General features: G+C 43.4%; 1 protein-coding gene across 2 annotated transcripts; it reads right to left on the bottom strand.

Moving 5' to 3' along the window:
- Nucleotides 1-29,237: 29,237 nt before the first annotated feature.
- Nucleotides 29,238-140,870, bottom strand: ENPP3 (ectonucleotide pyrophosphatase/phosphodiesterase 3). 2 transcript variants are annotated; one of them, XM_044289466.1, is made up of 25 exons: nucleotides 140,653-140,870; nucleotides 122,036-122,126; nucleotides 115,554-115,676; nucleotides 112,925-113,050; nucleotides 111,085-111,145; nucleotides 109,081-109,178; nucleotides 106,073-106,152; nucleotides 103,100-103,219; nucleotides 102,553-102,662; nucleotides 92,530-92,595; nucleotides 92,370-92,442; nucleotides 89,774-89,882; nucleotides 88,209-88,340; nucleotides 84,819-84,850; nucleotides 83,890-84,017; nucleotides 81,999-82,065; nucleotides 76,761-76,848; nucleotides 75,654-75,820; nucleotides 72,985-73,033; nucleotides 72,048-72,202; nucleotides 66,689-66,824; nucleotides 57,416-57,493; nucleotides 54,809-54,941; nucleotides 54,279-54,435; nucleotides 29,238-30,641 (listed from the first exon to the last, which is right to left on the bottom strand). In XM_044289466.1, exons 1-25 carry the CDS (start codon nucleotides 140,728-140,730, stop codon nucleotides 30,462-30,464), a joined length of 2,637 nt encoding a protein of 878 aa, XP_044145401.1. In that variant the 5' UTR covers nucleotides 140,731-140,870; the 3' UTR covers nucleotides 29,238-30,461. The 2 variants fall into 2 exon arrangements, with proteins under 2 accessions (XP_044145401.1, XP_044145402.1); XM_044289467.1 differs by lacking the exon at nucleotides 140,653-140,870 and adding an exon at nucleotides 126,968-127,019.
- Between the last annotated feature and the right edge of the window lie 3,309 nt (nucleotides 140,871-144,179).

Here is a 144,179-nt window from a genome sequence, read left to right as displayed (position 1 = left end):
TCCTCTCCTGGGTCGGGGGCTCGGTGACGACCCAGGCGTTGGTGGACTCTGGTGCTGGTGGTTTGTTCATTGATAGTGTGTTCGCTGCCGCCAATTCCATTCCTCTGCAGCCTCGAGGTTCCCCACTGGCTCTTGAGGCGATAGACGGCAGACCCCTTCTGCCGCCACACGTGACTCATGAGACCCTTCCAGTGGGGATGGCCATTGGTGCCGTTCACAGAGAGTCGGTCTGTCTCCAGGTTATTTCGTCTCCACACTACTCGGTGGTCTTGGGGTACCCCTGGCTCCAGAAGCATAATCCGACTTTCGATTGGAAATCGGCCGAGATCCTCTCGTGGTCACCGCAGTGTGGGGCTAGTTGCATCCATGGGCCTGTCAAGTTGCTGTGTACTTCCTCGGACTCTCTGTTGCCTCCTGAATACGAGGAGTACCGGGATGTATTCGATAAGGTGCGTGCGGTTGCCCTACCTCCGCACCGCCCATACGATTGTGCCATAGAGTTACAATCTGGTGCCGTTCCGCCTCGTGGCAAAGTCTATCCACTGTCGGTAGCGGAGAATGAGGCCATGGAGGAGTACGTGAGGGAGGCGCTTTCACGCGGACACATTCGCAAATCCTCGTCCCCGGCAGGGGCTGGATTTTTCTTTGTGAAAAAGAAGGGCGGTGAGTTGAGGCCTTGCATCGATTACAGGGGTCTCAATCGCATCACGATCAAGAACGCTTACCCGATACCCTTGATTTCCGAGCTGTTCGATCGCCTCAAAGGGGCCACGGTCTTTACCAAACTCGACCTGAGGGCGGCATATAACCTGGTAAGGATCAAGGCGGGCGATGAGTGGAAGACCGCGTTTAACACCAGGACCGGTCATTATGAATCCTTGGTTATGCCCTTTGGGTTGTGCAATGCGCCCGCAGTCTTCCAGGAATTCATCAACGATGTTTTCCGTGACCTGTTGCAGCAGTGTGTGGTGGTCTATTTGGATGACATCTTGGTATATTCTGAATCCATGGAGGCCCACATTCTGGATGTCAGACGAGTGTTGCAACGGTTACGAGAGAACAAGCTGTTCGGTAAGCTTGAGAAATGCGAATTTCACCGATCCCAGGTAACCTTCTTAGGTTACATCATTTCCGCTGAGGGGTTCTCCATGGATCCTGAGAAGGTTTCGGCTGTCTTACAGTGGCCCCAGCCCAGTGGTCTTCGTGCCCTGCAGCGCTTTTTGGGCTTCGCCAATTATTATCGGAAGTTCATCAGGGACTTTTCCATGCTAGCCAAGCCTCTCACGGATCTGACCAGGAAGGGCAGTAATCCCCAGGTCTGGCCGCCCGAGGCCATCCGAGCTTTTGAGGCTCTAAAGTCCGCCTTTGTGTCGGCTCCGATTCTGTCGCATCCCAACCCTGGGTTGCCGTTTGTCCTCGAGGTGGACGCGTCTGAGACGGGAGTAGGCGCCCTCCTGTCTCAGGGTAGAACACCAGAGGGTCCTCTGCTTCCTTGTGGGTTTTACTCCCGGAAACTGTCTTCCGCGGAGTGCAACTACCAGATTGGTGACAGGGAGTTATTGGCCATCGTGCAGGCCCTTAAAGAATGGAGGCACTTGCTCGAGGGCTCGGTGGTTCCGGTTCTCATCCTGACGGACCACAAGAATCTGACCTACCTCTCTGAGGCCAAGAGATTGACACCACGTCAGGCCAGATGGGCTCTGTTCTTGTCACGTTTTAATTACGTGGTCTCCTACCTACCCGGTTCCAAGAACATCAGAGCGGATGCCTTATCACGGCAGTACTCCGAGCTGTCCGGGGAGGAGTCGATTCCGACTTCGGTCATACCTCCGAATCAGATCCTGGCCGCCATTCGCACCAGCCTGACCTCTCCCCTGGGTGAGCAGATTTTGGCGGCTCAATCTGGTGCTCCCTCTGGGAGACCCAACGGCAGGTGTTTTGTGCCTGAGGAGTTGCGCACTCGGTTGTTGCGAACCTACCATAACTCCAAGGCCGCGGGGCATCCTGGAAAGAATCAGCTGTCCTGGGCTGTTTCACGTCTGTTCTGGTGGCCTTCTCTACATTCCGACATCGCCGCATATGTAGCGGCATGCTCCGTTTGTGCCCAGAGTAAGTCCCCTCGACACCTTCCGTTGGGCCTTTTGCAACCCATAGCCACCGGGGAGCGTCCATGGTCACACCTGGGGATGGATTTCATTGTGGACCTCCCTGCATCCCGAGGCCATACGGTCATTCTCATGATAGTGGATCGGTTTTCCAAAATGTGCCACTGTGTTCCTCTCAAGAAGTTACCCTCTGCACAAGAGTTGGCCTCGATTTTTGCCAGGGAGGTCTTCCGGTTGCACGGTTTGCCCAAGGAGATTGTGTCGGATCGGGGGAGTCAGTTTGTGTCCAGGTTCTGGCGCGCCTTTTGCTCCCAGTTGGGGATTCATCTCTCTTTCTCCTCGGCCTACCACCCTCAGTCCAATGGGGCCGCAGAACGATCCAATCAGGCCTTGGAGCAATTCCTTCGTTGCTATGTCTCCGATCACCAAGACAATTGGGTTGACCTCCTGCCTTGGGCTGAGTTTGCCAGGAACACGGCGGTGAACTCTTCCTCTGGGACGTCTCCCTTCATGGCCAATTATGGGTTCCAACCTGCCGTGTTACCGGAGGTATTCTCTCCCCAGGATATTCCGGCTGTGGAGGATCACCTTTCCGTCCTACGTGCTTCTTGGGTACAGATCCAGAGGTCCCTTGAGGTCTCTGCGCAGCGCTAGAGACTCCAGGCTGATCGCAGACGAGCGCCCGCTCCCTCCTACCAGGTCGGAGACTGCGTATGGTTGTCCACCCGCAACCTCAACCTTCGAGTGCCCACTCCCAAGCTGGCGCCTCGCTTTGTTGGTCCCTTCCGAGTGCTTCGCAGGGTAAACCCGGTAGCCTATGCCCTTGCGCTTCCTCCTGGCATGCGGATCTCCAACGTGTTTCATGTCTCCCTGTTGAAGCCACTGGTGTGTAATCGTTTCACTTCCTCGATTCCTCGGCCTCGTCCGGTCCAAGTGGGCAATCGTGAGGAGTATGAGGTGAGCAATATCCTGGACTCACGCCTGGTCCGCGGCCGGGTGCAGTTTTTGGTCCATTGGCGTGGTTATGGTCCAGAGGAGCGTTCCTGGGTTCCCTCCGCAGATGTCCATGCTCCTGCCTTGCTCCGAGCCTTCCACGCACGCTTCCCTCAGAAACCGTTCCTTACTCCGCGGAGGAGGGGCCCTTGAGGGGGAGGTACTGTCATGGTCTTACCTCCTTGCTGTTCTCCTTCGTTTGACATGTGCTGGCGGCCATCTTGGTTTCTGGGTTTCTTGTAGCCTCCCACCCTGCGGCTCCTCCTTCCCACTGGGAGGAGCTGGATGCCTAGCTCATATATATAGGAGGTCTGTGGCTTCAGTTCCTTGCTTGGTCCTCCTGTGCTCACATGCTTCTAAGACTGCTGCTGCTTCTGGTTCCTGATCCTGGCTTCGTCTGACTACCCTGTTGGTTCCTGATCCTGGCTTCGTCTGACTACCCTTCTGGTTCCTGATCCCTGGTTTCGCAAGACCCTGCTTCGGTTTAGCCATCCGTTTGGACTTTTGCCTTACAGCTTTATTTTCAATAAAGCCTTCTTATTTCCACTCATCTCTTGTTGTACGTCTGGTTCATGGTTCCATGACAACTGCTACTCAATAGCTGAAGAAAGATCTGTTTAGATCCTTCTGATAAAATAGGACTGTGTTATAAATCTGAAAACTCTTTTTCCCAGGTTAATCTGGATCTAAAGATGTTCTATTTTTGCAAAAATGCAAAGTTTATATTTCCAGTGTTAAAATCTCAAACCAACCTAGATTTTAACATACTTACTATGACCCTTATGCCAGAAAGTGGTGTAAAAAAATAAACTAGTTGGGGGTTGTAAGGGGCAGTGCTGGAGTTGTGGCAGAGAAAGGCTAAGTGCATCAGCAACAGGAAAAGCTACATACAGGATGTAAACAATCCAGAGTGATTTGTATCCAAGATAAGGGAACTTAGGCTCACGCTAAAATCTTCTATGCTTTAGTCATCATTAGGACACATACAAAAAGGTGAAGGGGTTATGCAAGGATGGAGGTTGGATCTGTTAAGGGACGCTTACTTACCTGCTTCCCGACACTAGCTCTCCGCTCCTTCTCCCCCTGGCAGGTTCACGCTTTTTTGTTCTATTTTTTGCAAGGCCATGGAACGGGCATACGGTGTGCATATGGTGTGCTTTCCGCATTTTTTGTGGCCCCACTGACGTGAATATGTCCGTATCCAATCTGCAAAAAATGCGGCTCAGATGAGGACTTAAACCATGGATACATGAGCCCTTAATCATTGCATAAAACTAACAAGTATTTAACGACACAAGACTGCTGGAAATGGATAGGATGGAGTGATCTAGTCAGACAAAACATATGTAGTGTACATTCTTAGCAACAATAACATGTCACATATAAGACTAATAAAAATATGTCAAGTGCATTTTTAAAATCATGCCTTTTGGGAATATACATTTAAAAGTCATAATCCGGGGGCGTTGCTTGCCAGCCGAGGCTAATGGCCGCTTGAAGCAAGAGCTCCATCACCCAGCGACATTTAAACCTGCCCCCAGACTTCATCAGGGCAGTTTGAGCGGTGACTATCCTCACCTCCCCGCATGATGACTAGGGAGAAGAAAACCCGGCAGCAGTAGGGTAAATTGGACTTTTATTTCGACCGGGAGAGACAAAGAGAGGAATCGGGCCCTCCATCCCCGGTGTCTAGATCTCAGGGCTCGGCCTCCCCGCCGCAGCATACATCCCTACCCTCTGCCTCTCCACCAGCTGCTCGGGCTAAAGTGCAAGATTCGGCTCAGAATACAGCAAAGACCACTGAGGGGAAACAGCAGTCCTACTAACCTACACATACTTCATACGGACGGGCAGAGAACTCCTGCCGCAACAAGATCACCTACGTGGCAGGCGCCATCTTTATCTTCCACAAACAGCCTGAAGAAGCAAAGGAGTCTCCCACTTCTTCTCCGTGGGTAAGTTACGACCCTAGCTCCCCAAAACCTCACAACTTGGCTCCCAACCTGGAACAATTCCAGACATCAAATCAACCGGTTTCAGGGACCCTGTGTCACGGATGAAGTTAGCAGATAGCTGGAACATATAAATAAACGAGCGACTGGCTTGATCCCAAACTAAGGAGCATATAAGTGAGCCCTATAAAACCCTAAGAGCTCTCCCTGACTGCTATGCACATGCAAGGGTCTGTATGGTAGACGATTGCATGCCCACGTACCTAACACTGTGTGACACCTGAAAACCCTATAATAGTGAGGGGGCACGACCACGGGCTCCCTGCACTTAATACGGAAGGAGTCAGGGTCACCTAGAATCAAGCCAGCAAGGAAACACAATAAAGTAAATGACTTATCTGAACAAACAGCAGAAGCAGCCTCCAGCAGTGAACACCTCATCCAGGAAGTAGTATAAACCGCAAAGTGAGGCAGTATGGGAGGGATTATAAAGGGAGACGATTAGTTGAAATAAGTGACACCTGGCAGAAGGAAAGGAGATGAGAAAGTGAAACCAAAACAAAGAACATCATACAAGAGGTAGAGAAGAAAGTCTGACAGATCTTCTCACAGCACTGGGGGTGACACCCTGCTTAAAGAAATGCTTTTAGAAGTAAGCAAATCCCTTCATGCTGACTTGCAATCTTTGATATCCCCTATTCAAACTACTATTCAAGGCCTCCTGCCCAGGGTGTCCCACATTGAGAATAAGATGGGGGAATTTGCATCCTCTCATAATAATCTTGTAGATGCCCACTCTGAAAATAAAGGCTAAGCTTAATGATCTTGAGGACAGATGCCATAGGAATAACATAAAATTCCGGGGTATTCCTGAGGACATTCCTAATGGGGAACTCAAACAGTATGTTTAATCTTTCAGGTTCTTTTACCATTCCTTACTGCTCAAGATATAATCATCGACACAGCGCATAGAGTATCTAGACCAAGCCACCTTCCTGCCTCTGTCCCCAGAGATGTTCTGGCTAGGATCCATTTCTTTCATACAAAGGAGCAGCTGCTGGAGGCGTCCAGGAAGAAGGGAACCCTCCTGGCTCCATATCAACCCATTAAATTGTTCGCTGACCTCTCTGCTGTCACATTTAAGCACCGCCGTCAATTGGCGCCTGTCACACTAGCGTTGTGGGATCATAAAAATGCTTACCTCTGGGGATTCCCAGTTAAATTACTAGTCCACAAAGATAGATCCATACAGTTGCAAGAAAAAGTATGTGAACCCTTTGGAATTATATGGATTTCTGCACAAATTGGTCATAAAATGTTATCTGATCTTCATCTATATATATTGTAGGAAGGCGCAAGGGTCCATTGTTGACGGAAGGTATGTATCACCGAGGTTCCTGGCCTCGGTGGAGTAAGAGCCAGTTTTCATGTGTCAACAGCAGTTGCTGTTTGACACCTAGCTATTTAGTATAGCTGATCTGGGACGGCTCTTACTGGGGGTAGCACCGCTCAGGACTCCTGGGATCTCTCGCCGCGGAACTTGACGTCATCAGCCGGTGCAGGGAGAAGGAAAGCCCAAATCTTGCGATGTCCAAGATCTCATTAGATTTAGGCTTTCCTTCTCCCTGTGCCTCCACACACAGCTACAAGGGCGACTATTAAGGGCTATTGAAGAATAAAAAAAACTTCTGCCTACTAAACACCTTGACAAGGAGCAGTAACTGCACAGACAACACAATGACAGGCAGGCAGGGCTGTGCACTCAGGATACATGTATAAAGCAGACAAGGAAGAATATAGTAATCTGTGGTAGCAAGCTGTCATACCCTTCATTAAACCCTGACTGTCCGTCACTGTGCTATAATTCCATTATCTGATGTGTTACTATTGCACAGCTTGCTATTGTCTGCCTGTGTTATGGTATATAGCAGTATCCTATCTTTGCTGTTCCACCCTCTGCTCCTTGTACTCTCTACATAACTTCTCCCCTTCTGGCCAATTTGTATAATGGCAACTACAAATAAGAAACGAAAAGTTGACAGTGATAGACACCGCTTCCAGGACAGGTGGAAAGTGGAAAATGTTTTCACTGAAATACGGAATCACTGTTTGTCTACCAAGAGACTGTGGCTGTTTATAAGGAATTTAATGTCAAGAGACACTACCAGTTGAGAGATAGCACATACGACAAGCTAACAGGGCTCGACCAAAGTTGAAGCAACTTGAAGCTGTTTTAATGTCTCAACAGCAATTTTTTACAAGAGCCCGTGAGTCAAATGAAAATGCCACAAGGGCTAGCTATGAGGTGGCAACGTTCTTTGCTAAAATTGAAAATCTTTTGCTGAGGGTGACTTTATCAAAGACTGCGTTATGAAAATGGTGCAGAATATCTGTCCCGAGAAGAAGCAAGAGTTTTCCAACATATGCCTGGCTCGTAACACTGTAGCACGGAGAATTGAAGAAATTTAATCAGATATTAAGAGACAGTTAACGTCAAAAGGAGTTGATTTTTTACTTCTTTTCAATAGACTGTGATGAAAGCATGGACCTCTCTGACACAGCTCAGTTGCTGATTTTTCTGAGAGGGGTGGATGATGAAATTAATGTGACTAAAGAGCTACTTGATCTCCAGAGCCTTAAGGACCAAACAAGAGGAAAATATTTATTTGTTTCTGTTAGTTCTGCCATAGATGACATGAAACTGCCTTGGAACAAAGTTAATGGGATTATTACTGATGGGGCACCTGCCATGGCTGGTGAATAAAGTGGATTATCAACCTGAATCTGTAACAAGGTGATCAAAGAAGGAGGCAAAGCCTTTAAACTTCATTGTATCATTCATCAACAAGTTCTCTGTGCTAAACATCTCAAATATGATCATGTTATGAAACCGATGTTAAAGACCATTAATTTTATTTGCTATAAAGCCCTGTGCCACCGCCAGTTTAAGCAGTTTCTACTGGATATCCAGGCTGAATACGAAGATGTTTTATATCATAACGTTGTAAGATGGCTCAGTCGGGGGTCTGCACTGCAGCGTTTCTACTTTCTCAGAAATGAAATTGGAGAATTCTTGGAAACAAAGGGACAACCGATGCGAGAACTCTCTGATCCTATTTGGCTGGCTGATTTGATGTTTCTAGTCGACATAACAAAGCATCTGAATGTACTGAACACAAGTCTTCAGGGCAAAGATGCAGCAGTGAACCAGCTTTATTTACACCTCAAAGCCTTTGGAACAAAGCTGCAACTTTTCATAAGGCATTTGTCACAAATACAGCCCAATACCATTCATTTTTCAGTGTTGCAGGAAATAATGAACAGTTTTCCACAGGATGATATCGGTGCGCAAACAAGCAGGTTATGCAGAAGACATCGCATCTCTGGCTGGGGAGTTTAAAAGGCGCTTTCAAGATTTTGCAGCTATTGAAAGGAAGATCCGCATTTTCTCCTCACCATTCTCTGTTCACCCTGACGATGCTCCAGATCTGCTGCAGCTCGAGCTCATTGAGCCGCATTGTGACAGCGAGTTACGCAGTCGTTACTAACAGCTCTCTCTTGTTAACTTTTACCGCCAACTGAATAAGAGCCGAGCCGGTTTCAAGAGATTCGAAGATTGGCTAAGAAACTGCTGAGCTTGTTTGGCTCAACATATTTATTTGAGAAGACGTTCTCTGTTATGAACTTTAACAGGAACCGCGTGAGGACAAGACTAAGTGACTCTCACCTGCGTGACATTTTACGCATTAAAACCACGGCCTTTGAACCAGACTTATTCTATGTGCTGCAGTCCAGATCACCGCCAACTGAATAAGAGCCGAGCCGGTTTCAAGAGATTCGAAGATTGGCTAAGAAACTGCTGAGCTTGTTTGGCTCAACATATTTATTTGAGAAGACGTTCTCTGTTATGAACTTTAACAGGAACCGCGTGAGGACAAGACTAAGTGACTCTCACCTGCGTGACATTTTACGCATTAAAACCACGGCCTTTGAACCAGACTTATTCTATGTGCTGCAGTCCAGATCACCGCCAACTGAATAAGAGCCGAGCCGGTTTCAAGAGATTCGAAGATTGGCTAAGAAAATGCTGAGCTTGTTTGGCTCAACATATTTGTGTGAGAAGACGTTCTCTGTTATGAACTTTAACAGGAACCGTGTGAGGACAAGACTAAGTGACTCTCACCTGCGTGACATTTTACGCATTAAAACCACGGCCTTTGAACCAGACTTATTCTATGTGCTGCAGTCCAGATCTCATTTTTACCCTTCACATTAGTGCAGGCAAGTTATTTTTTCAATTGATATGAATACATTGTAAAATCTCAGGTAATGTGGGTTGGTCTAAATCAGTTATAAATATATTTGAACACATGTATGCTTGGTGTTATGTTCCTGTTTGCATTTTTTTTAACTTAAAAGTTAAGACAACCTTTATTACTTTGTGTAATGTACTTTACAATGTTCCTGACATATTTCAGCTTCCTGTTTTTTTTTTATATTAAAGGCAGAGTGATTTAACACCTGTTTAGATTTGTTATACAAGTCACAAAATGAAAAGTATGCAACTTTTTATAAACTTTGCATAAAATAGTTAATTTGCATTTAATTTTAATGGTTCAAAGAATGTCAGGCAACATGGTTGGCACTCACACATGTTCACTTCTTCAAATCTGGCACTATTCGAAAAAAAAGTTTGGACACCCTTGTCCTACATCAAACCAGCGAGATTACAACCCGTGTCTCTTGACAAAATGTAAGCTGTCGTGAAAGCCCTGGTGGAGGCTAACCTGCAACAGCGGGAGGCCAATAAGCAGAAGCAGGAAACAAACCAGCTGCTGTTACAACATGTGATGGCTTTACAAGCAGCAGGAGCATATCAGAACGTCCATGATGCCCGGAAAGTGGTTTGTGCAGCAATCCCAAAGATTACCCCCGCAGACGACGTTGAGACATATTTGGTGATCTTCGAGAAGGTAGCCGTGAGAGAAGCAACCCCGGGAGCAATGGACTGAGGTCGTCACTCAGTTCCTGGTGTCTGGACCCCAGCAGATGCATTTTGACTTACCAGATGATCAAGCGGCTGATTACCCAACAGTAAAGGGTGAGATCCTGGCGAGACTGGGGGTGAATGTATTAGTCCGGGCCCAGCAGGTGGGAGTTTAACCTGGCTGCAACCTGACGTGCTGAGTCCCACTGCTATGTTGGATCGTCTGTTGGCTGATGTGTTCTGGAGGGTTTTGCCTACCCCCTCCAGCACTGGATCAGCCAGGTGACTCCTGGTAATGCCCTTGAGATGGTAGACCTGGTGGAACGCTATGAGGGTACCATGAATTTGAAAGGGGGTTCATTTGGGAGGGGGACAGCCAAACCCCAGCAATCTCCATCACAGACCCAGAGACTTGTGCCAACCAAGCCTGCCCGCGGTGTACCCCCAGAAGAAACAGCTCTGATAGTATGCTGGTGGTGTCAGGAGCCTGGCCACTTAAAGGCCGACTGTCCCCATTGGGGCGAACCCATGGACACTAACTATGGATACCGCAACTCGTTGTATGCCAGGAAGCTGTGTGCATCAGGTATCCCAGAGACTAAAAAAAGTAACCACCTGTGCCAGGTAAACGTGGGAGACACTCTGGAAGTGGCTTTATTGGACTCAGGAAGTCTGGTGTCTCTGGTAATAGCTAGCCTGGTGCGGCCCGACGAGTATACTGGTGAAAAATCGGGATCGTGTGCAAACATGGAGATTTAAAGGACTATCCCACTGCCCTGGTGTCTCTATCCACTGGAGGCGGCAGGTGGACCCACGAGGTGGCTGTTGCCCCCACTTTAGCTTATGAACTAATAATAGGGAGAGACTTTCCGGCCCTGTGGCCGGCTGTGAGAGTTGCTAATGCCCCTGAGTCAGGGGTAACTCCAGCAGAGTGGCCTGGCTTGGGTGGGAGGCCAGAACCCTGGGAACCCGAGGCTGAAGTTCCTCCTCATGTTCAGCTTTCTAGCAGAATCCTTGAAGTTTTTGTGCCAATATTGACTGGTATTTGGAATTGCTCATAATTCCCGCTCGCTTAACTAAGGCCCCAGTTCCAGCTGAAAAACAGCCCTAAAGCATGATGCTGCCACCACCATGCTTCACTGTGGGTATGATGTTCTTTTGGTGATGTGCAGTGAAGTTTTTGCGCCAAACATATCTTTTGGAATTATGGCAAAAAAGTTCAACCTTGATTTCACCAGACCATAACACCTTTTCCCACATGCTTTTGGGAGACTTCAGATGTGTTTTTGCAAAATATAGCCTGGCTTGGATGTTTTTCTTCGTAAGAAAAGGCTTTAGTCTTGCCACTCTACCCCATAGCCCATACATATGAAGAATACGGGAGATTGTTGTCACATGTACCACACAGCCAGTAGTTGCCAGATATTCCTGCAGCTCCGTTAATGTTGCTGTAGGCCTCTTGGTAGCCTCCCAGACCAGTTTTCTTCTCGTCTTTTCATCAACTTTGGAGGGACGTCCAGTTCTTGGTAATGTCACTGTTGTGCCATATTTTCTCCACTTGATGAAGACTGTCTTCACTGTGTTCCATGGTATATCTAATGCCTTGTAAATTCTTTTGTACCCTTCTCCTGACTGATTCCTTTTAACAATGAGATCCTTCTGATGCTTTGGAAGCTCTCTTTAGACCATGGATTTTGCTGTGGGATGCGACTAAGAAAATTTCAGGAAAGACTAACTAGAGCAGCTAAACTTTATTTTGGGTCAATCAGAGGCACTTTAAATAATGGCAGGTGTAGGCTGACTCCTATTTAACATGATTTTGAATGTAATTGCTTAATTCTGAACACAGCTACAACCCCAGTTATAAGAGGTTTTGCACACTTATGCAACCACATTATTTTAGTTTTTTTTAGTTTTCTTCCCTCCACCTAACAGATCAGTTCATTTTTCAATTGAGTGGTACAGTTTATTGGTCACATTATAGGTGGAAAAAGTTCAGAAATGATTTATCTTTGTCTAATTTTTTTACATCACAAAAACCTGACATTTTAACAGGGGTGTGTAGACTTTTTATATCAACTGTATACAGTATATCGCCCCATATCACTTCTTCCGTATGTCTCAAAGCTACTTGAACAACATGTCCATTCTGAACTGTCCTCTCACCTCTCCTCCTGCTCCCTCTTTGACCGCCTGCAATCTGGCTTCCGACCCTACCACTCGACTGAGACTGCCCTTACCAAAGTCACCAATGACCTACTAACAGACAAAACCAAGAAACAATACTCTGTCCTCCTTCTCCTTGACCTGTCCTCTGCCTTCGACACTGTTCACCACTCCCTTCTGTTGCAAACTCATCTCTTGGCATCACTGACCTGGCCCTCTACTGGATCACATCATACCTCACAGACCGGACGTTTAGCATCTCCCACTCCCGCACCACCTCCTCGTCTCATACCCTCTCTGTCCTAGGACCCCTGCTCCTCTCTATTTACACTTTTTGCCTGGGACATCTGATATAGTCCCATTGCTTTTAGTATCACTTTTATGCTGACGACACACAAATATACCTCTCTGGTCCAGACATCACCACTATCAAGAATCCCACAATGTCTATCTGCTATAGCCTCCTTCTTCGACTTTCGCTTTCTAAAACTTAACATGAATAAAACAGAACTCATCATCTTTCCCCCATCTTGCTCAACCCCCCCAACAGACTTATCTACATGTGTACAATGTGCTACATGTGTACAATATGCCCTCATCATCTCCCGCCTAGACTACTGCAACATTCTCCTCTGTGACCTCCCATCTAGCACTCTCGCACCCCTCCAATCTATCCTCAACTCTGCTGCCCGACTAATCCACCTCTCACCCTATTACTCCTCTGCCTCTCCCCTCTGCCAATCCATTCACTGGCTCCCCATTGCCCAGAGAATTCACTTCAAAGTACTAACAAATACATACAAGGCCGTCCATAACCTGTCCCCTCCCTACATCTCTGAGCTACTTTCCCGATACATCCCCACACGCACTCTCCAATCCTCACAAGACCTCCTTCTCTCCTCTCCTCTTATCACCTCTTCCCACAATTGCCTCCAAGATTTCTCCTGTGCATCCCCCACACTCTGGAACTCGCTACCCCAACATATCAGACTCTCACCAACAGTGGAATCCTTCAAAAGAAACCTGAAAACCCACCTCTTCAGACAAACCTACAACCAATGACCCTGCTGCCTCTATAACGCCATGACCAACTTCACCCGCGCCTACTGTGTCCTTCTCCCATACCATGTAGGTTGTAAGCCCTTACGCGCAGGGCCCTCTCTCCTTCTGTACCAGTTTGTAACTCGTCTTGTTTGTGATTAGTGCAATTGTCTGTATTATGTACAGTACAGACCAAAAGTTTGGACACACCTTCTCATTCAAAGAGTTTTCTTTATTTTCATGACTATGAAAATTGTAGATTCACACTGAAGGCATCAAAACTATGAATTAGCACGTGGAATTATATACATAACAAAAAGTGTGAAACAACTGAAAATATGTAATATTCTAGGTTCTTCAAAGTAGCCACCTTTTGCTTTAAATAACTGCTTTGCACACTCTTGGCATTCTCTTGATGAGCTTCAAGAGGTAGTCACCTGAAATGGTTTTCACTTCACAGGTGTGCCCTGTCAGGTTTAATAAGTGGGATTTGTTGCCTTATAAATGGGGTTGGGACTATCAGTTGCATTGTGGAGAAGTCAGGTGGATACACAGCTGATAGTCCTACTGAATAGACAGTTAGAATTTGTACTATGGCAAGCAAAATGCAGCTAAGTAAAGAAAAATGAGTGGCCATCATTACTTTAAGAAATGAAGGTCAGTCAGTCCGAAAAATTGGGAAAACTTTGAAAGTGTCCCCAAGTGCGGTCACAAAAACCATCAAGCGCTACAAAGAAACTGGCTCACATGCGGACCGCCCCAGGAAAGGAAGACCAAGAGTCACCTCTGCTGTGGAGGATAAGTTCATCTGAGTCACCAGCCTCAGAAATCGCAGGTTAACAGCAGCTCAGATTAGAGACCAGGTCAATGCCACACAGAGTTCTAGCAGCAGACACATCTCTAGAACAACTGTTAAGAGGAGACTGTGTGAATCAGGCCTTCAAGGTAGAATATCTGCTAGGAAACCACTGTTAAGGACAGGCAACAAGCAGAAGAGACTTGTTTGGGCCAAAGAACACAAGAAATGGAGATTAGACCAGTGGAAACCTGTGCTTTGGTCTGATGAGTCCAAATTTGAGATCTTTGGTTCCAACCACCGTGTCTTTGTGCGACGCAGAAAAGGTGAACAGATGGACTCTACATGCCTGGTTCCCAGCGTGAAGCATGGAGGAGGAGGTGTGATGGTGTGGGAGTGCTTTGCTGGTGACACTGTTGGGGATTTATTCAAAATTGAAGGCATACTGAACCAGCATGGCTACCACAGCATCTTGCAGCGGCATGCTATTCCATCCGGTTTGCGTTTAGTTGGACCATCATTTATTTTTCAACCGGACAATGACCCCAAACACACCTCCAGGCTGTGTAAGGGCTATTTGACCATGAAGGAGAGTAATGGGGTGCTGCGCCAGATGACCTGGCCTCCACAGTCACCGGACATGAACCCAATCGAGATGGTTTGGGGCGAGCTGGACCGCAGAGTGAAGGCAAAAGGGCCAACAAGTGCTAAGCATCTCTGGGAACTCCTTCAAGACTGTTGGAAGACCATTTCAGGTGACTACCTCTTGAAGCTCATGAAGAGAATGCCAAGAGTGTGCAAAGCAGTAATCAAAGCAAAAGGTGGCTACTTTGAAGAACCTAGAATATGACATATTTTCAGTTGTTTCACACTTTTTTGTTATGTATATAATTCCACATGTGTTAATTCATAGTTTTGATGCCTTCAGTGTGAATCTACAATTTTCATAGTCATGAAAATAAAGAAAACTCTTTGAATGAGAAGGTGTGTCCAAACTTTTGGTCTGTACTATATATATAGTGTGTGTATATAGTATGCATATAATGTATATATATATATATAAATATATATATATATATATATATTTTATATATAGTGTGTTAGTGTGTATGTATATATATATATATATATATATATATATAGTGTGTGTGTGTGTATATACACTCACCTAAAGAATTATTAGGAACACCATACTAATACAGTGTTGGACCCTCTTTTGCCTTCAGAACTGCCTTAATTCTACGTGGCATTGATTCAACAAGGTGCTGATAGCATTCTTTAGAAATGTTGGCCCATATTGATAGGATAGCATCTTGCAGTTGATGGAGATTTAAGGGATGCACATCCAGGGCACGAAGCTTCCGTTCCACCACATCCCAAAGATGCTCTATTGGGTTGAGATCTGGTGACTGTGGGGGCCATTTTAGTACAGTGAACTCATTGTCATGTTCAAGAAACCAATTTGAAATTATTCGAGCTTTGTGACATGGTGCATTATCCTGCTGGAAGTAGCCATCAGAGGATGGGTACATGGTGGTCATGAAGGGATGGACATGGTCAGAAACATTGCTCAGGTAGCCCGTGGCATTTAAACGATGGCCAATTGGCACTAAGGGGCCTAAAGTGCGCCCAGAAAACATCCCCCACACCATTACACCACCACCACCAGCCGGCACAGTGGTAACAAGGCATGATGGCTACATGTTCTCATTCCGTTCACGCCAAAATTGGACTCTACCATTTGAATGTCTCAACAAAAACCGAGACTCATCAGAACAGGCAACATTTTCCAGTCTTCAACAGTCCAATTTTGGTGAGCTCGTGCAAATTGTAGCCTCTTTTTCCTATTTGTAGTGAAGATGAGTGGTACCCGGTGGGGTCTTCTGCTTTTGTAGCTCACCTTTCTTTCCCATTCTGACATTCAGTTTGGAGTTCAGGAGATTGTCTTGACCAGGACCACAACCCTGCATGCATTGAAGCAACTGCCATGTAATTGGTTGACTAGATAATCGCATTAATGAGAAATAGAACAGGTGTTCCTAATAATTCTTTAGGTGAGTGTATATATAGTGTGTATATAGTGTGTGTGTGTGTGTGTATATATGTATATATGTATGTATATATATATATATATATATATATAGTGTGTATATGTATATATAGTCTGCATATGTATATATTTACGCAGATTCCATAAAAGAAAAAAGACAGATATAGATAGAGAGATAGATAGATAGAGGAATTGATATGGCACACATTGGGTGGGGGGTGAACAGTCCCGGACCCATATCCGCCCCTGCATGCACCATAATATATGACTTTTTAAAGGCTTCAATAAATCTGTGTGTTTTATTATTAATAAAATGTGTAAGTTATGTCATGCAACATAAATACCCAGTGTTTTTATTGTGTTTTTTTTACTAGTATTGCAAATGACACTACTTAAAGGTGTTGTCCTTGTTCAGAGCTGAACCCGAACATACCTCCATTTTAACCCAGGCAGCCCCCCTGACTTGAGCATCGGAGCAGTTCATACTCCGATACTCTCCTTTGGCCCTGCGATAGGCAAAAAAATTTGCAGGGCAAAGAAATTTTTTAGAGATCTAGTGATGTACCGGGCTCTCCATGGGGCTGCCAGGAAGCCGGGTTATGGCATCGGCACTGATGGGCGTGCTTTAGCGCTGCCCTAGCCAGTAGCTAGGGCAGCGCTAAAGCACGCCCATCTGAGCCGGTGACGTCACCGAACACACTGCCGGGCTAAAATGTGCCATCTCTGGACCCTCAGATTATTTTTCTTGCTAAGGCTACTTTCACACTAGCAGCGGGACGGATCCAAAAGGCTGTTCACCCTGTCGGATCCGTCCTGCAGCTATTTCGCCATGCCGCCGGACTGCCACTCCGTCCCCATTGACTATAATGGGGAAGGGGGCGGAGCTCCGGCACAGCACGGCAGTGCACGGCGAGAGGCTGCCGGACTAGAAGTACTGTATGTCCAACTTTTTAGTCTGGCGGCCTCTCACTGCGCACTACCGTGCTGCGCCGGAGCTCCGTCCCCATCCCCATTATAGTCAATGAGCACAGAGCGGCAGTCCGGCGGCACGGCGAAATAGCGGCAGGATGGATCCGATAGGGTGAACAGCCTGTCGGATCCATCCTGCCGCTAATGTGAAAGTACCCTAAGGCTACTTTCATACTAGCATTTTTACTGGATCCGGCAAGGTTCAGCAAAAACGCTTCCATTACTGATAATACAACCGCCTGTATCCGTTATGAATGGATCCGGTTGTATTATCTTTAACATATCTTTAACACTGACAAGATAGATCCGTCATGAACTCCATTGAAATTCAATGGAGGATGGATCAGTTTTCTATTGTGGCAGATTGTGGCAGAGAAAAAGGATCCGTCCCCATTGACTTGCATTGGGGGTTATGCCGGATTCGTCTTGCTCCACATCCCAGGATGGAAAGCAAACTACAACATGTTGCGGTTTGCTCTCCTGTATGAGAACAGAACAGAATGTTATGGGCCCCCCAGAGCGTTTAGCTTGGGGGACACATGGGGGCAATAGCACCATTATTTTAGTTTGTTAGGATATGTATGGTTTTGTCCCCCCCCCCCTTCTTTTCTGAGTCTCCCCCTTTTCCCGCTCTTTTATTTCAGATTTACCTCGAGATGAAGTTCGGTCCAGTTCAGCTGGTTTGGACAAGATTTTCAAGGCGATTGTAGCTCCACAGCTGATTGGCTGATGCCGTTGCTGTGGGAGAATACCGGGTCTTGATTTGTTGTCCTGTTTTCGGCGGGAAGGATTTCTACTTTAAATTCAGGTGCTTGGCTGCGTTCTAGGTCAGTCTGAAGAGGATTTGATCGTTGCTGGGCCTGCTCCCCGCTGGACGTGTTCATCGCTGGATCTGTCACCGCTTAAGAGAGAATGGAGGCATTATTATGTCGCCTGATTGAGAAGGCTGAAGGTGCCGGCGGGGAAGAATGGCTGAAGCGCTGCCTGGAGATGTCCTCACCGCCACCACCTCTGTCTCCACTGCTGCCGTCTGTCATGCTGCCGCTGCCCTCTCCGCCTGCCTCTACACCCCTGCCTGCGTTGGACCTCCCGGAAGATGACAACCACCAGCTGCCGGGACCTCACCTACCTGTTCCTGGGGCTGTGCTGTGTCGGGAGAAGGGGTTAATAGCGTGCCCATGCAAAAGAGCAAGAAAGGCGCTGGCCGCTTATACCCCTCCTCTGGTGCCTGGCCAGGCGAAGAGAAGCAGCGCTGCCGGAGTTCAGCCGTCCCCCAGTAGGCAGAGCACAGAGAGGACGCAGCTGTGGGGATAGAGCATCCTGCAGCAGTACCCGGAAGCAGCCAGAGGAATCAGCTGCTGTATTCCAGGAGGTGCCATCTTTTCTAAGCCAGCAGTGTAGCCCGAATCTTTTGGGGTTGTCTGTTGAGGGGTTCCCACGGTCTGTGGTAGAGTCACCTCCGGGCCCCCATGGAAGCTCTGTGCAGCAAGTTTCAACCTCTGGTGGTGTCCAGGAGGAGCAGGACGTGGGTAAGATTAATGTTGTGTCTGACCCATTTTTGTTTGGTCTGTTTAAACTGAATATTGATTTGGCTGGTAAGCAGAGGTAGCTTCAGATGTCTGGATCCCTTGTGAAGCCTCTAAATCTCTTAATGCTGATGTCCCAGGTAATACTTTACCTTCACTGGAAAAAAAATTCTTGCAGAGCGACTTTTTAGCGACTTTTTAAATAGTCCCAATAGTAAATCTGTCTAGAGATTCATTTACATAAGAAAACACACCCACTTTCAGAAAACTGGCGAGACATATTGCAGAGCAGAAAAAAGTCACAAATTTTTGACGCCTATGTCTTTATTGTCGTCAGCTAAGGAGCAAGTGCACGCTGACAAAAAAGATGAGAAAGTGGAAGAAGAAAGGAAGCGATTTTTGCCTAGGTCATTTAATAATTGGTTGCAGGAATTTTGTGTTTATTCAGCAGTACTGGGTGAAAAGCATCCGGAATTTTGTTCAGGTTTGTTCCAGCATTTGGACATTATTATTGAAGCTTATCGTAACTTCCGGGGTATGGGGTGATTTCAATATGATGAGACCTTTCGCCAGAAATTAGCAGTCTACCCTTCCCTTAAATGAGGGGGGGGGGGTTAAAGATATTGGCTTATGGATCAATTTAATGCTGCCGCAAAGATCGGTTAGCACTAAACCCTCTAATCCTTCTCAATCTAACATGAGGAAGGGTGTGTTTTTCTTTCAATGAGACAGCTTGTAAATGGTTGAACAATTGCCGTTACAAACACAAGTGTTCCTTTTGTGGCGGCGGTCACCCCATGGTCCGCTGCTTCAAAATAAATTCTCAGTCCAGCCAGCAGCAGCTTGGCACCAAGGAACAGATTTTTAAAAGAGTTGGGTCCAGTGAATCTGGCCGCAATACTCCCTTGGTTAGAGCGGTACCCAAACCGCATGAAAGCTGAGTATATTTTTGTCTGTTTTAATATCGGAATTCCTTGGTGAGGGCTGTTGCTGGGTAGAGAATTTTAAAAATGTTTCTTTCCATAAGCAAGTTGTAAGCCTTAAATTACAGAAAGAGTTGGAGTTAGGTAGGATTGCGGGTCCATTTCGCAATCCGCCTTTTGAGAATTTTAGGCTTTCCCCTCTAGGCATCGTGAAATCGTGCCTAACAAAGAGACTGGTGAATTTAGGCTTATCCATCACTTGTCATTACCACATCATAAGGGTTCTTTAAATGACATGGTGGATAAATCTTGTGCTGCGGTTGAGTACACCTCTTTTGATAACGCCTTGGAGCTGCTTAGGAGGTTTGGCATGAGGGCATTTCTGGCAAAGACTGACATCAAATCAGCCTTTGGCTTGCTGCCGGTCAGGCCTTCTGGTTTTAATTCTCTGGGTTTCCAATTCGATGGTTTTTATTATTTTGATAAATGTCTGCCCATGGGTTTTACATTGTCGTGTTATTATTTTGAGGCTTTTTCTTCTTTTGTTCATTGTGTTTTACTATGCTTGTTTCCTGGTTGTGGTATTCTGCATTATCTTAATGATTTTTTGTTTGTTGTGGCCCTCCAGATTCTAATATTTGTTCCGAGTTGTGTGGTTTTTTGGATGTTTGTATTAAGTTCGGTATTCCGGTGTCACCGCCAGATCTCTGAGAAGTTCTGATAGAACTTCAGTACCTCCTGTATGATGTTCGTTTGTTTTGCTTTGACATCTCTCCTCCCTCTTCCAGCTGTCATCTTTTAGCAGTGATTGCCTCCCTATATATCTCCTCCCATACTGCCTCACTTTGCGGTTTATACTACTTCCTGGATTGTGTTCTCAGCTTGGAGTTGCTACAGCTGCTTCTTCAGATAAGTCTATGTCTGTATCTGTTGTTTTCCTGTTGGCTTGATTCTAGGTGACCCTGACTCCCTCCGTATTAAGTGCAGGGAGCCGGTGGTCGTTTCCCCTCACTATTATAGGGTTTGCAGGTGTCACTCAGTCTAGGTACGTGGACATGCAACCTTCTATCACAGAGATCTTTGCATGGGCTGAGAAGACAGGGAGAGCTTCAGGGCTTTAATAGGGCTTACCCTTTTGTTCCTTAGTTTTGGATCAAGCCAGTCGGATCCTTATTTGTAACTTCTTGTTTTCTGCTACACCATCCGTGACATTATAAACCGCCTTTACCGTCTTAAGCATGAATCCTGTTTCAGCCTTGATTGACAACATGCAGGGTCTTTCACTGGAGGTAGCATATCTCCGTAAAACTGTCTCTCAGTTTCAGGTAACCGTTTCTGCTTGCGTTCATGGAATTTGTTCTGAGCCTAAAATCTCGCTTCCGGATACGTTCTCCGGGGGTAGTAAGAATTTTGTTCTTTTAGAGAGGCTTGCAAACTCCATTTTCGCCTACTTCCCCATTCCTCTAGTGATGAGGAGCGGAGGGTGGAGATCATCATCTCACTGCTCAGGGATAACGCTCAGTCCTGGGCTTTTTCGCTGCCGGTGGGGGCACGGCCATGAGGAGCTGCACTCCGAAGTTCAGTGGATGAATTTTTTGCAGCCCTGGGTCAGATATATGATGATCCGAATCGTATAGCTCTGGCTGAATCTAAACTGCGTCTTTTATGCCAGGGTAAACAGTCTGCAGAGATATACTGTTCAGAATTTTGGAGATGGGCAGCTGATACTGGTTGGAATGATGCTGCACTCCGAAGTTAATTTTGTCATGGTCTTTCAGAGGGATTGAAAGATGCATTTGCCTTTCATGAGAGACCTACCTCCTTGGAGTCTGCCATGTCTCGGGCTGTTCGTATTGACAGGCGTCTTAGAGAGAGAGGAGAGATCACTCCTTCCTATCATACTCAGTCCAAGGACAGTGGGGTGGTCTCATTCAGTGCGCAGGAGCCTCAGTCTCTCTCAATCCTCTCTGAGCAGGAGCCCATGCAGCTGGGTTTGCTTGCCTCTGACAACAGAGGATTCAGTTCTCAGAGGAGGGTTTGTTTTTGTTGTGGAGGTATAAATCATTTGTCAAATGTTTGTCCCTCTAGGAGATTCAGGCAGTTTTTTTTAGAGTAATAAAGAAACAAAAAGAAAAAAGTCCTCTAAAAACGTTCCATCTGTTACTATTGGCAAGGTTGATGCGGAAGGTTTTCCATTTGCTTGTAGTTCCCGTTTTGTCCTACCTGCCAGGGTGGTGCTAGAGAGCAACAACATTCTTTGTGAGATTTTTGTAGATAGTGGAGCAGCTGTCAATCTCATTGATAATCAATTTGCTATAACACATGATTCCAGGTATGCACTTTTTTGCTATTGATTCTCTCCACTTTCTAAAAAATCGTTAAAAGGCATAGAATTGCCTCTCAACATTTGTTTCAGAGGTTTCTACTAAGACTGTACCATCTTTTCTCTCTGAATTTTCAGATGTGTTTTCTGAGAGTGGTGTTCAGGAGCTGCCCCCTCACAGGGAGTACGATTGCCCTATTAATCTCATCCCAGGTGCCAAGCTGCCTAAATCTCATTTATACAATCTCTCCCAACCTGAAAGGGTCACTATGCGTGCTTATATCTCTGAGAGCCTGAGAAAGGGACACATATGACCCTCGAAGTCACCTGTTGCCTCTGGATTTTTTTTGTTAAGAAAAAAGATGGTTCTTGAAGACCATGTCTGGATTTCAGGGAGCTGAACAGTATCACAATTCGTGACCCTTATCCGCTTCCTCTGATCCCGGACCTGTTTAACCAGATTGTTGGGGGCTAAAGTTTTTTCCAAGTTGGATTTAAGAGGGGCATACAACCTGGTCAGGGTCAGAGAAGGAGACGAATGGAAGACTGCCTTCAATACCCCTGAGGGCCATTTTGAGAATTTGGTTATGCCTTTTGGTTTGATGAATGCTCCAGCCGTCTTCCAGCATTTTGTAAACAGCATTTTTTATCATTTAATGGGGAACTTTGTATTAGTGTATCTAGATGACATTTTGATTTTTTTCTCCCGATTTCAAAACTCATAAGGACCACCTACGTCAGGTCTTGCTCATTCTGCGGGAGAATAAATTGTACGCTAAACTGGAAAAATGTGTGTTTGCGGTTCCATAAATTCAATTTCTGGGGTTTCTTCTCTCTGCTTCTGGTTTTCGCATGGACCCCGAGAAGGTCCGCGCTGTGCTTGAGTGGGAGCTTCCTGAGAATCAGAAGGCGCTGATGCGCTTTTTGGGTTTTGCCAATTATTACATGAAGTTCATTCTGAATTATTCCTCTGTTGTTAAACCACTCACTGATATGACTAGAAAGGGGGGAGATTGTTCCTCCTGGTCGGTAGAGGCGCGTAAGGCCTTTTCTAGTATCAAGGAGAGTTTTGCTTCCGCTCCCCTCTTGGTACAACCTGATATCTCTCTGCCCTTCATAGTTAAGGTGGACGCTTCTGAGGTGGGTGTAGGTAGGGGCTTGTCTCAGGGTCCCTCTCCTGCCAAATTGCGACTGTGTGCCTTTTTCTCGAAGAAACTCTCCTCCGCAGAGAGAAATTACGATGTGGGAGATAGGGAGTTGTTGGCCATCAAGTTAGCTTTTGAGGAATGGCGCCATTGGCTAGAGGGAGTCTGCCACCCTATTACCGTGTTTACCGACCATAAGAATCTGGCCTACTTGGAGTCAGCCAAGCATCTGAACCCGAGACAGGCCAGATGGTCTTTGTTCTTTTCATGGTTTAATTTTGTTGTCACGTTCCGCCCTGGGGTCAAGAATGTGAAGGCGGATGCCCTGTCACGTTGTTTTCCGGGAGGGGGGAACTTTGAAGACCCAGGTCCCATTTAGGCTGAAGGGGTGGTTGTGTCTGCTCTTTATCCTGAATTGGAGGCAGAGGTTCAGGCAGCCCAGGCAGAGGCTCCTGATCTTTGTCCTCCTGGGAGGTTGTTTATGCCTCTCGCTTTATGACACAAGGTTTTTAAGGAGCACCATGATACTGTCCTTGCTGGGCACCCGGGGGGTAGAGCCACAGTGGATCTCATTGCTCGAGATTCTGGTGCCCGGCTCTTCGTAAGTCAGTTGAGGGTTTTGTGGCAGCCTGCGAGACCTGCGCTCGTGCCAAAGTCCCTCATTCACGGCCATCGGGTCCTCTCCTTCCATCTGTCCACGGTTTTTATTACGGACCTGCCTCATTCCTCGGGGAAAACTGTGATTCTGTTGGTGGTGGACCGTTTTAGCAAAATTGCGCATTTTGTTCCTTTTCCTGGCTTGCCCAATGCTAAAACGCTGGCGCAGGCATTTATTGATCACATTGTCAAACTGCATGGTATCCTTTCAGACATAGTCTCTGATAGAGGCACGCAGTTTGTTTCCAGATTCTGGAAGGCCTTCTGTTCTCGCTTGGGGGTTCGGTTGTCATTCTCTTCTGCTTTCCACCTGCAGTCGAATGGCCAGACAGAGCGCGTCAATCAGAATCTGGAGACATATCTGCGCTGTTTTGTGGCGGAGAATCAGGAGGATTGGGGCTCTTTTCTCTCCCTTGCTGAGTTTGCTTTAAATAACCGTCGTCAGGAGTCCTCTAATAGGTCACCATTTTTTGGTGCATATGGGTTTCATCTGCAGTTTGGGACATTCTCTGGAGAGGGGGCTTCTGGTTTACCTGATGAGGAGAGATTCTCCTCGTCTTTGTCATCTATTTGGCAAAAGATTCAGGATAATCTAAAGAGCATGAGTGAGAGATATAAGCGTGTGGCGGATAAGAGACGTGTGCCTGGTCCGGACCTGAATGTTGGTGATCTGGTGTGGTTGTCTACTAAGAATATCAAATTAAAGGTTCCCTCCTGGAAGTTGGGTCCTAAGTTTATTGGGCCTTACAAAATCTTGTCCGTCATCAATCCCGTTGCCTACCGTCTTGATCTTCCTCAGACTTGGAAGATCCATAATATTTTTCACAAGTCCCTATTAAAACCTTATGTCCAACCCACTGTACCCTCCTCTTTGCCTCCTCCTCCGATTGTGGTTGATGGTAATCTTGAATTTCAGATCTCTAGGATTGTGGACTCTCTTATTGTCCGCGGTTCTCTTCAGTACCTCGTTCATTGGGAGGGTTATGGTCCTGAGGAGAGGATGTGGGTCCCAGTGGCAGACAATAAGGCCACTCGTCTTCTCAGGGCATTCCATAGGTCCCATCCTGAGAAGGTGGGCTCTGAGTGTCCGGAGTCCACTCGTAGAGGGAGGGGTACTGTCACCGCCAGATCTCTGAGAAGTTCTGATAGACGTTCTTCAGTACCTCCTGTATGATGTTTGTTTGTTTTGCTTTTGCTTTGACATCTCTCCTCCCTCTCCCAGCTGTCATCTATTAGCAGTGATTGCCTCCCTATATATCTTCTCCCATACTGCCTCACTTTGCGGTTTATACTACTTCCTGGATTGTGTTCTCAGCTTGGAGTTGCTACAGCTGCTTCTTCAGTTAGTCTATGTCTGTATTTGTTGTTTTCCTGTTGGCTTGATTCTAGGTGACCCTGACTCCCTCCGTATTAAGTGCAGGGAGTAGGTGGTCGTGTCCCCTCACTATTATAGGGTTTGCAGGTGTCACTCAGTCTAGGTACGTGGACATGCAACCTTCTATCACAGAGATCTTTGCATGGGCTGAGAATACAGGGAGAGCTTCAGGGCTTTAATAGGGCTTACCCTTTTGTTCCTTAGTTTTGGATCAAGCCAGTCGGATCCTTATTTGTAACTTCTTGTTTTCTGCTACACCATCCGTGACATTCGGTCGCTGAAAAAAAAAAGGTTTCCCCTTGTTTATGTTTAGAGTTTTTAGGGATTACTATGGATTTTGTAAATATGGAATTTAGATTGACAGAAGTCAAGTTGGCAAAAATCAGATTGTCAATAGTCTCCCTATTAAGTAAGAAGACATGTACATTGAAGGATATGCAGTCTGTTCTAGGTTCACTTAATTTTGCTAGTAGAATAATACCGATGGGGAGAGTTTTTTCTAAGCGCCTATATTTTTCCACCAGGGGTTTGAAGTCTCCTGGTTCTCATATTAGCCTTACAAAATGTTTAAAAGATGATTTATCCATTTGGATTTTCTGGATAATTTATAATGGTTCTAATTGTTGGCAGGAAGAAATTGTGGATTCTGTTACTCTGGGCCTTTTTACAGATGCAGCGGGTAGTATTGGCTATGTTGCATTTTGGAATAATAGTTGGTCAGTTGAGCAATGGCCTAATTCATGGGTGAAAGCTGGGGTAACTAGTAACATTGTGCTGTTAGAACTTTTTCCCATAGTGGTGGCGGTAGTGATTTGGGGGTCTGGATTTAGTATTAAAAGGATTTTACTGCACACGGATAATCAAGGTGTTCTGTTTTCTATTAACACTTTGTCATCTAAATCTGATTTAGTAGTTAAGTTATTGAGGCACTTGGTCCTTTTTTGCATGCAATGTAACATTTGGATTAAAGCTAAGTATATTGCAGGTGCTTCCAATAGCTTAGCTGATTCTCTGTCTCGTTTGCGAGATTCCGGGAACTTGCCCCAGAGGCGGAGCTGGAAGGGATCCCTTGCACCGGTCATCTTTGGGATCTTATTTGGGATTAATTGCTGAAAATATCAAGTGTTCTTTGGCTCCCAGAACATGGGCTGCTTATGCAGCCGCATGGTGGGATTAGCTATTGTTCAAAGATGCGGCCTCTGTAAATGGTAATGGTGATGATTGTAGCTTTGGTTTATTATTTGTTGCTAATTTATGTGGAAGAAATCTATCTTTTTCTGCTCTTTCTAGAACAGTTTATGGTATTTCCTTTTTTCAGAAATTATATGGCATGGAACCTTTATCGGCTTATTTTCAGATTAAGCAGATGCTGAAAGGTTATAGAAAGCGCTTTTGCAATATGGATAACAGAAGGCTTATTTCCATTAAGATGTTACATGATTTGTCTAATGTTTTACCGGAAGTTTGTCTTAATTCTTTTGAAGTTTTGTTATTTCGTACAGCTTTTATCTTAGCTTTTTTCGGTGCTCTAAGGATTGGCGAGCTAGTAGCAGTTAATAGTTCAGACAGTTCTGGTTGACTTTTTTCGGAAGTGTCAGTCAAAGCTAATTCTGTTGAAATTTTTCTGAGACTATCTAAAACAGACTGCGCTTCAGCTTGGGAGGGGTAGGTTTATAAAGTTGAATGAATGGGTTGGGTCAGTGCTTTGTCCAGTGGCCATTGCAAGGTCTTGGTTGGCGATTCATCCAGCAGTAGCGGGTCCTTTCCTGTTGCATAGTAACTGTTTTCCCTTAACCAGATTTCAATTTTGCGTGGTTTTACAAAAATGTCTGAACAAGTTAGGCCTTAGTGATGTTAAAATATCGTCACATTCTTTTAGGATCAGTGCTGCTACAGAAGCAGCTAGATGTGGCCTTGATGAGTCTTTGTGATGAGTCGGAGAATTGGGCTTTGGGATTCCCATAGAGTTAAGCTTTATGTTGGACCGGATTTAATTTTGTCAGACTAATTTAATTTCTATTTTGCAGGTAGTCATTTGGTGGTATGGATTGTAGGCCACTCCTTTATTTTATGGGCATAGAAGTGAACTGAACAAAGAGCTTATTCACCGAATTTATCATTCGACAGCTCGTCTCTACAGGTCTTTTGGAGGGGTGTCAGAGGTTTACTTTGGAAGCGTTTAATTGTAGAAATTCAGAAATTAATTGCAAAATGGCCTTTCCCTGATGTTCTGTTAATACACATGGTTGGTAACGATGTTGGGAAGGTGAAGACCTGTGATTTGTTATGGGAAATTAACTGGATTTAGCTTTAATTTATTGTATGTTACCTAACACTAAGTAAATTTTTTCGGAAATTGTCCCAAGGTTAGTTTGGTTCAGAGAGGAGGCATTCTTTCATAAAAAAAAAAATAGAAAACGGGTAAACAGGGCTATGGAAAAAATGTTTCCATTACTCGGCGGGTGTTCTTATAGGCATGTGGATCTTGAAGGTTTTGTGCCAGGGTTATACAGAACAGATGAGGTTCATCTCTCCGATATAGATATTGATATCTTTAATATTGGTCTGCAAAAAGCGATTGAAAAATGGCTGCAATGCTTTTGTGGGGCATTGCCTTAGGGTGTGGCTTGTGGGGCTGTATCACTCAGTGGATTCCAGTATTTATCTAATGGTTTGATAGTTCATTAAATATTTATGATGGTGGTTTTTAATTATGTATTAAATCATTTATTATGGTGTTACCCTTAATAAAGCATTGTAGCCATTTTATTATAAAGAAAGTTGTTTTGTCTATATTTTTAGTGCTAAGTTATAGCAGGGTTAATGGTGCCATTTGCCTCCATGTTATGGGCCCCCCAGAGTGTTTAGCATGGGGGCAATGGCACCATTATTTTAGTTAGTTAGGTAATGTATGGTTATGTCCCCCCCCCCCCCCCATCTTTTCTGTGTCTCCCCCTTTTCCTGCTCTTTTATTTCAGATTTACCTCAAGATGAAGTTTGGTCCAGTTCCAGCTGGTTTGGACAAGATTTTCAAAGCGATTGTAGCTCCACAGCTGATTGGCTGACGCTGTTGCTGTGGGAGAATACTGGGTCGTGATTTGTTTTCCTGTTTTTTCGGCGGGAAGGATTACTGCTTTAAATTCAGGTGCTTGGCGGCATTCTGGGTCAGTCTGAAGAGGCTCGGATCGTCGCCCGCCCACCCTCCCTTCCTATTTAATGCTTCTTATCTGTCACTTGCTTTATTAAAGGGGCTGTATCACTCAGTGTTTCTGAGTGGATACCGGTATTTATCTAATGGTTTGTTAAATAATTATGATCGTGGTTTTTAATTATTATTTTTTAACTATTTATTATGGTGCTACCCTTAGTAAAGCATTGTGGCCATTTTATTCCAAATAAGTTGTTTTGTCTTTATTTTTAGTGCCAAGTTATAGCAGGGTTAAGGGTGCCATTTGCCTCCATGCATTTTGGAGCATTCCGTTCTGTTCAGTTACGTTTTGTCGCCATTGACAATAAATGGGGACAAAACTGAAGCCTTTTTTTTCTGGTATTGAGCCCCTATGACGGATCTCAATATCGTAAAAATAAAACGCTAGTGTGAAAGTAGCCTAAATACACTGGGTGAGCATTTTCTGGTAGGTGGGCATTGACAATGGGTCTTGAACCAACCCCACAGAGACAACTCTGAAAGATGTGAGAAGTAGTCTTCGTGTTTGCACACAACCATAAGGTGCCACCCATCATACCCACAGATCTGTCACCCTGAGTGGGCAAATACAAAAACATTAGCCTCCAATTCACCCCAGTTTGGAGCACACATATAGGTTTAGTGCATTCCATTTTATAGAATGGTGCTTCTTCCTCACCTCCACAAAATAGTGACCGTTCACGGTTTATTATAATACTGAATCAGTTTATAAAGTATAATATACACAGTAGTTGACACTGAATGACAGAAGTAAAAAAAGCATTTAATTTGACGGAAAATGTGTTTTTACCTTTAGAGCTTAGGTTAATAATATTCCCTTTAGGCTACATGCACACGACCATGGTGTCCGTGCATGTTCCACAATTTGCAGAACGGCACGGACAGCCTTTAATATAACTGCCTATTCTTGTCCGCAAAGCGCGGACAAGAATAGGACATGTTATATATTTTTTTCGGGGCCACAGAACGGAGCAACGGATGCGGACAGCACACAGAGTGCTGTCCGCATCTTTAGCGGCCCCATTGAAGTGAATGGGTCCGTATCTGAGCCGCCAAAACTGAGGCTCGGATGCGGACCAAAACAACAGCCGTGTGCATGAGGCCTTATTCTAATATGAATCATGATTAGTCAATCACTGATAGCTGAGACACATATTATACATCTTCATATTTTACATAAAAGGGATTCTGTCACCTGGATTTTAGTGACAGAGCTTTTAACATCATCACATCAGTCTGCTCGTTTTGTATTAAAATATACTAGTATTACTACCCTGAGTGTTGTCATTTGTTTAGAAAATCGCTTTTATTAATATGGTAATTACTGGAGTAAGGAGCCCAAGGGGCTGTCCTTCCAGCCGTTGGAGCCCAGACACCCCCTTTCTCCTGGAGCCCAGCACCGCCCCACTGCTAATTTATTCACTCCTCATCGCCGTACGTAATGCATTTGCTGAGCCGTAATCTTGCGTGGATACACATGTCAGCGCCTGGAATCCGCCCCACAGGACGCACTGCACATGCGCCAGCCAGCAATGAGGAGGGAATAAATTAGCAGTGGGGCGGTGCTGGGCTCCAGGAGAAGGGGCGCGTCTGGACAGAATCCCTTTAAGGCTTCATGCACATAACTATGTCCGTATTGTGGTCCACAAACCACGGATCTGCAAAATCTGCATTTCTCTCACTCCCATTACTAGAAAGTACTATTCTTGTCCGCAATATGGACAAGACTAGGTCATGCTCTATCATTTGCAGAGCGGACACACAGCATTTATTTTTATTTTTTGGGGGACCCATAGAAACAGGGTCAGGCTGGGGTTTCTGCAGCCCACTGGAGGAAATTATTCTCAGGGCCCAACCCCAAAAGTCTAATAGGTTTTAATTCAAATAAATAGACCCTGGTGGCAATTTATTGTCTCCAAAGGCAGCTCCAAATGTTTTTTAATCCCGGATCTTTGAGGCCCACTATGGTTTAAGAGCCTGGGCCCACCAGAGCATCCTTTGGTACTCTGGTGGGACAGTCCGACGCTACATAGAAATGAATGGGTCCACATACAGTCTGGACGTGTGCATGTTGTGGGGCATAGAATAATTGAACTTTGTATTTGCATAATGGAGTCATATCTTGTGGGTGATCCTATTTGAAAATGAACAAAGGAGACTTTTTCAGGATTTTTGGATGTACACTATAGAGTAGCATTATCCATCATTCGTAAAATTAGACCATTTATATAGCGGCACAATTGCTCTACATTCCATTTACAATAGTACTGAAAGTTGGAAGGAAGGTCTTTAGCTGTAAAACTTCATTTAGTGGTTGGTTCCTGGCCTGGTAAAAATCCAGACCTGTGAGTAATTCAACATCTCGGACACGAGCAGCATGAGCCTTAAGCCTGTCTTCAACCCATTCTTGCTCTGGTTTGTTATCCTGAGAAGTCAAAAGCAGAGGACATGCCTGAGTCATTAAATGATATAATACATATGTTACCTTTAACTTGAAATGAGGCAAAGTAATTCATAGGATAAAGAATGTGCAAATTAATCTGATGCTTAACGTAAAGTAATTATGTATTTTTCTGCAAATAACAGTGAGGGAAATTGAGGTTTCTTGAAAAATTGCTAACCTGCCCATTTCTGAATTTAGTTAAAGAAGTACTCTGGCAATTTCATTATTTTTATTTTTTTTACACATAAATGCAAGCTCACCATCAATAATATTCTAGTAGTGGAGTTTTATTTCAGATGTTAGACAGAGCTCAGACAAGAGTAGTGTAATGTGATGAGACTATGATCTCTTTGCTTCTGCAAAGCCAGGAGCATGATGGGAAATGTAGACTGTATTATGGGAACCGTATCAGAGAGGAAGGAGGAATCAAAATGGCAGACAATTCATAAATATGACATCATATAAAACAGGTATACACAAGAGCCTTAACATTAAGCTTTAACAATAATCTATGCTGTACTATAACGGCAAAAGCATTTTTGTTTTGCTGGAGGACTTCTTAAAGCCTTGTGCACATGACCATATCCATTTGGCGTCCCTAAATTGTAGATCCACAAAATACGAAAGCCGTGCACCTGACACATTTTTCTACTAGAACTGGCTGTTCTTGTCCACAAAATGGACCACAGTAGAACATGTTCTATACTTTGCGATACAGCCACATGGATGACATCTAGGAGAGAGTCAGAAGATCACTTGGACGGATTTCTCTAAAGTAGCATGTTAAAGGGGTATTCTGGTTTCTATTAGAAAAATAACTCTAAAGTATCCCATTTTGAGCCTTAGCAACACTCCTCTGTCTTCTATTTAAATAACTGTGGAGACTTGTTCAACATTAACTGTGTTAAGTAAACACAAAAATCACTGCAGAAAATGCACCAAAATGATGCGCAACTGACAATACTAGCTAATTCCTCAGGCCGATGTTAAAAGCTAAGAACTTTGCCAATATCTTCCAGTCAGAAACATATCGGAGCCCCTCATTCTACCTTACAATGCATTGGTGATACCATTATGGAGGCATGTGAGAGTCTGTCTGTGAGTTGGTTTCTAGCACTGTTCAGACCCTGTTCACACACCACGGGCAGTGTAGTGGTAGGACCCCATGCATGCTGAGACACCGTGACGTGGTGCATGAGGGGCTCCGGTATGTTCCTGACTGGAAGATATTGGCAAAGTTCTCAGCTTTTAACATCGGCCTGAGGAATTAGCTAGTATTGTCAGTTGTGTAACATATTGGTGCATTTTCTGCAGACACGGTACAGTGTTTGGGTTTGGAGCATTGCCACACTTTTTTGTGTTATATAAACAGAAGACAGAGGAGCGTTGCTAAGGCTCAAAATGGGCCACTTTAGAGTTATTTTCTAATAGAAATGTACAATTTCAGTAATTAAAGTATATTACAAAAATGGTCAGTATCACTGCACCTACACATTACAAAAAAAAAAAAAAAAAGGAATGACAGTTACACTTAAAAAAAACCACTGCTTTTACAGCTGGCCCGGATTTGGCTTGACTGTGCCAACCAATAGATTTTGCTTAGAGATAACTCTGGCAGTTATCCTGGGGGTTCCCTGGTATTCACCCTTTAACCCCTATGCAGGGATCTGGCCTTCACAGACGAGAATGCACTAGGAGGCCATCTTGGAGTAGTCTCTGTGTGGTTGGCTACTGACCCACAGGAGTCAGAAAACAAAGCGATCAGGCTATACTTGTAGTCAGGAAAAAGGCAGAGGTCAAGGCAGGCAGAATTTGAGCAAATCTATAATGCAGTTCAGAAATTAGGGGAGGCAGCTCAGGGTTAGCACAGAAAGCAAGAAGCAGAGAGTTAGAGTCCAGGAGCCAGGCAAAAATTGGTACATACGCTAACAGATAAAGCTTTTACATGGTCTGGCTGACCAGAGAACCTGGCAGGAACTGTAGAAAACCTATTGCTGTTACGAGGGTGTCACAACCTATCGCTGACCCTGTTGTGCCTGTGTTCAGAAGGTCAAAGCGGGTGGCTACGCGCTCGGTTTCTCAAGGGATCGCTCCATGACCTAGTGGTGGGAATAGATTCCAGTCCAGGTTTTCCTGCTTAGGTTTGCGATCCTTTTTGTCCCATTTAGGAATCTGTAGCTTTTCCTTTCAGCTGTTCTCTGTCTGCCACTCCCAGCTACTATATATTCTCCCTTTCTGCTTCCCTTGTTGCCAGATATAGACCTTCCTTCCAGATCGTCTATTCTGACCTCAGGTGGACAACTGTTGCTGTGCAGCCGTTGGAACTGGAGCTGTTAAATCTCTGGTTCACTCCTGTTGTTGTCGTCTCCCTTTGAGGATTGTTTGTGGTGTTTGTCCTTTCCCTGTTGTTACCCTAGGTGTCAGTGGTGAGGACTAGTGCTCCCACCGCCCTATTCACTACCTAGGGCTTATTTCAGGGTAAGCTAGGGACAAGTCACGTGATTGGCGTATGGGTTAGCAGCCCGTCTAGTGACGTCAGGGCATCCAGGTGCCAGTGCTGGGTGAGCTAGGTGTCACCACTCTTCACTCTCCTTAGTGAAAGGATACTCCTTTTCCCTCCCCTCTGCGCTGCACGTCTGTTACCTTCCATCTCGGATGTGATAATTGCACATGCAAGGACTAAGGGAGACATCCAGCTATATAGAGGGGCAGCTCATTAGCAATTGGACATAGCCATGCAGCAGCTCACAGAGCAGGAGAAGGTTAACTCTTCCAGTGCTGAAGACAGATGCAAAGAATAGCCCTTATATACACTGATGTCCTGGCCTGCTGCTATAATGCTGGAACTATGGCAGAAACTCACTGAAAAAAGTGGCCTAAACGGGTGAAAATGCTCCAAACCCAGACACTGTGGCGTGTCTATAACCAGGGGAGCAATTCCCCCACATGCGGTCCGCAGATAACAGCGTTGCTTCCCCGGTTATTTGTCCTTATGTATATGGAATGTGCCACTTTATTTTGTTGGTAACGTTCTTTTGCACCTGGCAGCTTCTGTGTCACATGGTCTGTTGTGGGTGCGGCTTCTGTGTCATATGGTCTGTTGTGGGTGCGGCTCACAGCTTTATCCTACCTCACAGCGCATTGGTGATACCACTATGGAGGCATGTAAGAGTCTGGCTGAGTTGGTTCAGACCCTGTTCACACACCACGGGCAGTGTAGTGGTAGGACCCCATGCGTGCTGAGACACCATGATGTGGTGCATGAGGGGCTCCGATATGTTCCTGACTGGAAGATATTGGCAAAGTTCTCAGCTTTTAACATCGGCCTGAGGCCTTATTGTCAGTGCATATCATTTTGGTGCATTTTGTTCAGTAAATTGTGGAACTATGACAGGCAAAGTGAAGGGGCACCAGTGGCCATCTGGGAGAGTGAGAAAACAGCAGACACGGGCCGCCAGAGTAACAACAGCATTTTATATTTTCCTGGTGACTTTAGGCTAACATTAGGCCACCGCTGGTTTTGAAAAACTAAAACATTATAGTGACACAGTGTCATGTCAAAAAAGTATGGTGTTCATCCTAAACATTATAGCTCACGTTTATAAAACAGTGAGCTTGTGATAAAGTTCTGGGTACCTGCAGCCAGCACTAGGCTCAGTACATGAATACATACAGGTACAGTAGAACTCAGGATGAGCTGTATAAATCTCTACTCGACTGCAATCTTTGCTCTTCTATAGATTTGTATTTTGTACAATGTACAAAGATGAGAACACATCTTTACAGGGGTTATCCCACAAACTTGTTTTTTACTCATTTATCTGAAGAACTTTCTTCCTTTTCTGTGGGTGGGCAGCAGCTCATCATGCACCGGCATCTCCCACAAAGCAATGTTATTAGCTCTAGCATAGACCCAGATATACATAAGGTATGTAATGCCCCTCACAGTTTCATTCACTACTGTCTAGAGATATTGCTATTTATTTCTCTGAACATAGAAGTAGAGATCAATAAATGAATGTTGTCTAGGTCAATTCACTTGCTTTCCCATGAGATCACTATGTCAGCACTGATGGGAGGGGGGCAGAGAAGATACTGAGCGTGTTATTCCCCCATTGAATGCAGCACAAGGTGGACTAGAAAGATAAAAAGAACAATATTTTTATTGCAAGTGTATCATAACACTACCTCATTTAAAATGCCCTATTCATTGCATAGTAATACTTTTGTGGGATAATCCCACTAAAAGTAAAATTCTACAAATCTAGGAAATGCACAAAACTTGTACTCCATAACCTTTGTTTTCAAAAACGACTATATAAACCCGGTATACACTGGCAAATCTGAGCTGGTCTCTGTTTTAAAGTATACCCCAGAGATTTGTGAAAATGTTGAGCAGGATGGGGATTTGGTTTAGTGGCTTTTGCTCTGTAATCAGCACAGCATGGTCCAAAGTTATGGAACTAAAAAACAACACATACATTTGGAATTCTTTACTACTTTTAGCAGCAAACACTGGGCAAAGAAATTAACTGAACCTCCTGTTTCCTATTTGGTTCCATGAAATTTAACAGGATGTACATATCCTGGACAATACTCTATGTGGTCAAATGTTGGTCAGCGTGGAAATAGTGTTTAATAACAATGTTAGCTTTCCGATTACTTAAGCAGAACTTCCGATCTGTTGAAGTGGTGAAGTCTCTGTGCTGTCCACTAAACACTGAACTACAGGACCTAAGTCTTCTAGAAGGCAACAGCAATGCTCATGGCACATTATTTCCAAAACCATGGCACGCTGACTTATTTAGGCTACCTTCACACTAGCGTTAATATTTTTCGGCGTTCAGATCCGTCATAGGGTCTCAATACCGGAAAAAACGATTCCGTTTTGTCCCCTTTCATTGTCAACAGGGACAAAACGGAATTGAACAAAACGGAATGCTCCCAAATGCATTCCTTTTCCGTATTCATACTGGAGGGCATGCTGCCGTTTGTTTTCCGTCCTGGGATGCGGAGCAAGACGGAACCGTAATGACCCGCAATGCAAGTCAATGGTGATGAATCTGTTTTCTCTGACACAATAGAAAACAGATCCGGCCCCCATTGACTTTCAATGGAGTTCATGCCGGATCCGTCTTGGGTATGTTAAAGATAATACAACCGGATCCGTTCATAACGGATGCAGATGGTTGTATTATCAGTAACGGAAGTGTTTTTGCTGAAACCTGCCAGTGTTCAAGTAGCCTTAACACATGGAAATAAATGCAACTATAGAATATGTTCACAGACTAAGGCCTCTTTCAAACATCTGTGAATCATGGACATGTACTGTCTGTGGTCTCCATGGACGGTTCACTTATCCATCTAATTTAATGTGTCAGTGGGTTTCCAAGACCGTGGGACTGTGGTGACATAATAGAAACATGCCTTATTACATTATAGTCCGTGGCTGTGATGGCTAACCTCCGGCACTTCAGCTGTGGTAAAACTATGACTCCCAAGATGTACACTTGCTTGGCTGTTCTCAGAACTCCATAGAAATGAATGGAGCATGCTGGGAGTCATATTTTCACCACAGCTGGAGTGCCGGAGGTTAGCCATCCCTGGGCTATGGGGTCCGTGAAAAACACGGACACAACACAGATGCCGTCCTGTTTACTGGGAAGGGGAATACGGCTTTTGGTAATAAGTAATTTTTCTGTAACACTGCTTAACTCCTTACAACTCCGTGTTAGTCCCATTATCAAAAATGTTCCTCACCAGTACCATACTTGTTTTTCCTCATTTCAGATATTCCAGTTAGTAAGCTCTTTTATGAAATGCAGACGGCCTCACAGTTCTGAGTCATAGGATGCATCACTAAATCAATGTTAGGCCAATTTTGTTTAGTGCCATTAAAATAAAATTCCATTAAGAATGCCAAAAATTGAACTTCCAGGCCCTATGAGGAAAACCCTGACTCATTTACCCCAAACAGTCTGTTATTTCTTTAAGAAACATTTACTCTAACTAATTAATGATTTGTTGGAAGAATAATGATTTCTAGTGAAAACTGAATGTACCATGGCCAGTTCTGGGAATATAGAGGCAGAAGATAGTCTCTGGAGACGAACTGATGAGTATGGCTTAGGGCCACTTTTTCTTTACCTGTGCAAGCAACTGTCTTTATATCATTAAAGCAAACAGAAATCTGTTGTAGCCTTTCCAAACAATATATGAGAGTAACCATAACTGATTTAATGAACTATTCGCAATTTTACTGTACTGGCCGTGTGTACCAACATTTGCATGGCTAAATCTTTCAGACCTTTGATCACTCCAACCTTTACTTGGACAACTGTGGTAATTCTACAGCTAATATATGTCAATAAGCGTTGACCCCCAGGGATATGTCCATTTATCAGTTTTTTGCTCCACTTTCTGGTGACTGGATTTAATTTGCTTTTGAGCCTTTGAATGCTGTCCCTACTTTTGGATCTCAGTAGATCTATCAAGGTGGTACTTGGCACTGAACACCACGGTAACGTGCACCAAATCTGATGCACAGACAGTGTCACTATTATGTACTTGCATATGCGGAGATCGGTAGAGATAGTCATCAGCCAACAGATATCTCATGCATTAGAGTAACAGATATTGTATGAAGAAAATCAACCTCCTGGGGTAATGAGGAGCTGTCCCCCTGCTCATGAAACCCTTCCTTGAATGAGAGGGCCAGACATCAATTTTGCTCCTGTGCCGTTGCTTTAAGTCCAATGGAAGAGAATTTCTTCACTTCTGGATGTACCCAGACGTCAGTGGCACATGCAAAGTCAGTATCTGCGCTGCTCGGGTAGCAGCCTTAGATTCTCTGCGCTTGTGCCAAAATATAGCTGTCTAGTCCTGTCAATCAAGAGGAAAGGGGAACAGTCTCTCAGTGCTGCATGAAGCTGATTTTAAATGAAGCTCACCCTCTAATCAGCAGATTAGTTCTTTTCAACCACAAATTGCTCCATGATATTTAGTGATGGTAAAGGAGTATGAAAGATTTTAAAAACTCATCTTTTATTGTAGCATTTCAAAAGGCAGTCATCAAATGTATCTGGTCTGTAAACAGGCCTCACATTAAAGAGTAGAACATGTTCATAAATAGAGATGAGCGAAGTTTTGAAAAATTCGTTGAAGTTTGACAAGAAATTCAATTTGTTACAAACTAATTCATCACGAATTGCTATGTTAAAACCCTATTCAGCCTATCAATCAATAGGACAGTTTTAAGGGCCGCTTAGACAGAAGTGCACCCGTCTAATGGCCATTAAAAACAGAGACACTAGTGCAATATGGCCTTTTGGGTTTAAAAAAAATAAAATAAAAACACTCACCTCATCCACTTATTCATGCAGAGACAGCTCTGCTCCTCTCGATGGTGTCACCATGTGAGCACACTAGGAGCATGCAATGACGTCATCATGCTCTGCGCAGGTCCTTCAGTCTTTTTCAATAAAGAGAGGAGCGGACTGCGCGCAAGCAAGTGGATGAGGTGAGCATGGATGCTTTGCTTAGCTCAACACTTTTCATAAACGCTTGCATACTGCAGCACCTTTCTGGGTTGAAACTGAGTCTGCCCTATTAAAACCAGTTGATATCCAAAGTTATTTTTGGAGTATGGTTCTGGTCACTCACAATCTTTAAAAACAAGCCCCTATAACTTTTCATTCCTTGTCTCTCTGGAGGAAACTGGGTACACAGTTTGTGTTTATCAGCAATCTGCCCCCTTTACGACAAATTATTCTGAACACAGCCTTTCCCCTAACCCTACAGCCTGAATATTTACATGGTGGAGGGAAAGAAGCATAGTCTCTTTGCAGCACTTTACCTCTGGATAGAAACTTATTAACTCAGTGATTTATAGAAAAATATCAATTACCACCCAGTGCTCCAGACAAAAAAAATATATATAGGGAGCCATTGGCGTCTAAGTCCTAACCTGAAAAATTTAGGAGCCAAATTAAATTTAAAATACATACAGGGAGTGCAGAATTATTAGGCAAATGAGTATTTTGACCACATCATCCTCTTTATGCATGTTGTCTTACTCCAAGTTGTATAGGCTCGAAAGCCTACTACCAATTAAGCATATTAGGTGATGTGCATCTCTGTAATGAGAAGGGGTGGTCTAATGACATCAACACCCTATATCAGGTGTGCATAATTATTAGGCAACTTCCTTTCCTTTGGCAAAATGGGTCAAAAGAAGGACTTGACAGGCTCAGAAAAGTCAAAAATAGTGAGATATCTTGCAGAGGGATGCAGCACTCTTAAAATTGCAAAGCTTCTGAAGCGTGATCATGAGATTTACAAGGAGGGAAAACAGTACACCTCTCTGAACAGTGTCTGGGAGGCTGTGGTTGCTGCTGCACGCAATGTTGATGGTGAACAGATCAAAACACTGACAGAATCCATGGATGGCAGGCTTTTGAGTGTCCTTGCAAAGAAAGGTGGCTATATTGGTCACTGAATTGTTTTTGTTTTGTTTTTGAATGTCAGAAATGTATATTTGTGAATGTTGAGATGTTATATTGGTTTCACTGGTAAAAATAAATAATTGAAATGGGTATATATTTGTTTTTTGTTAAGTTGCCTAATAATTATGCACAGTAATAGTCACCTGCACACACAGATATCCCCCTAAAATAGCTAAAACTAAAAACAAACTAAAAACTACTTCCAAAAATATTCAGCTTTGATATTAATGAGTTTTTTGGGTTCATTGAGAAAATGGTTGTTGTTCAATAATAAAATGAATCCTCAAAAATAGAACTTGCCTAATAATTCTACACTCCCTGTATAATTACGGTATAATTAAAAAAAAGACATGTCTTACCTTGTGTAGTTGCCCATTTGTCTCTCCTTTTGATTCGTTCTTCTAACCCCATCAATCTTGAGGCTTAACGTCCTTCACTACACCCCATCACTGTTCCTCCATTAAAACCCCCACCTACTCTCACCCACATGGATACTGTAGTGTTCCAATTAAAAAATATATATATTAGGATGCTTAGGAGCATGAGGTTTCCTAGGCTAAAGCCCACACAGTTAAAGAGGTTGTGCACTAATTTCTATGAATTCTAAGACTAGCCAGATTCAGGTTTCTGATTATGCTTCCTTGATTCCTAGGTGCTGGGCCTTGGCTCATTCGCTTCCAGGCCTCCGTTGCTTGTCTTGGGGTTCTCCATGAAAACTTTTATCTTAACCCCTTCACGTCTGCAATCTGTATATATACGTGATAGCTGCACATACCCCGTGCAGCTACCACGTATATAAACGCTCTGGCAGCTCTTTAATCCAAGCGCTGCAAAGTGCTTGGATTAAAGCTTCTGCTACTGCCCTGCTGCCGTCACGGACAGCATACAGTGCAGAAATGCCGGCAAGGGACCAATCAGAGTGGTCCCTTGCCGGCAATCGATCCGATTGGTTAGTCTGTGCAGACTAACCAATCGGATCGCGTCAGTGTTAAAATGCCGGTTTCAGGCTCTGATCTGCGCTCTGCAGATCAGAGCCTGAAATCGGTAATGTGTCCTGAAGCCCCCGATCTGTGCCCCCTTGAAGCCCCCGATCTGTGCTCCTTGTTCTTGATCTGCCCCCCGATGCGGTCCGCCCCTTCTGCCGCGATCTGTGCCCCCTTCTTGTCATTATTCTTATGCTGACCCCCCCGATGCGGTCCTGCCCCCTCCTGCCCCCATCTGTAAGTAAAATGCTGTCCCCCTATCCCCGTTTCCAGCGCTCTCCGCTGTCCCCTGCCCCCGATGCGGTCCCCCTTGTGTGTGTGATGGCGGCGGCTCCATTCCTGAGCCGCCGCCATCAGCAGCATGTGTCAGCTCTATGCTGACACTGCTGTAACCCCATAGATGCCGCAGTAGCGGCATCCATGAGGTTAATAGAGGGAGGGGGCTCCCTCTCTCTCAACCATCAGGGCTGCTGCGATCGCAGCGCCCGATGGTTGCCATGGCAACCGGACGCTTTGCAAAGGCGTCCGGTTGCCATGGTATAGGCGTCCAGTGCTGCCACCTACAGGCATCTGATTGTATTATACTTTGCAATGCAAGAGCATTGCAAAGTATAGTACAACCATCAGCCTCAATGGATCTTCAAGATCCAAGAGGGAACTGATAAAAAAAAAAGTGAAAATAATAAAAGTAAAAAAATAAAAATGTAAAAAATAAATTTACTTTTCCTATAAAAACAAAAACAAAAAAACAAACAAAAACCACACATATTAGGTGTCACCGCGTCCGTAACGACCATCTCTATAAATATTGCTACTAAATACTATTAGAAAGGCCATAGAAACTATTAGAAAGGCAAACTACTGGAGCTCAGCCTTTCAGTTACCAGCTGAAAAAAGACAAATAAATCAAATAATAATATAGGCTGGCTCACAGTATTTTTGCATCAAATACAATGTTTATTAATATAAAATACAACTACGTAAATATCAACATATCAGCACAAATACATATACGTGTATATTGTATAGTTATATACAGTGCGGAGCTCACGCACTAAACTATACAGACTGGAGTACTCCTAAAAAATAGATACGACCTTATGGCTATACTGGACCTGCAAACTTTCAGTTGAAATTACAAAAAATGTCCACAGACTATATATCAATTTGCCTGCTCATTGGAACCGAACAGGTTCAATAGCTGTCCTTATAGCAGTAAGCTCTGTATTTAGGTACCTTTTGACGGTGATGATAATACTGCCTTTCAGATTGCAGCGTTCGCTCTCTCTCTCCACTTTGGGAGCGGGCTTCCGACCCGTTCTCTCAGCGTCCCACGTGACCAGCTGGATGGCAAGTCGCTGGTTAGTGACGTAGGTGCTTGGAGCCGTAGGGTTGGCGGAAGCTAATGCAGCTACGATGTTGCTTGCTTGAGCCCGTCAGGTTACCTGGAGCTTGATGTAGCAGAGTTTGCCTGGTAATTCGTTTGACTCTGTTCTGTAGCGTTGATATACAAGCGGACAGGTAGATAATTGCATAGGGTTTCTTTCAATGGCTGAAAAAGTCCTTTTGTTTAGCAGGATAAAAACCGCACCAGTAGCCTTGGTCTAATACACACTAGACGCGTTTCGGAACGTTGTTCCTTCCTCAGTAGTTGAATGTAGAATGCTGAATGTGAACCTACTAGTCATGGATTTAAATACCCTTTCGGGTTTAAAATAAAATGTGGGTCGGATCCTGGACTGTGCAGCTTAATAGGCTGCAAAATCCTGATCTTCACCCTGGCTGTTAATAGCACATAAACAATTCATATTAGACGCCAGTATATTATACACTGGAGTCTGTGATGTCTGCGTATATGTATTTGTGCTGATATGTTGATATTTACGTAGTTGTATTTTATATTAATAAACATTGTATTTGATGCAAAAATACTGTGAGCCAGCCTATATTATTATTTGATTTATTCATCTCTATAAATATACCAAAACCCCGTCCAATAAACACCATAAAAAATAAAAAATAAAAACGGTGTAAAAAATAAGCCATTTTTGTCATCTTACATCACAAAAAGTGCAACACCAAGCGATCAAAAAAGGCGACTATACCCCAAAATAGTACCAGTCAAACCGTTACCTCATCCCGCAAAAAATGAGCCAATATTTAAGACAATAACCCAAAAAATAAAAAGCTATGGCTCTCAGACTATGGAGACACTAAAACATCATTTTTTTGGTTTCAGAAATGCTATTATTGTGTAAAACTTAAATAAATAAGAAAAAGTATACATATTGGGTATTGCCACGTCCGTAACGATCTGCTCTATAAAACTGTCACATTACCTAACCCCTCAGATGAACGCTGTAAAAAAAACAAAAAAAAACTGTTCCAAAACAGCCAATTTTTTGGCCACCTTGTCCCATAAAGTGTAATAATGAATGATCAAAAAATCCTATGTACCCAAAAATGGTACCAATAAAAACTTCAACTCTTTCTGCAAAAAATGAGCCACTGCACAAGACGATCGGTATAAAAATAAAAAACATATGGCGTTCAGAAAACCAATCCAGCAAAATCTGCCTTCCAAAAACCATACAGTGTTCCTTTCCTTCTGCGCCCTGCCGTGTGCCCGTACATCAGTTTACGACCACATGTGGGGTGTGTCTGTAAACCGCAGAATCAGAGTAATAAATATTGAGTTTTGTTTGGCTGTTAACCCTTAATGTGTTAAAGAAAAAAATGTAATAAAATAGAAAATCTGCTAAAAAAGTGAGATTTAGAAATTTCATCTCCATTTTCCTTTAATTCTTGTGGAACACCTAAAGGGTTAATAACGTTTGTAAAATTGGTTTTAAGTAACTTGAGGGGTGTAGTTTCTACAATGGGGTCATTTATGGGGGGTTTCCACTATGTAAGCCCCACAAAGTGACTTCAGACCTGCACTGGTCCTTAAAAAGTGGGTTTTGGAAATTTTCTTAAAAATGTTAAGAATTGCTTCTAAACTTCTAAACCTTGTAATGTCCTAGAAAAATTTAAATAACGTTTCCAAAATGATGCCAACATAAAGTAGACATGTGGGGAATGTTATGTAATACATTTTTTATGAGGTAACACTTTCTGTTTTAGAAGCAGAGAAATTGAAATTTAGAAAATTGCTAATTTTTTAAATTTTTGGGTAAATTTGGGATTTTTTCCAAAAAAAGGAGATATATATTGACTCAAATTTATGACTGTCATGAAGTACAATGTGTCACAAGAAAACAATCTCAGAATGGCGTGGATAAGTAAAAGTGTTCCAAAGCTATTACCACTTAAAGTGACGCATGTCAGATTTGTAAATTTTGACCTGGACACTGGGGCATCAATGACCTTTGGTCATGAAAGGGTTAATGCCGCTGCAGCAAATCACTGGCCACAGTGGAGATCTGCTCCCCTTACATCACAAGACCATTTAACATAATACAAGGAAAGCAGTGATCAGTTATTGGCTGTAACGGCGTCAAACAGTACGTTTTCATGAAGGGACCCAAGACAAGAAACGGGGGCTGGGGAGCAAAGGAGACAGGACCCAGCACTGGGGACAAGGTAAGTATGATCACCAACAAAGGTCCTGCCAGTCTCAGAAATTAGTGTATACAAACCTTTTAAGGAGTTAATTTTTAAAGGGGTTTCAAAACAGTATTCTTCTATATGTGACACAGAATTGGTTAAAATAAACTATCCCAACTGAAATACCTAAAAGGCCAATCACTAAAAGGGGTTGCCTCATTACAGACAATGGGGTCATATCACTAGGATATGCCCCCATTGTCTTATAGGTGCAGGTCCCACTGCTGGGACCCGCACCTATATTGAGAACCGAGCCCTGAAGGTAAAGAAGGGTGCACTGCGCATGCGCATCCGCCCTCCATTAATTTTCTATGGGGCCGGCGAAAATAGTTATGCAGCCAGGTGCCCCCCCTATATGTTAGTTATGCCCCCCTATATACAGTTGCAAGAAAAAGTATGTGAACCCTTTGGAATGATATTGATTTCTTCACAAATTGGTCATAAAATGTGATCTGATCTTCATCTAAGTCACAACAATAGACAATCACAGTCTGCTTAAACTAATGACACACAAAGAATTAAATGTCACCATGTTTTTATTGCACACACCATGTAAACATTCACAGTGCAGGTGGAAAAAGTATATGAACCCCTAGACTAATGACATCTCCAGGAGCTAATTGGAGTGAGGTGTCAGCCAACTGGAGTCCAATCAATTAGATGAGATTGGAAGTGTTGGTTATAGCTGTCCTGATGACATAACAAAAACAAAGACAGGTGCACTCTGCGGTCTTACTAACCCTCATACTGGTGTAAAATTGAGAATTAGCCAACATATCCTGCTTGGAGGACATGTCTGAGCCCGAGCACCACGCCAAGGTTTCTCAAGTAGCTCGGGAACCTAACGCTAAACCTACCTGAGCCGTATGGGCAATACCAGGAGCCAGTGGGCGAATTACAGGTGCGCAAGGTCCGACTCAAAGCAATCTCCCAGTAACCTCCAGCATGTGACCATGCATACAATGGGAGGAGGCAGAGAGCTCTGAGCCCCACCCAAGACTGGCTGATATAGCCCAGGCTTCACATGTGCACCAGAATGCTGCCTGTGGATGGAAATCAAGGCACATTCAAACTAGGAGTTTCTACACCTTCAAAAATTCTAAATACAAACTACAATTTAGCGTGGTATTAAAAAGCAGGAAGTGCTCAACCCCATATGCAGTGGTGCATCTATACTGGGGGGGCAGATCCTGCACTTGTGGCCCGTTGCTAATGGCAATCCCCAGCAAAAATGCATACAATGGAGGATGCCTGCAGCGGACCACAAGTACCACAATGGACATCCTACACAGGATAGCAATTGTGTGGATGTGATAAGCAGTCAAAATGACATAACAAAAACAAAGACAGGTGCACTATGTGGTCTTACTAACCCTCATACTGGTGTAAAATTGAGAATTAGCCAACATATCCTGCTTGGAGGACATGTCTGAGCCCGAGCACCACGCCAAGGTTTCTCAAGTAGCTCGGGAACCTAACGCTAAACCTACCTGAGCCGTATGGGCAATACCAGGAGCCAGTGGGCGAATTACAGGTGCGCAAGGTCCGACTCAAAGCAATCTCCCAGTAACCTCCAGCATGTGACCATGCATACAATGGGAGGAGGCAGAGAGCTCTGAGCCCCACCCAAGACTGGCTGATATAGCCCAGGCCTCACATGTGCACCAGAATGCTGCCTATGGATGGAAATAAAGGCACATTCAGACTAGGAGTTTCTACACCTCCAAAAACTCTAAATACAAACTACAATTTAGCGTGGTATTAAAAAGCAGGAAGTGCTCAACCCCATATGCAGTGGTGCATCTATACTGGGGGGGGGGCAGATCCTGCACTTGTGGCCCGTTGCTAATGGCAATCCCCAGCAAAAATGCATACAATGGAGGATGCCTGCAGCGGACCACAAGTACCACAATGGACATCCTACACAGGATAGCAATTGTGTGGATGTGATAAGCAGTCAAAATGACATAACAAAAACAAAGACAGGTGCACTATGTGGTCTTACTAACCCTCATACTGGTGTAAAATTGAGAATTAGCCAACATATCCTGCTTGGAGGACATGTCTGAGCCCGAGCACCACGCCAAGGTTTCTCAAGTAGCTCGGGAACCTAACGCTAAACCTACCTGAGCCGTATGGGCAATACCAGGAGCCAGTGGGCGAATTACAGGTGCGCAAGGTCCGACTCAAAGCAATCTCCCAGTAACCTCCAGCATGTGACCATGCATACAATGGGAGGAGGCAGAGAGCTCTGAGCCCCACCCAAGACTGGCTGATATAGCCCAGGCCTCACATGTGCACCAGAATGCTGCCTATGGATGGAAATAAAGGCACATTCAGACTAGGAGTTTCTACACCTCCAAAAATTCTAAATACAAACTACAATTTAGCGTGGTATTAAAAAGCAGGAAGTGCTCAACCCCATATGCAGTGGTGCATCTATACTGGGGGGGGGCAGATCCTGCACTTGTGGCCCGTTGCTAATGGCAATCCCCAGCAAAAATGCATACAATGGAGGATGCCTGCAGCGGACCACAAGTACCACAATGGACATCCTACACAGGATAGCAATTGTGTGGATGTGATAAGCAGTCAAAATGACATAACAAAAACAAAGACAGGTGCACTATGTGGTCTTACTAACCCTCATACTGGTGTAAAATTTAGAATTAGCCAACATATCCTGCTTGGAGGACATGTCTGAGCCCGAGCACCACGCCAAGGTTTCTCAAGTAGCTCGGGAACCTACCGCTAAACCTACCTGAGCCGTATGGGCAATACCAGGAGCTACTTGAGAAACCTTGGCGTGGTGCTCGGGCTCAGACATGTCCTCCAAGCAGGATATGTTGGCTAATTCTCAATTTTACACCAGTATGAGGGTTAGTAAGACCACATAGTGCACCTGTCTTTGTTTTTGTTATGTCATTTTGACTGCTTATCACATCCACACAATTGCTATCCTGTGTAGGATGTCCATTGTGGTACTTGTGGTCCGCTGCAGGCATCCTCCATTGTATGCATTTTTGCTGGGGATTGCCATTAGCAACGGGCCACAAGTGCAGGATCTGCCCCCCCAGTATAGATGCACCACTGCATATGGGGTTGAGCACTTCCTGCTTTTTAATACCACGCTAAATTGTAGTTTGTATTTAGAATTTTTGGAGGTGTAGAAACTCCTAGTTTGAATGTGCCTTGATTTCCATCCACAGGCAGCATTCTGGTGCACATGTGAGGCCTGGGCTATATCAGCCAGTCTTGGGTGGGGCTCAGAGCTCTCTGCCTCCTCCCATTGTATGCATGGTCACATGCTGGAGGTTACTGGGAGATTGCTTTGAGTCGGACCTTGCGCACCTGTAATTCGCCCACTGGCTCCTGGTATTGCCCATACGGCTCAGATAGGTCCCGAGCTACTTGAGAAACCTTGGCGTGGTGCTCGGGCTCAGACATGTCCTCCAAGCAGGATATGTTGGCTAATTCCCAATTTTACACCAGTATGAGGGTTAGTAAGACCGCAGAGTGCACCTGTCTTTGTTTTTGTTATGTCATTTTGACTGCTTATCACATCCACACAATTGCTATCCTGTGTAGGATGTCCATTGTGGTACTTGTGGTCCGCTGCAGGCATCCTCCATTGTATGCATTTTTGCTGGGGATTGCCATTAGCAACGGGCCACAAGTGCAGGATCTGCCCCCCCAGTATAGATGCACCACTGCATATGGGGTTGAGCACTTCCTGCTTTTTAATACCACGCTAAATTGTAGTTTGTATTTAGAATTTTTGGAGGTGTAGAAACTCCTAGTTTGAATGTGCCTTGATTTCCATCCACAGGCAGCATTCTGGTGCACATGTGAGGCCTGGGCTATATCAGCCAGTCTTGGGTGGGGCTCAGAGCTCTCTGCCTCCTCCCATTGTATGCATGGTCACATGCTGGAGGTTACTGGGAGATTGCTTTGAGTCGGACCTTGCGCACCTGTAATTCGCCCACTGGCTCCTGGTATTGCCCATACGGCTCAGGTAGGTTTAGCGTTAGGTTCCCGAGCTACTTGAGAAACCTTGGCGTGGTGCTCGGGCTCAGACATGTCCTCCAAGCAGGATATGTTGGCTAATTCTCAATTTTACACCAGTATGAGGGTTAGTAAGACCACATAGTGCACCTGTCTTTGTTTTTGTTATGTCATTTTGACTGCTTATCACATCCACACAATTGCTATCCTGTGTAGGATGTCCATTGTGGTACTTGTGGTCCGCTGCAGGCATCCTCCATTGTATGCATTTTTGCTGGGGATTGCCATTAGCAACGGGCCATAAGTGCAGGATCTGCCCCCCCAGTATAGATGCACCACTGCATATGGGGTTGAGCACTTCCTGCTTTTTAATACCACGCTAAATTGTAGTTTGTATTTAGAATTTTTGGAGGTGTAGAAACTCCTAGTTTGATTGTGCCTTGATTTCCATCCACAGGCAGCATTCTGGTGCACATGTGAGGCCTGGGCTATATCAGCCAGTCTTGGGTGGGGCTCAGAGCTCTCTGCCTCCTCCCATTGTATGCATGGTCACATGCTGGAGGTTACTGGGAGATTGCTTTGAGTCGGACCTTGCGCACCTGTAATTCGCCCACTGGCTCCTGGTATTGCCCATACGGCTCAGGTAGGTTTAGCGTTAGGTTCCCGAGCTACTTGAGAAACCTTGGCGTGGTGCTCGGGCTCAGACATGTCCTCCAAGCAGGATATGTTGGCTAATTCTCAATTTTACACCAGTATGAGGGTTAGTAAGACCACATAGTGCACCTGTCTTTGTTTTTGTTATGTCATTTTGACTGCTTATCACATCCACACAATTGCTATCCTGTGTAGGATGTCCATTGTGGTACTTGTGGTCCGCTGCAGGCATCCTCCATTGTATGCATTTTTGCTGGGGATTGCCATTAGCAACGGGCCACAAGTGCAGGATCTGCCCCCCCAGTATAGATGCACCACTGCATATGGGGTTGAGCACTTCCTGCTTTTTAATACCACGCTAAATTGTAGTTTGTATTTAGAATTATAGCTGTCCTGCCCTATAAAAACACACACCAGTTCTGGGTTTGCTTTTCACAAGAAGCATTGCCTGATGTGAATGATGCCTTGCACAAAAGAGCTCTCAGAAGACTTTCGATTAAGAATTGTTGACTTGCATAAAGCTGGAAAGGATTATAAAAGTATCTCCAAAAGCCCTGGTGTTCATCAGTCCAAATTGTCTATAAATAGAGAAAGTTCAGCACTGCCGCTACTCTCCCTAGGAGTGGCCGTCCTGTAAAGATGACTGCAAGAGCACAGTGTAGACTGCTCAATGAGATGAAGAAGAATCCTACAGTGTCAGCTAAAGACTTACAAAAGTCTCTGTCATATGCTAACATCCCTGTTAGCAAATCTACGATACGTAAAACACTAAACAAGAATGTATTTCATGGGAGGATACCACAGAGGAAGCCACTGCTGTCCAAAAAAATACATTGCTGCATGTTTACAGTTTGCACAAGAGCACCTGGATGTTCCACAGCAGTACTGGCAAAATATTCTGTGGACAGATGAAACCAAAGTGGAGTTGTTTGGAAGAAACACACAACACTATGTGTCGAGAAAAAGAGGCACAGCACACCAACATCAAAACCTCATCCCAACTGTAAGTATGGTGGTGGGGGCATCATGGTTTGGGGCTGCTTTGCTGCATCACGGCCTGGACGGATTGATATCATCGAAGGAAAAATAAATTCCCAAGTTTATCAAGACATTTTGCAGGAGAACATAAGGCCATCTGTCCACCAGCTGAAGCTCTACAGAAAATGGGTGTTGCAACAGGACAACGACCCAAAGCATAGAAGTAAATCAACAACAGAATGGCTTAAACAGAAGAAAATACGCCTTCTGGAGTGGCCCAGTCAGAGTCCTGACCTCAACCCGATTGAGATGTTGCAGTATGACCTCAAGAAAGCGATTCACAACAGACATCCCAAGAATATTGCTGAACTGAAACAGTTCTGTAAAGAGGAATGGTCAAGAATTACTCCTGACCGTTGTGCACGTCTGATCTGCAACTACAGGAAACGTTTGGTTGAAGTTATTGCTGCCAAAGGAGGTTCAACCAGTTATGAAATCCAAGGGTTCACATACTTTCTCCACCTGCACTGTAAATGTTTACATGGTGTGTTCAATAAAAACATGGTAACATTTAATTCTTTGTGTGTTATTTGTTTAAGCAGACTGTGATTGTCTATTGTGACTTAGATGAAGATAAGATCACATTTTATGACAAATTTGTGCAAAAATCCATATCATTCCAAAGGGTTCATATACTTTTTCTTGCAACTGTATAATAGTTATGCAGCCAGGTGCCCCTATATACTAGTTATGCAGCCAGGTACCCCCCTATATACTATTTCTGCAGCCAGGTGCCCCTCGTATATACTATTTCTGCAGCCAGGTGCCCCACATATATACTATTTATGCAGCCAGGTGCCCCCTATACACTATTTATGCAGCCAGGTGCCCCTATATACTAATTCTGCAGCCAGGTGCCCCTCGTATATACTATTTCTGCAGACAGGTGCCCCACATATATACTATTTATGCAGCCAGGTGCCCCCTATACACTATTTATGCAGCCAGGTGCCTCTATATACTATTTATGCAGCCAGGTGCCCCCCCTTTATACTATTTCTGCAGCTAGGTGCCCCCCTTTATACTGTTTCTGCAGCCAGATGCCCCCCTATATACTATTTCTGCAACCAGGTGCCCCCCATATATACTATTTATGCAGCCATGTGTCCTCTCAAAGGAAGTAAAAAAATATAACTATAAATACTCACCTAGTTCCTCACAATCCCAGCTCCAGTACAGTCCTCCCCAGCAGCAGCAGCACAGTGTACAGTAACACATAGGGCTGCTGTGTAGGAGGACGCGCTCACAGCTAATTCCCAGCCATACCCCTTCTGCTACACAGACCAGCAACGCCATGTCTGACACTACATCGTGCTGCTGCTGGGGACCGCTGGTTGTGGTAAATGGTGGAAAGGGAAGCAGACTGCTTCCCTGCTTCACCATTACTATCAGCTGTCTCTCCATAGGACTGAGAGAAAGCTGAGATAAGGATATAAAAACATGGGGGAATAGAAGTCAAGCGCTGGAGGTGACATAAAGTTAGCTGATGGGGCCAAAGGGAGGGTATACTAAAAAGACAGTTTTTCTTAGTGCAATACCTATGTAAATTAAACTGGCAGGCAGGAAACAGAATCCTTCCAGACAGGAGCCCAAGACGTGGGAACCCAAGCCACGCCCACCCCCACCCCTTATGCCGGGTAGTGTGAGGGCGGGTCTTCACCCAGCAGACGTCTGCAGAGTGTATCTGCTGGATGAAAGCCTTTTCTTCCTAAAGAGGCAGAACAGCGGAGGGTCTAGACGCAAATGGCGACAAGACTACAAAGTCTTGTCGCCATTTTGCAATTCTAAGTCGCATTGGCGACCATTTTGGTCGCCATCTGGAGTCCTGCCACCCAATGAATCTTTTTGGCTTCACCACTTACTCCATTTCCTGCAATCCATAGTTGACCCTACTTGTACCCCTACACGTACCACTTTTAAGGTTGTATGTCAATCTTTTCTTACAGGTCCAGGTCATATATCCATTCTATATTCCATAGTTAACCAATCTCCAAAGGATACTAAGCTCTCTTCCATGCTCAAATGGGTTCTGGGATTAATATATCTCCTCTGGAGAGCGCCTAAGGGACGTGAGGGGTCTTATGACCAGGCAACACTCCTCTGGAATTCTTAAAAATAGGGTATGCAAATGAGCTCTTAACAATCTCTACCTCTAATACTACCAGATGTCACTGTTTCATAATACATTAGTTTCACCCTAGCTATGCAATCCTATTAATGTATACTTGTTTTCTAACATCTGTGTGGGGACAGATGGGTCTTTTGTGCCTATATTTCAATTCTTTAGTTTTTAAATAAACTATTTGCCAGAGACCCAAGGCAAACCCCCGGGGCGTCTTGCAAACAGGACACAGGAAAGATTCAGGCCAGGGACCAACAGAGTACTTTATTACACATGTAATAAAAGAACATGACAGTACAGCAGGTTAAGCAATAGTGGTAGCACTAACACAGAACCAAGTGCACTGGCAGACCAGAGGCAAAACCCAGGTGGCTAAGAGAGCCAGTGAGCCCCGTTCTTAGAGAGCCCCTGGAGGTGGGGATGAATTGGGCCGAGAGCTCACTGGTCGCACCTCCAGGAAGGTCCTGTTACACTTGGCCACTACCTGCAGAGAACCACAGACACAGGACTGGAACCCAACCAAACACAGGACATGGATCAAACAACAAACGGGAACCAACACATAAGCAAATGCCTGTACCCCAAACAGAATGGAAGCATAACGTCTCAGGCAGAGCTGCACACAGACTAGAGATCCTCCCTCCGGAGAACCCAGGGGCCCTCTCACAAAGGCAGGACAAAGACAGGAACAGAAGCAGTAAGGCACTGCAGGACAGACATGGATCAGAAGCAGTAGGCACTGCCTGGCTGGACATGGAAAAGGCAGGAGCGAAAGCAGTTTAGCACTGCCAAGCTATTTGACGCAGTTAGCGCACTGCTAGGATAAACATGGACAGAGTAGATCAAGGCACAGAACAGGTACAGAAGATCAGACAAGGGAACAACAACAACAACATCACAGGACAGGTACAGAGAACAGACAAAGCAACAACAATGCATTACCAGGCGACACCACAAACAAGGGTAGATGGCAAAACAGGCTACACCCAGTATGGCACAAGGCAGACTGGCCCCCTGGATGAGCAGCAAGGTGCAACACCCAGCAAGACACAATATGACTGCCCCCCGGATGAGCAGCAAGGTACTACACCCAAGGAACAAGATTACACCAAGGAACAGATAGACTGACCCCCTGGGTCAGCATCAAGTTGCAACACCAATGAAGGCAGAGGATAGACTGACCCCAAGCCCCACAGCTCACAGATAGATATAGCTGCCTAACACGGGCGCCTGATAAACCGCACACAGAAACAGATCAAGTAATGTTAACCCCATCAGAACCAGGATTAACAAGAAGCATGGAACATACAATCACAAGTAAATCCAAACAGTCCCTGTTCACACAAGGCCGCAGCCAGCAGGCATCGCTGAACTAGCATACATGGGAACACCCACAGCCAGTACACAAAGCGCATGCAGCCAGCGAGCATGGCAACAGTGACAGGAACCACAGAGAAGCAGACACAGGAAGCCACAAGCACAGGCCACAGTTCACACACAGACCACAGCCAGCACGCAGTCCCAAGCAACCAGCATACACAGGTGTCAGCCTGCATCCAGTATGCAAGGGAGCCTGCAGCCAGCCTGCACAGCAACAGTGACAATAACTGCACAGAGAAGCAGACACAGGGAGTACACACACTCACAGGCAGCAGTTCACACAAAACACTGCAACTAGCATACACAGGAGACAGCCTGCAGCCAGTACGCAAGAGGACATGCACCGTGACAAAAACGGCGATTTTAGCTTAAAAGAAAAAATGAAATGGGGCAGTGTTGCATGGTGTCTGTTCTCACTGTGGTGCTGTGCATGTAGGTTTTTGAGGCCCAGTGCCAAGCAGGCTTAGCCTAACGGCTGGGATTTTGTTGGATGGCTGGGTTTTGCGGCAGTGGTGGTTGCCATGTGGTGCTGTGAGAAATTACAGTAGGGACCTACTCAAAAAGATCGGTTTGACATAGTGAAGAGGCCTATGCATTTTGATCAAACATCTACAAAGTTGCTCATAGGACATGTTTATAAATGTTGCTTAGCAGCAATGGATCGATGCAAGGCATGTTGCTGTGCGATCTATGTCAGTTCGGTAAAAATAAAATTAAAATAAAAACACTTGCATTGGAGTATTAGGGTACATTCACACGTCAGTATTTTTACCTTTCCAGATAAACGTTCCTGTTTTTTGCGGATCCGAAAATCTGGATGACATGAGGATGCTTTTAGCATGTCTTCCGCATTTTTGACGGATCCATTGACTAGAATGGGATGACGGAACGCTAAATCGGACAAATAGTAGGACAGGGTATATTTTTTTTCCAGGATCCGAATAACGGAACCCACGGAACGGAACGGAATCACGGAATCGGACAGCACCATGAGTGCTGTCCGATTATTTGCAGATTCCATTGAAAATGAATGGATCCGCATAACGTTCCGTTTTTAATCGGAACGGATGCGGAACACCAAAACGGACGTGTGAATGGACCCTTAAAGTAATGCTATAAACTAAGGCAAGGACAAGAGGCAACCATTTTAAATATATGCTTTGATGCCTACACAATGGGTTCCAGAGAATTACTCATATACTGATTGGGGGTGAACCTTTGATATTTTTTTTCCTTGGGTGCTTGAATGTTTTGACTCACGCCTACTGTCAAATGCATTATAAATCCTTTTTTTGAATAACCTCCTATGATCTAACAAGATACTTACCGCACAGCTTTCAGTGTTGTCTAGTCTGTGAGGAATGATGAAAGATAAGACGTCAAGATTACCAGTACAGGTAAGTGGTGTCTGAGAAAGATTTTTACAGCTGGTCAACACCATAAAGTAATGCGTTGGAATAGGTATGTTAGTGCCTTCAACGTAACTGTGGGGCAGAAAATTGCAAGTGTTAATATATACATAATGTTAAAATGCAGGTGACAGAATACACAAAATAAGGGGCCATTCACACGTCCGCACTTTAGGTCTGGATCCATTCCACAATTATGCGGAATGGGTGCGAACCCATTCATTTTCAATGGGGACGAAAAAGATGCAGACAGCACACAGTGTGCTGTTCGCATCCACATTTCCGGACTGTGGCCCCGAACTTCCGGTCCGCGGCTCCGCAAAATAGAACATGTCCTATTCTTGTCTGCAGCTGCAGACGTGTGAATGGATCCTTAGAAGATAAGGTATAAAGTATCAAGTCTTTTTCATGATTATCACATTTTTCATTGTCACTTATAGAAAGTTACCTTTGGATTTGGTTTGGTGCATCAACAAGTCCATTAGAATTGTAATCGAAGATTGGTCCAGTAACCACATTAATTCCATTTCTTTCTGAAGCATACTTTAGTAGTAGTATATTGTTCAGGTAATCCCATATTCCTAGAAATATATAAAACCATCACAAATCAAAGAAATCACAAGTTCTTGCAGCAAACTACATTAGGGCTTGTTCACATATGCGTTGGTGGCCCCATTCGGGGCTTCTATTGCAGATTCCAACGAAAATACTGGACAAAGAGTCCTGCATGGACTTTTTTTTGGCCTACAAAAAATAAAAAATAAAACAGGTTCCCAAATGGAAAATGAAAGGGCTCCACTGTAGTCAATGGAGTCTGTTCAGCTCTGATTATCTCCATTACATCCCGAATATGGCTCTTACATTATTTTTGTTCTTCTGCTCCTCTAATGGAGCAAAACAACGGAAATGCATGTAACTAGTGGTGATGTGAAGTCACCCTAAGAAGTTTAATACTGATGGCCTTCCTAGCAACATTAGATATAAGGAAAAAATATATGCAGGCAATAGTAAATCATTATCATATTTAGAACTGGGCCAGAGTGAGAAAAAAAAGGATATTAAGATAAACGCTCTCTTTATCAATAGGGTACTTCCAATGAGCACAAAAAAACTCTCTGGGAGAAAGAAAAAGTATAGCTCAAAAATTCCTCCTATTATTGTAACTTGAAACCTGATACAAAGAGGGAATATGGCAACACAAGCATCGCAGTCTTATTACATTGCGACATTTGATTTGCAGGTTGTCTGATTCTGCCTTCACCATCTCAGCATTCATCTCCGTTAAAAAAAAATTCCCACATGTATGCATGTATTTACATCTTTTTAATTTTTTTTGCTGTGTTGTACCCTCGTGTGACATATTTGTCAACCATTGCGCCAAGCCAATAAGCCCAATAACAGCAACAATAATAATAGCTTCTGTCATAATGCTGTTCCCATTGTACCAAGCTTTTTGTATGATTTTATTTCTGTTGTTTTTTTCTCCCACCCCACCCACTCTTCATTCTTGATTTTTTTTAAATGACTGTACCATAATTTATTGGCATTTGCATTATGTATGCAGGTTGGTAAAGGTGAAGTGAAATGTGGGCATGGCCTTCTACTTGGCAAAGATTCAGACATATTTGTGATATAAAATGAAATAAGACTTTTTAAAATGTTGCAAGAGCTTTACAAGACCATACTCTTACACACACAGAAATGCTATCATTTTGGACAGTGTTAACATTAACATCACATATCAAATAAACCATGTGCAGTTATAAATTTGGCACAACATATGCCGATAAGTTAGCCTACTTAGACATTGGCCAAATTCATGCCACTACTGATACATGTGGGCCATTATATAGATAAATCTCATTGATGATATTCAATCTCAACTGGAAGTTCTTCTGTGAACTACTTCTCAGGGTAAGACTGGCCCACCAGAGTACCAGGGGATCATCCGGTTGGACCAGTTTCTCTAGTCATAGTGGACCCCAAAGGTCCAGGAGAAAAATCCCATTTGAAGCTGCCTTTGGAGCTAATCACTTGACACTAGGGCCGCTTTCTTTGATTCAAAACCTGTTAGACTTTATTGATGATACAGGTGTTGTGCCTCAAGTATAATTTCCTCTGGTGGGCCGATGGAACCTTAGTCTAACACTCTCTACATTGCCTTGGAGAGTTTGGTGTAAGACCGTAACCCTTTGATAGCTATGTAATTATCTTCCATATACTAAAATTATAAAAATTCTTACAGATGATAGAATCGCAATTAAATCTACTTTAACTTCCCACTAATTTTTCATAAAATAACATAAGCTGAAAACATTTTGGTTTTTACAGGGTTACAACCAGTCCAGTACTTTTGTGACTTATTTTGATTCTCTGTTTTCCTTGATAAAGCCTTGTTCAGATTTTATGTTCGTCTACTAAAACGCCTTAATAAAAAAAAATCTGTGCATTTCCTTTGTACAGAATCCACTGGACTGTGTGAACTATGCCCTATAGTAATGCGTGGTTCAGATTTCTCTATAGAGAAAGTAAGTAGTCTCAGTGTCGGACTGGGGTACCTAGGGCCCGCCAGTAAAATTTATTTTGGGGATATATTCAAATATAATAAATAATCTAACAAGTTTTTTATATGAACATAGACTGGTTGAGGTGCTGTACATTGATTATATGTATGAAGTGCAGTAAGTCTACTGTGTTATGTGCCACTTGTGGAGAGGGTGGGAGACTAGGGGCCCACTTTGCTCAGGGGCCCACTGGGGGATTCCCCTGTACCCCAGTCCGAGCCTGAGTAGTCTACAGAATACATTCTGTGAAGGTTCAAACAGTCCTAGAGGTTCAATAAATTTTAAAGCAAGCAGACACCACAATTTATTTTCTTCTTATTAGAAAGTACCCATACACATTAGACTGATAACATATGCTGCTGACATCAATGGGTTTTGCTGACAAGTACATCTACTGTAAATGTTTAGATATGTAGAAGGAAGCATTGAGCACTTTGGAATTACCAATTAAAGCTTATCATAATATGTAATGTAAGAAGGTTTACACTTACTCAGAAACTCTTTGTACATTGGTACGAGATTACTTGTAATTAGAGAATCGTACTGTTCCAGAGCACTGCTGTTAAAGTCTTTAAGAAAAATAAAAGATTTTTGTAAATAACTGGATTCATCTTGGATTTGAAACAACAAAGGATGTCACAGTACAACTATTTCCAGCAGACCGGTACCTGTGGATATGTCTTAAAATTGTCAGATGGGAATACTACTAAATCACAGCTTTTTTTATGCTTGAGTCCAGTGGGTGGTCCCAATCAGTGATTGACAGCTGTCTCTCTATACATGCTCAGACAGGGCAGGCAGTCCATTATTGAGTGAGACTGCCCACTGGACTCCTGAGCACAACAAGAGAAGGGATAACTATTAATAAGTTGTAAGTTATACTGAATCTTTTCTCACATATACATATACTTTCCTTATGATCTATAACGTGCTGCCTGCAAATTAGAAACCAATTAACAGTAATAGAGATAAAGCAGAATATTCTACTGTGTATACATTTGACAAATTGGCACACTTGTGTCATCATAGAAAATAGCATACTTTTGACATGATACCCACAAAACTTTGATGATCAGAACAGTTATACAGCTTTCATACAGCCAGAATGGTTGTATTTTAGCTTTCGTCTTGTTACAGCAGTGGGTGTTGAATTATTGGGTCAACCAACCAGTTTGACTTTGGGCTAAACCCAAGCGCATTATCCTGGCAGCTCCCTGGTATTCACCTTTTAACTCCTGTACACCAGACCATTAAATCTTGGAGTAGTCCCGGTGTGGATGACAGCAGAACCACGAGGGTAAGAAATACCAATGCAGAGAACTGAGGAATCGGGCAAAATTGTGGTCAGTAATAGGCCAAAGTCAGGGTAGGCAGTCTTCATGCTAATAAGTAAAACAAGTCTGTCAGGGCAGTCAGCAAAGAATCGAAAATGGTAAACAGACACAGATTAGGCCAAGCAACAGAGGGTCAAAATTCAGGAAATGGGCAGAGGTCAGTACATGGGTAGACAATGGAACAGCACACCTTTGCAGGATCTCAGCAAGCTATGGAACCTTATTGCTCAGGCACTTTCCTACTGAGAAAGGTGCCTTGAATCTCCACAGGTTGCCAGCCATTGGCTGGTAAAGATTGGGATGCCTGCACTGGCCCTTTGAGAGCCAAGGGAAACATACTGTATGTGCCTGATGGGTGCAAGAGGTGGGTTCAGCCCTGTAGGTAAGTTTGGCAGGACAGCAGTGGCTGTGAGCAGCTGCTACTGATACATGCGTTATGACTCCATTCACCAGGCTTAGGTCATAGCAGATTATTATAGCAATTTAAGTCTAGTTCAGTTGGAAAGCGAGAGGTTTGGGTGTAAAAGATGTAATATGATTTTGAAAATGCAATGGTATTATGACCTTTTGAAGGAACCCCAGTCTGAGCTCATATAATGATACAGATCTTAGAGGGTATGAGCACTGATTTTCTTTATTTGCTTTTTAAATTTAAAATTTAGCAACTTTCCCAAAATATTTCATAAAAAATGTTTTTTTATGATGTTTTTCTTGTAGAATAAGTTCTTCACTAGCTGGTCATGCGTCAGAATCTTACGTAACTCAAAACAGGGCACTGCTCCTTATCTCTCTGCTCCTCCCACTCACTACTCCTCTCAGTATTAGAAATAGCAGTAGGGAGGGGCAGGACGTTGTATATGGCAGATACGAGAGTAGAGTGGGGGGTAAAGTATCCAAGTTTTAATGGACTTCAGATTACACAGGTCAAACGGAATCAAAGTATAGAAAGAAAAGAAAACACAGATGATAAGAGGGGGAGTCACTGGCTGTCTATCTATACGGAGATGATAGACTCCATGAAAGGTTTGGCAAAAAGCTCTTTTTGCATCAGTGTTTGTCAGCACAGGAGATTACTCGGTTGTAGGGGGATATCATAGTTATAATTTTTTAAAAATTATGTAGCGGTAAATTCAGCAACACAGGTCCTATGGAAGGCACTATTTTCTTTCATCTCTAATGTTGCACACAGTGTCAGGCTTCAGCCCTAGAGACATATATCACATGAATAGTAGAAAAAAATGCAGAACTCCTTTTTGCAATGTAAGCTAAGAAAAAATTATAATTATCAAAATTGCACCTTACAACTAGAGATGAGCGAATATCTAAAAAAATTCGTTTCGGCCCGTTTAAAAAAAAAATTCGAAAAGATTTGTCTCGATCCGAATTTATTTGCGGCGAATTGCGTTAAAAAATGTATATTTCCTGGCTGCAGAGAGCCTTTATAGTGGTGTAGAACACTGTGCCTTGCAGTAACACGCATAGGGAGTCTGCTGTCGTAGTGAAAAATAATGGAGTCAGTATGACATATCACTTATTTGGGTAGTCACAGGACCAAAACTGATCAAATAACTCAAGTATAAACTTACAGGTCGATGTTAGCGTCAAGAAGAAGCGCACTACTTTTACACCGTTGCCAGCTGATTCCACATAGATGTCTACAGAACCTGTTCTATTAAACGCTTATACAAGTAGAGCCCCCCGACACAGTGGAGAGGGTATCAGCAGTAAGTTTGTGCTGACGTCACTGATTATTTTGCCCTTCCTCTGAGGCGTCAGAATAATAACCCACAAAAAACGGATCCTGTCTGCGGAGCATCCGCCTTCACTCGATCAGCATTTGGTCATAATCCATCAGTATTGCTAATGCCAAAAAAACAGGAGTGGATCCAAAACAGAGATGACACGTGAATGGAATATTTGCATGTCTTCTGTGTTTTTTACCCACTCCTGCTTTTGGCTACCAAATCATAAGCCAATTCTGATGCAAAATAAGGACCATGTTATGCAGGCCTTACAGCTGTTACATAGACCAGATCTGTGGTGCGTCTAATTTTTCCTTCTTTCTGACAGATCAGAAGAAGAGTAAAATAAATGATGATGTCAGCCAGGCCGAAAAGCAAAATAGTGGCCCAGTCATGAAGTGGGAAGGGTGGGAACAGCATGAGAAGTCCATGGCCCTAAGACATAGTGGTGAGGTGGAGGCAATGGTGAGGTGGAGGCAGCATGAGGAGGCCACAGAGCGGCCCAATGACACAGTCTGGAGGTGGCGGCAGCATCAGGAGACCACAGAGTGACTAGAGTGGGGAGGTGGGTGGCAATACCAGTACCAGCTGAAGATAGTGGATGAAATAAGTAGCACTTGGCATCAGATGTGTGACATCAGGCAGGTGGGAGCATCAGAATAGTAGCTGAGGCAGGTAGCCAGAAGAAACTAGTCTCTTTTGTCAAAGTGTTGGTGTGGCACCATGGATGATCTAATCTGAAGAATCAGGCATTGGTGGGTGGAAATCCTAGCTGATTCATCTTGATAAAGGTCAGTCTCTCCACATTTTGGCTAGACTGACGAGTTTTTCTTGGGGTAACTATGACCACCGCCGCACTAAACACCCGCTTTGATGCCACACTACTGGCCGGGCAGGACAGCTTTTCACTGGCTGACATCGAAGTTACACAGGGGAGTACTCCTTGGATCAACAAGAAATAGTTTATGTCCTCTCTCGGTTTATACAGTCCAACATATGGAGAGTGGAATTCCAACAGGTGGAAACGTCGCATATCAGCCAATGTTGGGGGATGCTGTTCTGCTGCTGCAGCTCGAGAAAGGTGTGCTTTGCGGTGTACGGGTGGCTGAAATGCATGCAAAGTTTTCTGGTCATTTTAGGATACCTTGCAGATGGGTGGAAGACTTCAGGAACCGCTTGACAACCAGATTGAATACGTGTGCCAAGCGAGGTGCATGGCTCAGCCGTCCTTGACACAGCGCCGACACCATGTTCTTCCCGTTGTCAGTCACCATGGTTCTGATTTTGAGTTATCACGGAGAAAGCCAGGATTCGATTTCTTGATGAATGACACAAAGCAGTTCCTCCCCTGTGTGACTCAGTTCGCCCAGGCAAACGAGGTGCAGAACATCGTGACACTGTGAATTGTCCCTTCAGTGGAGGCTGAAGACACGGTGGAGGATGAGGAGGCAGAGGCGGACATTGTCGCAGGACCAACGGCGTGAGAACATGGAGGCAAAAGCGGCGTCACCTGGCCAAGTTGCTGGCGCGGCTGTGCAGGAACCACATTTACCCAGTAGGCCGTGAAGAACATGTATTGTCCCTGACCGTAGTTACAGCTCCACACGTCGGCGCTGCCATGCACTTTGGCAGACACCGACAGTCTCAAGGACTGGCCCACCTTCTGTTCTACATGTGTGTGCAGGGCTGGTACTGCCTTTTTGGCAAAAAAATGACAGCTTGGGACTCTCCATCTCAACTCGGCACAAGCCACCAGTTCCCTTAAAGGTGCAGAGTCCACCACTTGGAAAGGGAGGGACTGCAGCACCAGCAACTTGGCTAGAAGCACATTCAGTTTCTGTGCCGTTGGATAAGTGCACGCATACTGTTGTCTCTTGGCAAAAAAGGTTTTAGAACATATAACTGCACTGCTGAACGGCAAATAGGCCCTAATTTTTTTCTACTTATACACGCCACAAAAGGCTTTAGAACATATAACTACGCCGCTGAACGTCAAATATATATTTTTTGCCACTAATACATGCCAAAAAGGGCTTTAGAACATATAACAGCACCGCTGAACTTCAAATATATATTTTTTTGCCACTAATACATGCCAAAAAGGACTGTCATTTTCTCACTTCAACACACAACGGCAAATACTTTTTTTGTGCCACTAATACACGCCAAAAAGGGCTTTAGAACATATAACTGCACCGCTGAACGGCAAATATATATTTTTTTTGCTACAATACATGCCAAAAAGGGCTTTAATTTTCTCATTTCACCACACAACAGCAAATACTTTTCTTTGTGCTACTAATACACGCATAAAAGGGCTTCAGAACATATAACTGCACCGCTGAACTGCAAATAATATATATTTTTTTGCCACTAATACACGTCAAAAAGGGCTTTAGAATATATTTTTCGCCCTATAAGACGCACCTGCCCATATGACGCACCTAGGTTTTTCAGGAGGAAAATAAGAAAAAAAATTTTTTAACCAATAGGTGGGTTTTGAACTAATGGTGGTCTGTGGAAGACACTGTTATGGGGGGATCTGTGGGCGACACTGTTATGGGGGGATCTGTGGGCGACACTGTTATGGGGGGATCTGTGGGTGACACTGTTATGGGGGAATCTGTGGGTGACATTGTTATGGGGGATCTGTGGGTGACACTGTTATGGGGGGGATCTGTGGGTGACACTGTTATGGGGGGGGATCTGTGGGTGACACTGTTATGGGGGGGATCTGTGGGTGACACTGTTATGGGGGATCTGTGGGTGACACTGCTATGGGGGGATCTGTGGGTGACACTGTTATGGGGGATCTGTGGGTGACACTGTTATGGGGGATCTGTGGGTGACACCGTTATGGGGGATCTGTGGATGGCTCTTATTGGGGTCTCTGGATGGCATTGTTATGGGGATCTGTGGATGACACTTATGGGGGGATCTGTGGATGACACATATATAGCAGATTATAGATAAGATTATATACAATGAGTGGGGCCCATGTAGTAGAATACAGTCACTACACGGGCCCCGCTGTCATTATAAAACCAGATGCCGGCCCCCAGCCCCTCCTCCCTCTCAGCTGATACACCCGTCGTGCGGCATCGTGGCGTGGCGTATCATTGAAAATTCAGCAAAATGCAGCATTCGCCCCATAAGACACACTGTTATTTGGCGTCTTATATGGCGAAAAATACTGTATATTTTTTTGCCAGTAATACAAGCCAAAAGGGCATTCATTTTCTCACTTCACCACACAACGGCTAATAAGCCCTTTTTTCCCCCTCTAATACAAGCCAAAAAATACTTTAGAACATATAACTGCACCGCACAAGGGCAAATAAGACGTAGAAATATTTCCTTGTAATAAACCCTGTTAATGGCTATATCAAACACTACTTGCACCCCAATAACAAGAACAGTTTGCTGGAATTACAGAGCTTTATAATGGCAATTTGGATCCGCAGACAGAGCAGCAAGGTGTAATAGGATTGTTCCTATTGCCCAGGCTATAAACTCCCCTACTGAACCCTGTTTAACATAAATGCTGTGGAATGATTCCTCCCTATCCTTTCCCTGAACTTCTATACAGCAAAATAAAAGTTTTAAAGTCTTTCCTAGCACAGTCCCTAGCGCCTGCTGACGTCTCTCCCTGCACAAAGTACACTAGAAAATGGCTAAATCCAAGATGGCTGAGGCTATTTATAGGACTGTGACATCACAGGGCTGGCTGCTGATTGGATTCATGCATGGCATTGGGGGTGATCCCTCGTTCCCAGAGTTCCTTGCTCCATGCCCTAACACGTGCAGCAGCCTTTTGTTACCACGAAGCGTGAGGAAATTTGGATTCGGTGCAAATTAAATCTTTCCTGAAATTTGGTTTGAATTCCACTTTGCTAACTTTTATTCACTCATCTCTAGTTTTTATACACAGGTGACCGGATAGGAGCATGAGCAGCCAGAGCTACTGGGCGATGAGGAAGATGAGGCAGAGGACCCAGACACACAGTGGCAGTATGAGATGGAGGCAGGGAGTCCCTCCGAGTTACTTGCACAAATGGCCCCATGCATGCTCACTTGCTTGCGTAGGGACAGCTGAATTTTCAGCATTCGGCAGAGAGATGACTTCTGGCTCTCCAGCTTGTTGGACCCTCGCTACCAGTCCAAAATGGGGGGCTTTTTTTACACCCGCTGAGAGGAAGGACAAACTGAATTACTATAGAGACATCCTATGTAGTCAGTTGGCCGCTGCTTATCTGCGCCATCGTCCATCTTCTCACAGGTCTGACCGGGGGGGGCCCTCTGCCCTCACGTTCCTCTGTCAGGGCTGAGGGTGGCATGGTGGGGGGGGGTAGGAGTTCCAGCTCCAGGTCTAGATTCGCTGATGAGCAGCTTTCTTCACCCGCCTAGTGAAGAAACTACTCACCAGCAGCATCTAGACCTGGAGCAGAACCTGAACCAGCAGGTGGTGGCATACTTGGACAGCACCCTGCCACCCCACATTGAAGATCCGCTGGACTACTGGGCATCCAAACTGGATTTGTGGCCGCAACTGGCAGAGTTTGGCCTGGAAAAGCTGTCCTGCCCGGCCAGTAGTGTGACATCAGAGTGGATGTTTAGTGCAGCAGGGGCCATAGTTACCCCAAGAAAAACTCGCCTGTCCACCCAAAATGTGGAGAGACTGACCTTTGTCAAGATGAATCAGGCGTGGATCAGCCAGGATTTCCACCCACCAATGCCTGATGCATCAGATTAGATCATCCATGGTGCCACACCAACACTTTGACAAAAGAGACCGGTTTCTTCTGGCTACCTGCCTCAGCTACTATTCTGATGCCGGCACCCGCCTGATGCCACACATCTGATGCCAAGTGCTCCTTCTTTCACCCACCATCTTCACCCACCTCCCCACTCTGTTACCGGGTCACTCTGTGGTCTCCTGATGCTGCTGCCACCTTACCTCTCAGGTCTCCTGATGCTGCTGCTGCCACCTCCACACTGTTATTGTGCCACTCTGTGGCCTCTTCCTGATGCTGCTGCTGCCACCTCCACACTGTTATTGTGCCACTCTGTGGCCTCCTGATGCTGCCACCTCCACACTGTCATTGTGCCACTCTGTGGCCACCTCCTGATGCTGCTGCCACCTCCACACTGTCATTGTGCCACCCTGTGGCCTCCTCCTGATGCTGCTGCTGTTACCTCCACACTGTCATTGCGCCACTCTGTGGCCTCCTGATGCTGCCACCACCTCCACACTGTTATTGTGCCACCCTGTGGCCTCCTCCTGATGCTGTCGCCACCTCCAGGCTCTGTCATTGGGCTGCTTTGTGGCCTCCTCATGCTGCTTCCACCTGACCACTATGTCATAGGGCCACTCTGTGGACTTCACATGATGTTCCCACCCTCCCCACTTCATGACTGGGCCACTATTTTGCCTTTTGGCCTGGCTGACATAATTTATTTTACCCTTCTTCTGACCTGGCAGAAGGAAGGAAAAATGAGATGCACAATGGATCTTGTCTATGTAACAGCTGTAAGGCCTGCATGACATGGTCCCTATTTTGCATCAGAATTGGCTTATGATTTGGTAGTCAAAAGCAGGAGTGGGTAAAAAACATAGAAGACATGCAAATATTCCATTCACGTGTCATCTCTGTTTTGGATCCACTCCTGTTTTTTTTTTGCCTTAGCACTACTGATGGATTATTGACCGAATGCTGACCGAGTGAAGGCGGATGCTCCAAAGACAGGATCCATTTTTTGTGGGTTATTATTCTGATGGATTAGAGGAAGGGCAAAATAATCAGTGACGTCCACACACATACTGCTGACTGGGGGGCTATACTTGTATAAGCGTTTAATAGAACATGTTCTGTAGACATCTATGTGGAATCAGCTGATGATGGTGTAAAAGGAGTGCGCTTCTTCAAGCTAAAATTGAGTTCACTCTTGAGTTATTTGGTCAGTTTTGGCCCCGTAACTGCCCAAATAAGTAAAGTGTGCAGCAATTCTAAGAGCGACGCATGTCATCTGCATGTCATACTCACTTACACTATTGTTTCACTACCAATGCAGACTCCCTATGCGTGTTACTGCAAGGCACAGTGTTCTACACCACTATAAAGGCTCTCTGCAACCAGGAAATAGCCATTTTTTAACGCAATTCGCCATGAATAAATTCGGATCAAAACAAATTTTGGGTGGACAATTCGGCAAACTGGGTGAATCGAATTTGAGAAATTCGCTCATCTCTAGTGACTTGTGACACTCGTATTTTCAGGAGTATGTTCCTTCCATCAGAATAACACTGCTGCAGGGGCATGAAATTGTACAGTGATATTAAAACTATTGTATATCAAAACATTTTAAAGGATTAAACCATTTTCAGATTTGTAGACTTCAATAATGGAAAGTACCTTCAAAGCCCTAAACTAAATCTGTTAAATATGGACTCTAATGATTCCCTCATTCCAGCTCTGCATGCCTCTTCATGTAGAACCCATTGTGATGCTTAAGCTGTAAGAAGTCTGTGTCTTTTTAACAAGAACCATGCAGGATGCATCCCTTGCCAGTCCACATCAGCGCCCAGACCTGGCAAAACTGTTGTTCTGTAATAGGTTTAGACTTCTTGCTCAGCCACATCCAGATGATTAAAGCTTTTGCAAATCCCTATTTAAAGAAATGTACTTACTGGGAGGATGGAGGAAGCTGTGGGTTACATTCATCCCGGTCTTGTAGTCTGAGCATTTTTGGCTGTTTGCCTCTGGGACTCTACCATCAGGTCGCAGACAGTCTGATAACGTAGGAGGAAGAAACGCTCCGTCTCCCTGATACAGGACAATCACAAAACCCAAATGTCATTTAATCCATATACTTCATTCAGGTAATGCTGGTTTCCTTGTCATGTTTCTAAATTCTTCCATTCTTAGTAGTGATAACAGACTGAAAAATGTTTGGTTTCTCATTGGAATATTACTAAATGTAATGTTTATGACTTCAGTGAGCCAACTGGAAAGTAAATGAAAGAGCGTTCTGTGCTATGAACTTAGTCACTCAGTCCTACAAGTGGACGTCAAACGTCAGGCAGACAATCGCCAGTCTCAGGCTGTGGCATGATGTAATTAGGTAGGGCACATCTCAAGATGTTTGCAGATTTGAACATGTTTGTGACAAGTGATTGATGAGATCACATTGCCCATTAGGGACGGTGCTCATGGAATGCAACTAACATAACACTATGTATACCAGTTATATGCTCCCATACTACAGATTACTGGGTAAAATACAAAAAAATATATTTTTACTCAATTTTATCATTCATTGTGCTCCCAATCTTCTGTATAGTAAGGTCCCTTATCATGGGCCAATTACTGGGAACAAATGTTCGTCAGATGGTATGGGAGAAAAAATTTAGAGGGTTAATCACAAGACTTGGAACCCAATCCAAGAAGTCTGTATAATTAGTTGCAGGGCGCCAGAGGGGGAAAGAATAGGAGTAAATAGGACAAAGAGTTAGGTCAAGTGATTGATAGGCAGCCAGATGTGGTCGGTAGTGTGAACTAGTTCAACACGTACATGGAGTAAAGGAGAAGAGAAAAAGGGTGAGGGACCACAGTGTGAGGCACCAGTCAAGGCAGGGGAAAATTAACAATGACAATATCTGTAAGATATGTATATTCAACCCGTACGGACCAATACTGATAATCGCACTATAAGTATAGAAAATTAGGACCAATGGCTGGTCACTGGATAGCGGTGATAACAGTAGGAGGAGTACAAAACGGGATTAAACCCTGAACATTCATTATTTGCATATAAAAGGATATAAATGTATATAATCAATAAAATCAATAAATAATAATCGTCACCACTCACTTCACAGGGAGGGAATTTTGAGGGATAAAGCTCAAGACACCCAAAAAATTTCCTCCCAATCCTGGATCGCTTCAAAGGTCTTAGGAAGAGGCGGCAGTTCCAAACTTGGTACTTCTGCTCCTGATGAAGGGGACTTATTCTGTACCCCGAAACGCATAAAGCTCTTTTTTCCTGCTGTCTTGAAAATAAAGGAATTTGCAAGAAGTACCAAGTTTGGAACTGCCGCCTCTTCCTAAGACCTTTGAAGCGATCCAGGATTGGGAGGAAAATTTTTTGGGTGTCTTGAGCTTTATCCCTCAAAATTTCCTCCCTGTGAAGTGAGTGGTGACGATTATTATTTATTGATTTTATTGATTATATACATTTATATCCTTTTATATGCATTGGCCCTGTATGGGTCTAAAACCTGTTAGTACCAGTGTGATTTTTACTACTTTTTTTACTACTATTTGTACGATACCCACTCAGGATCTGAATGTTCAGGGTTTAATCCCGTTTTGTACTCCTCCTACTGTTATCACCGCTATCCAGTGACCAATCATTGGTCCTAATTTTCTATACTTCTAGTGCGATTATCAGTATTGGTCCGTACAGGTTGAATATACATATCTTACAGATATTGTCATTGTTAATTTTCCCCTGCCTTGACTGGCGCCTCACACTGTGGTCCCTCACCCTTTTTCTCTTCTCCTTTACGTCAGATTACTGACCAGTGTAAAAGGTGCCGCCGAGTCGGTGAAAGTATCATTGATGTGTACACCAGAAACAATTAATCCATATGGGGACGAGTGATCGCTGTCCTCATATAAAAGAGATGGTTGCTGCATGTAAATGTAGCTTTCACCTCCTCTAACGTACCGATAACTGCCTGTACAGTTGACCTTTGTAAAGAAGCATTCAGATGTCACTGATAGAATATTATACCTATTTATTTTAACGTTTTTTCTAAGTGATGCTTTATAGTTACAGTGACCCTCATTTACTATTGCATGTGCACCTAAATTCTGCAACAACTTACACCAAAATTGGGAAATTTTTGGAAGAATTAGGTGCATCTCATTTTAGACATGTTTATAAAGCAAGTAAGCCAAAAAGAGTAAGTAATCTATTGTGTCTTGCCTGCCATAAGGCATGGTTTAGCTGGAAAGGGGCATGACCAGTGGAAAGGGTGTGCAGCTTAGGATACACGATTTTACACCATAATTTGGACACAGTGAGGCAGACATTAACCAGTTTGTGCCTAGAATCTGGATGATAATGCACCAGTTTTGTTGGTGTATATGTTTTGTAAAATTTTGTTATATTTTGTAGGGACAGTGGTGTTAAACAATTTTGTAATATACTTTATCAGGAAAAGATGTTATTTTGAACAAGAAAATAGGCCATAAAGAGTCTTCTTAGGAAAGATCTAAATGAGCATTGCTAAGGAGTCAGTCTTCAGGCTGAAGACGTCTGTGTGTAACAAGTCAGATAGGCTGGGAGAGGGGCTGTAATAGGGTACATTGTCAGGGACTGGAGGCTGGAGGCCTCTCTGTTTCACACAGGCATCTTCAGTGCTCAGTAGAACTGAAAACTGAAGACAGACTCTCCTTTGTAATGCTTAGTTACAGCTTTGCTAAGAAGACTCCTCTGATCCCTGTTTTCTGGTACAAAGAAACATATTTTACTAATAAAGTATATTAGAAAAACGTTTAACATCCCTGTCCATACACAATGTTAAAAATAAACTGCAAGGCCAGTTACACGTTAAAGGGGTTATTTAAGATTAAGAAATTGAAACCGATCCTTAAGACAGGTCATGAACAGATTGGCTGGGGTCTGACCCCTGGCACCCCCACAAATCTGCTGTTGGAAGAGACCAGTGAGCATCACAGCCTCTTTGTAGGCCAGTGATGTCACATTCATCTGTCATGTGGCCTAGACACTGCTCGGGCTCCCTTTCAAGTTAATGAGACTGAGCTGCAATACCAACACAGCCACTATCCAATGGATGGCACTTTGCTTGGTAAGCTGTGAGGAGGCCGTGGCGCTCACCAAAGTGTCGGAGCCTCCTCAAACAGCTGATAAGCAGAGTCGGTTATCGGACCCCTGCTGATCTTATATTGATGACCTATCCTGTGCAGAGGTCATCAATATTAGAATCTCTGAAAAAAACTTATTGCACATCAAATATCAATATGTGCACCAAAATGAAGATGTTTGCACCTTGCTCATGGCGCCACGTCATATACGCAGAAATGAGACTTTTTCTTTTGTCCTTGTTTAAGTCAACTCTTTCTCTATTACTCCATTTTTAGCTGAAGATATTTGGCACCAATTATACCAGCTTCAGGTTGGCCGTCTTGTTCTGAGGTCACAAAATGTTTATGCCCATTTGCTAACAGTGATAACCAGTTGGGTGTCAATTTTTCATCCACGTTAATTTGTTATATACACTTCTATACTACAAGACTGTGGTTACACATAGTTTTTTTAGTGGCTTTTTCTGCACTTGCGTTTTTGCCATATTTTTTCAGGTAAGAACGCCATCATCAGATGTTAGGTGAAGGTCTATGGGAAATATGAAAAACAGGACAAGAATTTTTTTGCTTCTGGCATTTTTGTTAATTAGGTCTTTATTGTCTTTCTTGCTTCTTTAAAAAAAAAAATAAAGCATGCTGAACCTCTTCATTTCTACATCTCTTTCACTATAAGGGAAAATAAACACGAGAGAAACAAAATCCAGTGTGCACTGTAGTAAAGAAGATGTAAAAAAAAAAACTCTGAATTTTTTTTTTTAAGAGATACAGCATACTGTGTTTTTTAAAAAGTAGTGAATAAAAAAAGCCACCTAATTAACAAAAACACCATGAGCTAAAAAACAATTGTGTGTCCTGAATTTCATATTTCCCATAAACCTTCAGCTAACAGCTGGAGCTGGATGCACCAACAATGCAGATGCAAAAAGTGCGCAAAAAACCCCAGATAAAAACAATATGCAAACCCAGCTGAATAAAGTTTTGAAATTTGGACAGCCCGTCACCTTCCCCGCCCACTTTTGTAGACCTGGCGTGAGCGGGGAAAAGTTGCAGATTGTGGTGCAACTAACCATTGCACCACCATCTGCGCCTGAAATACACCTAATATAGGTGTATTTCACGTTAATAAATGACCCCCTAATTTGTACCACTATTAGTAAATCTGGGCCTGTATTCTGTTGCAAAGTCAACCAATAGATGGTATAAAGGTAGATATAATTGTCTAGCCATACACTAATGTCCAGCTGGAGTCACTGTGATAAATTTGGTGCATCTTTAGACTAAAGTAAAAAATCGTTTAGCATCTCAGAATCTATAAATCACTGTTTTATTCAAGAAAACCCATACATAACAAGTAGTTGCAAAAAGATCCTAACAATGTCTACGTGTTTCAGACAAGTTCCATGTCCTTACTCATGGCATGGATTCTGAGATGCTGGACTATTTTCTACTTTAGTTTTCCACATTTACAAGCAGAGTCTGAGCAGCGCAGATCCTGGGAGCACAAGGAAGGGTGAGCTGGCTGCAAACTTCATCTCTGCATCTTTCGCCTGTTACAGCTACCTATCTGCCCCAGTGTGTCTAGTAATCAGTCTGATGAGTTGGTCGCTATTAAAACATCATAAGAAGTGGTCCCCAGAACAGACATTATCTGGAAAACAAATGTTGTAAATGACTGATCCTTATAACTAATACCCAGGGGCGTAGCTATAGGGGGTACAGAGGCAGCAGTCGCTACCGGGTCCAGGAGCCTGAGGGGGCCCAAAGACCGTTGTGACACCTAAGAAGACACTGGTATTATAGAAAGTGCATACAGGTCACACCTCTGGCTGGAGGAAAGGGGTAAGGTCAAGAATTTGGTATGGGGAGGGGGTGCCGTTTCAATTTTTGCAGCACGAAGGCTATGTGCTTCCCTGCCTCTGACCACAAAGCACTGAGGGAAGAAGGGCCCAAGCTGAAATCTTGCACCTGGGCCCATGAGCCTTTAGCTACGCCCCTGCTAATATTCCAGTGAGATGGTTAGATACTTGTGTGATCAACTCTTCTCTGTATGCTGTATGATAATGGCTAATATTCTAAAATATAAATATTCTAAATATAGTCAGATGCATATATACCTGGTCAATACTTGTTGGCACATTTCATGTTAGCGCTCACCTGCGGTTCTAAAGTATAGGCACTCCAGAGAGGCATCAGTAAATTGTGACTATATGCGCTCACATAGCCTTCGTGGTGAAGGATGCAATAAGTGCTATTAACAATTAAATTTTTGGGCCTTCCATATGGCAAATTCTTTGCCACTGACTGAGTTACTGAAAAATAGAGATACAATTATAGTCAGTACAGAGAAAAACATACAAACTTAAAGGGAGTCTGTCACCACTATATGACCATATACAGCACTTACATGGCTCTGTAGCACACCTATACAGGATTGTAACGGTACCTTTGTTATTTTCTTTAGACATCCAGAAGCAGGAAAAACGACATTTATTTCATATGCAAATGAGCAGTAGCAAGTGCCCAGGGGCGGTGTTCCGTGTGTAGGTGCCCAGGCTGCCCTGCCTTTTTAAACAGTTACTCCTCCCCCAGCCTCTTCCTTTGCCTGCCCTCCTATTCCCTTGTATCATCGCTAGGTCCGGCCGAGATCCCGCGCCTGCTATTTACCTTTATACTGCTTCGCCGGGCCAGGGCATGCACACTGCAAAGCCCATTTTGGATACAGCATCAATTCAACTAGTGCGCATGCGCCAGCCGACGAAGCGGTGCGCAGGCGCGGGATCTCGGCCGGACCTAGGAATGATACAAGTGAATAGAAGGGCGGACAAAGGCAGAGGCTGGGGAGGAGTAAAGTGAAAAGAAGGCAGGGCAGCCTGGGCACCTACACACGGAACGCCGCCCCTGGGCACTTGCGAGTGCTCATTTGCATATGAATTAAATGTCATTTTTCCTGCTTCTGGATGTCTAAAGAAAATAACAAAGGTACCATTAGAATCCTGTATAGGTGTGCTACAGTGCCATGCAAGTGCTGTATATGGTCATATAGTGGTGACAGACTCCCTTTAAAAGGCAAAAGAGTTCTTATGTTACTCACTGCTTTCTTGAGTGAGGGTTAATCTTCTATTGACTTCTGCTTGATCAGCCTGATGTAATAAAATGAAATATTGACATTACTTTGGTGATCACCCATTAATGAATCAGACTAAGGGCTCATTCAGATGGCCGTGTCCATTTTTGTGGTCTGCAAACTCTGGATCCGTAAAACACGGATACTGCGTGCGTTCCACATTTTGCGGAACGGAATGGACTGCCCTATGATAGAAATGCCTATTCTTGCCTGCAACTGTGGACAAGAATAGGACATGTCCTATCTTTTTTGTGGGGCCACGCAATGGAAGTTACGGATGCGGACACCACACTGTGCTTTTCGCATCTTTTGTGGCCCCATTGAATGAATGGGTCTGCATCCGTTCCACAAAATTGTGGAACGGATGCGGACTGAAATATATTGGAGTGTGAATGGGCCCTAAAGCTAAGTTCACACTGCCATCAGAGGCTGACTCCGTGGGCTGTCCCAGCAGTCAAAGCTTTGTAAAGTACATTAAAACTTGACAGGACCCATTGTAAATAAATGAAGTCTGTTGGGTGGTGGTGGTGGCCATCATGCGATAAATACAGTTGTAATTTCTCCCATCGTTCAAAGTCTGATCTCCAAATCATATACATCAGCAAACTAAGGTTATCCTTTGTATAATGATCAATAATGTACCATTTCAAAAATTGCAGAACACACACGGGGGCATCCATGTTTTGCAGATTCGCAATTTGCGGACCGCTAAACCAGACAAGTCTGCAGTTTTACCATCATAATTTGCTGAATGCACTAGGTAGGGGCCAAGGAGGGCAGTGCAAACATGCCCTTAGTGGGTTTTATTATCAGGAGTAGTACGAATATGAAGATTTATTCTGCCAAGTTCTGCTACTGCAGCTGCACTGGAGGCCGAGCTTCACTATGACGTGCTCTCTGCATTGAACAGCTACACAACCCTTTGCATCTGAGTGACAGCTGTAGCTTCAACCACCACTCACATCAGAAGGAAGGGGCTGTGAAGATGCTCAATACAGAGAACACTATGCAGTGAAGCACTAGCAGGAGCAATACCCTGCCAACTAAAAGTTCATATTCACACTACACCTGATAATAAAAACTCCACAAAAAGTATCATTGTTGTTCTATCCCCAGCCCTTACCTAGCACTATCACCAGTTTAGTATTGTCAAACTGCTGACAGACTGCCTTTAATATGCTGTGTTCACATTTACTAGGTCCATATAGGGCTTTCCCAAAACCAAATTTTAATTTCTCCATTGTATTTACTTATCATATATCCAAACCACAGTGATATGCCAGAGAAAAGTCGGACACTTGTTCAGAGTCCTGACGGCCCACTGCATAAATGGTTAAAGATGTCTTTACTCTATGTCGGGGGTCAGCAACCTTCGGCATTTTAGCTGTTATGAAACTACTTTTCCATGAAAGTTCTGAGAACAGTAGAGTAAGTATGCATGCTGGAAGTTGTAGTTTCAAAACAGCTGGAGTGCTGGAGGTTGCCTACCCCTGCTCTATGTAATGCACTTAGTTTGCACTTGAGGTTGCAAATAGGATTAATTGGGCTTAGAGACAGATGCTAAGTGCTTTACCCTTCCCATAGGGAAAGGTTGAAACTGAGAGTGAGTGGCAGTTGAGACGGAGATAGGGAGAGAGAAGAAGGCAAGAAACAGCCCTGAGCAATCATCAGCCAGCAAGGAAAATTGACAGAGCCTTATGCCAACCTCTGAGGAAGCAAGAGAGATACATAATGGGTAATCAGCCTTAGAGAGGAGGTGCATAATAAAAAGACTGTGGAGATCACCTGCAAAGGCTTTCTGACTCCATAGCACAATAGCACATTGTCTAGGAGAATAGGAAGGTCAAGCATCCAGGCATGCTTTACAGACAGATTGACCTCCTATAACAGGACTACACCCCTCAGCTGTACACTTAGAGAGGACTGAAAGAAAGAGATTGAAAAATGTGGGAAATGTAAGATCTGCTACACCATGCATGACAACAGCCTGCAACTACTACTGTAAGGCTGCTTTCACATCAGTGCTTATTATATCAATCGTCTGCTTTGTTATAGGAGCAGAAGAACAAAAATAATGCAAGTGCCAGATTCCGCGCATAACTGACAGGAATGGAGGAATTGACCGTAATGGGATCCATTAGGTTTCCAGTCAGGAGAACATTTTTTAGTGGAGAAAAAAAGTCCTGCTTGCAGGACCTCTCACTCCACTATTTTCAACTAGTTCTGTGATGGAAGTACAGAACAAAGCTTCCGACGCAGGTGTGAAAGCAGCCCTAGGTGTGTATTTGCACTTGGCCACCGTTTCCAGTATAGAACTGTTTACTTGTTTTACCTCAAACTGGCATCTTCATTGGAACTGCAATACCACCACAAAGATGCTTAAAGGGATACTTGCCAACACCAAGGGCACCCCACTCGCCACCAGGCAGGAGACCTCAATATGCCCCCTCACCACAGCTGGCAGCATTGGAAAAGGACCAACACCACTGTGAGTAATTAACATCACTCACAGACCCTACTACCATACCTATCCTCTCTGCACAACGCCTCCCATGTATTATTAGTTATCTACATAGAAATTAGCACATGAAGGATAACCATGATCCATCTGTCATCTTCTGTCAGGGTTCACTTACCAGATCTGTGCAGTTGCAGCCTAAAGTAGAAGATGGCTGTGTAAATGCACAGGTTAATGGATTGGATTTCTCTTGAGGAGGAGTTGGATTAAAAAAAGGTTCTTTAAGTAAATGGTTCAGGCTGCCATGGGTTCCGTTATTTGGAGCCGGATGAATTTTTAACAAATCTGTTTAAGAACAATAATGAAAGGTTAATGGCTTTCTATGACATATTTTGAGATGAATGTATGACCACTGGGGGGCAGACATGAGCAGTAACGGTACTCAATGGCTTCCAGTGCTGTAAAGGCTTCAGACATGTTTGCATCCTTTTTCATTTTATTATTAATTTTGTTTAAAAAAAAACTATTTTATTGGCTTTAAGTAAAAATGATGTGTTGTTTGGCAGCTGCTAAAAGCTGTTCTATGGTAAATCCACCAGACTGGCCATCTGATGGTGGGGGGTTTCAGCCCTTCTCTGATGTCTTGTCTTGTGAATTTTTTTGTGTCGAAAACAATAATAATTTTAATAGATTGCTTAGACTACATGCACACGGCTGATAAACTGTCCATTTTTAATGGACATTTTTTTCACTGCTGCCTTTCTGAGAAACGGAAGATAAAAACGGACCCAGCCAGTCAGTGAAAAAACGGTCAAGATAGAACATGTTCCATTTATTTACGTTTGTTATTTACTGGCCGTCCAAAAACTGCTGTGTGAATAACACCATAGACTACCATTGGTCTTAAAACGGAAGTGTGAAAAAAAAAGTCCATCACATGTCGTGTGTAAGTAGCCTTACAAGCCAAGTTGAAATATGCTTATTTTTGTTTTTTTTACACAAAGGATGCAAAGGTGTCCATAGCCTAGTCACTATTCCACACAGTGAAGTCATGGTGATCTTGCAGGCAAAACAGTATTTAACCACCAGACTTCCTCTGTAAGTGCACCTCCATGGTATAAGCATGGAGAGAAGCTGATGACTTTATAGAGACAAAAGGCACCCTGGGCTGACCTGTGATCAATTTTGTTGCATTTATTTTGTATTTTAATGTGCCTTTGATATGCAGCTATAGATATATATGCTTAAAATGTAAGCATATGCCAAAAACACAGTGCTTACTTACCACACATTAAGTTATAGAGTTCTATGTTTTCAAAAGCCTCTACTTCAACTTCCTTTTGAAATCCTGGACCATGTCCTATAAAGATTGCCTGAAACAATAATGTATAAAAGTGAGTATTATTCTCCACCCCATGTTGAAGTGTACTACTAAAAAAGGATTGCGGCTGTAGACCAACAACGTACCCTTTATGATGCCTCAGTGAAAAGAGTTGGCATACAGTTGCATATAGTGAGCATCTATTTGGTGGATCTTATTTTTAAATGAATGCTATGAAAATGACACCCCTAGATTTGGACATATCTGCCATTGACTGCAATTCCAAAAAGATATGCTTCAACATCGTGGTTTCCAGTGGTTTGCTCCTGATTTTGGATTATGAACTGACAAAATATGGACCAAATCTACTGTGTGAAAGTGGTTTTATGTCTGCATTCATATGGTCAGTATTGCATAGTCAAAGTTGCACGGCTGGGCACCAGGAAGGTTCGTACAGCCCCTTGGGCATCTTACAAGGCTCATTTACATATCTCTAAAATCATTTTTTAAACAAAATAAAATCACACAGCCCTATAGGAACGGTATATTGCGGACATGCTAGCGGCGATCTAGCCGTGCATGTCCGCATCTCTATAACCGAAAACAAGGTGACAGAATCCCTTTAAATATATAAATGCAAAAAAAAAAAAGGTCTGAGCAGGTAGGTCAACTAAATAATGGTAAAGGGGGGGTAGTCACTGAAGAAAAGGAAAAGGCAGAGTTACTAAATGTTTTTTTTAGCTCTGTAGATACAAAAGAAAAGAAATAAGCTGATATCTGTGGCACCGGGGCTGTTAGAACATCCAGTGATATACTCAATTGGCTAACCTTAGACATGGTCCAAGCTAAGTAAAATAGGGTAAATGTGAACAAGTCTCCGTGTCCAGATGGATTACACCCAGGAGTTCTTAAAGAGCTCAGTTCAGTCATTGCTGTGCCCCTTTTTATAATTTTAAAAGAGTCTCTAGGTACTGGTACAGTGCCAAGTGATTGGCGCAAGGCAAACGTGGTGCCCATATTCAAAAAAGGATCAAGGTCCTTCACAGGTAATTATAGACCAGATAAATAGCATCTTATGCTATCTGACATCCACAGATCCCCCCCATAACAGTGTCAGCCACTGTGAATGACCCCCAATACAGGGGGTGGGGGCTGGCATCTACACTAGTTTTTAAAAGGCAGCGGGGGCCCAGTGCAGTCATTGTATTTCATTGCACCGGGCCCCGCTCACTGTACTAATGGTATCTACTGTAACTGCAGGCAGGCAATGGTTAACTATAGATATGTTCGATCCAGCACTGAGCAGCCTGTACTTATGATCATAGCAGGCTGGAGGCAGGTAACTTCCTACGTCACGTGCCTGCGCCGCCTGCTTCATTCATAAAGTGGGCGGAGGAGGCACGTGACGTAGGAAGTTACGCTGCCAGTGCCCGCCTGCCCTGCCTCCAGTCTGCTATGATCGTAAGTACAGGCTGCTCAGTGCTGGATCGAACATATCTATAGTTAACCATTTCCTACCTGCAGTTACAGTAGATAGCATTAGTACAGTGAGCGGAGCCCAGTGCAATAGAATACAGTGACTCCACAGGGCCTTGCTGCCATTACAAAACTAAAGGCTGGCCCCTAGCCCCTTCTCCCTCCTCGCTGATACACACGCCGGCCGTGCTGTGCAGCTTGCGGTCGGCGGTGTATCAATGTAAAAATGGCAGCCTTCGCCCCATAAGACGCACTGCCATTTTCCTCCCACTTTTGGGGGGGAGGTGCGTCTAATAGGGCGAAAAATACGGTATATACAGGAGTATGTGACTGTAAATAATATTATAAGTGATAACCAGCATGGATTTGCCAAGAACAGAAGTTGTCAGACTAACCTGATTTGTTTTTATGAGGAGGTGAGTAGTAGCCTGGACAGAGGGGCAGCTATGGATGTAGTGTTTCTGGATTTTGCAAAGGCATTTGATACTGTCCCTCATAGACGTTTAATAAGTAAAGTAAGGTCTATAGGCTTGGAAAGTATAGTTTGTAATTGGATTGAAAACTGGTTGAAGGACCGTGTCCAGAGAGTTGTGGTCAATGATTCCTTTTTGCAGATGATACTAAGCTATGTAGTACTGTGCAGTCTATGGAAGATGCCCATAAACTACAAGCTGACTTGAACACTCTGAGTGATTGGGCATCAACTTGGCAAATGAGATTCAATGTGGATAAATGTAAAGTTATGCATCTTGTTTGTAATAATCTCCATGCATCAGATGTCCTAGGTCAGTGTTGGCGAACCTATGGCACGGGTGCCAGAGGTGGCACTCAGAGCCCTCTCTGTGGGCACCCGCACCCTGGAAAAAGTCTATGGTTTACCAATATGCCTTAGACTTTTCCTGCCATTCATCAGTGCAGGGCGCACTATGAACAGCACAGGCAGCGCATTGAATGTACACAGGATATTATAGCTACGTGATAAAGTACATGGAAGATATACTATATTGGACTGTTGTATTCTGGGTAAATTGCTGTGTTGGCACTTTATGATAAATAAGTGGGTTTTGGGTTACAGTTTGGGCACTCGGTCTTAAAAAGGTTCACCATCACTGTCCTAGGTGATGTAACACTGGGAGAGTCACTTATAGAGAAGGATTTGGGTGTTCTTGTAGATGATAGATTAAATAACAGCATACAATGTCAATCAGCTGCTTCTAAGGCCACCAGGATATGGTCATGCATTAAATGAGGCATGGACACGCGGGGCAGGGATGTGATATTACCCCTTTACAAAGCGTTGGTGCAGCCTCATCTGGAATATCTAGTTCTGGGAACCAGTCCATATAAAGGACGCACTGCAGCTGGAAAAAGTACAGAGGAGAGCAACTAAACTGATAAGGGGCATGGAGGGTCTTAGTTATGAAGAAAGATTAAAAGAATTACATTTATTTAGTCTTGAGAAGAGACGTCTAAGGGGAGGCATGATTAACCTATACAAATATATAAATGGGCCATACAAAAAAATACGGTAAAAAACTGTTCCATGTAAAATGCGCTCAAAAGACAAGGGGGTGCTGCCTCCAAATGGAGAAGAAAAAGTTCAGTCTCCGGAAGCGCCAAAGCTTCTTTACTGTAAGAACTGTGAATCTGTAGAATAGACTTCCTCAGGACGTGGTCACAGCAGGAACAGTAGACAGTTCCAAAAAGGGTTTAGACAAATTCTTAAAAGTAAACAACATTAATGCTTATAAAAATGTGTAGAAATCCGAGTCTCAATTCCTTTTGGGATTCGCATCCCCACCTATCCCTTGGTTGAACTTGATGGACTTATGTCTTTTTTCAACCGTATTAACTATGTAAGGTTACGTCTTCATTGTTGCGTAAGTATTATATCAATGATATTAGCTTAGGCCATGAGCACAGAAATCGTATTAAGCTAGGTTCCCAACTGCACCAGGCATCATTAGGGGCCTCCATCACAGATTCTGTTAAAGGGGATTTCCGGGCTTGTAATATTGATGACCTATCCTCAGGATAGGTCTTCAATATCAGATTGGCAGGGGTCCGACACCGTCAGCAATATTAGAAGCCCAGAGAACCCCTTCAGGACAATATAGCGCATTATGCTGTGATATATGCTGTGGAATTTTACTCCACTGAATATAATGATACCTTTCACTTAGCAATCTGTTGCTTCATTCTGGAGAAAAAGTACTTGTAATCAATATGCAAATGAGCAGTTAAGTGCAATGGGGGTGGTGTAAAAATGCAACGATGCAAAATTTTTATGTAAGTGCAACAAAAAAAATTGCAAAGACCCTATTCTGTAACTTTCGGAAGCCAGAATTTTGGAGTGCAGGGCGTGATAAATTCAACCTAAAGTACAGTACAGGTATATGAGAAAGTTGTAGAATTTTAGAATTTTGAAGTGGTTTATAGTCACATAAAACAGGGAAAACCCTTTAAGAAAATTACCAACAATTACACAAACAGTATTAACCAAGGCAATTGTAAGGTAAAGGGGTTGTCTCACTTCAGCAAATGGCATTTATCATGTAGAGAAAGTTAATACTGTATTGTTATTGTCCATATTTCCTACTTTGCTTTCCATCACATTATATACTGCTTGTTTCCATGATTACGACCAGGGGTGGGATTAAAATTTTTAACAGGTTCCCTTCTCAATGGCAGACATGCGGCATCACAACACATGTTTACATATACATACACCATATATATGCAACACACAGATAAATACACCATATATACACTACTCACACATACCACCCAACTAAGGAGCTAAACTATCAGCAGTGCGCAAAGCAATGGAAGCGAACATCTCCAGCTGCCCTGCCGTCGCCAGAGCACCGGATCGGGACTCAGCTGGTAACACGGTTCTCCGATCTAGTTGTTATTTTAACAACCGGATCTGGAGAACTGGAGGGACTGGCTGAATTCCATGCCTGCTTACGACCACCCTGCAATCCGGCACCAGTGGCCGTGCTTGCACACTAAATAAAATAGCTGTGGCCACTCTGGTGGCTGGGACAATAGGAGCACACACAGGCTGACGCGTTTTTCCTATAAAGTGCATGTACGGCCACCGATGTTGGATTGAAGGGTGGTTGTAACCATGGAAATGAGCAGTGTATAATTTAACAGAAAAATTAGTCCAGCCAGCAAAGGAGACAATATGGGCAATCACAATACATTAGTAAGTGCCTTGTATTAACTTTCTCTACATGGTAAACGCCATTTGCTGAGGTGAGACAGCACCTTTAATGATCACTGTCATATCTAATGGCGGGTTTACACGGCCCGATTGTTGGGCAGAATATCGGGAACGGACAGTCCTGTGAAAGCTCATTCTCGGCAATCTGCAGATCTAAAGGTGCAGCCAATCAGCCGAAGAACGAGCGTAACGCTCATTTATCGGGTGAAACTGTAGTTCATGCAGGCAAGTAAATCATAATTCCTGCGCAGCAGATTGTACAGTTTAAACAGCGATCTGCTGACCAGAAACAATGCAGCTGTATGAGGATGAGCAATCTTAGTAGCAATCCCTCGTCCTCATACTGTGGAGGTGATCGCTGCATGTAAATTCAATGCTTCATCCTCACTGAATGAGCTGCCAGTTGTCGGGAAGGCTGCTCCTCTGGCCGTGTAAACCCACCATAAAAGTAGTGCGATACTGTATCTGATTCACAAGTAGCTATTGTACGGTACCTCCATGCTTTTGAACTCGTTATCATAGCCATGGTTGCCACCTCCACAAAAGGTATAACTATTGTCCCTGTTAAAAGAAATAAATCAACAACATATAGTTACCACTGTTATTTATGCTTGTCAGACACTTCAAGTCTCATTGTTTATGAGGATCCAAGCCGTCATCTCTCCTGACATGTCCATTTTAGTAAATTAGTATTAGTATTGACTATGAAATATTCATTCTGAATCACCTTTTCTTAGAATCCTGCACTGTGTGATTCTTCTATTAGGCTATGGGTACATGCTGACAAGTTTAAAGGGAACCTGTAATCTAAAAAACGCCTCCCAAACCGCCAGCATTACCTTAAAGTAGCCAGCAGTATGTTCCTAAAAATACTTTTCTTCCTCCGGCTTTCAAAGGTGAAGGGGCATGGAAATCTTGACTTGAAGCGAGGAGACCGCTGCCCCCTTGACTTCAAACTCTGCTGTTACATAGCGCGTGCAGGGAATTAAAGTTAGTTTTTCAAGATTTTGGTGCATCTGGACGGAGGAAGAAAAGGATCTTTAGGAACATACTGCTGGCTACTTTAAGGTAGCGCTGGTGGATTGGGAGGTGTTTTTTTAGGTGACAGCAGGTTCCCTTTAAGAAAAGTCACACAACCAAAAACATTGGTGTGACTAGAAATTAGTGAATAAATTGTCAACAGGGTGTTGCCACTCCCTTTGTTTATGGGATGTGTCCATACATTTGCTGAAACCAACCAATTGGTGCGTAAATTGTAGAAATACAGGCATTTACTAAAACAGCCATGTCAGAGTGGCGAAGATCTAATATTGAAAATGTGCACGTGCTTTTCACTACATTGATTAAGGGTTTTAGATTTTTTTGGACACTATATGCCCCATCTGACGGGACTTAGCAAAAGGAGCGTGGCTTAAAATTTGCCATCATGCATAAAACACTAGTGATTTTGTACAATCACTAAGCCAACACATAGGTGGTGTAACGTTAGTCTAAAGATGTGCCAGATTTATCATCCAGCATCGGCCACTATGACAAATCTGGCGCAGTTTAAAACTGTCTTAAATTTGCATTCTTAATATTAGACAAAGGGGCAGAATTAATAATTTTATAGTTTTTTAAATTTGAAGCCAAGCTGTTTTGTTCAAATTCCCTGGCTCTCTTCTGAGGTTTTCCATTCTTTATCTGTAAACTTCTGGACAGACTAAGTCACGTTTGCTTCTGCAGCCAATGTCTGGCCTCAGTGGTGAGGTCTCCCCAAGCAGCACATGACCCATCAATGACATGCTGCCACTTTGTTCTTGTGACAATGAGGGTACCAGCTCCAGGGGCGGATTGGGAGCCTAAAGTGGCCCTGGAAAAGATACCTAAAAGTGGCCCCATATTGTAGGAGGCTCTAAATTGACAGGAGGCAGGGCAAGAAAAGTAGGGGAGTAGGCAATACTATAGCGCAAAATACCACATACCACAGTGCCGCACAATATATTGCCCCAAAAGCTGTCCCTCTGAGTTGGTCATCAAGAGTGCCCATTTTCTCTCCTCCTCTTCCAGTTGTCTGATTAAGATATGGAGCTGGGTGCTTAGGAGGTGAGATGTGGGACATAGTTGAATTCAGGAGGGCATGTCGCTGGCCAGGTACATGAGAACTTGATTCTCACAGAGTTAATTAAAACTGATAGCTCATTATATACCCAGTCAGCGGCAGAGATGGGGGCATGGGTGGCTCCCTTGGCATCGGCCCACCGGGAAAATTCCCTGTAAGGTGTATGGCCAATCTGACCCTGACCAGCTCACGTAACCCCACCAATACCATCCTATGATACATAGATCAATGAGTACATAGGCCTTAAAAAGTAAAATACTTATTTCCATCATACTCTACTGCACCTTACAACAAGCCACTGTCTGTCCACGTAGAGGTGAACTTTATCAATGCGAATATGGTTGGCATAATGAAATCGTTTAGGCAGGTGATGCTTCATGTAAGGCTTAAAATGCTGAGTTGGCTTCCGACACTGCAAGCAAGTTTAACACAAAATTCATTATAGCAATACAAAGCATTATAAGGTAACATTTTTCGGAGTCTGCTGACACAACCATTTTAACTATCAGAAAATCTAAAGCTTTATTCTCGCTGTGCAAACTACTGGTACTTTGATGGAAACCTGACAGACCCCATTATAAGGATTCATGGGAATCCATCTTTAGACAGATCCGCCATAGCTCCATCATGAACAGAAAATACAAGGCCTGTGTTTTCAGAGGTTTAGAAATCTTTTACGGCCAGGTTGTCACATCTCGCAAGAAACTTGGATATGGGGCATGACTCAAACTAAAACTCCAGGTTGTAGGGGGTTGTAATACGGTACGCAGGGGATTCAAGTGTCAAATGTGCAGGCACTCTTAGGGTAGTTTCACACAAAGAGGGGCATTTATCAAGAGCTTCCTTCAGACAACCATATTAGGGATGCTTTTTTGTGCCTATATTACGAAGACAACATCAGATATCTAAGAGTCATGCACCTTTGGCTTCTATGGTTCTCTAACTCTGGTTATGAAGGACTATAGGTAGTCCAGGTGTTACATCTGTAATAAGGGCACACAAAAGCACCCTTAAGATGGTTGTCTGAAAGTGGGAAAAGAAATTCAATTATACAGAATTTTTCAGCCTTTGGATTTGCAGAAATTGCGAGTTTGCCAGCTTGGTACTATTAACAATATTGTGACATCTTGTGGCAATTTCTGGTACTACAACAAGAACTTTCAGCTTACGAGCTTTATTTTAACGTGACCCAAATCGGTGTGAACATACTTACAGTAAGGTTGTTCACAACTCCTTCCGAATCAACTGTTCAAAATATCAGAAAAATAAGCTATGTTACTGGGTAGCCCATGAAAACACCTTTAACAGTTCAAATTTTAACATTTTAACACAGCACACAGTGAAATCAGAGGCGTAAACTGATCAGAGAGAGTCCCATAGCAAAAAATGAAAATTGTTACACACCGTCACCATCACAAAAGTATATATAGGGTATGAAGATTGGGTGCAAAGCATAGGTTTTTGGAAGATCTAAGGCCATTTTCTGAGGTTCCTTATTTGGGGAGGAAATAAGCTGTTTGCCAGAGATGCCGAGAGAAGTGACTCGTATCTGAAAGGGGTTCACTCTGATGATAATAATACTTTGCTCTACAGGAGTTGACTGACCGTGTTCTCAGCCCCAGGACATTAAAGGTCTAGGGTTCTTTACAATCACAATAGCCATAATACATTTGGTTTGGGAGTATAGATTGCACTTATGCAATCTGACAATTTCTGTAGGCTTTTTAGCTTTAAGAAGCACTTTAAATAAATAGGGAGCTGTGGGTCCCTTATGGACATGTGCACCTGGATGCATTGGCAAAATGGTCAGTTTGCCTCTTCTATTGTAATACATAAAAAAATAAAAAAAAGGAGAACAAAAAAGGGCACTAGGTGAGATTTCCTAATCAAAATGTGCCGTCATTCAGGTGTAATTAGCACCTGATGATTTGCGCCACATTTATTATGTGCTTTAGACACTTTTCTTGACCCATCTGATGAGTGGGGTATATTGAAATGGGATATGGCCTAATGGAAAGGGGGCATGGTTTAAGGTGCAAAAATGTACAGTTTATGCACTCAAAACATGCGTCAACATTTTGGCGCACAATTCTGGTGTAAAGTAAGCCAACTAACAGGTGATGGAAACTTAGACCGTTTACCATCCAGGACTCTGACTAATCTGGCAGTTTTAGACTGTCTAATCTAAATTTGTGCTGTACAAATCAGGATTAGTAGGGTCACTTGTTCTGTGGTCTACTTTAGAAACATTGCATAAGGATCTGGTTACAATGAGTAATAGCTTTATTTTCCTTTCCAACCATTTTACATCTCTACGATGCTAATAGTTATAAGGTCGTAGGAGTTCAACATGAGGCGGAGGTGTTAAGAAATGGTGACATTGCCAAATACTGGGTGTGTTCCTGGCTCAGAGATCTGGTCGTGGGATGCAGGAAACTAGTCATATGTACGTATGTCAGACAGGAGTTTGGCTAATTTCCAGAATACATGTGTAGTTTTTATAAGAGGTAGGTTTAGGACTTGCTCATATCCACCCTGTGGATTCCATATTTAATGGAATCCCTGATGTTGTGCTGGATCTGATACTCGAGGAATCCAGACAGCATCTGACAGACCCCACTCTCCTCTTGACTGCAAGACTATATGCGGCATTCCGTGCTATTTTTGCAGTCAAAAGTGATGGAAATCTTGATGAAAAGCACAATTGCAGATGTCAACAGAGCCTAAAATTGGTTTCTCTGTTCCCAATCTGGTAACCCAGAATACGCATTTCTCCTCGTCATTGACTACCCTATATTTACTGGATATGTTTTCCTCTGAAGTTTTTTTTCTAAGTGCTGGAATTAGGCCGCCTAACCTGGAGGAATATTGAATCTCCCTTTTCCAAATTTTTACAAAAAAGTAAAACAAATTGTTTTGCCTCATCAACTGTGGCATAGCTTGTAGATTGTAAGCCCTCACAGGCAAGTTACTCTCCTTTGTACCGGTCTGTTAATAAGGTCATATTCATTGCACTTATTTTGTTGTATATTATGTATGTACACCCCATTTAGATGTACAGCGCCTTGATATTAACCCTATGTGTTACTTTATGTGGTGATAACTTTGCAACCAATTCTGAGAATTTTTTCTCGTGACACATTGTACTTCATGTTAGCAGTAAATTTGGATCAATATTTTTTTCCTTTACTTATAAAAACAGAAATTTTCCAAATTGGATTTTTTTCTACTTTTAAGACAAATAGCAATTAGGGATGAGCAAATTTGAAATGCATTATGGTCCGTGCAGGATTTTAAAAAATACATCCCTGATGTCCCCAGACTGCAAAAAATAAAATTATGAGATGACCCAGTTTTGGAAACTGCACCCATGTACTAACACTAAACTAGTCGAAGATGGGCTTAATTTTGAACAGGCGGTCAAATGTTGGGTGCAATAAATGGTGGGAACAGGATTTGGAGAAATTTTCTGATATGTTTTTCTGAAATTGTCATTAAAAAATCTCTGAATCTAGCCTGATACTATCTCTTCCACCTATCCTATATGCAGCCTTGAGAAAACTATCTTATGCAACATTAACAGATTAACGTTGAGTAAATACATGTAATGTATTTACAAGAGTAAATACATTTACTCTTGTAAATGTATTTATGAACTGCCAAAGCTTCCAGTAAAACTGTACATTTTTTACACCTAGAGACGGCTTTATCATTGCAGTGTTTCACCACAACCTTATATTGCACTGTACCACAAGGGATCTCTGCCTTGCATCCAAAAACCCATCAACACCACGGGGGTCCCAACTGCCACTAGGCAGGAGACCTCAAATGAGGGTGTACCCCTGAGGGGAATAAAAGGGTGTGCCCCTACATCCACTGCACAGCCCTGGGAGCGCCAGAATGAGGACTGCCACGGTGAGTACTTCTATGACAACCATCCACGCCACTACTATCACTCCCGTCCTCTCCCCTCCTGGAATCTTTACATTAATACACAGGTTATTTTATACATTATAATTTTTAAGATAAAATTATATTTGTTCTTCTCTTGAATTTAAAAGGTTTGAAGTGAATCTAGTTCACAACATGGTGTGGCTATACCCAAGGTTTAATGTATACTGGACTGTGCTGTAATTCAGGAGAAACTAAACTGATCAATCAATACCCATTAAACCCATTCATATGTGTCCTAGGCATTCCTACTGGTTTTATTTTTTTCCAGGGTAGCTTTCTAAATTTGTTGCAAGATGCATTTTCATTTTTGATAATTACTTGGATACTTTTACTGTATAATTTTTAAACACGTATTTTTTTATATTTTTTTTTTTACAAAAAACAAGAACATTGGCTAAAATATCTTGCCTTCAACAATTTGATTAAAAGTGTTAACCCACAAATAATATTTATCACTTATTCACAGAAAAGGTAATAAATGTATGATTGCTGGGGGTCTGACCACTGGGACCCAGAATGATCACAGGAAAGAGGGTCCCCAAGTCCCCTGTGTGAATTGAATGGTGGTACACATGAGTAAAATTCAATTCTTAAAAAATAAACAATTACTTTAACTATAAATAATATCTGAGCAATGCAATGGTCTTACAAGTCAAGTAATCCGCAGGAACATTCCTTGCACGAATACGAGCTGCTGGTCCATCGTACAGGTAGAAAAAATTTATGGATGGAAAGTAATTGGTCATAAACTCCAGCTGTTCACAATAAGTTTTCTCCATACCTTAAACAAAACAATAATTTTAAATATATAAATACATAAAAAAAAATTGCACACAGTTATATTGAAAAGTACGGTATATATTTTGTCTGACTAATGATAGGCTAATGGGCACATTAAAGGGGATGTCCCAGTTATATCTATATATGTTACGGTGGCTTATAACATTATTAATACATTTGTAATTTACTCACATAATTTATTCTGCCGTATTTCTGCATGGCCGATGTGGGTCACGTGACCCCTGATGTCATCCACCAGGCTTCGGTGGTGACGTTTCATGTACAGGCTTCTCCCTGCCTTAGTGAGTGGCCCGGCTCTGTACACGAAACGTCAGAGCCTTGTGTGCCCACCCCCCCCCCCCCCTCTCTCCTCTCGCTGCCAAGGCTCCTGTGAGGGATCGCGCATGCGCGATCCCTACCAGCTGTGGCAGCTGTGCAGAAAGATTCAACAGTGTGCCCGCTCAGTCCCTGTGATCCACCAGTGTGCCCATTCCCCTGCCTCTGCATCTGGCGATCTTTACCAGTGCCGGCAGCCTCAGCAAGTTACCATTGCCCTACTGCACTGGCCATCAGAAACAAAACCACCCCCAGGAACATCACAAAGTAAATCATTGTCTGTCATATAGATATAGCTGTGATAAAGCTTAGATACATATAGCTGTCATATAGCTTAGATACATATAGTTGTCATAAAGATTAGATACATATAGCTGTCATATAGCTTAGATAGATATAGCTGTCATACAACTTAGATACACATAGCTGTCATAAAGCTTAGATAGATATAGCTGTCATATAGCTTAGATACATATAGCTGTCATATAGCTTAGATACATATAGCTGTCATATAACTTAGATACACATAGCTGTCATAAAGCTTAGATAGATATAGCTGTCATATAGCTTAGATACATATAGCTGTCATATAGCTTAGATATAGATATACACACACAATCTATATATGTGTGAGAGAGACAGAGAGAGAGAGAATCTGCAATGTGACAGGAAGATCTTCTGCCTGTGTGAGCTAGGAGATGACTATGTGACTGTTTTTTTATGGCAAAATTAGGATGTCCAGAGCAGGGGGCGGGTTTGGCAGATTATTCACACCCACAAATATTCATGAGGAGAGCTTAGTCATTGTTGTTACACGCCCCCACAGCTTTTCTGCAGCATGTAAACAAAGCATGTATAACAGAACCATGCAAAGGTGTAAGTATGGGTTTTTCTCTTTAAAAAAATTAAGCTTAACTAATGTATATGTATGTCCTGATGAGTTTTATAATTTTTAATTTTTTTCCATAACTCGGATAACCCTTTAAACATACGTCGGGAGCATCTCCCAGCATATATGCCTAACGTTGATCCTAAACGTGGTGTGAACTAAGTTTGAAATTGTATGAATCATTATAATGTCTAGGAAAGTGTACATACCATGGTCAGCAACCAATATCAAGTTCACACAGTTTTGAAGATTCCTTTGCTTCAGCCCATCCATCAGCATCTCTATAGTTTTATCAGCGCGTATCAAAGCCTTAATCACCTAACAAAATGAAAATATTGATACAAATATGTAAAAAAGTACTAGTCATTCCAACTGTATTCTTTGCCTTTGTAATGTTATATCACACTGGCAAAGGGACTGAATTGCAGGAATATATTAAAAGAATTGCCAGAGATCAAGAAATTTGAAAATGCTCTTTAAAAAACAAAACAAAAAAAAAGCATTGCTTACCTCTAAAATCACTAGCTTCAGCACTAATGCTCTAGTTGTCCCTTTTGTTTACAGGTATCATGATAAACCTTACCAGCATGTGCAGCCAATCACTGGCCTTAGTGATTACATGCCATTGCCATACTTGCTAGCATCATCATTGAAGGTAATAATAAGCTGCAGTGGTAACATGCTAATACGTTACTCCAGGAAAGTGTACAGGGGTTGGTGGGGACCATCTTAGCGTTAATGCTAGAGTGGAGGGGGTTTAGCTGATGAGTAGAGATAAGGTTAGTTTAAAAAAATATATTGGATTCAACTGCTTTGCCGAATTTCATAAAGAAATTAGATCAGTAAAGAATTTCTTTGTATGTAGTGGGCACAATGACGGGGAACGGTGATCACGCTGGTCCCCAACATTGAACCCCTCAGATTCCGTCTTCATCACTGATCTCAATATCTGAGGCTACAATTTAGGCCTTTCAGGGGTTAAAGGGGTTCTCCAGGAATTAACAAAATGAAAATATGTAAATATTACTTTATTAAAAATAAATCCCCAAATACCTTTCATTAGTTATAATGGCTCGTTTTCTCTGGGGAGCAATCATCAGGAGAAATAAAATGGCCGCCATCCTATTAGTACACACAAAACCTGTCCTTATCACACAGAGGACAAGTTACTTCAGAGAACTGCGGCAAAGAGCTGCTTTATCCTCCTGTCTGCTCTTACGGTTTAATATGATCTTCAGCTGAATCTCTGTAGGAATGAAGTTCATGAGGAGACATGAAGTACAGAGAGGAGGTGGGGATGTGGCCGTGTCCTGCTATGTGATTGGCACAGCTTTTATGTGTACTAATAGGATGGCAGCCATTTTATTTCTCCTAATGATTGCTCCCCAGAAAAAACAAGTTATTATAACTAATGAAAGATATTTGGGAATATATTTATAACAAAGCAATATTTAGGCATTTTCAATTTCTTCATTCCTGGAGAACCCTTTTAATCAGGGTAAAAAAAAAAAAATACTCACCTTAGCCATGGGGGCTATTTCAATTAAAGAAACCGTGTTAAATCTTGCGCGGTGATGTGATGATGTCATTACGCTGGGCGGGAGCACCAGCATGGTGATGTCATACGTTACCCTGCGCAAGATTTTGCGCGGTTTCTACAATCAAGATGGCCGCAAATAGATGAGTTGAGTATATATATTTTTTTTTTCTATCATTTCTGGAAAATCGGTTTGTTCCCACGAAGCACGAGGAACTTCCGCTTTATGGTGAATAGAATTTTTCCTAACATTTGGATCAAAGTCCACTTCAGATATTTCAATTCGCTCAACACTACTGATGAGTATTTTTTTATTTATAATTTCCTGCAGGTAGTTTCATTTATTAATCTCTCAGACAACCCTTTTAAATGTCACTAACTTTCATACAACTTTGCATAAATTAATAGTACAAGTGACTACAATAAACTGCGTGATACACCTTCTCAGTTAAAAATGGTCTACTTCTCCTGTTTTCAGCTGTTTACCAGTTTCCCCTCGCCATCCTCCCCTAGTAATTGCTTTTAACTTTGAAAAAGATAAAAAAGACATATGCGACAATAGTTCTCCAAAGTGTTATGTGAGGCTAACTACAGTATATTTATGCACAAGCTAAAAATCTAGGGATGATATATGTTCTTTTTACTATCAAATGTAATGTAATCATGCATCAAAGACTGAAGCAATCGGGAGAAATATTGGGTTGTTTGTGTCAGACTGGTAAAAGAAGGGCCTCTGTCAGCAGGTTTGTACCTATGAACCTGGCTGACCTGTTACATGGGCGCTTGGCAGCTGAAGGCATCTGTGTTGGTCCCATGTTCATATGTGTCCACATTGCTGAGAAAAATGAAGTTTTAATATATGCAAATGAGCTTCCAGGAGCAACGGGGGCGTTGTCATTACACCTAAAGGCTCAGCTCTCTCTGCAACTTCAGTGCCCTCTGCATTTTGATTGACAGGGCCAGGTAGTGAACTGTCATCACGCCTGGCCCTAACTTCTCAACTGCAGATGACAGGGGCAACGCCGCTGTTGCTCCTAGGGGCTCATTGCACATATTAAAACTTTCTATTTCTCAGCATGCTGGAGTGGAATCAGGCCAAATGCAATATCTGCACAGCAGGTGCACTGTATGTTCTCCTCGCGTTTCCATGGGTTTATTTCAAACACTCTGGTTTCCTCCCATACTGGTTATTTTCTGCTGACAGGGACCACGTGAATGGTGACAGTGAATGTGCGTGCTATATACATAACAGGAAATAAATCACTTACCCCACCACTTACTGGACCAAACGAATGTCCTGAGGAGTCTGGTTCTTCAATGTACAATGTATAAAAATGTGGCCTATTAAACACATATGGATGATGTTACAACGAAACATAAATGAAAACATAGGCTACCTTACTACTAGCGTATCAGCAGAAGAGATACCTTTTGTCTTTTGGAAGGTCAAGCCACTCCAGAATGGTGCGTATTCTTTCTTCATACTGAACAGACCTTATATGAAAAATGGAAATATTATTTCTGGATAGTTTTATGTTATGTGCATTGGATTTTAGAATTTACAATTTGTAACATACTTCTCTATACTAGTCCTCATGCGCTTTTTATTTGTGTGCAATGTGCACCAATTTTCTGCAGCTATAATACGGTCCCATTGATTTCTAGGAGCCCATGCTCACATCCCAGTTTTTTTCCCGAATCCAGGTCACCATTCCTCAAAATTAAGAATATGTCCTATTCTGGTCCATATTGTGGACGAGAATAGACCTTTTTATTAATGGGATTGGGAAGAATGCGCGTTGCACACGGAACGGAAGGTATCCATATGTTGTGTACGGCATACATATTAGGACATCGTCAGACATCATCCACAACTCCATCCTCCGTCAGGCAAAACTCCATCAGCCCTCAGACATCAGACAAAACTCCGTCCTCCGTCAGGCAAAACTCCATCAGACATCAGACAAAACTCCGTCCTCCGTCAGACAAAACTCCATCAGACCTCAGACATCAGACAAAACTCCGTCCTCCATCAGGCAAAACTCCATCAGACCTCAGACATCAGACAAAACTCCGTCCTCCATCAGGCGAAACTCCATCAGACCTCAGACATCAGACAAAACTCCGTCCTCCGTCACCCAAAACTCCATCAGACCTCAGACATCAGACAATACTCCGTCCTCCATCAGGCAAAACTCCATCAGACCTCAGACATCAGACAATACTCCGTCCTCCATCAGGCAAAACTCCATCAGACCTCAGATATCAGACAAAACTCCGTCCTCCGTCACCCAAAACTCCATCAGACCTCAGACATCAGACAAAACTCCGTCCTCCGTCACCCAAAACTCCATCAGACCTCAGACATCAGACATCAGACAAAACTTCGTCCTCCGTCACCCAAAACTCCATCAGACCTCAGACATCAGCTAAAACTCTGTCCTCCCTCAGACATCAGCCAAAACTCCGTCCTCCCTAACTCAAAATACGCCCTACTACACACACTCTTCACCTGACGGAGCTGCTAGCTGCTGGAGAGGCAAAGGACCTGTGATGACGTCATGACCATGTGACGAGTCACATGTGTGGGAGGGGTCAGATGTGCATAGCAGCTGGTAGAGTGTACAGAACAGTAGCCATCAAATAGAGCTCTGTACTAGAGATGTGTGTGTAACCTGCATGTAGCAGAGCTGTGAACTGTGTAGCAGAGCTGTATGTGTAACCTGCATGTAGCAGAGCTGTGTACTGTGTTACAGGGATGTATGTGCAACCTGCAGGTAGCAGTGCTGTGTACTGTGTAGCAGAGAGGTGTACTGTGTTACAGAGATGTGTGTGTAACCTGCATGTAGCAGAGCTGTGTACTGTGTATATAGAGCAGTGTGTGTAACAGCATGTAGCAGAGCTGTGTACTGTGTTACAGAGATGTGTGTGTAACCTGCATGTAGAAGTGCTGTGTACTGTGTAGCAGAGCTGTATGTGTAACCTGCATGTAGCAGAGCTGTGTACTGTGTTACAGGGATGTATGTGCAACCTGCAGGTAGCAGAGCTGTGTACTGTGTATATAGAGCAGTTTGTCTAACCGCATGTAGCAGAGCTGTGTACTGTGTTACAGAGATGTGTGTGTAACCTGGGAACTATAAAAAAGTGTAAAAAAAAACCATAAATATTCAGATCACCCCCCTGTTCCCAAAATTAAAATAAAAGACACATCATGGGTTTCGCAATGTGTAAAAACGCCCATTGTATAAAAATATATTCCCCATACGGCAAACAGCAAAACAGAAAAAAAAAAAGAGTCCAGATGTCCGATTCGCCGTTTTTGGTCACTTCATTTGCTACAAAAATGTAAATAAAAAGTGATCAAAAAGTCTTAAACACCCCAGAATGGTATCAGTAAAAAGTTTAGATTGCCCCGCAAAAAATGAGCCCCCATCCAGCTCTGTACACATAATTACAAAAAAGTTATGGGGCTCAAAATCTGGCGACAAAAAAAATCGGATATTTTTATTTTTTTATCACTATTAAAACGCAAGAAAAACTATACATATAAGGTATTGCCGGATTCGATCTGACCTGTAGAATAAAAGTAACCAGTCAGTTTTATCGCACATCGAATGTCGTAAATAAAAATCACGTAAAACTGTGGTGGAATTGCTTTTTTTTTTCAACAGGAAGAATGGGCAGTTTTACCATCTGAGAAAATAAAGAGCCTCATCCATAACTACCACAAAAGACTTCAAGCTGTCATTGATGTTAAAGGGGGCAATACATGGTATTAATAACTGGGGTGTGTAAACTTCTGATCAGGGTCATTTGGGGAGTTTGTGTTGTGATTATGATTTATAAAGAGTAAACACCGTTGTTTGACATAAATGGCTTCAGCCGACCACTAACCGTGAGCGAGAGAGAAGTGTCTGTGGTATCAATCATATTCTCTGAACAATGGTTAAAGGGGTATTCTCATCTTAATGATCACTGTTAAATCTGTTAATGATTTGACAGTGATAATTTTTCTAAATACATTTTATTACCCAATTCCCATCCTTTTTTAGAAAATAAGTCCCCTCTTACCTGATGTTGTCTTTGGTCTCCCCTGGTCACGGCCACCTCTCCTGTCGAATCCAGCCGGGCCACTCTTGCGCAGAAGACGGAAAATTCTTTCCCGGCTGGGCCGCGCAATGTCCTGAACGCGCATGCCGCCGCGCATGCGCCATGATGACTTCTTCCTGGCCAGTCACCATGGCACATGCGCGGCGCTGTGCGCGTTCAGGACATTGCGCGGCCCGGCCGGGAGAGAATCTTCAGTCTTCTGCGCAAGCGCGGCCCGGCCAGGAGAAGAATACAGGAAGTGAACGTCACGCTCAAGGAAGGTAAGTATGAAAAAGGGAAGATGAGAATACCCCTTTAAGAAATCATAAATTCTGCAAGGGTATGTAAACTTATCAGCACAACTGTAAGTAGCTGTGTGATCTAAATCTGTGGAATATGGGAAGCATAAGAGGACGTGCACCATAAATCCCATCTTTGTAAGGCCTCTTGCACATGGTCGCTGTGTGCCTGTGGTCGTATTGTGGACCACATACGGCGGTTCCGCAATACACAGGGCACCAGCCGTGTGCATCCCGCATCCGTGATGTCGACCCATTCACTTGAACGGAACAGAAACACGGATCGGATCCCCACAGAAGCACTACAGAGTGCTTCCGTGGTGTTTCTGGCCATGCCTCCGCACAGCAAAAAAGTAGAACATATTCACGGACCTATTCAAGTTGAATGGGTCTGGATCTGTCCCGGCTGCTGCACGCACGTTGCCCGTGCATTGGGGACTGTAAATTGCTGTCCCCAATGCACGGAATGGACCAACAACGTTCATGTGCAAGAGGCCTAACACTTGTGATCTGTGTGAAGCGGCATATATGCATTCATGTTGCATGTATTTATTAATTAGGGCTACCAATTCTGAGTAACTCGGAGTGACAGGAGATTTACAGAATCAGATTTTTTTTTTGTCGTCATATTTTGAGCTCTATAACTTTTTTGTAATTATGTGTACAGAGCTGGATGGGGGCTCATTTTTTGCGGGACAATCTGAACTTTTCACTGATACCATTCTTGGGTGTTTAAGACTTTTTGATCACTTTTTATTTACATTTTTGTAGCAAATGAAGCGACCAAAAACGGCGAATTGGACATATGAACTCTTTTTTTTCTTCTGTTTTGCCGTTTGCCGTATGGGGAATATATTTTTATACAATGGGTGTTTTTACACATTGCGACACCCATGATGTGTATTTTTTTAGTTCTTTTATTTTCATTTTGGGAAAAGGGGGGTGATCTGAATTTTTATGTTTTATTTTACACTTTTTTATAGTTCCCAGGTTACACACACATCTCTGTTACACAGTAAAAAGCTCTGCTACATGCGGTTACACACACATCTCTGTAACACAGTACACAGCACTGCTACATGCAGGTTGCACATACATCCCTGTAACACAGTACACAGCCTGCTACATGCAGGTTACACTTACAGCTCCGCTACACAGCACACAGCTCTGATACATGCAGATTACACATACAGCTCTGCTACACAGTACACAGCTCTGCTACATGCAGGTTACACATACAGCTCTGCTACACAGTACACAGCTCTGCTACATGCAGGTTACACATACAGCTTTGCTACACAGTACACAGCTCTGCTACATGCAGGTTACACATACAGCACTGCTACACAGTACACAGCTCTGCTACATGCAGGTTACACATACAGCTCTGCTACACAGTACACAGCTCTGCTACCTGCAGGTTACACATACAGATCTGCTACACAGTACACAGCTCTGCTACCTGCAGGTTACACATACATCTCTGTAACACAGTACACAGCTCTGCTACATGCAGGTTACACATACAGCTCTGCTACACAGTACACAGCACTGCTACATGCAGGTTACACATACAGCTCTGCTACACAGTACACAGCACTGCTACATGCAGATTACACATTCAGCACTGCTACACAGTACACAGCTCTGCTACATGCAGGTTACACATACAGCTCTGCTACATGCAGGTTACACATACAGATCTGCTACACAGTACACAGCTCTGCTACCTGCAGGTTACACATACAGATCTGCTACCTGCAGGTTACACATACATCTCTGTAACACAGTACACAGCTCTGTTACATGCAGGTTACACATACATCTCTGTAACACAGTACACAGCTCTGCTACCTGCAGGTTACACATACAGATCTGCTACACAGTACACAGCTCTGCTACCTGCAGGTTACACATACAGATCTGCTACCTGCAGGTTACACATACATCTCTGTAACACAGTACACAGCTCTGCTACCTGCAGGTTACACATACAGATCTGCTACAGCCTACCTGCAGGTTACACATACATCTCTGTAACACAGTACACAGCTCTGCTACATGCAGGTTACACATACATCTCTGTAACACAGTACACAGCTCTGCTACCTGCAGGTTACACATACAGATCTGCTACACAGTACACAGCTCTGCTACCTGCAGGTTACACATACAGATCTGCTGCCTGCAGGTTACACATACATCTCTGTAACACAGTACACAGCTCTGCTACATGCAGGTTACACACACATCTCTAGTACAGAGCTCTATTTGATGGCTACTGTTCTGTACACTCTACCAGCTGCTGTGCACATCTGACCCCTCCCACACATGTGACTCGTCACATGGTCATGACGTCATCACAGGTCCTTTGCCTCTCCAGCAGCTAGCAGCTCCGTCAGGTGAAGAGTGTGTGTAGTAGGGCGTATTTTGAGTTAGGGAGGACGGAGTTTTGGCTGATGTCTGAGGGAGGACAGAGTTTTAGCTGATGTCTGAGGTCTGATGGAGTTTTGCCTGATGGAGGACGGAGTTTTGTCTGATGTCTGAGGTCTGATGGAGTTTTGGGTGACGGAGGACGGAGTTTTGTCTGATGTCTGAGGTCTGATGGAGTTTTGCCTGATGGAGGACGGAGTTTTGTCTGATGTCTGAGGTCTGATGGAGTTTTGGGTGACGGAGGGCGGAGTTTTGTCTGATGTCTGAGGGCTGATGGAGTTTTGGGTGACGGAGGACGGAGTTTTGTCTGATGTCTGAGGGCTGATGGAGTTTTGCCTGAAGGAGGACGGAGTTTTGTCTGATGTCTGAGGTCTGATGGAGTTTTGGGTGACGGAGGGCGGAGTTTTGTCTGATGTCTGAGGGCTGATGGAGTTTTGGGTGACGGAGGGCGGAGTTTTGTCTGATGTCTGAGGTCTGATGGAGTTTTGTCTGACGGAGGACGGAGTTTTGTCTGATGTCTGATGGAGTTTTGCCTGATGGAGGACGGAGTTTTGTCTGATGTCTGAGGGCTGATGGAGTTTTGCCTGACGGAGGATGGAGTTGTGGATGATGTCTGACGATGTCCTAATATGTATGCCGTAGTTGTGGATTTATTGTTTTTGGACTGAATATGGACATGGCCGCATGTAGGAAGCCTAAGTGATGATGTCTGCTTGTAGACAAATTCTTTTGAGAATACTTTTTTCCATGTCTGCTAAACATGGGATAATATATAAATCCACGGCACTCTCTTATTTTTAGCAATAAAGAATTTAATTGTATTATACAACACCAACTTGAATGTAGTATAAATAAAGAACAGGGCCAACGTTTCGGTCCAATCTGACCTTGATCACGGCCTATAGTTAATACAGAAATATATACATATCACATCAGTCAGTTGTTGGGTTACAATAAACAAATATGAGATATAGAATGGAACAAAAATATATATGTGTATAGTCCACATGAAGCTAGAATAGTATTCTAGCTTCATGTGGACTATACACATATATATTTTTGTTCCATTCTATATCTCATATTTGTTTATTGTAACCCAACAACTGACTGATGTGATATGTATATATTTCTGTATTAACTATAGGCCGTGATCAAGGTCAGATTGGACCGAAACGTTGGCCCTGTTCTTTATTTATACTACATTCAAGTTGGTGTTGTATAATACAATTAAATTCTTTATTGCTAAAAATAAGAGAGTGCCGTGGATTTATATATTATTTAATACTGGCATCAACAGCCTCTCCACTGAGCACCTCCCAATTGGAGTATATACTCCTGTTTTTGACGGTGTGCCTTCCAAAATCTTTTGCTAAACATGGGAGGCATATCCGGAAGGTGCGGTGTGGAACGGAGGCACAGAACCCCATGGAAGTACTACAGAGTGCTTCCATGGGGTTTCCCTCCGTGCCCCGGCACCGCAAAAAAGTAGATGTGGACGCATCACGAAACCATGCTAGTTGAATGGGTCTCCATCCGTCTGCAGCAACCGCATGGATGGTGCCCGTGAATTGGGGACCGCAAATTGCGGCTGGCCATGTGCATGAGGCCTAAGAGTCCAATGGGCTGCTGGCCACAGTATGTGACCACAGCAGGGGTGTTGCTTGACCTATGCCCTGGATAGAAAGCCTATTGCCCTGCAGCTCGCAGCAACAAAAAGTACTTATTGTCACTGCTGCTGCCCGCTGCCTTAGGGCTCATGCACACAAATATATTTTTTGTCCATGTCTGATCTGCATTTTTTTGTGGGTCAGATGCAAACATTTACTTCTATGGGGCTGCAAAAGATGCCGACGGCACATTGTGAGCTACCCGCATCCGTATGTCCCATCCATTGCACGTTAGAAAAATAAAGCATGGCCTACCCTTGTCCGCATTATGGAAAAGGCTAAATGCGGAAAGCACGCGGCCAGTATCCATGTTTTGCGGATCACCAACTTGCACACAATAAAACAGGCAGCAATCGTGAGCATGAGCCCTTACACAGTAGCAGTGCACACTGGAGCAGGAACCGGATAGCAGCACAGGGGTTAACTCAGCTATATCCATGGCTTTCTAAGAATCCACTCAGTGCATAGCTGTTCCCTGTAGGGGCCGCTGGGCACCAAGCACTTTGCCCGTGAGATGATAGTGATGACATGTATAGCAGCCCAGGGGTCATGTCTCTGAAAGATTCTGCTGCTCAGTCCAACACCCCTGCTCTGTCCTGCAACAGCCTTCTCTACTGATAAAGACACACACATAGGGGCAGTGTAAGTATATATATGTGTGTGTGAGTGTGCAAGCACATACGTGTGTCATATATGTAAGATATGTGTAATCAACAGAGTTATCAATGTGTTTACACTGCTTTTACTTAACATTATTATACATTGATCTATAGGGTGATTGCATACAGCGGTATTTGTCTGGCCGAATCCTGGTATATTACAGTCAATGGAGCCAGCGAGCATTCCGTTAACATCTGGTAGCGCCAGATCTAGAGAGCTCCAGTAGACTGTTCTCTGCTGGAAAAGCCTTCCGGAAGCCCTGCCGCCAGTGTGAAAGCCTACAATGTGTAATTTGGACATTTAAATCTCTGCTATTTCTGATTTCATATATCAATATGCTCAGTTCCTCCAGCACTATAAAGGTCCGTTCACACGTCCGTAAAATTGGTCTGCATCCGTTCCGCAATTTTGAGGAACAGGTGTGGACCCATTCATTTTCAATGGGGCCAGAATGTGCTGCCCGCATCTGCATTTGCGTATCCGCAAAAAAATAGAACATGTCCTATTCTTGTTCGCAATTGCGGACAAGAAAAGGCATTTTCTATGAGAGTGCCGGCGATGTGCGGTCTGCAAAATGGGGAACGCACATTGTAGGTGTCCGTGTTTTGCGGATGCACAAAACAGATACGGACGTGTGAATGGACCCGAATATGCTGCTTGCAGATTGCACTGCATTTTCATGGTAACAGGTTCCCTTTATTTCATTACATACTTGGATTACCTAGTTATCCTGATCCAGCAGCACCCATCCAAACCAATCTTTTGGTTCCTTGAGGCGGAGCAGCAGTTAAGCCCACACACTTATTCACCACTAGACAGAAATGTACCAGTGGACTCCATTTTACCCCTCTCCCTGCTTCTAGCAACCCATGTCCTCAGCTCTATACCCAAAATCCTGGTGACAGGTTCCCGTTAAATTAAACCCCTGGATCACAGACTTTCATGGCCAAAGCCAGAAAGGCATACATTTGTCCTGAATTTAACAGGATCCTCCAGCCACCAGTCAATGGCACTTTTTTGTGCAACTGTATACATAGGAGCAAATACTGTGTGATATACAGTATAGACCAAAAGTTTGGACACACCTTCTCATTCAAAGAGTTTTCTTTATTTTCATGACTATGAAAATTGTAGATTCACACTGAAGGCATCAAAACTATGAATGAACACATGTGGAATTATATACATAACAAAAAAGTGTGAAACAACTGAAAATATGTCATATTCTAGGTTCTTCAAAGTAGCCACCTTTTGCTTTGATTCCTGCTTTGCACACTGCTTTGGCATTCTCTTGATGAGCTTCAAGAGGTAGTCACCTGAAATGGTCTTCCAACAGTCTTGAAGGAGTTCCCAGAGATGCTTAGCACTTGTTGGCCCTTTTGCCTTCACTCTGCGGTCCAGCTCACCCCAAACTATCTCGATTGGGTTCAGGTCCGGTGACTGTGGAAGCCAGGTCATCTGGCGCAGCACCCCATCACCCCCCTTGTGGTCAAATAGCCCTTACACAGCCTGGAGGTGTGTTTGGGGTCATTGTTCTGTTGAAAAATAAATGATGGTCCAACTAAACGCAAACCGGATGGAATAGCATGCCGCTGCAAGATGCTGTGGTAGCCATGCTGGTTCAGTATGCCTTCAATTTTGAATAAATCCCCAACAGTGTCACCAGCAAAGCACCCCCATACCATCACAACTCCTCCTCCATGCTTCACGGTGGGAACCAGGCATGTAGAGTCCATCCGTTCACCTTTTCTGCGTTGCACAAAAATCTCAAATTTGGACTCATCAGACCAAAGCACAGATTTCCACTGGTCTAATTTCCATTCCTTGTGTTCTTTAGCCCAAACAAGTCTCTTCTGCTTGTTGCCTGTCCTTAGCAGTGGTTTCCTAGCAGATATTCTACCATGAAGACCTGATTCACACAGTCTCCTCTTAACAGTTGTTCAGGTGACTACGTCTTGAAGCTCTTCAAGAGAATGCCAAGAGTGTGCAAAGCAGTAATCAAAGAAAAAGGTGGCTACTTTGAAGAACCTAGAATATGACATATTTTCAGTTGATTCACACTTTTTTGTTATGTATATAATTCCACACGTGTTAATTCATAGTTTTGATGCCTTCAGTGTGAATCTACAATTTTCATAGTCATGAAAATAAAGAAAACTCTTTGAATGAGAAGGTGTGTCCAAACTTTTGGTCTGCACTGTACATGGGCAGTCAATAGTAGACATATGGTCATGGTATAAAAAACCCAGAGCAATATGAATTTAACCTAATTCCAACTTATTGCAATTAGTTTTCATACTCACCCATTATACAGTTTATAGTAGGTAGGAAAACTACCATTAACTGCAACATCTGATCCAGGCCAAAAGAACGTACCAGCCTTTAAACCTTGATACATAGCTGACAGCCATACCTATATAATGAAATACAAAAACATCATTCCTATCATGTCACAGAACTAACAAATAATATATAAAATTTGCCATTCCAGGCTATTTATATAGGGTGATAAAAACCTATTACAGGCATTACAGAAATTAATAGAATACCTTAGTTATGAAGCCTCTGCATCTGTTTTTCTGTCATATTCGTATAAGTCGTTTAACGTGGCAGGGCTTCAAAGTAAGTAGCATTTTCTGCCATGTAAGTATTGTACCTAGAAGAGTGCTATTTTGCCTATACCAGATTCATCAGCAGGGGGGCATCCGGTTGATAAATCTGGCACATGATGCACAGGGCAGATAATATAATTCACCTTATAATTAGAATTATTAGATTGCCTGACAAATGCCATTACAACCATGTTGGTTACTGTGATTGTCATGCTGAGCAATCTTTTCAAACACTCACCGGCTGACCAAGCCACCATGATTCATTAAACTTCTCATTTGAAGACAGAGAGAACGCTTTGTTCATATTGTAGTCATACATATTGTTGTCAATGATGCCATTGGATTCTGGATATAGCCCCTATATAGAAATACATTGTGAAGCATGGTTAGATAATCCATAATGAAAACAGATGTCAATATCACAAAGACTCTAAATAGTATAAATATATTGTGTAACTGTTATTAAAGGGAATCTGTCAGCTCTGAAACACCACCCAAACTAGAGTAAGTAGTGCATAATGTAAGTGACCTGAAGTCGCTTATGTAATTTTTATCTTCATACTCACTTCCATTCCGACGCTGTGCTCCCCCAAACCAGCAGTAAAATGCATTGAGAGGACTCCTGTGCTCATGCACATAATGCAGAAGACTCAAGGAGGAGTCCTCTCAATACATTTTACTGCTGGTTTGGGGGCGCACAGCGTCGGAATGGAAGTGAGTATAAAAATAACATTTACATAATTGGACTCAGCACCACATACACTATACACTGCTTAATCTAGATTGGGTGATGTTTTGGGCTGACAGATTCCCGTTCAAGGGATACTTCTGTCAGAAAAGTTTTTTTTTTTTTTACTTTATATTCATAGAAAACTATTTTTTTTTAAAGAAGGGCTGCACTTATCAGTGTAATGTATGATTCTCTAATTGCGTCACTCATCCCTATTCCCTGTCTGGTCAGAGTGATTGGTCTGACCTAGAAAGTCAAGCAAGGCTGTTTGCCATGCTAAACGTCCAAACAAAGTATAAAGATGTCCAAAAAACCATCTACCCAGTTAAAAAAAATATATAATTACATAAGAATATTTACATATAGGCTGTTATAAGGGTTGTCTCATCTGGAACAATGGGGACATATCGCTAGCATATGACCCCATTGTCTGAGAGATGGCTGGGACCTGTTCCTATCTATTAAAAGGAGCCCTGAAAATGGTGGAGGCTGCACTGTGCATGTGCAGCCACCCTCCATTAATTTATATGGGGCCGCAGAAAATATCCTTCCGGCCCATAGAAGTGAATGGGAGCGGTGGCCGGTCATGTGAGGTGCACTCTCATTCACTTCTATAGGGAGAGAACTTGGTGGTGACCAAACCAGAGTCCTCCAGCCACCACTTTGGCCTGCTCCGTTCTTGATATAGATGCGGGTCCCAGTGGTGGACACTATCGCTAGGATATGGCCCCATCGTCTCAGATGGGAATACCCCTTTAATGAGAAAAAAAATTGTGATGGCTGTGTACTTTAACTAAAAATGCAATCTCATTTCAAGTACTCCTGATTTTGGCTATGGTTATAGTTCATGGTGAAGGGATATTATATATTATAGATGTAAAAATAAAGATCCGCACTTCAGAGTTTATACAGTTGGACAAGGCATATAGCATTCAATATGTTTGTCATATATGATCTTAGTCCAGGATGTATGACACAAAGTCAAACTATTACTGATGCTGTGTATCCTAGTATGTAATGTATATGATCATACTGTATATACTAAATGATACTATACTATACCAATGCTCTTATCACACGTCATTGAGCAGGAGTGGTAACAGAATATTTTCTGCATCGCGATAATAAGATGCTAATATTTCACGACAAACTAGGAATCAAGTGCAACTCCATATCCACCAATGGCTGTCAGTTCCTGTTTTGTCACTTATCTAGTGCTATGTATACACATGTTCACACACAGTTGTTGCCCCATGTAAACATGTCCAGAGTTCAGACAGCTCATTTGTCATCGATCGCACAGGCAGCACATACAACCATGTAAAAAGGGAAAAAGGGATGTGTATTATGGCAGTGGGTGTGGAACCAATAGATTGGACTTAGGGCTAATTTAGAGGGCATTATCCTGGCAGTCCCCTGGTATTCAACCTTTAACCCCTGCACAGGGATCTGGACTTTACTGTAGGGGAACCACCAGAACAGTACTTCCTGGAGTAGTCTCTGTGTGGTTGACAGCTGACCCATGAGGATCAGAGACACCGCTATGTGGAGACCAAGGGCTCAGGCAACGCCAAAATCAAGAAAACCCAAAGAAAAATTTCTTTCACAGAGATTGAAAAAATATATATACTTTATTTAATTCATACAATAACTATAAAAATATGGTATAGGTAAAATAGCAGCAGAAAAAGTATGCCCACAAAAAATTATTACTAGTGCCCAGGGCACAATGGCCACATATGGGTTACTAACAAGCCTTATACCTGGACAGGATAGAAAATCAGTGCCATCTGTAGCACGCCAACTCTGCAGTCACCTACTCCCAACACCATTTCGCCACACAGGCTTCTTCCGGGAATAAGGCCATAATCAAGGACAGGCCAAGGTCATGACAGACTCAGTATGTACAAAATGGTCTTCGGTCAGGGCAAGCAGCAAAGGGTCAATAGAAAGGTCAAACAGTGGAGGGTCAGAGCCCAGTAAACAGGCAAAGGTCAGTACATGGACAGGTAAGAGAAATAGCACACCTTTGCAGGAACTAGCAAGCTATGGAACATATTGCTCAAACAACTTCTCACAGGGAAAAGTGCCTAATGTACTCCAGTGTTGCTAGCCACTGGCACCTTTGGTACGATTTTTTTTATTAATACCTTCTACTCATATTGGGCAAAAAATAATTGTAATTTTTCTTTATTGAAACATTTCACAGCTTTCACTTTTTGTGTATTTGCAGACTTTCTGATTCACAGTGACTGCTGCATTTCTGGCTAGGTCTGTAGCCCTTATCTCTGAACTCCTAACAGGTCATGATGAACATTCATTGTAGCTAAATTCTCATTAGTTGAGGCTCATGGGATTAAGACCATGATCTTTAGCTATCAAGGGCTCATGTCTCAGGTGAGATTTTTTTAGGTCCATGTTTCTGATGATAGAAAAGCTCATGTTACACAAAAAACAATGCATTCCAATGCAGTTACTTACTGTGACGATTGAGTAGTGGTTGGGAAAAGTCTTTGTGGGGTACACAGATCTCATATACTTTGAATGTGTTCCGCAGTTTTCTGAAACATTAAGAATATATTTGCTATGCCACTAAATAATAAATAAATAATGTTATTAATTCCTAAAATATTGCATGACTTTTTAAGAGAAATTTATGAAGCCCTGCACTCCAGAATTTTGTCTTCAAAAAGTTGCAAAATAGGGCTTTTGTGATTTTTGAGCTTACTTGTCCAAAAAATTTGCAATTTTTTTGCATCTTCATATCACACTCAGTCCAAAGCTATGTTAATTAGCTTCATCTCAGAATTTTCACAGAAACTTAAAAAAAAAAAACTCACATCAGTTAGGGGTAAAGTAAAAAAAAATTGGAGTAGACACATTTTTTTAAAGAGGAGTCCAAACATGTGACATTTACTACATTTGCTGCAAAGTTCTCCAACGCAGGCTCAAGCAACATTAGCTTCATAAATCGTCCCTTTGTTAATATAAATTCATTTTTTAACTGTTTCACTGAGGCATTGTGGGTTAAACCTATATTAAAAAATTCACAGTAGAGAAAAATATATATATAGTGTAGGAATATAAGCTGTATATCACTGAATAGTTATCCTACTTAAAACGTAACTTTTAGTCATTATTAATTAAAATAGGTCCCACAGAAAAATTTCGATAGCTGCATATATCAGATACAGTGGACTTATGCACAATGAGGCACAGGGTAAAAGTACAAAATAAAGAGCACGAATTTGGACCAAATAGTCCCACTCACGGTTTGGTGATTGTTCTGTTTACGGAGATGAATCGTACCGCAGCAAGATAGTGGGAAGGTCCACAAAAACTGATAAAGGGGTATTGTAGTCACCGGCTCTTCTTATACAGGACAGGTGGATAGCTGGGAAGATTAAATCCCTATCCGACTGGTGAGGCCCTGCCTAAAAGCGGAGAGGTCTCCCGCCTATATGCGGGAGAATCACCCCCAGAGGGAGCGACCCCACTTATCGACGGCTGTCCCTGTTATCCTGTCCCTGAAAAAATATATATGTATCTCCCAGTGTCAGTACAGCCAAAATAAAGTTGTTATATAATCCCAACGCGTTTCCTCCGATACATATATTACCGGATTCATCAGGGGATGTAAAAAATATAAAGATGTAGATGATCAGATGGATAAATGGCACGATAGCCGTCAGCCCAATAGCTCTCTGTAGATATGTCCAACCGAATGATGCAGTCCCTGCTGGGACTGCATCATTCGGTTGGACATATCTACAGAGAGCTATTGGGCTGACGGCTATCGTGCCATTTATCCATCTGATCATCTACATCTTTATATTTTTTACATCCCCTGATGAATCCGGTAATATATGTATCGGAGGAAACGCGTTGGGATTATATAACAACTTTATTTTGGCTGTACTGACACTGGGAGATACATATATATTTTTTCAGGGACAGGATAACAGGGACAGCCGTCGATAAGTGGGGTCGCTCCCTCTGGGGGTGATTCTCCCGCATATAGGCGGGAGACCTCTCCGCTTTTAGGCAGGGCCTCACCAGTCGGATAGGGATTTAATCTTCCCAGCTATCCACCTGTCCTGTATAAGAAGAGCCGGTGACTACAATACCCCTTTATCAGTTTTTGTGGACCTTCCCACTATCTTGCTGCGGTACGATTCATCTCCGTAAACAGAACAATCACCAAACCGTGAGTGGGACTATTTGGTCCAAATTCGTGCTCTTTATTTTGTACTTTTACCCTGTGCCTCATTGTGCATAAGTCCACTGTATCTGATATATGCAGCTATCGAAATTTTTCTGTGGGACCTATTTTAATTAATAATGACTAAAAGTTACGTTTTAAGTAGGATAACTATTCAGTGATATACAGTTAAACCTATATTCTAATATTTAACAGGTTTTTCCAGGTTATATATATTGATGACTTTTCTATAATATTATGTCAGTGGAGAGTTATTTTCAGGTCTCTCCAGAGATGTTTGATTGGGTTCAAGTCAAGGCTCTGGCTGGGCCACTTGGATAGTCACAGAGCTGTCCCTCATCCGCTCCAGCATTGGCTTGGCCCTGTGGTTAGGGTCATTGTCTTATTTAAAGGTTCAGCCCAGTGTGAGTTCCAAAGCATTCTGGATGACATTTTCATTAAGAATATCTCTGTCCTTGCCACCATTCAGCTTTCTCTTAACGCTGACCAGTCTTCCTGTCTATGGAAAAACACTGCCACAGCAAGATGCTGCCACCATCATATTTCACTGTAGTGATGGTTTTGGGCAGGTGATGAGCAGTGCCTGGTTTTCTTCCATTTAAGAATTATGGAGGTCACTGTGCTCTTGGGAATTTTCAGGGCAGCGGAAAGTTTTTGTAGCCTTCTCCAGATCTGTGCCGCCAAACAACCCTGTCTCTAAGCTGTGAAAGCTGTTCTTTCCTCCTCATGGCTTGGTTGATATGCATTGTCAGATCTTATATAGACAGCAGTGTGTCTGTCCAAATCATGTATAATCAATTGGATTTACCACAGGTGCACTCCAATCAACATGTAGAAACATCTCAAAGATGATCAAGAGAAATGGGAAGCCTTCACAGCTAAATTTTAAGTGTCATAGCAAGGGGGCTGAATACATATGTCCATGCAGAATTTTCCCATTTCCTTTTTAATAAATTGGCAAAAATTTCTAAAATTCTGTTTAAATTTTCTCATTATGGAGTATTGGATGCAGAATAATGGGTGAAACCTTAATTTTTTTTTTTTTCATTTTAGCACAAGGCAGCAACATAACATGTAAAAGTGAAAGCGTCTGAAGACTTTCTGAATGCAGTGTGTGATATATATTTCTGTACAAATCAAAAAGCCAAAAAACGCTGAATTTAATATGAATTTACTACATTAAAGAAATAGGAATTAGAAAAAAATACATTTCTAATTCCTATTTATTTCTGCCCTTCACAGCCAAAATAATTTGCCAAAGACTCACTCAGTTTGTTAATGTTTGGCATTAAATCGCCCCAGGTCTGTAAGTACTCTGCTCGAAATCCATCCAGGGAAAAAAGGATAACAGGTGGGAGATCATATCTGTAGAAATGCAGAATAAATAAAACTGAAATTTTATCATCAGGTAAAAAAAATATAGTTGTAAATGTTTGAGGAAGCAATATGTATATTAGGGTGGTTCACACTAGCGTTATGGAGTCCGTTATGGCTTTCCGTTTTAACAGGGTTATAATGGAACATAACGGAATCCATAGGATGGAATACAAAACGGAAGCCTCTAAGAGGCATTCCGTTTTGCTCCGTCCTAATAGAAGTCTATGGGAAAACATAACCCCATATTTTTTAATATTCCCCTGCTCTGACTTAGCAAAGTAAGACTACTTTCACACTAGTGGCAGCCTTCTCCAGCAGGCTGTTCCAGTGGGTGAACAGCCTACCGGATCTGTGCTGCCACTAGTGCATACATGCCACCGGTCGGCTCCAGCCCCATTGACTGTAATGGGGGCGGGCCGGAGTTCTGGCGGCAGCACAGCAAACATGCCGAGAGGCGCCGGAATAAAACTATGACTCCAGCACGCTCCAATTATCGTCAATTGGGCCAGAGCGGACCTCCGGCTGCACGTGTGCACTAGCGGCAGCACAGATCCGGCAGGCTGTTCACCCGCCAAAACAGCCTGTCAGAGGAGGCTGCCACTAGTCTGAAAGTAGCCTAAATAGGCTGATAATCTTGCTACATATAGCCAATTACTAAACCAAATACCATACAATTATTTTCCCTGGTATTAGATAGTATTAGTATAAGGGATTGTCTGGATCTACACAGAACATGTGCAGTGGTGCAACTAGAAACTACTGGGGAAATGACAGCAATTTTTAAAAGGGCAGACCTTGGCAAATTCTTCGCAACCCCCTACTCCCGTGCATCCCTCACTTCTGCGGCTAGTCAAGATCGTCCTTTCAGACAAGGCCCCACAGCCGCTTCATCCATTTCCTACATGTATATACTGCATTACATGTCACTGTATATACTGTCATTGTATAATACTGTTGAGGGGGCCCTGACAATAAAATCTTTTACTCCTCCCCTTCTGAGTTTGGGCCCCAAAGCAGCTGCTTCCCCAATAGCCAATCCCCTGAACATGTGCACTCCAAAGCATTATTGCATTGCAAACTTTTCACTTGTTAATTTAACCCACACGATATAGACCCAGTGAATGGATCTCTATATAAAGTTGGAGGCCATTGTTGTGTCCGTCCAACCTTTGCCTATCCGACCTTAAAGTTGATATACGGATTGCCGCCTTAAAATTCTCTCTTTAGAAACTGAAAATTTCATTTTATCAGCATGTTCAATGGCTAAAAAAAAATCTAGATAAGTCAATGGTAGCAACCAGTAAAGCTGCACATAGTGTTCTAAAAATGGCCGCCAGAACAAAACTAAGAAATGCCAATATCTATGAATTAAAGGGAATCTGTCAGCTCTGAAACACCCCCCAAACTATAGTAAGTGGTGTATAGTGTGACACAAAGTCTAATTATGCAATTTTCCTCTTCATACTCACTTGCACTCCGATGCTGTGCCCCAGTGAACCAGCAGTAAGAGGACTCCTGTGCTCACACACATAATCGACAGGACTGAAAGAGGAGTCCTCAGTGCATTTTACTCCTGGATTGAGGGAGCACAGAGTTGGAATGCAAGTGAATATGAAGATAAAAATTAGGTAACTGGACTCAGCACCACTTACACTATACACCGCCTACTCTAGTTTAGGGAGTGTTTTGAAACTGACGGATTTCCTTTAAAGTTAACTTTGGCTGCTGTTCTAACTTCTGACTTCCTAGTATAAGACAATAAGTGTCATGCATAAATGAACAGGCTATAACTAGAGAATGTGGCCTAACATGTCAAACAATAAACTTGTTGACAGAATACTAAAGCTAAAGGGTGTTAACCTCCTCAAATATTAACTAACCTTATGTTACTTACCCTTCAGGGCACTGTGGAGCAGCACTGCTGTTACAGCCACCGTCTGCCCATGCAGTTTCTCCTACAAGTCAAAGCACATAGTGGTAAAGTCCAAGAACAACAAAATAAACTACAGAATCAATCTAGCAGGAATTTGGTTTTTCCCTGTTTTGGTTGCTCCCTCAACCCTTTTTAAGATTTTAAAAGATGATGTGACTGCAAGCAATCTGTCTATCACAGCATTCCTCATAAATCATTCTTGCAGCACGTCTTGCATCAAAAACCTGAGATAGGTCATCAACGTTAAATTGGTGGAGCCCACCTCCACCGATCAGCGGTTCCCAGCAGCCACCGAAGCTGAAACCTAGCACGCCGTGCAGAACCAATAGCAGAAGGCTCTAGTCTATACACTGTGTAGTGACTGTTCTGGGTTACTGATGCTCAGCTCTCGCTCAAGTGGGAGACAGTTGGTATCCTTTGCTTGGATAACGTCTTTAATGTCCTTCAATTACGCTCAGTAGTGTTGAGTGTAGTACTTCAGTTGATACTTTGTAACTGACTTTTTAGTAAAGATTGTATAGGATGTCATTCTTCAATTACATTAAAAGACTGTTGTAAAAGTGCCACATTAATTTATGATTACTTTGGACATATGTTGCCTGCCTGACCAAATTTTGTGTATTTCCATCTGGAATACGTATGGTGTATCCGTGGGATATTCCATAAATGTAGAAAAATGTCCAGCACAAAAGTAAAATCTCTAAGCTTTATTTCATAATGAATTCAAAATAAATATCCATGGGCACCATCATGTCCACGGTGGAGATGTATTTTTAATTAAGCATGAAATAAAGCTTTAAGATTTCACTTTTGTGCTGGACATTTTTCTACAATGAAATACCTGCGCAACTAGAGCGAATCTCGTGCACGGAGGTTTACACCTGGCCAGCTGGGGTGAGTTTTCTACCATAAATGCCTACTAGGTAGAGTTTCACCTCTGGGGACTTCAAGATGCAGAAAGACCACTGGTCCCTGGGGAGGCATTTACAGCAGATACTATTATATACATTTTACAACTTAATTCAAGCACCAACCACACTACCAACAGATCATACCTACAATACATTTTAGGCTACTTTCAAACTAGCTTTTTGGCTTTTACATTTGTGAGATCAGTTCAGGACTCTCACAAGCAGTCCAAAACGGATCAGTTTGCATTCTAAATGGAAAATGATCTGCTCAGAATGCATCAGTTTGGCTCAGTTTAGTCTCCATTCCGCTCTGGAGGCGGACACCAAAAATGCTGCCTACAGCGGAGCCAAACGGATCAGTTTTGCTCTAATGCATTCTGAATGGAAAAGGATCCGCTCAGAATGCATTAGTCGCCATTCCACTCTGGAGGCCTGCAGGTTTTTTCTGTCCACCTGACAAAGGGGAGCCAAACGGATTTCTCTGACACAATCTGGCACAATAGAAAACGGATGCGTCCCCCATTGACTTTCAATGGTGTTCAAGACGGATCCGTCATGGCTATAGAAGACATAATATAACTGGATCTGTTCATAACGGATGCATGCGGTTGTATTTTTGTAACAGAAGCGTTTTTGCAGATCCATAACAGATCCGCAAAAAACGCTAGTTTGAAAGTAGCCTTACCCGTTAGAGCCTCAAAAACTGGAAACATGTTTATATGCTCTCATTATGAGATCTTGCAACCATTGAAGATCTCAGATTTTGGTAGTAATGCCTAACTGTACGAACATACCAGTTAGGACTATGTTATGTTTGGATGCTAATTTTATATGTCTAATGTTTGTACGGTTGTTTTAGTTATATGTTGAACTAAATAATCATATCTTACCTTTGCAAACAACTTGATAGTTTGTACAACAATTTCCTTGTGTCAGGCAGTCGTCTGAGCACGAGCAATGATTGCCATTAACGGGTTTCTCTCCACAACGCACCTTGCTGCAGGTCCACTCTTCCTCTGTAAGGCATCAAGACAGCTGATAAGCCATACCATAGAGTAATAAAACAGCTAACATAGATGTCAGTGACTACTGAACTCTCCCTGACGAACGTCTTGGAAATGATTAATGAAAGGTTGGCTAACACCAATGCAATTCACATATTTTAAACTCTGGTGTGAAAGATAGGAAACCAATATGATATAGCCTTACACAGTTCATGTAACACCTATTTACCTGACACAGACCATCTAGTTAGGTGGAAACATGTACCGCAACATGCGACCCAACATAAATATCACACAATGAATATGACTAATGAGTATATTATATAATAGCCTAGAAGTATTCAGTAGACTTCATCTATTTCATCGACAGCACCCAATTCTGAGATAAACCGTAGCACTGAAGAGCCACCCTTAAGATGTTTAGATGGGGCCTGCACTTCTTGGATCTGTAAGGCCCCTTTCACATGGGCGAGTTTTCCGCACGGGTGCAATGCGCAAAGTGAACGCATTGCACCCGCACTGAATACGGACCCATTCATTTCTATAGGGCTGTGCACATGAGCCGTGATTTTCAAGCATCACTTGTGCGTTTTCAAGCATGTTCTATATTCTCACGCAACGCAGGACCCATAGAAGTGAATGTTGCTGCGTGAAAATCGCAAGCATCCGCAAGCAAGTGCGGATGCGGTGCGATTTCCACGCACGGTCGCTAAGAGACGATCGGGATGGGGACCCGATCAATATTATTTTCCCTTATAACATGGTTATAAGGGAAAATAATAGCTTTTCTAATAGAGAATGCATAGTACAATAGGGCTGGAGGGGTTAAAAAAAAATAAAAAATAATGTGACTCACCTTAATCCACTTGCTCGTGCAGCCCTGCTTCTCTTCTGTCTTCATCTTTGCTGTGCACAGGAAAAGGACCTGTGGTGACGTCACTACGCTCATCACATGGTCCATCACCATGGTAAAGATCATGTGATGGACCATGTGATGAGCGCAGTCAAAGAAGAAGACAGAAGAGATGCCGGGCTGCGCGAACAAGTGGATTAAGGTGAGTTAAATAATTTTTTCTTTTTTTTAACCCCTCCAGCCCTATTGTACTATGCATTCTGTATTAAGAATGCTATTATTTTCCCTTATAACCATGTTATAAGGGGAAATAATACAATCTACACAACCTTGAACCTAAACCCGAACTTCTGTGAAGACGTTCGGGTCTGGGTACCACATTCCGTTTTTTATCACGCACGTGCAAAACGCATTGCACCCGCGTGATAAAAACTCAACAATGGAACGCAATTGCAGTCAAAACTGACTGCAAATGGGTACCTACTCGCGCGGGTTTGGCGCAACACACCCTCAACACATCCGGACACTATCCGGACACGCTCGTCTGCAAGGGGCCTAAGTGGTGAGAATCCCAGAGGAGCATCCTGTAATGGTGCAGTCCTTTCAACATAAAACGTTGTCCGTACGGCACATACTGAACTGACGTTAATGTGCAGTACTACATGCGTGAGAGTAGTGCTGTGTCTGGAAGTATAGGAGGGAGGGGTCTGAATCCTACCAACTATACAACTTTAGGGTCCATTCACACGTCCATGTGTGATCCGCAAAACACGGACATCGGCGATGTGCGTTTCCGCATTTTGCGGACTGAACATCGCCGGCACTTAATAGAAATTGACTACTCTTTAGCGAGGACAAGAATAGGACATGTTCTATTTTTTGGGGGAACGGAATTGCGGACCCGGAAGTGCGGATCCGCAATTCCGGATCCAGGCCGCAATTGTGCGGCCCCATTGAAATGAATGGGTCCGCAATGCCGTTCCGAAAAATGCAGAACAGAATTGCGGATGTGTGAATGGACCCTTAAATTGATGAAATATCCCAATGATGATAGGCCATTAATGTTAAATCCCTAAAAAAATTTAAAGGGGTTATCCTGGAAAAGATAATGATGACTTATCCTCAGGATAGATCATCATTATCACATTAGAGGATTTCCAAGTCCCGGCACCCCCGCTGATCAGCTGTTTCAGGAAGCCGCTGCACTTACCGGAACTCTGGTGAGCGAGCGATGCAGGATCCTAGTAGGATGCAGGATCTCCAAGGACAGCGCCGTACATCTTATAGTGGCAGTGCTTGGAATTAGAGGTCAGCCTCATTGACTTGAATGGGATTGAGCTGCAGCTAGGCCACATATCTTATGTACAGTGATGTCACTGGCCTAGGATGAGGCTGCGACGCTTGAGGCCTCTTATAACAGCTGATCGGCGGCAGTCTCAGGTGTTGCACCCCTGCAGATCTGACACTGATGACTTATCCTGAGGATAAGTCTTTTCCTAGATAACCACTTTAATTACTGCACTTAGACTAGAAGGCAGAAAGCTAAGCAGTGGGAAGGAATGGGATTGCAATATCAGAGATCCTGCAGATTGCTTAAATGAAAGACCAGTTTGGGAATTACTAGCAGAAGTGCAACTAGAAAGGGTTGTACTTCATACTTACTTGGCTTCACACAGAGATCCGAAAAATCAAAACAACAGTTTCCATGGTCAACGCACTGTGCATCGCAGCGGCAATCATTTTCTCCAACAGTTTCCGTTTCATAGCATCTGTACCGACATGACACTGGGAAAGTAAAGACAAAGCCGTTAGAGATTTATATATACACATACACACTTTTTTAAAGGGGAAGACAAATAATGAAAAAAAATTACAAGAGCTTTGCAGTGATTTTATATTGATGACCTATTCTCAGGATAGGTAGTCAATATCAGATTGGCAGGGTCCGACACCCGTTACCCCGCCGATCAGCTGTTTGAAGAGGAGGCGGTGTCCCATACGAGCGCTGCTTCCTGTTCATTACACTACGTGTCGTCTCCTCTGTAGTGGTGGAACAGTGTAATTCCAAGTAATCGCTCCATTCAAGCGAAAGGAGTCCTTACACTGCACTTCTGAGACGACACGTAGTGTAATGAAGAGGAAGCAGTGCTTGCATGGAGCGCCACCTCCTCTCCAAACAGCTGATCAGTGCGGGTGCCAGGTGTCAGATCCTCACCGATCTAGTATTGATAATCTATCCTGAGGATAGGTCATCAAAATAAAACCCCAGCACAACCCCTTTAAATTCTGAAAGTATATACTATTTATAAAGCCTAGTTTGACTTACTTAACGGAACTTGACATAAACGCACAGCAGGACGGGTTGCATTAGGGCACAGAGCTGAAGACTTGCCTCAAGCCTCCTCTCGAGTTACTGTATACATATCACAGAAGATATCATATGGGAGCTGGGAATGGGTGCCTCATAATGGAGCTCGTTCAGCCACAGCTTAAAGGGGTTGTCTCACCTTAGCAAATGGCATTGTGATTAGCAGTATATATACTTGATCAAGTAATTACCCACTGCGCTGCCTCTAGCTCCAGTCTCCATGGTAGACCCTTTGTAGTCCGATATTCCTTTCACACTCCCTACATTTTGCTAACATGCATTCATTAGGGTAGTAAGACTGAAGGGATACATGGAAGAGAATTTGGATGCATGGTGGGGGGGGGGGGTTGTACTGTTATCATGGAGATGCATAGGAGCTGTAGACACCAAATGATAGGACATTTAAAAAGATTATTTACAAAGGTGCTTAGTTTTACATTTAGTTTGTTATATATTCGTGTTCCCATGTTATGCTCGAGTATAGGCACTTGAATACACCTTTGTAATAGGATTATAATGGCCAGTTCTACACAATACAGACTATTCAAATACACACCTGACAAGGGCATTACATATATAGAGAGGAGTCTGGGAGTCTCCCATTCACCCATGCGTTGGATCTGGGACAATAATATAATAGTTTAATCCATTTAATAAACTCAGGCCCAAACCCCATCTTCTTGAGCACTATCCACAGGTATCGCAATTCCACTCTGTCAAATGCTTTGGCCGCATTTGACAAGGCGTGGACCTGGCTAGCCTGAATATTCAAATATAATCTCCTGATATTCACCACTGTTGACATGTTGGGCATTAAACCAGCTTAGTCAGTATGGATAAGTTATGTGATCACTGAATTCAACCGGTTTGCCGGCATTACTTTTGCTTATATTTTAACATCAACCTGCAGCAAGGAGATAGGCCTATAGGATTCCGCCACCAGGACATCCTTACCTGGTTTCAGAATTACTACCACTATCGCTTCATTCAAAGAAGTGGGCAATTTACTCTGTGTTTGGGCTTCATTATAGACATCTAACAGGTGAGGTAAAAGTATTGAGACATAGGTTTTATACATTTCCACTGGCAATCCATCTCCCCCCGGAGCCTTATTATTGGACATATCTCCCACCGCTTCTTCCATTTCTTTTACAATGATAGGGGCATCTAATATATTTCTCTGTCCATAGTTAGAGTAGAAAGTCCTAGCGGGTCAAGAAACTCCTTAATCTCTGCCTCAGATGCGCAAGTTTTAGATTCATACAAAGATGAATAAAACAAGTGCATGATCTCTAATATCTGTTCCGGTGCTGTGCAGAGTTCCCCACCATTACATTATATTTAGTTAAAGCTAGGTTCACATCTGTGGTACCGCATTCCGGAAGTCGGTCCTAGCAGAGAAGGAGACCGCCAGAATTACATTGTCATCCCTAATCAATATAGTGGGATCTGTTGGGGTTTTCGGCAAGAATGCCGGCTTTCTGCCTGGGAAAAAAAATTGCTGTGTGCAGTGGCTTTTTTTCTTATAGAAAGGTGGCATTCTTGCCAAAAACCCAACGGATCCCATTATAGTGAATAGGGATCAATTGAGCCCCAGTGGTGTCCAGCTATGCCAGATACCGCAATTCCGGTACAATACTGCTCTTTCAGAACAGAGAACCAGAATGCTAAAATGCAGATGATGCCGTAGCCTAAATAAAATAAAAAAAAGTACAAGTTTCATTTAAGGATTTTAATGACGCATAGCATAGATAATATAGTACATAAAGTTGGTGTCAAGTACAAATAGCAATCATGAAAGAGTAAAACAGTATTATGTTGTTGAGATGATGTGTCTCCTAAATATTCAGCCCTATATAAGTACAAAATATTACAGGGACAGATCCGTTCTCCCTATAGACCAAACGACACAAAAAGCATTGTTCTGTTTGGGGGCGATTGAAGAATACAGAGGGCTCATAATTACAAGTAGAGTTAAGTGAATCAAAGTATTCGAAATGGACTTCGATCCGAATTTCTGAAAAAAATTGATTCGGCATGAAACCGAATTTCCTTGCGCTTCGTGGTAACAAATCAATTTTCCTAAAATGGTAGCTAAAATTAGAAAATGACACTCACCTCATCCATTTGCTCGTGAAGAAGCCATCCACTCCAATCTTGATTAAAGAAAAACTGCCAAAAGCCCTGCAGCAAGTGTGATGACCTTACCACGTGATTACGCTGGGAGCAGTTGTAAGCAGTGTACCGGGGTGGCCTCCCCAGGATACAGCGAAGTCATGAACAAGGAAAACGACTCGGACGGCAGCTCTTGTAGAACAGACTTTGTTTCACTGTTACGGGATAACAAACACAATCCCAAATCTAGTGAACGTAAAATCTGACTAAGTACACTCAGCCCAGAGGCTGAGACCCCTGTGTCGCACAGCACTGCGACCTACGATGGTAGCCGGAACACACTTGCGCAATTTACCTACTGCGAGCAGAGCTAACTCTGCCTCACATAGCTGTTATTACCCTGAAGAACAGGAACAATTGTGTGTGTGTGAGATACAGGCTAGCCCGCGGTGCGACACAGCAGCTTACAATCTTATCAGACTATACAGTACTATCCCCCTCCCTTTTCCCAAACTGTAATGTGGCACCTGCCTAATATATATCACTCCTGATAAACACGCTGGGGTAACTGGAGATTATGGTGAAGTGCTCTCTGTTCTCCGGAGCGAACCAGAACTTTAACTGATAAGTCATTGCAATAAACAAGCAGCAATTCTTGATAGCCTGCCACTCAGCAACACTAACTAACTACCGGCAGGTTTGATCTCAGTCTCTAGTATTTAGGCGCCAATCTTATATTGAGGTGCGTCCCGGGTCTGCTCTGTCTCCACTGATGACTGCAAACTGAACAAAGGCTAATCCAACACACGTGCGGTTCCGCAGGGTACGTTGCTTTGCTCTTCAGCTCTCATCAGCGATACTGGCAGCTGTACTCCTGGATGGGATCCGGGTACTTGATACAATCAGCTTCACTTGGCTGCAGTCCTGGTTGCAAAAGGGTGATTCCACGCTTGGATGTTAATGGATTTCTTCTCTCACACACTTTTCCAGTCTGCCACTAAAATGGATGCCAGCTTCCTTCCTCTAGACACACAGCTCCACCTCCTATGAATATTTAAATCTGAGTCTGTTTAGCTGTGTGGGGAAACAGCGGCCTCTTGTGGCCAAACAGCAAAATAACAGTGTTCATGCAATAAGAGCTGTTTCACAATCTCACACAGTGATGTCCTCACGTACGCCCAGCGTTATTACGTGGTGACATCACACTCACCGCAGGCCCTTTGGCGGGTTTTCTTCAATCAAGATGAGAGTGAACAGCCTCTCCGCCAGCAAGTGGATGAGGTCAGTATTATTTTTTTACCCCCTGATTAACCCCTGAAAGGCTTATTGTCACAGATGCCATGATTAGCGTTGAACACGGCATCTGGGGGGTTAAATGATGGGGGGAGGGGGCGTGCAAACGCCGTTCCCCGTCATTGCACCCGCTCCATACAATGGAAAGCGATTTGTGAGAAAGTAATCCGTAACAAATCGAGTTTCTTGTCAAAGTTCGGTGAAGCAGCTGAATCGAATTTTTGAAAACTTTGCTCAACTCTAATTATAAGTCTGCTGGATTCATGAAGGGATTACTTTCCTCACCCCTCTAAACAGAGGTCAGTCACCATGAAGAGAGTGGAGAGGGGCCAGGGCTGAGGTGGTGGAGCAATGTCCCCATGAATAGAAGACATCCAAACCTGTAAGTCCACTGAAGTTTTTGATTGCTTCCATTAGCCAAATGGCACAATGCTGAAGAGATTTTAAAAGTTTAGGTACACTTTAAACATAGGAAATAGGTTTCCATGTGACTGCATTTTGAAATATCTTGGATGAAACTAATTAAAGTTAACAAGACCTGTTATGATGTTTCCAAACATCTTAGGAGAGCAAGAATTTACAGTATCTGGGACTTGATATTTTAGAAGAGAAAGAAGCTAACATTTCTTTGGATTTTCGTCAGTCTGGGTGTTTCCTTGCAATGACTTTTTTCATGTCAGTCAAATTATTTACAGAGAAAGGAGCTCATTACGTTTACCGTGTTGCAACTGATTGGCATACAGGTATTTCTTGTTTTAACATTTGGCAGAAAGTTTATTTTCCCAGGATGGTCTGGGAGTTTGCAAAACATTTGTGTCACTGGGATGATAATTGACATCATAGCCCTATACAGTACATACCCAATAACCACAGGCTTACATTTTAACTGGTGGTTCCTTAATAATTGTATACAGTGGGTGTAACAAGACATATTAAAGACATTCTCATGTCACCTCTTGGCTCGGTATATTCACACCCGTATTTAGGGCACAAGAATAATCCATGTCTAATAAACTTGATGAATTTTAAGACTTGATTGGTCACATCTATTTTTCTAAATTCAAAACTTCCAAGATAAGTATAAAATGTGGCTAAAACACATAATACATTTCACAAAGCATTGCCCCCATTCTGTTTGGGTGCCAACATGTATCAACTAATTAACCCCATTATGACAAGGCGGCATACATGTTTTATTTATTTTACTCACTTAGGGCTCATGCACAAGACCGTATGTATTTTGGGGTACGCAAAAACGGATCCGCAAAAAATACGGATGAAGTCTGTGTGCATTCCGCATTTTGCGAAACGGAACAGCTGGCCCCTAATAGAACAGTACTATCCTTGTCCATAATGCAGACAATAATAGGACAAGGTCTAATTTTTTGTGGAAAGGGCACACAGAAATATGGAAACGGAATGCACACGGAGTATCTTCAGTTTTTTTTGCTGACCCATTGAAATGAATGTTTCCGCATACGGTTCACAAAAAAAATACAGACACAGAAAGAAAATACATTCGTGTGCAAGAGCCCTTATAGCGCTGATTTAGTGCACTTGGTCCTGGGCTTCAATCTGCAGTGCCATCTAGCTCACAATGAGTGCTATGCAGTGAATAGAAGAGTCAGCTAAGCCAGGTGTCTTGCAGGGTATCTCGGTGGCATAGAAAAGCTGCAGGCTCTTAGCAGACCCTGATCAGCTCTGCCTGTGTATAATGTTCATTTGGATGGCCCAGTTATAGTTGAAAAGTGCACAACGCAAATTATACCACAATACCCCCAAAATTGTTCCATTTTGGGGACATAAAACTTTTGTAATCACTTTTTATTCAATTTTTGGGGGAGGGAAAAGTGACCACAAATGGTGAATTGCACATTTTTGTCACTGCTTTCACCACACAGACTAAATGTGCTTATATTTTCATAGTTTGGACATTTTCAGATGCAGCAATAAAAATAATATTTATTTTTGTATTTTTTTTTTACTGTAATTTTTAGTCACCTTAGGGGACTTGAACATGCGATCCTCCGATCACTTATAGATAATAGGTGGAAAGGGGTTCGAGAATCAAGTTTATGTTGTTTGCCCATCCTGAACAGGGCTAACATGCATATTAGAGTCATTAGTAAGCAAGTGGTGCACAGAGTGCAGGGAGTACATGGGAACGGCAGTCTTTCATGTGAAAATGGGAGTCACATGAGAAAAGCTGAAGGGAGTCAAAAAGCCTTGAACCTGTATGCACTGCAAACAGAGAACCACACAGAAGACATACTTTTGAATGGCTCTCATAGTTGTGGGCATTTAAAAAATAGATGGACGATGAGAAAACCACTTTAACTGTCTTAAATATTCTACAAACTGGTAATACCTAATTGCTTAATAGGTTGTTTCTCTTCTTTTTTCAGTCCTAGGCCCAGGCCTAATCCAAGTGACATCACAACCAATGCAACGAGAAGCACCTGTAAGAGAAAACAATGCAGAAATGAGTTCATATGATTACAGCATACATTATCACAAAAATGTAATACAATAGGCTCACCCTAGCTTCAGATTTGGAAAATTATGCCAACTATACTGGCTATCCTCCTCAGGAGCAAGACAAAAAAGAGACTAATTGTGCATAAAAATTTAGCCGGCTCTCAAGGCATAAAATGTGAAAAGGAACAAAAAAATGAAATGTATGTAATAAGGTTTACTAGATAATTACAATAATACAAGAACATATACAAAAACAAAAATAAAAGAAAAAATACTGGAACCTGTTGTATTAACAAAAAGACATGAGATACTGGGTCCTAGCAGCAAAAGATGGATTCCACATATCTTTAGGCAACATGTGGTGATTGATGTTGAGTGCTACAAAGATAAATATCTTGCGATTAAAAAAACAATATGGTTCCAAAGAAAAAGTAAGGCTACTTTCACACAGTAAGTGTTTGATCAGTGATTTCCATCAGTGATTGTGAGCCAAAACCAGGTGTGAAGTCTACACAGAGATAAGGTACAATGGAAAGATCTGCACCTCCCGCTGTGTTTTTGACCCACACCTGGTTTTGGCTCACAATCACTGATGGAAATCACAGACCAAGCACTGACTAAACAATGACTGTGTGAAAGCAGTCTTAGCAAAGAGTTGGTTATTCGTAGATGATGCTGGCCAGCGCTTAAAGGAAATGTGTCATCAAACATGTTTTCTGCCAGTTAAAACCAGATAGCGACACATATTCTTTATAATCTCTTTATTTTCTAATTGCATATTTTTAATTCTATTTTTCTGAACATGATTATAGGGGCGGCCATCTTGCCTGAGCTGCTGTTAACAGCATTTAGAAAGCAGTTAGAAAATTGCAGCCCCCATGGGCCCTAAACACAATGGTCAGGAGGGGATCTCATTGACTTCTATGGAAGAGTTTCCTAGGCATGGTCTGTGACCTGTGCAGAGGTCATTGTACAAGGAAAGACTAGATAAACTCTGACCATCACCTATTGTGAATGGTGGATCCTGTCTTATCTGTCATTCAAATCCTCTATCACCTCTGTGTATACATAAGGAGATACTTGCAGTAAAGTGATCTGTACAGAACAAGAAGTGGCGCCTATTATTAGGATTAGTGGCCAGTGTGAAAACTGCAGGATTTTATGGTTTTTATTTAAATATAGATATTGACATGCAAAATTAAAAATAACCACCAAAAGTCCTTTAACCCCATCCCCTGTGGCAGTGTTCCATAGGAAATCAGTGTATTTCTCATACACACCAATGCTAACACATTGGAGGCAGCAGCAATCGAATGAAAAATAATAGCACTCACTGTACATAACATCCCAGAATAGCTCGCCAAGATCCAATTATTACCCATGTTGCAAATGAAGAGAGATACATTGTGTGGGGATATATAGCATCGAAGGATACAATACACGTATAATAAATGTCTCCATATATCTCCAGATTGGGTAACAATATTTATGTGTGACAGAAGGGCGACTATGTGCTTAATAATTTAACTGATTTAAGTAATTTGGCGGATAGCCACAAAGTTTTAATAATTTGAATAAAATTGTTTTTCACCATTTGGGATAAATATTTATAATTTTTTATAATAAAAATGTAAATAAAAAAAATAAAAAAATACACATCATGGGCATAGCTGCGTGTGAAAACACCCATATTATATGCAGCAACAATAAAGTGCAGCCTCCGGTGCTGTATTTGCCGTAGCGCGGCCGCCAACAGCCGCTGCTTATAACTCAAGCCATGCCCACTGGGCAGAGCCCAAACAGCGGGGAGCGAGTGATTAATGAGGAGTGGTAAGTCCTCTCTCCTCCCTGCCTTCTGTATATCGCGATGTGCTCCAGCGGGTACATGTTAATTGGCATCACGTAACTTTTAGTGTCTGGGGGCATAATAGGACGGACCTGACTATCCCTTATTAGTATTCATTACGCCTCAATAACAACGTATCCAATAGTTTAATTAGAAACCTGCAATAATGATGTCATTGTACAACATCATTAACTTATCAGAATCATTGTTAGTATTACTTCTGCAATTATAATGATGGTCGTAATCATGTAGGGACCATTATATAAGCAGACCTATAACAGCATGTTTCTACCTACTAGTGTGGTGCGATAGCCCCTGCAAACCATACAGTGACCAATGTTAATGGTAAGAAATCGCATAGGAAAGGTCACAACAGCAGTAGGAAACACACAGCAAAAATCTGGACTATTACAGCATAGTTTGTGACAAAAAAGTGACACGTCACAATAGACTATATTGATAAAAGCCTCTTAGTGCATACATTCACCACATCAAAGCCTCTTAGTGCATACTTCACCACATGTAAAGCTCATAAAATAGAGCATAACATAAATGAAGCATCAGGGTAATATACCAAGGATCTATAGATAATGTCTATTGCGGATAGACCCGCTATCTATCTATCATTGCCTTTTTGTCGCCTGCCTCAGACTTCGTTTACAGACCTTACTTGTTTGCCGTCTGTCTCTGACCTCGGACTTCGTTTGCGGACCTTGCTTGATCGCTGCCTAGCCTTACCCCAGACTTCCTAACCACGTACTTCCCCTCTGTGCTTGCACCGGTATCTCTGGTATAGCCAGCCAATGGCGCAGTGGGTTGGAGCCGGACCCACAAACCGAGATGTGAATAAGGGCCTAAGTCAACTTTCCTGTACATTTCCAGCCAAGTGTGTGTGTGTGTGGGGGGGGGGGGGGGGGGTCTGTATATCCTTTTTAAGACCAATATCAAATCGGTTGGTTGGCAGAGTGCTTTCAAATCCACTGTCTGTTACAACTTGTAATTTATACATTTAAACCTCAGTTTTTTTTTACTTCAGATGTACACAGGGATGTCTTTACCAGCAATTGATAGCATTCACTGTGTAAGTGTGTATACAGAAATAGCTGTCAGTCATTGATAGCTATACACAGGGGAGGTGTTACCAGTGATTGTTAGCATTCTCTGTGTAAGTATGTATCTATATAGATAGCTGTCAGTCACTGATAGTTGTACACAGGGGAGGTGTTACCAGTGATTGATAGCATTCCCTGTGTAAGTGTGTATATATAGATAGATGTCAGTCACTGATATTTGTACATGGGGGAGCTGTTATCAGTGATTGATAGCATTCGCTGTGTAAGTGTGTATATAGAGCTAGCTGTCAGTCACTGATAGCTGTACACCGATGTGGTCTTAAACTCAGAAAAAAAAACAGATCTGACTATAAAGATTTCAAGTTTTACGGAATCCTTTCCTTCAAAACTACATATCAATCTGCTCAGCTCCTTCTCCTCTATAACATGCTGCCTGCAGATTCCATTGCGTGGTGACAGGTTCTAGTTTAAGTGGTAACAGACAATATGACGCTGTACTCTTCCAAGAGGTAAGAGTAGCAGCAACATAAATGACGGTGCTTGCACTAATCACCACAGGTTCCATATGGTGTGGTACCACACAACCTGTAGTCTCCCAGGTTGCGGCATCTCACAATCATGGCACACACTCTTATCTGTCATGGAATCTCTGCCTCGCAGAATGCACCATTCCACTCTGTCACACAATACTGCTTACAGGCTGGGTGGTCTCTGCTGCAGACCCCAAGTGCTTTCAGGATGCACAAACTAGGTAGCTTATTTTTTCCCCTCAGCTCCAGCCCCACCTCCTCGGCGGTTTTCGGCTTCTATTGCCCTAGCTAATCCATGAGGTGATGTACTCCATCTTTCAATGTGTTCTTTGCAATTTCTATCACATCCTACCCAAGGTTCATGACTCTCCCAGAATGTCTGTATGTCACGGGCTGCTCATTGATGTCATCATTCCCTCCATGGTCTCAATACTTACAGGGTACCACAGAAGTGCACAAACATTTTACATTCCCTCGCCGGCCTCCCACAGTAAATCACATGGCTTCACATCACAACATGGCATATTCTCAAAGGTACAAGTGCTGGGAGATGTAATAGCATGCATAAACATACCAAAATAGCAAAGCTGGCATATTCCACATCAACTAGGTGGTATTGCCACCACCACAGGGTCAGATGATAACCCATAGCAACCGTTACTGTAAAGGACACAAGGGGACATTTGCTAATAGATTTACAGCTCTTTTTTGGTGTATATTTGTCACATGAAATGTCACGCACCATTTTTTGCTGTCATTTTTGCAACATTTGCCTCTTTATGCCACTTTTTGCAGTGTTCTATGTTTATGACAAGTGAATGGGTGTACCTGTTTTAGACTACATTTATTATTTGCAACAGTTTCTAATCTGACAAAAAAGTCGCAGCCTACTTTCCCATGGTGCGCTTTTACATACATAGGTGTAAACCACATTGAAGTCACACTAAATATATTAGTATAATAAATAAATTTGTCGCAGACACAAAATGCAGAAACAGACTTAGAAATGACACAAAATAAATCACAAATAATACATTTCCCCACAGTTTTCGTTGTAACAAGTACAAGCATTGTCGTAACTAGAAATGACTGGGCCCCACAGCAAATTTTTGAATGCACCCTACACCACCCGCAACTTTTTCACAACCACCGACTCCTATGCAACCCCTACATCTGTGGCTAGACAAGATCGCTCTCTCAGATGAGGCCTGTCAGCCGCTGTGTCCTTTCATTGTATAATACTGTTGAGGGGACCCTGACAATAAAATCTTTTAGTCCTCCTCCTGGGTGGGCCCCTTACAAGTCACGTATCTGTAACAATCGCTATAGTATTTACAGCACCCAATCCAAAAGACAATGTAAATCCAACTTACAGGAGGCTTGTAAGCCATTGTCTCCTCTGAAGCCAAACGTCTACAGTATATGCTTCCTGTGTGTCTCATTAAATTGCAGGCTGATTAGGCAACAAGAAAATGATTGCAGGTGTCAGCTGCAAGGAGGATCTACATAGACACTTGTAATATTAACCCTTTGACTATGCAAACAATTTTCATTGTTTTTTTTTATTTTTGCGTTCATTTAACCATATCAGGTATTGTTTCTCTAAATGGCATTCTTTAACCCCCTCCCGACACATGACATAATAGTGACTTGCTGTATTTTGACGTACTATTACGTCATAGTGATCGGGTGGGCACCGGAGCAGTGCACGCCCGATCACTGGAGGGGCCTTGCACGGGACCTGCCTTCTACGGGTGCCCAGGAGATCCAGCCCCAGGCTGGGTCTCCTAGGCAACCTGTTAGTGGAGTACTCAGTGTAATCCACTAACAGGCAATTCATTACAATACAGTTCAAAATTTGAAGTCCCAGAGTGGGACAGAAAAAAAATAAAAAAATATGTTTTTAATTAAAAATTAAAAAAACGCCTCTTTCCCCTGATTTTATAATAAAAAAATTGAAAAAAAAGGAAAAACACACATATTAGGTATCACCGTGTCCCTAACGGCCGTCTCTATAAATATATCACCTGATCGACCCCTTCCAATAAACACCATTAAAAAAACTGTGCCATTTTTGTCACCTTACATCACAAAAAGTGCAACGCCAAGTGATCAAAAAGGCATATGTCCCACAAAATGGTACCAATAAAACCGTCACCTCATCTCACAAAAAATAAGCCCCTACATAAGAAAATCGCCCAAAAAAAATATAGCTCTCATAACATGAAGATATTAAAACATCATATTTTTGTTTCAAATATGCTATTATTGTGTTAAAGTGAAATAAAAAAAAAGTATAGACATTTGGTATCGCCGCGTCTGTAACAAGTAGCTCTACAAAAAATATCTTATTACCTAACCTCTCAGCTGAACGCTGTAAAAAATTAAAATAAAAACAGTGCAAAAAAAGCCATTTTTTGTCCCCTTACATCACAAAAATTTCAACACCAAGCAATCAAAAAGGCGTATGCCCCCCAAAATAGTACCAAACAGACACCTCATCCCGCAAAAAATGAGACCCTACCTAAAACAATCGGTCAAAAAATAAAAAAGCTATGGCTCTCAGACTATGGATACACTAAAACATAATTTTATAACAAGACACGGAGGCTTCGTATTGCTTTTCTCCTTCTTTACTGAAACCAACAGCAGCAAAGAATTAGCATAAAAAATTAAGGACAACCCCCAACAACCCCTCCCAATAGATAGTCCATAAATAGGTCCTCCTCTGAGATCTCATCCTCTTTCTTTGCTGCTGCCCACAGCAGATAAGTACCTCTCGTTTTTTACAGTTGTTATTTCCCTTAATTGATGTTATAAGGACTTTTATTGTCCTTATGTATATGGGTTAGATCACCTTCCAGATTTGCTCTATTGACCTCTATTACTGTCCCTGTGGTCAGTTTTATTCAGGTTTTGGTCTATTTTAGATTTTTTCCCCCTCAGGTCTTATTGTGTTGTTACTTCATTGCGCCGCATCGCCTGTGAGTGCGGCGCGCCTTCTGTATACCCTCCGGTCTGGTCCGGTGCCCCCCTCCCCCCTCCCCTCTTCCACTTACTTCGGGCGCCATCTTTCTTGCTATCGCATAGCCGTTCGCGCTTCTTGCCGCCCGAGGTCCCGCTCATCGCGGGATTTCGGGGGGCGGTTGCGGAGGAGGGCGGGGCGCACACATCTCGCGAGATTCTCGGGCGCCATCTTACTCCACGTTGAGACGCCTGCGGCGCCGGGGTTGGTCGCGTTTGCGACCATTTTAGCGCACCTTTTTCGCCTCTTCTGTAGGAGGGGCGTGTCGGAGCTCCCTCCGCCCCTGATTCAGTCGGCGCCATCTTGCTTCAGCGTGTGACACGGTCGCTGTCCGCTCCTGTTCTGCCTCTATCAGGAGTGACTAACTCCTTCATTATGTCTCTCCCTGCAGATGTTCCCTCTGCCCTTGGGGATCCCCCCACTACTTCTGCCCTACTCCCTACAGCTCCTAATGCCAATCAAGCTGAGCCTCAAGTGATAGATTTGCAGCAGTCAATCTCTGCAGCAATAGCTAATGCCATGGGAAATGTTTCGTCCATGATCTCCCAATCTATTTCCCAGGCACTTAGGGCGCAAAACCCTGTCACCACCCCACTGGTCGATGCTACCCCAGCTACCTCCAGAATTGATTGTACCGATGGCTTGGCTCCATCAAAAGACGGCGTGCATAGGTCACGCAAGAGAGCCTGCCCGCGCCAGGCGGAAAAAGCGCGCCCCTGGAAATCGGCTCGGGCTCGTCCCGAACCCAGTTCCGACTCTGAAATTGAGTCTGAGGAGGAGGTTTTTGATGAGGATCAGTATAACTCTGATCTGGACCTTGAAGGGGTCCGGGTGGCTGACGAAATAGACCGAATTTCATCCCCCCCCCCTTCTAGTTTGGTTCCGGATGCTAGTCTTCCAGGATCCAATTCCCTTACTGATCCACAGGGCGAACCCCTGTTTGATCCAGACAGCCTCCACCACCCAAGGTCGGCCGAATGGGTGCCTATTCCACATGTGGCACAATACCTGGAGAATAGGGTACGGAAACCTCTCTCTAAGGAGACCAGGAATAAACTAAAGGCTGAATGCCCCCGTCCCTTAATCCCGAATAAAGTGGGTGAAACACCCAATGTAGACCCTAAGATGGTCCAATTTCTTTCAAAGTCGGGTTTTAACCCCCGTAAGGGCCTAGACTCCGCTCTTAGAGCTTGCCAGGACAAACTCTTGGACAGTCTAGGGCCCATGACAAAGATATTTGAGTTGGCGGAAACCGCCAGGATTGAGGGTACTGCCATAGACCCAGAAGAGCTTAGTGGCTGGGCGCAACGCGCCATTTGTTTGATTGGAAACGTGAATACCTCGTTATCCATTGAACGTAGGAAGGCATTGCTCATGAAAATTGAGCCCAAACTTACTAACATGGCCCTAACGGAAACGGGCAAGGAGGCTCAGGGGCTCCTGTTTGGCGATAGCTTCGTCAAAGATTTGGGAAAATTCGTAGGAGCATTTACTGCGCTTGATAAAGCTCAGAGTTCCATGCGTAGGGTTTTCCACGGACGTGTCTCTAGTAGGGCCGGCAGTTTCAGGGGCCGACTGTCCGGCCGTGTCCACTTTCAGACGCGTGGAAATGCTCGAGGTTCCTATAACCAGAGACCACCATTCCAGGAGCAAAGGCAGCAGTCTTCTTTCTTCCCGTCCAGAGGTCAGCAGTTTCGCTCCAGGGGATTCAGAGGCCACCTTGGATCCAGACGTCCGCTGGGTAAGTCCTCAAAACCTGTGTGTTTCTTCCAGCCATTACATCGGGGGCAGACTCCAACATTTTTTGGCCATTTGGAATCGGGTTACCTCCGATCCGTGGGTTCTGGCCACGATCCAAGGGTTTCGAATTGATCTTGTGGTTTCTCACCTGTCGCTGCCAGATCCTCATCCGCTGATACTCTCGAGATCGGCCCAGTCTTGCCTAGACCGGGAACTGCAGGCCCTGGCGGACAAAAGAGCAATAGAGAGAGCGCCTCCTCACTCTTTGGGGGTGGTCAGCAATATGTTTTTAGTGGAGAAAAAAGGGGGTCAATTCCGTCCCGTAATAAACTTACGGAATCTGAACAGGTTTGTGTGTTACCGCCATTTCAAAATGGAAGGAATCCATTTGCTCAGGGACCTCTTACTGCCGGGCGACTGGATGGTCAAATTGGACGCTTATCTGACGGTTCCAGTGTCTCCACAGTCCAGGTCGCTCCTCCAATTTTACTGGCACGACCTCCTATGGCAATTCACCTGCCTCCCGTTTGGCCTGTCGTCAGCCCCCTGGTGTTTCACCAAGTTAATGAGACCAGTGGTGGCTCGCCTTCGCAGCCAGGGTATCCGTCTAGTGATTTACCTGGACGATATCCTCTTTATGGCTCAATCCCCATCGGAACTGTTAACTCACCTACAGACTGCCATGTCTCTTATTACAGGCCTTGGATTCGTCATCAACACCGAGAAATCCTGCCTTCACCCGTCGAGATCGATGGAGTTCCTGGGTTTTGTGGTGAACTCCACCGAGCAGACCCTATGCCTCCCTGGAGCCAAAATCAGGTCTATACGCAAGGAACTTCGTCACGTCCTGAGACTCCCTCAGTTGTCCCTGCGTCACCTGGCGCGCGTCATTGGCCTTCTATCCTCATCGATTCAGGCGATTTTCCCGGCTCCCCTCTATTACCGGGCATTGCAGAGACTGAAGATCGCCCATTTACAAGCAGGTGCGTCTTATGCGGACATGGTGTCGTTGGATCGCGAGACGAGAGACGAGCTCACGTGGTGGATCTCCAATCTCGACGCGTGGAATGGCAAGGCCATCGTGGGTCCTCAACCGGATCTGATTGTGGAGTCGGATGCCAGTCTTCTTGGCTGGGGTGCATACTGCAACAGGGTTTCCACCGGAGGACCGTGGTCAGGCAACGAGTCTCACCTCCACATAAACGCTCTGGAGCTGTTGGCGGGCTCCTTCGCCATCCGCAGCTTCACCAGCGACAGGATCTCGGCGTGTATCAGGCTCAGGATGGACAATGTGTCGGCCGTACGATATGTCAACGCCATGGGAGGTACCCACTCGTCAATCCTATCCCATCTAGCGAAGGACTTCTGGTCCTTTTGCCTAGACAAAGGCTTCACGGTGGTTGCGGAATACATCCCAGGACTACACAACACTTTCGCGGACTGGAGTTCTCGTCACTCATCGGACTTCAGCGACTGGAAGTTAGATCCGGCGGTGTTCTCATCCATCGCATCGCTTTGGGGACCTCTATCTATGGATCTTTTTGCTTCACGTTGGAACGCCCAGCTCCCGCGTTTCTACAGTTGGAGACCGGACCCTCTGTCGGTAGCCGTGGACGCCCTTCTTCAGGATTGGTCGGGTCAACTGGCTTACGCTTTTCCCCCTTTTGCGCTCATTCCTCGAGTGCTATCTCAGATCCGTCGCCAGCTCGCAGACTTGGTGCTAATTGTTCCCTTCTGGCAAGCCCAGTCATGGTTCCCTCAACTCCTGGAGCTGTTGGTGGAGGACCCCCGTCTTCTTCCATCGTCCCCGGATCTTCTTCGCGGCCCTCTGGAACAGATTCACCCGCTTGTGACGGACGAGTCTCTTCGCCTACTCGGGTGCAGAGTCTCAGGGAACGCTGGGGCGTCACAGGCTTATCGGGATCGGCTCGTGCCCTTCTGGAGAGCGCATGGGCCCCTGGCACCCGGCGAGCGTACCAATCCGCCTGGAATCGTTGGTCTGACTGGTGCATGGGGCGGAGTCTGGATCCCTCTTCAGCTCCTGTGACTGACATGATCGAGTTTTTGACGTCGCTTTACGACGAAGGCAAGGCTTATAGGTCCATTAATCTTTTTCGTTCAGCCATTTCTTCTCGGCACCAAGGGTTTGCTGGTTGCCCGGCGGGGCAACATCCTTGGGTGTGTCGTCTCCTACGGGGTTCTCGATTATCTCGTCCGCCTAGACCTCGTTTCTCTAGTTCTTGGGATGTTACGTTGGTTCTTCAATTTTTCTCTGGCTGGCCCATCAGCTCTCTTTTGTCTCTGCGGCAACTCTCAGCGAAACTGGTCACCCTGCTGTGTTTGATCTCGTGCAAGAGGGTTTCTGATGTTAGAGCTTTGGACTTCGATGCTCTCTCTTTTATTCCTAGCGGTGTCTTATTTAATATTTCTCGCCGCACGAAGACTAATATTCAGTCGGTTTCTTACCCGGCCTTTCCTGATAATCCAGCGCTATGCCCAGTGCAATGTTTAAAAGAATACTTGGATCGCACTACCCCCTTGCGTGCCCCTTCTAACCCGCAATTGTTCATTTCCTTCCGCAAGCCTTTCCTTCCGGTTGCTAGTGTTACTCTTTCCCGGTGGGTCAAGTGGATTCTTTCTCTGGCGGGAGTCGATACGTCGGTTTTCACGGCTCATTCGGTGAGGGGAGCTTCGGCTACCTCCATGGCCGTTGCGGGTGCTCGTCTGGAGGATGTTTTACGTTTAGCTGATTGGTCTAGAGCTTCTACGTTTAGAGAATTTTATTTCAGGCCACCTCCACATGCTTTTTCTGCGGTGATTTCGTCGCTTTAAACTTGCAATACGAAGCCTCCGTGTCTTGTTATAAAATTGCATGATTTTCCTATTTCATGACGTAAAGTCATGATTTTATTAAAGACACGGAGGCGAGTATTGCCCCCCCTTTTTTGTTCCCTCCCTGTTGTTTCGCTTATATGTGTTTATTGCTAATTGCCAGATGTTTGCATTACGTGTTATTGTGTTATTTATACTAGTATCTATTTATTGCTTTACCTGTGGCCGCTATGGTTCTCCCTCATAGCTGGTAAGTCTTTCGATTCGGAAGCTTCCTCCTATTATTTTATATTTTTCTTTCCATAGGTTGACTCCCGATACGTGCCTACCTACCTTGCGGAGTTGCCAAGCAGTTTTGGAACCAGTTGGTCGTGTTTTTCGGTTGAACTTCGGCTCCTGTTCTCGGGTCATATTCCATGTTGACGTTTCGGTGGGATGTTCGGTCGGTTTTCAGGTGGTCCACATCAAAGAAAGAGGATGAGATCTCAGAGGAGGACCTATTTATGGACTATCTATTGGGAGGGGTTGTTGGGGGTTGTCCTTAATTTTTTATGCTAATTCTTTGCTGCTGTTGGTTTCAGTAAAGAAGGAGAAAAGCAATACTCGCCTCCGTGTCTTTAATAAAATCATGACTTTACGTCATGAAATAGGAAAATCATGCAATTTTTTGGGATAAAAAATGCAATTATTGTGTATAACTTAAATAAATAAGAAAAAGTATACATATTAGGTATTGCAACATCCGTAACGATCTGCTATAAAAATGTCACATGACCTAACCCTTCAGGTGAATGCTGTAAAAATAAATAAAAACTGTGCCAAAACAACCAATTTTTTGGTCACCTTGCTCCATAAAGTGTAATAATGAATGATCAAAAAAATCATGTGTACCCACAAATGGTACCAATAAAACGTCAACTGTTCCAGTAAAAAAACAAGCCCTTGCACAAGACCATCGGCAGAAAAATAAAAAAAATATGGCGTTCAGAAAATGGAGACACAAAAACATGATGTTTCCAAATGCTTTATTATGTAAAACTGAAACAAACAAAGAGAGTAGACATATTTGATATCATTGTGTCCGTAACAACCTGCTCTATAAAAATAGCACATGATCTACTCTGTCAGATGAATGTTGTAAAAAATAAAAATGGTGCCAAAACAGCCATTTTTTGGTTACCTTGCCTCACAAAAAACAAAATATAGAGCAATTAAAAATAGTACCAATAAAACTGGCACCTTATCCTCTAGTTTCCAAAATGGGGGTCACTTTTTTTGGAGTTTCTACTGTAAGGGTGCATCAGGGGGGCTTAAAATGGGGCATGGCATCTAAAAAACAGGCCAGCAAAATCTGCCTTCCAAAAACCATATGGCGCTCCTTTTCTTCTGTGCCCTGCAGTGTGCCCTTACATCAGTTTACGACCACATGTGGGGTGTTTCTGTAAACCGTAGAATCAGGGTAATAAATATTAAGTTTTATTTGGCTGTTAAACCTCGATGTGTTAAAGAAAAAAATGGATTCAAATGGAAAATCTGCCAAAAAAGTGAAATTTTGAAATGTAATCTCTGTTTTCCTTTAATTCTTGTGGAACACCTAAAGGGTTAACAAAGTTTCCACCATGTAAGTCCCACAAAGTGACTTCAGACCCGAACTGGTCCTTAAAAAGAGGGTTTTGGAAATTGTATTTTTGTAATATACTTTAATTACTGAAATCATACATTTCTATTAGAAAAATAGCTCTAAGTGCTCCTCTGTCTTCTGTTTACATAACAGTGGTTGCTAAGGCTCAAAATTGGACATTTTAGAGCAGGTGTGCACAACGTTTTCTGGTTGGGGGCCACATTGTCAGACTGAACCAACGTCAAGGGCCAAAAATAAAATTTAAAGAGGTATTAACAACTGAAATACTGTATTTATGGCATATTGAACATACAGTATATACCATTAATATCTAGTTACAGTTCCAGCACCCCCATCTAATGGAAGAATTCATGAAAAATACATTTGAGCAGCCACAAACATAGGACATACATGTCTGTTACCAGATGGTTGGGGGCCGCACAGAATGGTATCAAGGGCCGCATGTGGCCCCCGGGCTGCAGGTTGTGCACACATGCTTTAGAGCAAGTTCCATATAAAAACTTCTCTCTTCCACTTCTAGGGACGATTTTATGTCCATGAGTAAGGACTGCAATTTGTGATTTCGAAACGCGTAGATTGTATACTACTGTCCTGTGTATGGAAAACTTTTAAACCGCTGGAATAAAGAAATTGGATTTTTAGAAGCTGGACCTTCCGTTTTTTCTTCATAATGAAAAACTGAGGTCTAACTGTATACTAAGATTGGTTAGCTTACTTTGGGACAAAGTTTTATGAATGCTGGCACAATTTTGATGCAAAAAGGTGCATCTTAGCCCATGCCTCATTTCCCATGAAGCACCATTCCTTTATGGTCAGTCCTGCTCCTTTCTGAGCAAGTAAAATAAAAAGTGTAGAAACCCTAGCTGAGTCAAACTGCAACAAAATTGCACCAATGTGCACCAATTTTTAGACAGATTTTAGGTGCATACACAGTTGTATATCTGTGCCAGTGTGTCCTACCATAAAAGATTCTGATTATTTTAAGTTATCCCTTATCCACAGGATTGGGGATACCTATTAAATCGACTGATCACGAGAACAGGAAACAAATAGAAATGAATAAAGCAGCCGCACGCATGCCCGACTGGCCGTTCCGTTCACTTCAGGGGGTACGAGGATCCATTCTCATGATCGGTGAGGGTCCCAGTGGTAGGAACCCCACCGATCTAATAGTTATACCCTAGTCTGTGGATAGTGGATAAATTAATCTAACCGGAATACCCCTTTAATGTTTTCTACATGGCATTTTTCCTCTATAGAGAAGGTGTCAAAATGCCTGGATAAACACCAAAAGCGCCAACATGCTACATTTTTTAAAAGAGCCCAAAATTCCACTTGATAAACAAAAATGCCTGTAGCATATTCCCATTGACCTTCAGCTAACACCTGAAGCTGGTGTTTTTACTGCAAAAAAGAGAAAAAGTCCAGAAAAATATCACTAAAAAACTATGGCCCTGATTTATCATACCTTCACTCCAGAATTCTGGCATCAAAAAGTCACAAAATAGGGCTTTTGTGACATTTTTGCACTCGTTTGCGCAAAATGTATGCGATTACGCAAAAATTTTCGACTTTTTACACTCACATGCGCAAAATTTTGTGCCTTTTTTCATGTGTACACCACTCACTTCATATGGGTGGAGAAGTGGGTGTGGTTAGCTATGTTAATTAGTTTCACTCCAGATTTATCATTGAGAGGATAGATCATCAGTTAATTGAAAGTGCAGAACCCCTTTAAGTTTATGGGCTGAATTTTATTGGACTGGGAGAAGGTAGGATTGGTAGAGGGACCTCCCCAGTCCACTCCATTCCGGGACAGGTTTTTCCCTAGCCCGAGGGATCCCCAGCTGAAGCTAGCTGGGATCGTCAAGGGGAAATAAAGCACAGTCTAGGCTGTCAGTCTAGGAGAGTGAGGCCTCGAGAAAGTCTGAGAAGCTGTCTGCCCTGCTGGCTAGAGAAGCTGAGTTCTCTGTGTGAACGGTGTTCAATAGGTGAGTTAGGAACTTCACTGTATTAGCCAGAGCCCAGACGGGCAGGTGTTTATTTTGGTTTGGTTTATGTTTTGTGGTGCTGGACCTTCACCTTACCCAGTGAATTATAACTGGGGTTGCCAGTATTGCCAGAGTGTGATAAATAAAGCAGCATTTGGACTTTAACCCTGTGGTCTGCAAGAGAATCTGTCATCACCCCCCTACCTGAGAGTGTAACCCCTTACAGTGTGAAAACAGCCTAAGAAAGTTAAAATTGTATTGATTTATGTCGTATCACATGTAAATCATTCTTAGTCAGGAATATTGTTTTTCTTTCATGTCAAGAAGTTTCTCATCAAATAATACACACTACATAAAGTATATATCACGATTCATAAAAAAAACCTGTAACAAGGTTTGCATTACAACATTGCGCAGACCCTGTACAGAAATGTTGTGCCTAATTCCCTTTCAGGGCTCTTGTGGTCAAATCATCAATTCTACAAATGCGTAGTAACAAGAGTTTTCCATTCTCATATTTCGAGCTTCAATGGTCTTTTACTTGTATGATGACAAAAGGTGCTCTGATATGTCACTCAGGGTAGAACAAGAGTAAAATAGCAGGCCAGCTGCACATGGATTAGCTCAGATTACTATGGACCATCCTAAACCTATTGCCTTTGGTCTGTTTATGACAATTGTTTGCTATAATGTCTTATAGTATATCATTCACTAGAAAAAGCTAGGTGAATGGCATGAATCCATCTTTAAGTGACTGATCGATGTCATCTATTTGTGTAATTGTGCGATTGTTTTATATATTTATATATTTGTTTTACTATTATTTAAGGGTTTGTTAAGTGGGTCAGAAATCTTGCACCCCTGACAATCAGTTGTTTGATGTAGCTCTGTCTCCACAAGGCGGCACCAGAACTACACTGCACCTTCAGGACTGCAGTGGAGGGAGTTTGCGGCTACAGTGCCGCTACCACTGACTCCGTACACGTAGCTTTTCCCTTAGCATAGACTTCATTAGAATGCTGCTTTGAAAATGCACACTTGCCAGCAGCTATCAGTTTGGAGGAAGCCCCTGAATAATCAACCATATGGATAATATGGGAAAGTCCAGAGCATGTGACACCCCCCCCTTCCCAAATATGTTTTATAGGTCTTAACTCCCAGGAACTATCATTTTACAAGCAAATATTGACTTGGGCAGACGAGCTCTGCTTTATCCTTAGGCTGTGAACTGCTCTGCTCAGCTCTCTTCAGAAAGGCAGTGTGAACATTGTATGGCACACAGACTCCTTCAGCCCATACAACCACTCTGCTCAGCTCTCTTCAGAAAGGCAGTGTGAACATTGTATGGCACACATACTCCTTCAGCCCATACAATCACTCTGCTCAGCTCTCTTCAGAAAGGCAGTGTGAACATTGTATGGCACACATACTCCTTCAGCCCATACAACCACTCTGCTCAGCTCTCCTCAGAAAGGCAGTGTGAACATTGTATGGCACACAGACTCCTTCAGCCCATACAACCACTCTGCTCAGCTCTCTTCAGAAAGGCAGTGTGAACATTGTATGGCACACAGACTCCTTCAGCCCATACAACCACTTAGCTCTCCTCTCCTCAGAAAGGCAGTGTGAACATTGTATGGCACACAGACTCCTTCAGCCCACACAACCACTCAGCTCTCCTCTCCTCAGAAAGGCAGTGTGAACATTGTATGGCACACAGACTCCTTCAGCCCATACAACCACTCTGCTCAGCTCTCCTCAGAAAGGCAGTGTGAACATTGTATGGCACACAGACTCCTTCAGCCCATACAACCACTCTGCTCAGCTCTTCTCAGAAAGGCAGTGTGAACATTGTATGGCACACAGACTCCTTCAGCCCATACAACCACTCTGCTCAGCTCTCTTCAGAAAGGCAGTGTGAACATTGTATGGCACGCACACAGACTCCTTCAGCCCATACAACCACTCTGCTCAGCTCTCCTCAGAAAGGCAGTGTGAACATTGTATGGCACACAGACTCCTTCAGCCCATACAACCACTCTGCTCAGCTCTCCTCAGAAAGGCAGTGTGAACATTGTATGGCACACAGGCTCCTTCAGCCCATACAACCACTCTGCTCAGCTCTCCTCAAAAAGGCAGTGTGAACATTGTATGGCACACAGGCTCCTTCAGCCCATACAACCACTCTGCTCAGCTCTCCTCAGAAAGGCAGTGTGAACATTGTATGGCACACAGGCTCCTTCAGCCCATACAACCACTCTGCTCAGCTCTCCTCAGAAAGGCAGTGTGAACATTGTATGACACACAGACTCCTTCAGCCCATACAACCACTCTGCTCAGCTCTCCTCAGAAAGGCAGTGTGAACATTGTATGGCACACAGACTCCTTCAGCCCATACAACCACTCTGCTCAGCTCTCCTCAGAAAGGCAGTGTGAACATTGTATGGCACACAGACTCCTTCAGCCCATACAACCACTCTGCTCAGCTCTCCTCAGAAAGGCAGTGTGAACATTGTATGGCACACAGACTCCTTCAGCCCATACAACCACTCTGCTCAGCTCTCCTCAGAAAGGAAATGTGAACATTGTATGGCACACAGACTCCTTCAGCCCATACAACCACTCTGCTCAGCTCTCCTCAGAAAGGAAATGTAAACATTGTATGGCACACAGACTCCTTCAGCCCATACAACCACTCTACTCAGCTCTCCTCAGAAAGGAAATGTGAACATTGTATGGCACACAGACTCCTTCAGCCCATACAACCACTCTGCTCAGCTCTCTGTGAGGTCACAACCAAGAGGAGCACAGTACTCAGCTGCAGTTGGTGAAGGTCTCCACACAAGGACCTTAACTGAATAAACCTTCCGACATGTCACGTGAAACCATAAGTACTCCTCTGAGAACTACAGAATATACCACGAGCATCAGTTCTTAATGTGCATATAATACTTTAAATAGATCTAATTTTTTAGACAAGAACATTGATGTCAGGATTACGATAGATTATAAGTGTGGCTTTGAGAGCCAGAACCTTGTCTACCATCAGAAACAAGGGGCCACAGAGCTCCAGCCTTTTCATTGTTAATCCAGGCACAAAGTCTCATCTGGGCTTGGTAACTCAGCTTTGCTCCACTGGGATTCTCGGCCATCAAACATCCATGTTTCAGTTCCTATAACCTTTAACATACTCACTATAATTATTATTCAGCTGATCTTTATTAAGCCTAATGCAGATGTCCGTGGAACACGGTCCATGAGATACCGGACTGGCATTGCAGGAGCACACAGCGTCATAGCAACCAATGATGCCGTTCGCTCCTGCAATGCCAGTCCGGTATCTCACGGACCGTGTTCCATGGACGTCTGCATGAGGCTTTAGGGTACGGCCACACGGTAAGGTTTCTGGATGCAGTTTTGGAAATCAAAAGTGAGTTCAAAAAAGAGAAGTTGTATCTTTAATTTATACTTTCTCTGTTTTATGCTTCACTCCTGATTTTGGCTTCCAAAACTGCATCAGGAAACCTGACCGTGTGGAAGAACTCTTAAAGTAGGTTCACACTAGCATTAAGAAATTCAGCAGCCTGTTCCGGAAGAACAAAAAACTGTATTTGCCCGACTGAAACAGCCAGATCCCTATTAAATCCCATAATTGTGAATACCTGGTTCCAGGTATTACCTGGCTGTTCCAGATATGGTGAACTCCGACAGGCTGTTCCTCTGCCGAATTTCATAATGCTACTGTGAATGGAGCCTTTCTGACCTGGGAATCAGGAGAAATAAAGACACATAGTTACCTGCTCCTAACTAATAAGTACAGCCACTTACCCCAGAGATTATCTTATACTTATTCACCCGCTTTTTCTTTACAGGTTCTTCCATATTTAAGCGTGTAGTTGAGTCCATTGTCTTAAAGAAGGGTTGAGATGCAATGAGAAGTGTTCCCTTTATGTCATATATGTGAAATCTTCTTGTTTCCTCCTTCACCAGTAGGAAATCCCTGCCCGTGCAAGGAGCAGCAGCACAATGAGACACTGGGAAGACACCAGCAAAACTTATAACGGGTCAAAGACTAAACAGGTTTATCTACATGAGGAGCATGAGTAACAATAGTGAAATGATTACTTTATTTCTTATGGACTTAAGGTAAAGTACAAACTGTGATAATGAAGTTACATGATTGCTTCACTTCCTGCACCCACAGCCTTGAGACACTGGGAAGACACCAGCGAAACTTATAACGGGTCAAAGACTAAACAGGTTTATTTGAATGAGGAGCATGAGTAATTTAAAAGGGAAAATTAATTATTTATATTTTGGGTTAATATTAATAATTAATATTAATAATGGGACGTAGATCATCTATTGCTGACTCTGCCTATTTATTCTTTCTTCTACCTGTTGCTCTACCTTTTCCTGAACTGCGTGCTCTGAATTACGGCAGCGACTGTGATTGAAGAATAAAGTATTTATTAAACAATTACAAGTCTACGGTCAATTATTTATGCTTTATCTATATATATTTATATCAATGGTTATATAAATATATATACATATAGACGCACACAGTAGTACACTAACAGCACTATAATAAATCTACATACACTAACACTATACAATCTACAATTCCACCCCAAAATCTCTCTAAATATACACTTACACGTAATAGCAGCACCCTCCCAAACCTAACTACACACTGTCCCTACAGGGTAGAAAGGGTTAAATACAATCAGGGGAAAATGCAGGTACCGGGTAATGCAGGGGCTAAAAGGATATGGTGTTGGTGGTATAGGATAATGCAGGGGTTAAAAGTATATGGTGTTGGTGGTATAGGGTAATGAAGGGGCTAAAAGGATATGGTGTTGGTGGTATAGGGTAATGAAGGGGCTAAAAGGATATGGTGTTGGTGGTATAGGGTAATGCAGGGGTTAAAAGGATATGGTGTTGGTGGTATAGGGTAATGCAGGGGTTAAAAGGATATGGTGTTGGTGGTATAGGGTAATGCAGGGGTATATAGGGAAAGGGTTAATAATATTGGTGGCGGTGGGATTTAGGGAATGATAGGGTTAATAATATTGCTTGTTGGTCTAGATTGAAGAGTAGCTTAGTCGCACACTGCTGATAGTATACAGTGTGGATTTCTGGGAGTCGGGGTCCCACCCGTCAGACAGTATGAAAACTCCAGAAATTGGCCGTACCTTAAAGGGGTTCTGCACTTTCATTTAACTGATGATCTATCCTCTGGATAGATCATCAGCTTCTGATCGGCAGGGGTCCCACACCCGGGACCCCCGCCGATCAGCTGTTTGAGAAGGCAGCGGCGCTCCAGCAGCGCCGCGGCCTTCTCACTGTTTACCGCCGGCCCACTGATGTCACAACTTGTATCAACTGGCCTGGGCTGGGCTAAGTTCCATGGCGCTAAACAATGAGAAGGCCGCGGCGCTGCTGGAGCGCCGCTGCCTTCTCAAACAGCTGATCAGCGGGGGTCCCGGGTGTCGGACCCCCGCCGATCAGAAGCTGATGATCTATCCAGAGGATAGATCATCAGTTAAATGAAAGTGCAGAACCCCTTTAATGAATCGTGAGTATTTTTATTGAATCTGCGGCTGGTGTTACCCCCGCACGCACGAGCAAGAGCACAATGCCGGTGTGTTCCATAACTTGGACACATGCTTTTTAAAGAGACGCCGCAGGCCTACACAAGCGGCTTATTCGTTTTGCAGTGCGTACGCACGACTTTCCCTGAAGAGCGCTGACTTTATACATCTATTTATTACCTACAGCGGCTCCAGGAATTCCCCCTCCCCCCCCCCATAGGTTTATATTTACTGTAACGTTTACTACATCTATGTTCCTGGCGGCTGTCACCTTTGATCACACCTCATTGAGAAGTAGCTCACAGCCTCTACAGTTCCTTAATATGTCACTCAGCCTCATATATATTTTCTTTGCTGCTCATAGGACCTCTCCAATGCATATATTTACCAGGTGACCCGGCGAACCAAACGGACACGGTCAACGCGCCTACGATCATTTGGAAGAAAACATACCTATGTCTATATTCATGTGTTATTGCCAACCTTATTTTGATCTTTTCTACATTAATTTTTTCTTTTCATTTGTGGTCAGATCATGTGATTTGTTATAATACTTGTGATTGATTAACTCTATACTAAGCTTACCACTGCCATTTTTTTTACTTTGTCAAATCATGTTATTTATGTTATTTCCTTTACTCTGTTTATAGTTTGATAGAGGCCGTTATTGGCTGAAATGTAACACCAGTCGCAGATTCAATAAAAATATGCAGAATTCATTAAGCTACGATCAATTTCTGGAGTTCTTCTTCATACTACTCGTTGGTCTAGGGAAGTAGGGAAAGGGTTACTCAGCCATCCAAGGATTCTCCAGGGGTTAATGCTCATTCCTAAGGGAAGATCCTCGCTTGCAGTGATGGCCAGTTCGCGGTGCTCGCCAGCGAAGACATGTGGGCTGCCATCTTGACTCACCCGTCCGGCGATGCACAGGTAAGCCCTTACCTGTGCCTGTGCTGAGAGCAGATCTGAAATCAAATGCAGTCACCGGGAGCAGGTAGTTCCGAGAACACCCGTCAGGGGCCTTCATCGGGCTGTTCTCGGAACTGCCTGCTCCCGGTGACTGCATTTGATTTCAGACCGGCTCCCGGAACGGGTAAGGGCTTACCTGTGCATCGCCGGACGGGTGAGTCAAGATGGCAGCCCACATGTGTTCGCGGGCGAGCACTGCGAACTGGCCATCACTGCTCACTTGTATGCTTGTTTTCCAGGGGTTAATGCTCGCTTGCTCGTCATTCTGGGATAGATTCTGGCTTCTCAGGGGGTCTGCTTGGCTCAACTGTAGAGCGATCCGCCGCCGGACATCACCGCACCAGCCTGCGCATCCTGGCACTTCCAGGAGGAGGAATGCTTTGATCCTCCGTCCTTTGAAGTGACTGAGTACCTCTGGCGCTGTAATTACAGCCCCAGAGGTACGCGACTACCTCTTGGCAAGAGGAAGTCACCTGCAATGGTCTTCCAACAGTCTTGAAGGAGTTCCCAGAGATGCTTAGCACTTGTTGGCCCTTTTGCCTTCACTCTGCGGTCCAGCTCACCCCAAACCATCTCGATTGGGTTCAGGTCCGGTGACTGTGGAGGCCAGGTCATCTGGCGCAGCACCCCATCACTCTCCTTCATGGTCAAATAGCCCTTACACAGCCTGGAGGTCTGTTTGGGGTCATTGTCCTGTTGAAAAATAAATGATGGTCCAACTAAACGCAAACCGGATGGAATAGCATGCCGCTGCAAGATGCTGTGGTAGCCATGCTGGTTCAGTATGCC

This window comes from Bufo gargarizans, chromosome 4 (assembly GCF_014858855.1).
Source record: "Bufo gargarizans isolate SCDJY-AF-19 chromosome 4, ASM1485885v1, whole genome shotgun sequence".
NCBI classification, from domain to species: domain Eukaryota; kingdom Metazoa; phylum Chordata; class Amphibia; order Anura; family Bufonidae; genus Bufo; species Bufo gargarizans.
Note: the sequence above shows the minus strand (reverse complement) of the source record. Positions and strands in the feature narration are given on the sequence as shown.

Excerpts from the sequence above, each read along its gene's own strand:
- ENPP3 (XM_044289466.1), bottom strand. The coding sequence starts at position 140,730 with ATGGACTCAACTACACGCTTAAATATGGAAGAACCTGTAAAGAAAAAG. Across the intron at positions 113,051-115,553 it reads GGATCTCTGTGTGAAGCCAA|AGGAAGAGTGGACCTGCAGC; the intron begins GTAAGTATGAAG and ends GATGCCTTACAG. Across the intron at positions 57,494-66,688 it reads CAGCTTCCTCCATCCTCCCA|ACTTTAACAGCAGTGCTCTG; the intron begins GTAAGTACATTT and ends TTTTTCTTAAAG.